At 33.2% G+C, this 142,644-nt stretch overlaps 7 protein-coding genes and 1 pseudogene across 12 annotated transcripts; 2 read left to right on the top strand and 6 right to left on the bottom strand.

Moving 5' to 3' along the window:
- Positions 1 to 29,452: 29,452 nt before the first annotated feature.
- Positions 29,453 to 36,783, bottom strand: LOC114727658 (TMV resistance protein N-like). The gene is made up of 12 exons (XM_028914348.1): positions 36,703 to 36,783; positions 35,752 to 36,253; positions 34,473 to 35,577; positions 32,921 to 33,196; positions 32,015 to 32,818; positions 31,411 to 31,915; positions 30,479 to 30,776; positions 30,222 to 30,389; positions 30,022 to 30,126; positions 29,886 to 29,943; positions 29,693 to 29,788; positions 29,453 to 29,551 (listed from the first exon to the last, which is right to left on the bottom strand). Exons 2-12 carry the CDS (start codon positions 36,237 to 36,239, stop codon positions 29,453 to 29,455), a joined length of 4,002 nt encoding a protein of 1,333 aa, XP_028770181.1. The 5' UTR covers positions 36,240 to 36,253; positions 36,703 to 36,783.
- A 718-nt stretch (positions 36,784 to 37,501) lies between these two features.
- On the bottom strand, positions 37,502 to 47,628 carry LOC114727687 (uncharacterized). Its single transcript, XM_028914384.1, has 21 exons — positions 46,524 to 47,628; positions 45,559 to 45,674; positions 45,189 to 45,397; positions 44,897 to 45,016; positions 43,991 to 44,119; positions 43,775 to 43,900; positions 43,319 to 43,374; positions 43,143 to 43,242; positions 42,906 to 43,023; positions 42,593 to 42,802; positions 42,150 to 42,480; positions 41,210 to 41,303; positions 40,600 to 40,708; positions 40,120 to 40,394; positions 39,870 to 39,997; positions 39,327 to 39,750; positions 38,951 to 39,228; positions 38,694 to 38,874; positions 38,363 to 38,605; positions 38,175 to 38,260; positions 37,502 to 38,043 (listed from the first exon to the last, which is right to left on the bottom strand). The coding sequence occupies exons 1-21, from the start codon at positions 47,351 to 47,353 to the stop codon at positions 37,896 to 37,898; spliced, it is 4,311 nt and encodes a 1,436-aa protein (XP_028770217.1). The 5' UTR covers positions 47,354 to 47,628; the 3' UTR covers positions 37,502 to 37,895.
- A 4,721-nt stretch (positions 47,629 to 52,349) lies between these two features.
- Positions 52,350 to 55,969, bottom strand: LOC114727659 (inositol oxygenase 4-like; annotated as a pseudogene).
- Positions 55,970 to 62,773: 6,804 nt separating this feature from the next.
- On the bottom strand, positions 62,774 to 72,130 carry LOC114727714 (inositol oxygenase 4-like). The gene is made up of 11 exons (XM_028914426.1): positions 72,085 to 72,130; positions 64,674 to 64,699; positions 64,479 to 64,560; positions 64,156 to 64,360; positions 63,911 to 63,970; positions 63,757 to 63,809; positions 63,513 to 63,635; positions 63,333 to 63,402; positions 63,165 to 63,243; positions 62,995 to 63,076; positions 62,774 to 62,867 (listed from the first exon to the last, which is right to left on the bottom strand). The coding sequence occupies exons 1-11, from the start codon at positions 72,103 to 72,105 to the stop codon at positions 62,841 to 62,843; spliced, it is 828 nt and encodes a 275-aa protein (XP_028770259.1). The 5' UTR covers positions 72,106 to 72,130; the 3' UTR covers positions 62,774 to 62,840.
- Positions 71,725 to 74,036, top strand: LOC114727713 (inositol oxygenase 2). Its single transcript, XM_028914425.1, has 11 exons — positions 71,725 to 71,899; positions 72,016 to 72,160; positions 72,252 to 72,333; positions 72,487 to 72,691; positions 72,896 to 72,955; positions 73,060 to 73,112; positions 73,205 to 73,327; positions 73,443 to 73,512; positions 73,602 to 73,680; positions 73,773 to 73,854; positions 73,955 to 74,036. Exons 1-11 carry the CDS (start codon positions 71,869 to 71,871, stop codon positions 73,979 to 73,981), a joined length of 957 nt encoding a protein of 318 aa, XP_028770258.1. The 5' UTR covers positions 71,725 to 71,868; the 3' UTR covers positions 73,982 to 74,036.
- Positions 74,037 to 96,599: 22,563 nt separating this feature from the next.
- LOC114727632 (zinc finger CCCH domain-containing protein 20-like) lies at positions 96,600 to 98,533 on the top strand. Of its 4 annotated transcripts, none has more exons than XM_028914319.1 (2): positions 96,600 to 97,835; positions 98,339 to 98,533. In XM_028914319.1, the coding sequence occupies exon 1, from the start codon at positions 96,656 to 96,658 to the stop codon at positions 97,826 to 97,828; it is 1,173 nt and encodes a 390-aa protein (XP_028770152.1). In that variant the 5' UTR covers positions 96,600 to 96,655; the 3' UTR covers positions 97,829 to 97,835; positions 98,339 to 98,533. The 4 variants fall into 4 exon arrangements, 2 of the variants coding, with proteins under 2 accessions (XP_028770152.1, XP_028770153.1); XM_028914320.1 differs by having other exon boundaries at positions 98,345 to 98,533; XR_003738601.1 differs by having other exon boundaries at positions 96,601 to 97,968.
- A 28,864-nt stretch (positions 98,534 to 127,397) lies between these two features.
- Positions 127,398 to 131,620, bottom strand: LOC114727692 (probable LRR receptor-like serine/threonine-protein kinase At4g29180). Of its 2 annotated transcripts, none has more exons than XM_028914394.1 (12): positions 131,442 to 131,620; positions 130,028 to 131,062; positions 129,795 to 129,933; positions 129,625 to 129,696; positions 129,427 to 129,498; positions 129,257 to 129,337; positions 129,021 to 129,166; positions 128,715 to 128,938; positions 128,489 to 128,615; positions 128,327 to 128,389; positions 128,059 to 128,251; positions 127,398 to 127,929 (listed from the first exon to the last, which is right to left on the bottom strand). In XM_028914394.1, exons 1-12 carry the CDS (start codon positions 131,521 to 131,523, stop codon positions 127,497 to 127,499), a joined length of 2,667 nt encoding a protein of 888 aa, XP_028770227.1. In that variant the 5' UTR covers positions 131,524 to 131,620; the 3' UTR covers positions 127,398 to 127,496. The 2 variants fall into 2 exon arrangements, with proteins under 2 accessions (XP_028770227.1, XP_028770226.1); XM_028914393.1 differs by having other exon boundaries at positions 128,327 to 128,398.
- Positions 131,621 to 136,080: 4,460 nt separating this feature from the next.
- On the bottom strand, positions 136,081 to 139,037 carry LOC114727693 (vacuolar protein sorting-associated protein 32 homolog 2). 2 transcript variants are annotated; one of them, XM_028914395.1, is made up of 7 exons: positions 138,945 to 139,037; positions 138,699 to 138,807; positions 138,182 to 138,281; positions 137,529 to 137,614; positions 137,338 to 137,429; positions 136,710 to 136,824; positions 136,081 to 136,587 (listed from the first exon to the last, which is right to left on the bottom strand). In XM_028914395.1, exons 2-7 carry the CDS (start codon positions 138,768 to 138,770, stop codon positions 136,393 to 136,395), a joined length of 660 nt encoding a protein of 219 aa, XP_028770228.1. In that variant the 5' UTR covers positions 138,771 to 138,807; positions 138,945 to 139,037; the 3' UTR covers positions 136,081 to 136,392. The 2 variants fall into 2 exon arrangements, with proteins under 2 accessions (XP_028770228.1, XP_028770229.1); XM_028914396.1 differs by having other exon boundaries at positions 138,699 to 138,812; positions 138,945 to 139,029.
- Between the last annotated feature and the right edge of the window lie 3,607 nt (positions 139,038 to 142,644).

Raw genomic sequence — 142,644 nt, forward strand, 5'->3', positions numbered from 1 at the left:
CTTCTCGTGCATGGCATGATCGATTGGGACTCACTTTACTTGGTTGGGGCTTTCAGAATGCTCGTAGTGATGTTTCTCTTTTCTATCTTTTACAACAGGGGCTCATGGTATTCATCATCATTTATGTTGATGATATATTAGTCACTGGGAATGATCCTATTTACTTAAAACAATTTGCTGGAAGGCTGAATTCCTTATTCTCACTAAAAGATCCTGGGCCACCCTACTATTTTCTTGGTATTGAGATTTTTCGAGATTCCTCTAGTCTATATTTAAATCAAGGCAAATACACTTTAGATATTTTGAAGAGATTCAACATGTTAGATTGTGCCCTAGTGCCGACACCCATGGTAACTGGTCAAATTTTTTCCATAAATGAGGGTCAATTAATAAAAGATCATTCTCTTTATAGAAAGGCTATCGGCTCCCTTCAATATCTCACTACTACCAGACCAGATAATGCTTACTCGGTCAATAAACTTAGCTAGTTTCTGTCAAATCCAACTAATGTGCATTTTCTGGGGGTGAAAAGAATTTTCAGATATCTCAAAGGAACATATCACTTGCTTTTCTTTGTCTCAATCAGGAAAGGAAAAGATCGGCGACCAGCACAAAACAAATGCACTTGAAATTTATTTTATTCATTCGTATAATATTGCATGTATTGTTTAAACAAAAAGTCTTTGTCTAATTAAAAATAAAAAGTTATATATTTCGTTTCATCAGCTTTTGAAACCCAGAATTTTTTTTAAGAAAATCAAAATACAGCAACAAAAAAGGGATATTAAGACATTGGCTTTTGCCTTTTTGTTTATGCGCTTAATTAACTAGCTTCGTCAGATGTCTTAAGATATTGAAGACAAACATGCAACTTATTTTAACAACTTGGGTGTAAGATCAACCAATTTTATCAAACTAGCTTCTTACTATCCAAATCTCTCGCCCATCAATTTTCGAACGCTAAGTTTATTTACAAAGCTTCCTAACTCAGTTATTTATCCGGAATCAATTTAAACCAAAGGAAATCAACGACAAAATCCGTATAATAATTTCCTTTATAACATTTCACAAAGTAAAACAAAAATACCTGTTCAGATTATCTTCCTCCTTTGATCACTTAGGCAAGTAGATTTACCAAGTTTCCTTCCCTATATTTCAAGTGTTCAGCTGCACTTCCCAAACCTCACGACATCAGCTGGTAGAGAAAAGAAAGGACCGTGAAACTTCTTCCCCCCTTCACTTCGTCCAAGTAGCCAGACGGAAATTAAATGATGAAACCTATCGTATGCTTTTTCTTTTTAATTTTCGTTTTCCTTTTTGGCATCTTCTTTTCCTCACAAGATGGGCCATCCACAAAGAAAGACGAAGATGCCTTCGAGTCATCAGGCAAAGATCGATAATGAGGACGAAGCAATTAGATTACTTGTATTACGCCTTTCGGCAAAAGCTTCATCTCTGCAAGTTGTAAGCTGTTCTCCAACTTATGCATTTTAAATTTATTTGACCCCCACTTATAATATTGTAGGTAGTATTTAAATGAGAAGAGGTCTTTGCCTAACCCAAAAAGTTACTCTCTCCTGTGTATTAATTAGTTAAATTAGTCGGAGGTAAGAAAAGGGAAGGAAATTAAAGACGAAAGTTAAAAAAAAAAAAAAAAAAGGCTGAACAATTTCAAAAGTAACCCTAGATAAGTTGTGCCAAACACCAATAGAGCATGATGGGGAGGAAATTTGTTCGCTGATGAAGCAGAAGATCTTGAAAAATGATAATTAAGACGACACCATCTTTTTGTTCATTGCCCAGCTAGCTTCGTTAGATCCCCTTCAGATCCCGAGACAAACATGTAATTTATTTCCTAGTAAAACTAGAATGATATAAAGAAGATGACTTATTGATAAACAATAATAATGGAAAAGTTAAACATAAACATGTAGACGATTAATTTAAACTGTCCATTTGTAACTTCAAAGCTTGCTTTGCGGTATTGCAGACTGAAGCTGCTATTATGGGTTGTTTAACTTTCTATCATCCATTCAAATCTAACCTGCTATCATGGTCCCGCACTCCATCTATTGTAATAACAACTTTTATCCCACTAAAAAGAGTTAGTGAATATAGGAGGCTATGGTACTTTATCAATAACCAAATTTTATTACCCATTATTTACCAAAAATTTCATTAAATATTTTCTTTGATTTTCTTTATGGACTTAAAAAATAATTAGAATTGATTCATGTCATTAATTAGTTGATTGTATAACTGTAAACATGTGTTTTCAAATTCATTATCAATGAAAATAATAGAGAGGATATATATATATATATATATATATATATGGCCCAAAATTCATATCTACTTGATCTTACATTCCTAGCTTTAGAGCCTTGGTCGGTATGTGCAATCTTTTAGGTCTAAATTTAGATGCAAAACCAGCATCAAGAGATCTTTGGGGAAGAAATTTATTCCATATCAATGTTGCACTAAACTGAAAACTACTTTAACTCTCAATTTGTATGGGAAGAAAAATTAGAGGAAAAAGAAAATTATGAGTGAAAATTCTAAAGATTATTTTTGGAAGTTTACCATCGTAGTATTCTCTTCCTCTATTTATCTTCCATCAATTAGAGAAATGCCCTGCTTGTCTAAAGAAAGGGAGAGCGAATATTTCTTGCAGAAGAAGATATCTATGCTTCTACTTTTATGAAACGCTTCCAACAAAATCTATTTTTGCCATGCAAATAAAAGTATTTATGGAAGTTTTTCTTAACAAAGTAATATCATGCTGCAAAAATCCTTTTCAAAAGCCTGTTTAGCGGTATTGATTTGGCAGAATGAAATTGCTATTATGGGTTGTTTTGTTTAACTTCTCGTTTTCCATTTAGATTTAAAATTGCAATTTGCACTAACTATCATGTTATATTTGCCAGATCTTAAATATAAAATTAGTAAAGAACACTCTTAAATATATGATTCTAGTCCATTTATCTCTAGAATTTATTTCTTCTTCTCGAAATTATCTCTATTATTATAATTGAGAGGGTCTTCACTTCTCTCTCCTTTTTTTTTTCCGCCAATGGAGATGGTCTCTCTACAAGAGAATAGTTTTCAATACAAATTGTTAAAAGAGTCCTTTACAAAACCAACAGACATTTCTGATAATTAGTAATTGACTTTACTAATTTTCTTAATCTCCATAAATTAAGTTATGTTTAGCGTTTATATTTAAACTTGGAAGAATATTTAAAAGAGGATAAAATAAATGAAGCTACAAAAGTGAACACAAGTTTAATTTCCTATTTAGTCAACATTTTGTATATTTAAAAAATTTCAGCTACTCACTTTCCAGACCCCACAATATAGCTCGGCGAGAAAGAAAGACCCTCAACCCTGAAATTTCCTCCCCGTTTCGTTTCGTTGAAAAGTAGACGGAAATGATTTCTTTTTATTTCTCCTTCTCTTTTTTTTGCATCTTCTTTTTCTTAAAGAATGGAAAGTGCTTGTTTTTCTCTGCGTCATACCGAAAAGATGGACAACGGGAATGAAGAAATTAGTTGGCTTAATTATGGCTTTGGGCATTGTTTTACGTATGCAAGTTGTAATGCTGTCCTCCACCATGTGCATTTCAAATTGTGCTAATATTGCAGGTAGTATTTAAATAAGAAGAAGTCTCTGGCTATCACGGGGGAAAAAAATTACTCTCTCATGTACTGCATTGATAATGCGACTACTAGTGTTAACATTAAGGGAGGGAAAATGTACTTTATAAATTTAAAGCGCTAAATTAAAATTTGATATAAATTTAGAAGACCAGAGGTTTATATTAACCATAAAATGATTAGTATTATAGTAGTATAATAAAATTTAATAAAGTTTTTTCCCAAAACTAATGGAATTAATTTATTTGCATGAACATGGGTGATTTTGCCCCTCTAAAGGGTTTACTGTGCTGGGGCATCTATATAACTTGAACATGTATGCTCTGTATTACTGTTCTTATGAACAGGAGCAGCTGAGCCATTTGGAAATGCTACATGGCACCTCTCATAGAGTTACTATTCATGGCATTGTGTGGCTTGATAGTTGATACTTTAGGCTCTGTGCAGTGGGTTTGAATTTCAAATTTTGATATTCCCTCCATTTTTTCCCTTCATCCATTCTTTGTTTTATTTATTGTCTACCTTTGTTTTCCTCTCCCAGACTCCTCTCTCTCTCTCTCTCTCTCTGTGTTTATCTTTGTCTCTCTCTGCCAAACTCAAGGTTGCTAATTTGAACTTTATTGCCGATCTATTTGACCTAGAAGTTCAAAGGTGGGATTTCTCCTCACCTTCCTCCTATTCTATTTCACTTTTTTTTTTCATCTTATATTCCTTTTTTGTCGGATTTTACACTGTCCGAGTTTTAGAAGAATGCAAGGAAGAGAATGTCGACCTTTGTTTGGCAAAGACCGCTGCTTGCATCCCTCATATACAATTCTGATTTTGATTTTGACAAGTATTTTCATTCCTTCTCCTTTCCTTGCCTTTCTAGAAGCCAATCTTGTTGACTCTTTTGGTTCATCTGATGTTGTGTGGTTGGACGCCTTATGGACTTTAGGGGGTTGATTTGTTTGTCTTGCAGGGAAGTGTTGTGTGTAACTCTGTTTATCAGAGGATTGTGCGAACCATGATGGGTTGATCAGGATATATGGTTTGATACGTTGCAAGTTGTGCTTTTGTAGCAATGGAAAGAAAATCCTAACTATTAATCCAACTGGGGGTTGATAATGGAGACCTTCGATTGGGTGCAGAGCATCACTTTTCTTTGTTCATTGATAGGTTTAGGGAGCCACACATTTTCTTCGAAAGAGGAAGATAGTGTGCAGTCTAGGCATTCTCTTCCCTCCAACATCATATTCTCTTTTCTGATCCTCTTTGTGTTCCTCTCTCATGGTCGTTATCCTAACTTTCCTTTTTCATTTTTTACACGAGATTTATTTTTTGAGTTTGATTCTTGGATCACAGTTTAGAGTTTTTCTTCTGTTTTTGTATATGGACAGCTCTTCTCTATTTTCACTGTTCCTAGCTATTTACTTCTTCTTCTTTGTAGTCTAAGAGTGTGTTTGGTTGGAGGGGAGGGGAGGGCAGGGAAAATGAGCGCCTCCCCTCATTTGATTGAAAATTTTGGAGGGGAAGGGAGCCAAAATCTTCTCTGCCCTCCCCTCCCTGCCCCTTATTTTGGTTCCCTCCAAATTGGGATTTTTAGGAGGGAGGCCAAATATCCTGACTAATTTGCCCTCATTAGTTTTATAATATTCTATCAAATGCCCCTCTGTAGAAAGTAAAGTTATTCTTTCAAATGCTTCCATCTTTTTCTTTCACTGCTCTCTCTTCTTCTCCTGCCTTCACTATCGACTTTGTGTGTGGTCCACAAAACATTACCGCTGCCTGTCGTTCTCCCTGTCCGTTGCTGGATCTATGCCTTCATCTATTATTTTCTTCTTGTTTAGCACTTTTTTCCAGGTATATTTCTTCAACTACATGTAGATTTGTTTGTTGTTGTTGTTTTTAAATTTTGGTATGAAACACGATCTATGAACCAAGCATATAAGTTAGCTATGATTGTTGTGGCAATGCGTGAAGTTAATCATATTTAGGGCATGAATCACCAAAATTTCCTTTTCCCAAATTGTAATTGCTTCTTGGATATTTTTGTTATGATTGTTCTTTAAAATCCCGTCTAGTTCATTTTCATTCTTCAAATGGGTCGAGACAATTCCAAATTTTAAGCACTTGTTCATACTCATAGATATGAAATGGGGGTGTGTGCGATTTTTCTGTGTGTCATTTACCGTTCAGTTTTTTGACACTATTTAAGATAGCTACTGACCCTAGTACCACAAAAAGTTCCTGAACCGCAACCATATATCAAATTCAATCCAACCAGATCAATACTGCGGGTCATAAATTTTGCAGAGGATGATAATCTTTGCCTCTGTGTTTTTCTTTTCTTCCCCCCTTCCTTTCTATTACTATATATTATCATAATTATTATTACCTTATATGTATATAAGGAGAATAGGTGAAAGCGAAATATCAATCATAGATAACTGTGTAATATACTGCTCTATTAATTATTGCAGTTGTAGGTAATAATGATAATTACTGAGTCAATATAATAGCATTAGAAATAAAGTCATTATATTTACTTCACTGCTGTTTTTTGTTTCATCTATCAGAGATATTGGTGGCCTTTGTGATGCCACAAGGTAAGAGAATATGAGTGATTGGCTGGGGAACTTGTGATCACCTTGCATAGAGTAATATATACAGGCTAGTAGGCCTTGTTTGATTCTGTGCCAGTTTTACGTTTTCAAAAATTGTTTCATAAAAAAGGGATTGTTAAAAGCTTTTGTTCTACTAACAATTTTGGTTTCATCAGAATTAATACTTTGAATCTAGTAGCTAGACTAGTGAGCGATAGTCACATTATACATATACATATATACACACACACACACACATATATATATATTTATATTACACTGACGCAAATCCATACTTAGTACACTTCCATTTGCAGAATCTTGAGAGCTTCTTAGTTCTTAATGACTGAAAACCTAGGCATGCCATTATGGCACGTCCTTTCTTTATTTCTTTTTATTGGAAAAGGATTTCATTGCTTGAAAGAAAGATGACAAAGTAATTAGCCTACTAGATGCATGCGCTTATAATTAGAATATTCTAATAAAATCTCATAGAAATTTACTTTACTTTCTAGAAATTGCAAAAAAGGGGAAAAAATAAAATAAAAACTCTTTGCTATATTGACCGCTTGAATTCAAGTGACTACTTGATAGTGTAACTTGAGTGAACTAGTTAAGAGAAAATCTATACACCAATTAAAGGGAAAAGGGGGAAAATTACCTTGTAGAATCCACGATGGAATGAAATTTTGACTGTATTGCTGAAATCTTTCAAGACATATCTCATCCAGTCTCTTTTTCCTAAAGGAGGCATGTCATCAGTTAAGTCTTATTTGGGTTTAACTTCAAGCATTCCATCTTCATGAAAATTTTTGCTGACAATATTTTTGCTTGTGGTTGGTAATTATAAATCATCATTAATCAAAATCATTGCATGAATAGCTAGCTCATGACTTTATCTTTTTTTTTTTTTACCATCACTAGCTCATGACTTTATTATTTGTATCTTTACTCAATTATTAATATGCAAATTTTACTTATTTTGTTAGATGGATTTGGAAACTCAATACTACTTATTGGTGTGGCAATGGCTTGAATTGTGTCAAAAAATAATAGCTCTACTTGTATGTATTACTGTACAAGTATATGCTAATGAAGTTTGTCCTCCACAAATAAGTTATAGTTTGAGTGGCAAAAGAGAAAGGGTACGTGATGAAATAATGAATAGAATAAGTAATTGTCCATCTAGTCAAAACATCATTAGAATGTCTCCTAGAACATTCTTAGAATTGTGTAGTATGTTAGAAAGAGATGGTGGTTTGCAACCCACTAGGGATCTAGTGTGGAAGAACAAGTTGCAAAAACTCTTTATATATTAACACATAATGTTAAAAATTGCGAAGTCAATTTTTGGTTTAGGCATTTTGGTGAGACAATTAGTCGTCATCTTTATACAGTTTTGATGGCTATCATTGAGTTAGAAGAAAAATTTGTTGTACAACCTAATGGGTCAACAATCCCTCTTGAAATTCAAAATGAGAGCAAGTTCTTCCCATAGTTTAAGGATTGTCTTGGTGCTATAAATGGAACACATATACAGGTCAAGGTGCCTTCTGTAGATGCTCCTCGATATCGTGGTAGGAAGGAATTCCCAACACAAAATGTGTTAGCAGTATGCACATTTGACCTAAAGTTCACTACTTCACTTATGTGCTTCTTGGATGGGAAGGCACTGCATCTGACTCATGGATTATTAAAAATGCATTAATAAGGGAAGATAGCCTTAAAATTCCTAAAGGTAAATGTTTTACCAATTTTGCTTAAGTTTACATTCATTAGGGATTATAAAACCAATACAGTAATTATCTTTTATTATAATAGGTAAATATTATCTTGTGGATGCTGGATTCATGTTAACAAGAGGGCTTATAACACCTTATTGGGGAGTTTGCTATCATTTGAAAGAGTATTGAAAAAGAAATCCACCCCTAAATCATAAGGAGTTATTTAACCTTCGACATGCAAAGTTACGGAATGCAATGGAAAGAGCTTTTGGTGTTTTGAAGAAAAGATTTGCAATTTTGTCCAATGCAATCAAACCTACATATGGCATCAAAGTTCAAAAAATCATAATATATGCCTGTATAATTCTTCATAACTTCCTTATGAGTGCTGACCCTGCTGAAGATCTTATAAGAGAAGTTGATAGGGAACTTCTTCAACAAAATGCAGCAAATGACAATAACCGTGCTTCAAGTAGTGACAATAATGAGGCTGCTCGAGGTGAACTTATCAGAGAACATATAGCCACTCTGATGTGGGCAAATTACCAGAGTAATCCTGAGCATGGTTTTGGTAATAATCTTGGGGATGACCTTGAGGATTAGAGTTTGGTTTTGTTGTTTAATGCGCATTACTATGTTCAAATTCAGTTTATTGTATTATTTGTTTAGTTTAGACTTTAAATTCCAACTTAAGACATTCAATTTGTTGTATTACCTGTTTAGTTTAGATTTTTAATTCAAACTTAAGACATTCAGTTTGTTGTATTACTTGTTTATTTTAGACTTTTGATTCCAATTTAAGACATTCAGTTTGTTTTATTATGTGCTTATGTTTTTATGTTATAGGATGGCACCAAACAATAGTAAGGAGGCACTAAACTAGATAAGACATATGGATGATGCTTTTATGACTGAATATAATGAGGGTCACAAAGTTAATGGCACTTTTACATCTACTGCTTATGATAATATTGTTAGATATTTAAATGCTTTGTTCGGTAAGCAAATTGACAAGGACAAGGTCAAAAACTGATGGAAGACTTTAAAGAGAAATTTTTCAGATGTTTATGATATTTTTAAAAGTTTGAGTGGGTTTGCTTGGAACCCAACAACTCATTTGTGGGATGCTGAGCCAAAAGTTTGAGATACACTGATTGAGGTATAAGTGTTATATATATGTTATCTTTTTTTATTTAATTTGTAACTTTGCAGGCTATTGGTACTATTATTATTGAATATAATGAGGGCCTGAGCTTATAGGATACGCTGACAGGATCTCCAAAATAGTTTGATATTCAGTCATGTTAATGATATGGAATCCGGATACACATTTTTCCTTCTCTCATGGACACGTACATATGTAGCGCCTTGGTTTTTTTAATTCAAAACTATTCCAAGCCATTGCATGTTCTCCATCCCCAGTTTCTGCATTCTCCTTCTCTAATCTATCAGTTTCTAGAGCCTGAGCTTCACCCTCTGTTTCTAACCCAAGAGCATAGCTGTACTATTATTATTGCTGCTGTTATACGTTCATATATACATGTTGCTTATTGGGACAAGACTCTTCTAGTTTCAGATTTATATAATATTAATATGCACAATTCATCTCCATGCTAATATCTTTTATTTCCTGTATTTTTTTAGGCTAAACCTAAGGCAACACAGTGGAGAAACAATCCTATTCCAAATTATGACAAGATGCTAATACTATATGGGGTGGATAGAGCTAGTGGAGATGAGGGGGAGACAATGCGTGAATGGAGGAAGAGACGTCGTTCTCAGGAAGAGGTCACTAGAACTGTTAATGATATTGATAACCTTGTTTCACAAGGTAGATGTTCATTACAAAATGATGATGATTTTGTTGAGTTAGATGGACAAATAACTCACATGGACAAAGATTATCACCTGAAGAAGATAATTCCCCTGTTGCTAATAATGCTTGTAGTAAGAGGACAAAACGAGTATCCAAAGAGCATGAAAATAATTTAAAGGAACTAACTGGGGCAATATGTCGAGTGGTTGATGCACTAAATGGAGGAACCGAGGCAATATTGCAAGGAAATATAGCTATAACAAAAGTCGCCACAACAAAGATGCAAGTGCCACATCTGTCCGGTGAAGAACTTTGCAAAATGCTTGAAGAATGTGGGATTGAGACAGAAAAAATACCTGACATATATTGGTTCCTTATGACTGATGTTGATAAGCTTAGAACAGCTGTTCAATGTCGACTGGCAATAAGGAAGCGAGTGATAATGAAGATGTTTTATGGTTCTTATTAAATAGTTGTTATGATGTCTAGGTACTGATGCTTTTTGTATTATGATGGCTTTTGGTATAAGCCCAACGTAATGTCTAGATACTGATTTTTTTTGTATATTTTGATAGGTGCTAACAATTTTAGCTTTTTAGTAGTAGGGATGACTTGATTTGCACTATCATAGGTATGCTCTGTTGAAAGTTTTTGTATTGTTAGCAAAATGTTATAAACTGTGATGAAGATACTTCTTTACGAATAGAAAGGTGAAGGCTATAAAAGCTCAAAGAAGAGTTTTATTATCAAGAGTTTTATTTATTTGCATGATAGGTTCAAAGTTGTAAGTATTTGTAGTTCTAATTTTATAATCTTTGGATTATGTTTTTGCAATATTTTTTTATCAATTAAAGTATTTTGTTGTAAACAAAATTACACAGGAATCTATTCAATATCATGAGAAATTTGTTAATTACATATTAACAGCAATCATGTAAATAAATTAAATTAAATTATGCGGCTAGCTTTTTAAATTAAACAAATAAATTAAATCATGAGGCTAACTTTTTTAAATTATCAATTTTAAATAAAAAATTTAACAATTTTACTGATATTACCCAATACCCACAAGATAAGAATCCAAATAATAAGTAACGTCCTAAATATAAAATTTTTAATTTGATTTTTTAGCATATATTATTTCATTAGTGTGAATTTTATAAATTATACAATTTGAGTTAATATTTAAATTAATTTATATAAAAACGATATAAATCAAAATATAAGGGTGAAATGGTAAATTGATTATTAATATCCTTCCCCTCCCCCTCTTGAACCAAACAAGGGATCATTAAATATTTCTCCCTCCCCTCCTTTTTAATCAAACCAAACAAGGTGAGGTTAAAACCTCCCCTCCCCTCCCCTACCCTACCCTCCCCTCCCCTCCCCTCCCTTTCCTACCCTCCCCTCAAACCAAACACACCCTAACTATTTGCTTCTCCTTTTTTCAAAAAAAAAAAAAAAAACACGCTCTTTATTTGGGTATGTACATAGTTTATGGGGATGAAAATTACCAAATACCATTTAAATTGTGAAGTTATTAAATATTGGTTTGTCTTGTAGTTTATTGTATAGGCGGGATTTCTGCATAGACATTCCCCAATAATAGTGAAGAGAGCATAATGGCTGAAAAAAGAGGGTAATGCGAGCTTGCTTAGTTATGTCTGCTTGCCCTGTAGTTACTTAAACGTTGAATTGCCTCAAAAATATGAGCGAGAAAATAAAGAAGTAACTTGATGTCTTTTCTTGTTCAGGATTTTTCCTATTACGCCAATACAGTAGTCTTGGTCGACCTGCTGTTTTCTTCAAAGAATGAAAAGCTTTTCATGACTTGCTTTGCTTTTGCGGAGGTAGGCTTCTGATAGTTTGACATCTCGACAGAAGAATGTTTTAAGTGTCAATTTTGTAGCTCATTGAAGTGTGGTTGGAGGGGCCATTGGCATGGGCTTTGATTGTGTGGCGCTGCAGCCTGGTTTTCAGTTCTTTAGACAAAATTTTTAGTGTTCTTATCCATCTTCTGCTTGGTAATTTTGACCTCTTATGTTTTAGAATTTCTAATCTTAGTAGACAGGACAATTGAATCTTGGAACATCAACGGCTTCTATTATGATAATTGTTTGTTTTTTTATTTTTTATTTTGATAGTTATAAATGTGTAATACTTAGTGCATATTACGTATGTGTTAATGCAATAAATTTTAGGAGATGGTAGTAATTGTGATGGAAGTATTATGGTTGATGATGCTCTGCTAGCTTTGTGTTCGTTTTATCATCCAAATGATGATTTTCCTATTAGAATCTTAAAAGACCTTGGAACGTTATTAGATTTGATCAAATTATTATTATTTTTTTTTTTTGCCTCAATTTTGATCTTTACCTAATGATATGGAATTGAGAGATAATGTTACTGTTCAAACACTTCGTACTAGATATAGAGCTGTCAAATGTTAGTAAAGTTTATCAGTTATAATAGCGATGATTTTTCTGAGCTAGCCATTTGAAGCCAGACAATTTTTTTTTTGGGCAACATTTACTCTAATATCCTACAATTTGGGATAAATATTTACATGTTAATTGCCTGTGGACTCTGAACCTTCGATACGTGCTTAATATATCTACGTTGGTTGCATTTCGTTGTCTAACCCAATAATTACTTTCAGGATTGGTTTACTTTACCATTAGTTGGTGGAATCCTGCAACCTTTGAAGCCATGCATCCAGAGAGAAGTGCCTGAAGGCCTACATGGCCTTATGTGGAAGATAAGGCCTACCTCTGGACATGGCTGTTTTTTGTTCCTTTAGCTGCCAACTCCATGTGGTGTCAATAAAATATCTTATGTGGTATGTATGTGTAAATTTACCTCATTATTAAAAATGCTATCAGGTCTGCTACCTTAATAAGTGAAGAATTGAGGTCACCATTGTGAATTGCTTAAGTTCCAACTTAATGGTTAAAGTATTGATGTATAGAGGGCTTGATATATTGAAGGAGGCAGACGATGGTGTTGGGCATTGTCTTCAATGGAGTATGACTTTCATTTTTCTGTCCATATTCGTAGTCGGTGGCAAGCTCTACTTTTATTCGCTTCATGGAATCAAAAAATAGGCACCGTACCTTTTTATTTATGGTAGAAGCAACCACTCTCACCAGCTTTACTGTTAAATTGGGTTAAGAAGTAGATTTAGTTCAAGACACATACAATACACACACATACACACATAGTAGTAGAGCTCAGTTTTAAGTAGTAGATCCTGATTTTTTGGATTTTTCTTCTGAATAATAGGTCATCTTATAAAGATTTCATACACCTTGAGTGGTTGTGCAATGTGCATTAACTGGTTAAACGACTAGATTGTAATAAAGTAGACTAAGTCAACCGCTGGGGTGTTTATTTTTTCCCGTATATACATGAGGAGCAAGGGAAAGGTTCATTATGTACTTGTATGTGCTTTTACTGTTTCTGTCCTAAATTCTGTTTTTCAATTTCAACCAGTAGGTATTATTCTTACACAGTGAAAATTTGTCCAAAAGTGAAGTAGGCTGCTTATAAAAAATTTGCGAATCACACATGCATGGAGAAGATCGCTTTAAGCAATGGAAGCTGCCTCCTTGGTTGGCTCACTAGGAAGTGTTGGCTTGCTATTTCTGTTTCCTTCCTATGAAGTGTTGGCTAGCTATTTTTCATCTTTTTCAAGATGAATCAATGATTGAAATCTGCATTGTGATATGATTCTGCAGATTTTCTTAAAATCTTTTTTTTGGTAGTGACCTTTTTTTTAAAAAAAAAAAAATCTGTATCCATGCTTTCATAATCAAGTTGTTGGATTTCCAGATCTCCGTCTCCATAGATTTCAATATCTATTATTAGCCAGCTCCTTATGTTTAGGACTTGCAAGGGGGAAAAGGTCATTGTAGATGTGCGACAGAAAATCCCTCAATTTTGGGTTCCAATTCGGCTTTGCAGTAAGTATTTGGTGACTATTTCTCCTCTTCAGGATCTAAAAATATTTCAAATCCATAACATGATGTGGTTTTGCAGCTTTATGTTACCTCTGTCATTTTCCGTGGTAAAACTATTTGATTTAACACAAATCACTTATCATGTACAGATGGGGAGATCCCATTGAAGATTTCCAACACAATCCTTAATTTTGGGTGATGTAATTTATTTCCATATTTGACTATTATTTTTTAGTTGACTTTTCCGAGGCAATGATGTCTCTTTGTAAATGATACTACATCCGATCCTAATTATAAGAGCCAGTTGACTAATTTAAGGAGATTAAGGAAGTAAGCTGAGTTAGTTATTTATTCTAAATAGGTATTGTTTTTTCTAAAATATCCTTGCTAATCAAGTGTATTGACTAGAACTTTTATTATTAGAAGAGCTACTTTGGAAAAAAAAAAGTATAAATAGGAGAGACAAAGTAGATTTGGGTCTTATATTTAGGACCAAAATAAAAGTCAAACAGGGTCTTATATTAAGGACCGGAGGTAATACTTTAGATTAGTTGATAAAATTTTATTTCTTATTCAAGTTTTGGATCATAAGTATGTATTTTTCTTAGTCAGGAAGTTCTGTCCAATTAATGGATGCATTTAGTGTTCATTTAAACTTGTGGGTGCAATTAGTTTTGGATCAAACTTGCAAACTCAGTTAACAAACTCAAATCTGATAAGAATGGAAATGAATCAGAGATCTAGTCACCTGGATTTACAAGATCGATTTAAAAAAGTTGCAAAGCACGCGTATGTAATCTTATGATTTAAATGTGTGGAGGCTTCTACAGCGGCGGAAACACAAGTAATATGTCATTTACGTGGGGTCAAATTCAGCACAGTACTGTTTCTTAGCAACCGCATATTTTGTAAATATGTCTTGTGATATGGATTGCACGTGACTTTGCACGTGACTTAGAAAGGCTTATCTCTCCAAATATATGTTGGCTGGCAATTCGAGACTTTTCCTTCAAGTACATAATACCACGCAGATGACAAATTGGGAAACAAAAAACAAAAAGGTAGATATTACATGTTTGATGGATCTATTTTAGATTAATTTGCTTTTGTCTCGGCTGGCAAATGGCTAAGAAAGCTAAAAATATGGTAGCCATTATATATGTTTGTAGACTCAAAGTACAGGACCTGCGAAGACGACCAACGAGTCTACTAAAATATTTGCTATTCCTATACAAAAACAATATCAGCATAGGATATTTGGAGGGAAAGTCTGATATCTCACATCTGTCAGAGATATCTTAGAAGCCACCAAGCATGTTAAAATTGCAAGTTAAATTTACATGTTTTAAATTTTAAGAAAAAACGAAAAGCTGCACTAAATAGTACACAGGACTTCAAAGAAAAGGTTAACTCCATATAAAATTTGAAATTAAAGCATGTGTTTATCATTCTAATATTAAAAAATTTTAGGGGGAGAAGATATTTTTTGGGTATGAGATTAGTCTAATTTAATGCGTAAGCTTATTGGAAGCATACTTCAGGTTTAAACTTTTGATGAGTTGACAGTATCACACAAAACAAAGAATGTATTAGGCCTCGAAAAATTACCTTTTCCATTGTACAAAACTCAAATGAATCATATAGTCTAGACCCATCTAATCGTTTGTTCAAGTCCAATATCACTAGAAGAATGATCTTTCTTGTCGACATGTATTTCTTAGCATCAACAGGTTTTCTTTATTTTACAATATAAAAGGGGTTTAACTTTTAAATTTTAATTCCAACATAGTTTCCTTCATTCTTAAATTAACAACTTATGTCATAAATTAAATAAAAAATATACTCATGCAAATTATTTTGACTTCTACACGATTATCATGCATGAATTATGAGTCTATGCTTAATAGTAGATGATGTGTTTTGTTGAATGTCTGAGCAACATATGAACTCAATAATTAACGTTAGCCGAGCCATTATGTCCATCCAATTTTTTTTTTTTAATTCAGTTTTTGGGACTGTATTTTTAAGTTGTGCAACATATATATGAATGCTAATGTGACTTATAGTGGTCAATGTCGATAAATACTTGTGCGATTTTGATTGTTTGAAAATATATTTTGATACTTATAATTGGTTGATAATTCCAGATAGAAGTTAATGTTTCATCATATGCTGAATATTATTGATTGTACATGAGTTGTAATCATAATCGTAGCATATGTACTATGCCATTTTGTTTTGCTAAATTGTTTTGAAAGTGTTTTAGACGGTTGATTTTAGTGATGTTAATGCAACCCGTGCATCGTGCGGGGGTAAATGCTAGTTTTTGGTAAAAGCTCATCATGAGTATTTTTATACATTTACCCTTAAAAGAATCATATCAAAAAATTTCCCTATGTAAAATCAAGATTCTTAATTGGAATTATCAGAATGGACCCTTTGGGGAACAAACAATAAACGATGGTAGAGTGGTTGGAAAGACATGAAGTATGGATGAGAGAAAAGTGTAAAAGATAGTTTATAGTTGAATATATATTGGAATCCATGAGTTCATCATTAGAAAAGGAGAACAAAAATGAAAAGTAGTGGGAGATTAGTTGATGAGGTATGGTGGCCTGGGACCTTCAGAATTGAAAATCTGACCGGAAAATTGAAGTGAAGGAAAAATATGGGGTCTTTGCAAGAAAATTCTGCCTTGTGAATCCGACACCATCTTTTTGTTCATTGCCCAGCTAGCTTCGTTAGATCCCCCTCAGATACCCAGACAAACATGCAATTTATTTCCTAGTAAAACTGGAATAATATAAAGGAGATGCCTTGTTGACAAACGATAATGGAAAAGTTAAACATATAAACGATTAATATTTAAACTGTTCATTTATAACTTCAAGGCTTGCTTTGCGGTGTTGCAGAATCAAGCTGCTATTATGGGTTGTTTAACTTTCTATCATCCATTCAAACCTAAGCTGCTATCATGGTCCCACACTCGATCTACTGTAATAACAATTTTTTATCCCCCTAAAAAGAGTTAGTGAGTACAGGACACCATGGTACTTTATCAATAACCAAATTTTATTACACATATATTATTTACCAAAAATTTTACTAAATATTTTCTTTGATATTTTTCTATGGACTCAGAAAATAAATACAAAAAATAATTAGAATTGACTCATGCCATTAACTAAGTTGATTGTATAACTATAAACATCTGTTTTCAAATTCATTATCAATGAAAATAATAGAGAGGGTATATATGGTCCAAAATTCATAACTATTGATCTTACATTCGTGGCTTTAGCCAACAGCCTTGGTCGGTATCCACAATCTCTTAGGTCTAAATTTAGATGTAAAACTCCAGCATCAAGGGGTCTTATTGGGGGGGGGGGGGAATTTATTCCGTACCCATGTTCCACTAAACTGAAAACTACTTTAACTCTCAATTTGTATGGAAAGAAAAATTGGAGGAAAAAGAATACCAGGAGTGAAAACTCTAAACATTATTTTTGGAAGCTTACCTTCGTAGTATTCTCTCCCCCTATTTCTCTTCAATCAATCAGAGAAATGCTCTGCTTGTTTAAAGACAGGGAGAGCAAATATTTCTTGTAACAGAAGATATTTAAGCTTCTACTTTTATGAAACACTTCCAACAAAATCAATTTTTGCCATGCAAATAAAATTATTTATGGAAGTTTTTCTCAACAAAATGATATTATGCAGCAAGAATCTTTTCAAAAGCCTGCTTTGCGGTATTGATGTTGCAGAATGAAATTGCTATTGTGGATTGTTTTGTTTAACTTCTCGTTTTCTATTTAGATTTAAACTTGCAATTTACGCTCGCTATCATGTTATATTTCCTAGATCTTAAATATAAAGGTTAGTAAAGAACACTCTTAAATATACAATTCTAGTCCATTTATCTCTAAAATTTATTATTTATTCTCTAAATTATCTCTATTATTATAATTGAGAGGGTCTATACTTCTCTCACTTTTTTTTTCCGGCCAATGGAGGGGGTCTCTCTACAATAGGATAGTTTTACAAATTATTAGAAGTCTTTTACAAAATTAACACGCATTTCTTACAACTAATTGACCTTGTTAATTTTCTTAATCTCTATAGACTAAGTTACATTTAACTTTTATATTTGAACCTGGAAGAATATTTAAAAGAAGATAAATAAATGAAGCTGCAAAAGCGAGCCCAGGTTTAATTTCCTATTTAATCAACTTTTTGTATATTTAAAAAATTTCAGCTCCTCACTTCCCAAACCCCATGATGGCTTGGTGAGAAAGGACACTAAAATTTCGTCCCACTGAAAAGTAGATGGAAACGATGAAAGGTTTTCTTTTTAATTATCCTTTTTCTTTTTTGCATTTGCTTTGGGATGTTTAGGTGAAAACCAAACCATAATTTTATGATATACCAAATAAGTATATGAAAGAAATTTTGTCTCGATTTGTATAAAAGTATTTTTTTAAAATGTTTTTTGAGCAAACCAACCACAATAAGCCTTCACAAAAAAAGGCGGAGAGTGCTTGCTTTTCTCCGTGTCATACCGAAAAGAAGAACGACAAGGAGGAAGCAATTAATTAGTTGACTTCATTATGGCTTTGGGCATTATATATTTTTCATGTATACAAGTTGTCATCCTGCCCTCCACCGTGTGCATTTCAAATTTTGCTTATATTATTGCAGGTAGCATTTAAATAAGAAAAATTCTCTGTCTATCACCCCAAAAAAAAAAAGTTACTCTCTATAAGATCTACAGGGTCCCTGACTAAACAAAGCATTGATTAGGTTAATGAGATTAATAGTGTTAACATTAAGGAACTAAAAATGCAATTTATAAACTTAAAGAACTAAATTAAAATTTAATATAAATTTAGAAGACTAGATGTTTATCCTAACCATGAAATTATTACTATTATAATAGTATAATAAAATGTAATAAATTTTTTTCCGAAAACTAACGTAATTAGGGCCTATTTGGAATCATTTTCATAAGCATCTATAAGAACGCTTTACGCACTATAAAAAATATCAAATTAGTGACGGAATTTAGTGATGAAATTTTCGTCACTAATCAAAATTAGCGACGGATTAATAACATAATTTAATTACCGACGCAATTTTTCTGTCACTAATCCATCGCTAATTGTAAGGATCACAATGATGGATATGAGAGATGTCCACGTCATTGCCACGTGTCATTTGAGTAAATTTCAAAATTCTCATTTGATTATTTATGTAAACCGAAATTTTCTTTATTCGGATGACTTTTTGACGTTTTCATAATTCAAGTCTTATTTTTGTGTCATTTTATTTTTCCAAACTTCAAGTTGAATCATCAACAACAAAAGGAAGTAAAAAAAAAAAAACGAAAACACAAAAAAAACCATCATGTCGGGAAAAGCCTATCAATTTAAACTTTAAAGGTATGTTATTTCCTTCACATCAAGAACCTCCAACACCTTCCTCTTAACTCCAAACACATATGGATCTGCATTAAACTTTGATTTTCTGAGTTTGTTACAACCAAAAACAATCCTAGCTCCCAGGAGAGGCACTTGAACACATTCTTAAACGCAGTTTTCCATAGTTCTTTCAATTTGATTTGCACACCCTGAAAAAAAAAAAATTGCGTTATTATTGCATTTTTCCGATGGTGGGGTCAAACAAGAGAAAAGTAGCTCCACTTACTTTCCTCGTCATAGTATAAGAGTAAAATACACTAATGACTCTCCTATCTTTTATATCAAAATTATAGAAATTTCCTCTTTTTTGAGAATAAATATTAACCCTAATTAAAATTAAAATGTATATACACAGATATCTGTATTTGAGATTTCATTTTCATCTACTTAATTTTATGACAAAGCAAGCTTCATGTTTGGTTGGAAACAGAGAAAACCAACTGTTTATATATTCAATGATTAAACAAAAGCATTTGCAATTATTTTGGGTTTCAATAACTGCATTATAATTTGAATTTGAATTGGGCTTACCCATTTGACGGTTTGTTCAAGATTCTCTTGACTGGACTGGGCCTTATTGGGCTCGTGTGCTACTAACTATTCTCTTAATAAGGCATTATATGGTGTAACTAGAAGTTTATTGTTATGTCAATAGTACCCTTGTATGGTGTAATTATTTTCTTATATTTGGTACCTGATAGTGCCTTGAACGGAATTGTTTCCAATAAAATTATACACGTACCTAGCAAAAAAAAAAACTAGCTTTTTAACAACAAATAATACTTAAATAACAACTATGCATATGAAAATGTACAACTATCAATTTTGACTATGATATAAGATGTGAACATGGAAAATTTACAAGTGATCATAGGTAAAATAATGATTTATGAGGTAATCATAGTTTGAACAATGAGGTAGTTAGCTTGTTGTGTGTTAAAAATGTGATCGAATTTTTTCCCAGTAAAGATTTGTAAAACTGATTGCAGCTAAATACCATTTTTTTAAATATTTCATCCTAATTATCCATACATTATATGCATCTCTATGCATTGCATCGCCTAGTGATTTAAACCAAAAGTTCAAACATAGAACAGAGTCTGTTCTTAAGCGAGCCTCATAAAAGGTAACATTGTTTTCCTCTTTCCAACTATCCATTGTTCAGTTTCGAACTTTTAAATTGTCACTTGTCAGGTTCTTGTTTTAACTTTGAAGTCTCTAAACGGTAGAGGAAAATTGTTTATAATGACTAGACCAAACCACTATTTCTTTCATATTCCGGTAAGTTCCATTTTTTGTGTCTGACTCTTCGTTTCAACTTTCAAGTTTGTGACTTGTGGAATTTGGAAGTTGCGTGCTAGCCTTTCATATTACCCCTGCAAACAGGCAGATGCTACTAAAGTAATCCAAAACGAAAATGTTAAAAAGAGAGAAAGAAAAATTCAATTTTGATATGGAATCATTCCCAATTCCACCCACAAGCAAGTATGATCTTCAAACCATGTGAGATGGAGTGAACTTCAAATATGATTTGCTATTTGATTCATCGGCGCGTTTGTTATGATTATATGGATCTGGCCCTTTCAACAAAATCCTAGCCAAATCAGATCCCCTCTCATTAGAAGTTTCTTAGAGCTTGAAAGAAGAAGCTTCAAGCTATAGTCATTGATAATTACCTAGGGTGTATTTGGATTGGTGGTGATAAAACTGACTTTTACTCCAACTGACTTTTGCAAATGTGAGTTAGAGTAAAAATCAGTTAGTAAAATGTGATTTATGTTTGGATTGGTATTTAGAAGAAGTCAATTTAAAAAGTTAAAACTTGTTTAGATGATTAATAAAAAATTAAGTTTAGTTGTAAAATGACTGAAAAGGATATGAACTTTATTGAATAGTAATGTTTAATATTATATGTTTTTAATATGATCATAGTTAAAAAAAGCCTAAATTTATGATAATACAAAAAAATAGTTTTTTTTTGGTGAAATTATAAAATAAAAATATGTTAGTGAAAAAATTTTGAAAATACATCGTAGATAATTAAATATATATAATGGATAAATAAGAATATAAATTAAGATTCATTAATACGTTTATTTTTGAAGAGAAGGGGGAGAAGAGTCACCGAAGTGTGAGGGAAAAAAGAGTGAGGGAAAAAATAGTAATGGGCAAATCTGGACAGATGGTGTTTTGAATGAGCATTAAATGCTCTCCTAACAGTAAATTAGCTTATAGATGGAAGGCCCAAAAGTCACTCTTCCTTGCTTTAAAACGTAAATGCCATTATGAGACAAAAGTTGGTTGGGCTTTTAGCCTATCCAAACATCTATTACAACTCAAATAAATTATAAACCTCAGTTTCATACATTCGCATGAGCTTTTACAGGTGAAAACGGAAATCCAAACAGCCTCGTAAATGGCTTGAATTGTCAATATCCTAAATTTAATTTATTTTAGAGAAATTCTTAGGTACTCCAAGAATATCACATCCTTTAAACTCTGGCAAATCAAAATTCTACATTTAAGATATGCTTAATCCTATTCTTTACTGAAGGAAACTAGGTAGCCTTCATCAACATATTCTACAGCCTGTCCATGGATGACCTATAGCGCGGCACCATGTTCGTCTGGAAGTTCTGACTTCGCACCTTCAAGGGCCCTCCTACATCCATGTTCAACCTCGAGACCTACCTTTAAGTTGATAAGAAGCAAAATGGGCTTGATTGTAAAATCCAAATTGGTTTTCTTCTCCGTACTTCAATTTGGTTTCTAATTTTTCTTCTTTGAATTGTTTTGAGGGAGATCCCAGTTTTTTAATTTTGAAAAAGATACGAGTATGCCCTAAAGTTTCTTACAATCAGAACAAGCTTTCACTTACCACCCCAATAATAATATTCTTTCACTGTTATCTTGACAGAGTCAATGATAGAAGCCAAAAGAGATGATACTTAGAAGAGGCAGGCATCTGTGGTCAAAATTATTTTGCTAAATCTTAAGTGCACAATTTAACTACTGAAAATAACATATTCACTGATGTACACTATTTTTTTAGATATTAACTTGTCCTCTCATCAATTTTTTATGGCTAAAATACAATAAATCTAATTGATCGAAGTGCTGAAATCATAACTGAAGATTGAACATTTGAACAAGTTCATCTTTGTTCTTTTGAGTGTGCAGCTATGTATGGTGTACGGGATGAAGTGAAACAAGCAGTCAGAGAAGAGTTCTAAGAGTCAATAATGTATAGCATGGTGGAAGCATTTCACATATGGGAAAGCCAATCAATGGTGGTGGTTCAAGTGAGGTCAAATCGCAGGAGAAGTTCAAGCACGTTTTCTAGTAAGCCGTCATCTTTGTTTATGGCAACTCTCAAGCATCTCCTCCCTGGATTGCTTCTATTTTCAGATATTTTGTACGTAGATGGGAAGTAAAGATTGCTTCTATTTTAAGATATTTGTGCATAGATAGGAAGTATTGTGAGGCTTTAGGTTGTTTGTTTTAATTAGCAAGGGATAGATCGGAGATGCAGGTAATTGCAAATTTGTTTTCCTTTACACTTGTTCATCAAAATGACTGCTTTATATTTTCCTGTTTTGATTAAATGATATTACTCAGGTTGGCTGATTATTTTTGGTTGATTATTTAAAGATTCTTAATTAAAGAGTACTCAAAGATTATCTTCAATTTCAGACTGTTGATTACTACCAATCTAAATTCAATTTTGTCCCTAGTGGAATATCTATAGTATACCTCTTGTTGCTTATTGCTTCTGGACACATTGATATTAACCAACAAGAAAGGCTTTATATGTCATTGATTGTGACAGAAACTGACATAAATGCATCTATATAGACAGTGATTGTAAAATATATTTCTAGTGATAACCATCTAATCACTTTTGCAGAATGGCATCACCATGAATTAGCATCCATTCACTTCCTCCTAGAATGCATAAAAAGGAAAATCAATCAATTTATATTATATGATGCTTCATTCTCTTCCTTTAGATCCTTCATTCCATTGCACTCTCTTCATTCTCATGCTACATTTCTCTAACTCATTTTCTTCCTACAGATCACAATTCACAAAACATAGAACCAATTCATTTGTAATTGTGAGTCATGCAACTTTCTTTGGTTTTGGAGCTGAAACAAAACTTGAAACAAATGAGAACAGTAGAATTGAAACGAAAGGAAGAAAGAAAAAGGCAAATCCAAAATCAATAAATTGAAACATTATCCAACAAAGTAACATATAGTATTGAGAGGAGCAAAATACAGGGGCAATAACACTATCAGCAATTTATTCAAACAGTGAAGCTATATTCACATATTTATACTCACCCACCATTAGTTGCAGTAGCAGGTTGGCCAGTGGCATCATTTTCCTCTATATCAGCTAACACAGCATGAATGTTGTCATCCTCATAAGCAAAATAAATAGGGTATTGTAACAAGTAGCAACTCCACAAAGGTACTATTCAGTCAAAAACACAAAAAGAAAGTAAAAGAGGCAAAAGGACAATATGATAGCAACGGAGGAAACACAGTCGTAATATAACAATGTTCTCAGTCTCAAATGAAAAGGAAGCTCCACATAGAAGTACTTTGATAAAACAAAAGAACATAAGAAGCAATGCATAAGATAAGCCCACTTTACCACTTCAGAAGTGAACAAGAGAAAATTGTCCATGAACAAGGGCCACTATTTTGACAACAAGCATAAAAGATTGTAGATACAGGCATTGAACTTCAATCCCAAAAGGAGAAGAGTTGCTGTAGAAATTATTATGAAGCATTTCATATGCCAGCAAACAGGAGGGCTCATCTTGTGGACAAGCATTTAGATATTCACTAGGAACAACTCCCTCGCATTGAGAAGGATCAACCCAATTCATGAGTTTCTCTTCTTACATAATCAAAAATGTTTCTTTAAACTCACCTTTCAGTGGCAATTTATAAGAAAAACCAGGGCACACCCATATTATTTCAACGTTTAAAAATTGGGATCTCGCTCAGAACAATCCAAAGAAGGAATGTTAGAAACCAAATTCAAGTAGGCAGAGCAAAACCAATTTAGATGTTACCGTTGAGCCGATTTTGCTTCTTCAATTTCAACTTTCGCAACTCGTATGAAACAGATAGATGTTGAAATTTGCTATCAGGATTTTACCTTTCAATAACAAGAGTGAGCAACTGATCAGAGCAATGTCTAAGGCGAATTTATTTAAGAGAGCCAGGGCTCTTGCTGGTGACTTATCGAGGCATGAAATCGATCTTCCTGTCATACTCAGGTCCACCAGTGGCCGAGCCGCCAAGGGAAATCGAGGTGGGTCTCAAGGTTGAAGACGCGTGCAAGAAGGGCTCCTAAAGGTGCAAAGTTAGAACTTGTAGACGAACATGGTGCCATGCCATCGGTCGTGGATGGACTGGTGAGAGAATATGTTGATGAGGACCAGTTTCTGTCGGCAAAGAGTAGGCTTTTGCGAATCGCTTTTGCCTTGCATAGTTGCATTTTCCATCCACCAAATGTGCTGTGAGTTGGAAAGAGAATGTATGCCATTTAGGATGAAGCAGATCTGAAAGGGAGAAATTTGATTTCCTAGGGTTTACATGACGTGGTACTCTGGACTACCTAAGAATTTCCTTTCATTTTAACACGCATCACAAATAATTTTATAATGTGAGGGCTATCAATAGTAATAGATTATACCTAGTTATACAATGCGTTGATTTTAATTAATATAGAAGTTGGATAACTAATTTAGATAGGTAATTATTAAAAAAATTAATTAAATTAGTTATTTGTCATAAATTAGTTTTACCTTTTTTAAAATACCCAATAAATTTATAATATGAGAGCTATCAATAGTAATAAATTATACCTAGCTATATAATGCGCTGATCCTAATTAATATAAGAGTTAAAGAACTAATTTATTATTATTAAAAAATTAGTTAAATTAGTTATTTTTCATAAATTAATGTTGTCTATATTAAAATACATTTATTGATGATATGTATTAGAATTAGAATGAAAACCTTTAACATGTGTAATCACTATGAGAACTACTTTTAAAAAAAAATATGAGAGATAAAATGAACTATGGTCTTATATTTAAAATTAAATTAAAGCTTCAATGAGCTCTTATATGTTACATTGGTACTATAATTTTTCAAAAATTTTAAAATTACAAGTGAAACCATATACCTATTAATTTAACAAAAATGTGTTGACATCTCTTTATATATGTTATTATGTGTTGATAATTTGAAAAAGACTAGGATTAAAATTCAAATTTTTTTTAAAAAAGCCAGTAAATCAATATTAACAACTCATGGAACTTTATAGTAATTGACTTACTTATGTAAAACTGGAAAATAATTCTCCCACGCAAAAACAAGACAAACATATTATTTAATATACCTCTGGTCTAAAATATAAAATTTACTTTGTAATATAAATTAGGATTAATATAAATTTTGGTCTCTTAAATTTGGATGTAATTTGGTATTGGTCCCTAAAATTTAAAACGTATAGTATTGGTTCCTCAAATTATGTCCATTTCAAACCGTTGGTCCCTAACATCTTGGCACCGTTGAATTCTACTGACATGACATTAACACCGTTACCTTATGAGTTGAACATATAAGTGGCATATTACCTGGACATGAACTGATAAGGTAGCATATGACGTGGATATGGACCGCGAAAAAAAAAAAACAATCAGATGCAAAACGCAGGGGACGACAGAGAGGTCGGGGGGGAGAGCTATGCTTGCCAAACATAACCCAGTATGAACAAAGCTGAAGCACTCACGATTATGACAAAATAACTTCTATTCATAAAGACCGAATGCAATTATGGCCTTCTAGTGTCTCCTGATACCACCGTAAAAACGTGAAGCTGGGAATTTACCGGGCTTTGCCATTTACATCTCTTTTCCAAGTTTGTTGGTTGCTCTGTTCGTGAGGAACAAAACAGAGCACAGTGGTGGGCTGGATTCAATTTTCATACGGATCTATTCATTTATCCCGACCATCAAGAGAAGATTAATTTACCATGTAAATATGAAAAAGGAGTAAAATTTATATATACATGATCCTGTGCATTTTCTTCCCTTATTCACTTTTAATTTGTTATGCAATATAAATGCGCTGATTGAAATCCAAGTAATATGCCTGGTTGTCGTCTAAGGAACTCGCAACGCAAATTTTATTGACAACACTAATGATCAGGCCTTCAAAACTCAGTGAAGTTACTCTATTGGATTTTAAAACACGAAACAACATATTAGCTTTCATCCTACTTATAAGAGCTAGCTGACTAATTTAAGGAGATTAAGAAAATAAGTGAAGTTAGTTTTTTTGTAATAAACAAGTGTTGTCTTTCTTAAAATATCCTTGCTAATCAAATTTATTAGCTAGAACTACTATTATTAAAGGAACTATTCTAGGAAGAATGTATAAATATGAGAGATAAAGTGGATTAAAGTTTTATAATTAGAACCAAAATAAAAGTCAAACAAAGTCTTATACTACCTCCGGTCCTTAATATAGGATCTCGTTTGACTTTTATTTTGATTCTAAATATAAAACCTAAATTCACTTTGTTTCTAATATTTATGTATTTTTTCCAAGATAGTCCTAGTTCTAGCCAATACACATGATTAACAAAGATATTTTAAAAAAGACAACACCTATTTATGACAAATAACTAACTTAACTTCTTTTCTCAATCTTCTCAAATTAATCAACTAACTCTTATAATTAGAACCGAAAATAGTATTAACGACCCGAGGTAGTATTTAATTATTCTCACTGTAACATCACTACTGCGAAAATAAAATGTGCAACCTTTTTCAACACTCAACACAAGAACATATGACGTCGAGGAGGACTTGCATGTCGCTTAAGCAATGCCAAGGGATTTTTATGTAGCATAAGCATAAAGAAGTTTCTATTTTTAAGTTTGCAGTTTCAAGCATGAGGTCCTGGAAGATGCTCAAATATTCTCAATCACTGCAAAAACAAAACTCAAATAGGTAGCATAATAAAAGAAATGTGGGTTGCAATCACGATAGGTGAGAACTATCTTGAATCAACTAAAATTTTCAGTTCAAGGTTGTCAACAAAATGCAAGAGAATCGCTTGTCTTGTTTGTCAAAGCAAAGCATTGAGAAAGCTGGTCCCAGAGGCTTAAGATCATTTCCGGATTAGGCTCTCAATCATTTACGAATCTACTTTAACCAGTCACTCATTTCCAAATATGAATCTATATGGAAATTTTGCTGCTGCTTTTCCAAATGCTGCATTTTGATAGCTCTGGTTTGGTTGCCGCGCCACCTCCTTTTTTCCTCCTCCGTAAAGACACTCTTCACTTTCCAGCATGTGTGCTGTTAAAGGAGACTTATTTTTGGCACCTCGACCTCCCCAATGATGTCAGAGCACCATATGTAAAACATAAAATAAAATTTCGAGCAATGCGATCAGCTCGAATAATGACAGAAAACTTGAGCAATTCGGAGATCGTTTCCGGCAACAAGTGGGGCCTTTTGACCCAACCCTTTCCTCTTAACCCCCCCCGCGTCCATGTGTCTGTCGTCATGTCTGTTGTCCCTTGCGTTTTGCATCTGATTGTATTATTATTTTTTTTTTAATCATATGCCACCTATATGCCAACTCATTAATTCATGTCCACGTCATATGCCACTTATATATGTCTAACTCATTGGTTAACGGTGTTAATGTCATGTTAGAAGAATTAATAGTGTTAAGATATCAAGGACTAATGGTTTGAAACGAACATAATTTGAAAGACCAATACCATCCATTTTAAATTTCAAGAACCAATGTCAAATTGAGTCTAAATTTAAGGGATCAAAATTTATATTAACCCTATAAATTAAAATAGATTACACGATAAAGTAAATTTTTTATTTAGAATATGAGGTAATACTCCTCCGGCCCTTAATATAGGATCCAATTCTTGAGTTGATTTTGGTCTTAAATATAAGACTCATTTATCATATTTATCAATTTTCTCTAAATTACCCCTATGAATACTCTCTCAATCATAATCAAGTAGAAGAGGAAGATGGGTATTAAGAAAGATGATTATGGTGTTTTAGGAAAAATGTGTTACTTTTCTTATAATTACCTAACTTACCTAACTTCTTCAATCTAATTAAATTGGTTAAATATGTCTTATATTAAAAACCGGAGAAGTATTAAATATCATTAGACTTTTGTTAAAGTAGAAAATATCAGTATTAATTAACAGAAATATTTAAATTATGGTTTGAACACATTAAAATAATTAAAACAGTAAGAATATTTTAATTATAAGAAAATGAAAAAAGAAATTGTATTTTCCTTTGTAGAAAATACTATTAACAACATAAGATGACAATAAAAGAAAATATAAATATAATGCAAAGTTTGAATAAAAATAAGTTACAAATAAGACAAATATATCTACAAAAGAAGGCAAAATGTTCAGACACAAAAGACAGTAAACCTGATGATATGACTAACCAAAACAATAAAAGAAAAAAAACTTCCATATTAAAACATTAACGATACTAATAATAAGAGATTGTTTTAGGATAAGTGATATATGCAAAATTCTCATGTCTTACATTTAATTGACAATGGCACGTTAAGTATATAAAGCGAAGTACATAAATTTTCTCCAGAGTAGAAACATAGAACTCAAAATGAGAAGAGTAACGAAATAGACAGCATCCCTTCCTGACCATATACAAATATAGAGATATTAGGGATTGGAAAATATAATAGGAGGCTATGTCCTTGTGCAAACTAAATGATTTCCCCAAAACATAAGACCATATCTTATACAATTACAACAAAGACTATTAACTTTAAAACAAAAATTTCCACGGAAAATTTTTTCTCCATATGAAATGCATTTGAGCTCAAGCCATATCTCACACTATTACAACATCAATGATATATAAACTATCATTTATTTATTTATTTATTTTGGCCAGAGATATACTACCTCTGATTCTAATTACAAAACTTTGTTTATAGTCCACAAATAAAACCTTATAATTAGGACCAGAGGTAGCACAAACTATCATTTAAAACCAACTCTCACACATGGTCATGTTTTAAAATGCAAATGTCACTCACTCTAGTATGCATTATTTACTAATTAATGTCTTCTAATCAAGTATGTCGAAGTAATAGCCTCTTCAAAACTCCCGTCTTATTTAACATCTGTCACCGCCACTACTGCCACCACGGCCACCGCCACCGCTGCGGCCACCGCCGCGGCCACGGAGACGCCAAAAAATAGGCTGACCACCTGTTACGAATAAAGCTGATGTCTTCTTGGGAGTAACATTGTGGATTATTGAAATGCTACAAGTTTGAAAACACATAATAACATTAATGGCTCATAAACAGTTACCACAAGAGGACTAGGTTTTGGGGAATATATAATTACCATGTCTAATGAGTCAACTTCGTTAAGATCGATGATGTCATACATATATCTCATGATGTAATATCCACCTTCTTTATCTTCAAGTTGACGACGATACTACAAATCAAAAAATAAGAGTAGCTGGAATTTAAAAAACATGGGAATGACATAACCATTTAAACTACTTGCATTAAGGTTCAAACTAGCTACTTACCTTTGGGTATAGCCATTTTATGTTCTCTCCTCCAGTGATTTGGTACGTCACAAGGGCTCTATTATTAAATATTACATAAATTAGATCATTGATTTATAATGTTGCAAACCAAAGTTTTACAAAAACAGATACTTACTCGGTGAATACTTTCTCAATATCATCGCTTTGTTTGCCTCCGAGTGAATCAAACCAATGAATGATATTCGAGCCTGGGCAAACAGCACATAATGTCCAATGGTTCCTATAATATATTAGTTAATGATTAGAATATCATATTGTTTACGTGAAAGTTTGTTGTAATCGATTATTTACATATTAATGGTGAAAACTTCTTACCCTTCACGAATTGGTGCAAGCCAACATTGATTATTGCCTTCCTTGATAGTACTTCCTATGTAAGATATCTTGTCTTCTCGTGTATGCCCTACACCTTGAATAGCATTTGGACACAAAAATCCAAATCTATCCACAATTCCTCTAAAGAAGCAAAGTTCGCAGCAAAACCTATCAACTTGCATGCCAATATGTGAGTTGTCTGAGAGAGCTAAATACATACGTACGTTTGGTCTAGAAAGGAGAACAAAGTTACATACCTCACAAAGAGTTGGATAATGGTTATGGACAGCTCTTGCATGCTTAGGAATTTCATGACATCTTGCTCAGTAATATATAAATAATCTTGCTTAGTAATATAGAAATCATATCCTAATTGAGAACCCATCATCCCACTATACTTATGAATTGTGATGGGAAATATAATTCTCCTACACTGTACAGATAGTATTCTTAACGAGTCAATGTCCCTAACAGTATGTGAGTGTGTATGTTGCTGCTCACTTTGGGAAGGGAAGAAGGAGTTATTTGCAGCAATGTCACCTTCTGTAGCACATCCTGCAGTATAATATTAAAGTAGCCATTAGTTAATGCAAAGTACCTTAGTAAGTAGTAGAGCACTTTGTAAGCATCATATTGTTAATTTTATTTCATATCCCTCATGCCTAAGTTATAATAATAATAACAATCCCTAAAATCTTATACACTATTGATGCTACTCACACATATACGCATGCATGGATGATACAGTCATGAAGATGATTAGCATTGGGAGAATGTGTTTGAGTTTACATTGTTTTCATGCTCCTTTATCAGACAGTTTCCTTGCCTTTTTTTTTTTTGGCATCTAAATCGCAATTGAAATCTGAACATAAAAACACGGTAGTAACAAACTGAAACATAGTTCACTAGCTACAAGTGAAATGCTATGTGGCTTAGCTTGATGATGTTAAACAAATCCAAAAATCATGAACTTGCTATGTCATCTACAAGTGAAAAGAGAAAAGATATTTACTGTTACTATTATTATTAAAAAAGAGAAATGTTAAAGGAATTAACAGGCGCACAAAGAATATTCGTTCATTCATATATATTCATACATGTGTGCGTAATGATTCTATTGAAATTTTCAGAATTTGCATCCATCTGATTAAATTGCATCAATGAAAAAAGAATGGTGATCACACTTTACCTCGGCCACTCCTTGAAAAATCCAGACTTTGGAAAGGATCGGAGAATCGAACATTTTTCATATTGGTCCATTCATCTCTAAGAACATAAATTCCGCTCTCTTTTACGGCATCTCCAAGCCCTGAAAGCGGACAAATCTTTACATGATTCCATTGATTTTCTTTAATTTCTTTATCCACATCGACATTCCATATATAATGCATAATTATATGATCCACATCATATCCCGCAGTCGGTAGCGGCAGGTGATATCCATACGCCATTTCATCATTTATGAACACTTTTGTTAGGATCGATTCATGATACTCCATTTGTTGAGCAATAGCACAAACACAGAGAGATGGGAGTTGGTGGTCACGAAACCAAAAAGAAATGGACCGTCCTTTGTTACAGTGATCGAACCATTCCGGGATGCTTCCCCCTGGCACACAAAAATAGTCTGCAGAAGGGTAGCCATACAAACCTTCAACTTTAATGTTGATGGGCACTACAGATGCAAGTAACTCCTGCAAGTCAAAAGAAATGAAGTCATATAAATATATATAAATATATATATGTAGAACTTTTTGGGTGTGAATATCAGAAAAGTGGAGACAGAAATTGACCTTACTCAATAATAACTTTTTGGACTCTGAACTCATTGATACACAATCTTCTGCCATCAAATATGTTATGCTAGGCGGAACCTTTTCCACTTCTATTAGATGCTTGCATTGACGGAGCTTAATTATTCCCAAATTTTGACAATGTTCTATGCATGCGGGCAAAATTGTGAAATCATTGCCGCTCAAGTCCAAAAACCAAAGATTGGGGAATGAAGTAAGATAAATTTGAAGGCTCTCATTGGATATATTACATCTTTGTAGTTCAAGATGTCCTATGTTTGGACATATCATTGACTCCACTTCCATAAGCAACTCTTCGCATCCTTCAACATCTATCTTCTCAAGTTCTGGCAACAAAAAAGTGCTACTTGGTAGCTTCATTGACCTAATTCCCTTGCCCGTAGTGTCATCTCTAACATGTGTTATCTCTACAAGTTGAGTAAGATTTTCAACTGATGGAGGCAATTGATTTATACCAGTTCCAACCAAATTCAACACTTCTATTTTCATTTCACGAGTTGCTATTTCTGGAAAGCAATTCAAACTTGAGCACATCTTCATATTCAGATAATAAAGAGAGGGTGTATTCAATGCACTTGGAAAAGTCGTAAGCTGCGCACAGTTACGTACATCCAAAGTTCCAAGTTTTGCTAATTGCCCAACCGAATTATCAATTTCAATCAGATTTTTGCAATTACGAAGCCGTAACTCCTTTAAACTTGAGAGGCCTGATAAATCAGGTATGTGAATGATATACTCGCACCCTTCAAAGTTCAAAACACTCATTTTCATATTCTGCGTTATCTGCGATAACCCAAACCATATATAAAGTCTAATTAAACAAATGATGAAATACAAGCTAGCCAACCAAATAAATACACATAATATTAGGGGTGCTTCACTTGCCTTACTGATTTCCGTTGAATTGAAACAACTATCTCTCACATTGAATTCAACAAGATCCTTTGCACGAAAACCACGTGGCAAACTTGATGAAGGGTATCCTGGCCATCTCAATACTGCTAAACTATTGGGAAGATATTTGGGACCTTGTGAAAATTTTGTATCGTCAAGAATAAGAATTTTGAGATTGTTCATACTCTTGAAGGCTCTTCCATTCCATTTTACTTCTATGCATTCGGACCTTTCAAGTTGAATTATGATAATAACTTCATCTGTGCCCTTTTAAACCAAAAATAAATGAAAATAACAAAACATTACCAGTTCATATATCTATAATAGTACATAGAAAAAAAATTAAATATTCGAAGCTCCAGAAGTGTTAAGGGTTTCCATGCTATAGTTACATGATGGGGGGAAAAAAATTCGAAATCAAAATCAAAACGACGAACCAGATAGCAAACAATGCAAATTGATGATTGAGCCATGCAATAATTCTGAATTCTTTTTTATATATAAAAAATAATATTCTTTTTGCATATATATATAAAAATCATTGAGATGAATTATATGCATGCAGTACTTTAAAATTGATGGAAGGGGCAACCACCCTATTGCGCCACTAACAAGCAGGTATGAACAAATGCTAAGACCGAGAAGATAGAGGATATCCAAATCATTTCACACCTTAAAATTGTTAAAAGATATTTGGGGGCTTTCTCAAAAATTTAAATTACCAAAGTTAAGCTTCTCTGTCACAATTTATTTTAGGAAAAAACTTAGGTAGTTCACCTTATTTAGTTTATCCAATTAAATTAAGGCAAGTAGTTTTGAAAATTTTAATTGCGTTGATAGTTTGGATTACAAAATTAATAAAATAATTGTTTTCAATTTGACTGGACAAAAATATCATAAATATATAATTTTTACTCTATAGATTCTAATAGACTGTCCTATATTATGATCCTCACTTCGATTCAGTTTCACCCTTATAAGCTATAAATAAAAGCGAAAATTTTCTATCATCATAGAAAAGTAGTCATAATGAAAAATGATGCAATATTACAGAACCAGAAAACGAATTCTATAACAAAAACTCATGCATAATTATTAGCTGCATGTCATTTTAATTTTTATTTATTTTTCTGGTTTCTCTTATTTAGACCAATTGTCATATTTTAAAAGAATATTTTTGGAATAATTTTTCATGGTAATTTCAGTAAGGTTAGGTTTCATCGCATAGTTGATAGCATGTAAATATATAACACAAATCCGTATAATTTCTTATCCCTATAACACGAATATTGAGAATATTAAATACCATATAAACATCGATAAATCCTTATTCAAAATTAAAACCACGACATAATAAGCACAACAAAATAACTTTAGAAATTGATCAGGTCAAGCTTTGGGTTAATCTTATTAAAATTTCATGCATATGGCCTGGTCTTGTTTTGAATTCTAAGTATTGTCTTTCTACATTAAAAACAAATAAATATAAATCTCATTAATTGTAATAAGAAAAGTAGATAATTTCAATTAGTGCCAGACTTACCTCATTTCTCTCCAAAACACGCAAGATATCTTTATTTGACCATAGCCTACTGCGTTTTCCTGGATCTTTTGGTGATTGTAGACGAACGATGTCTCTCCCCATATCTTGTACTAGATCGTGCATTCCAATACAGGCCCCATAAATCTTTATAAGGCATTTGTCTTCCAACACTCCAATATGATAATCTGGGTCAAAATCATGAGCAATTGCCACCATCTTTTTGACATATTCCAATTCACGACCTTTGTAGAAGCAAGCAATATCAAGAAAAGCTTCTTTTTCAAGTTGTTGTAAGCTTTTATAGCTTACTTCTAATATTTGTTGAATCTTACCATGAGGGATGCTTTTACATCCATCCAACATAGATTTCCACTCACTTACATTCTTACCATACAAATCAGAGCCCAATATTTCAAGGGCCAAGGGAAGACCACTGGCATAACTTATCACCTCATTCACAACTTCTGTGTACCTTGGATCATCAACTTGCATCTTCCCAAAGGCATTCCAACTTAACAATTCAAGAGACTCTTCATGATTTAATCCCTCCATTTCATATCTTCTTTCAATCCCATGACTCTTAAGTAAATGTAAATCTCTTGTTGTTATAATGATCCTGCTCCCCCGACCAAACCATTCACATGCCCCAGCTAACTTTCGTAACTGTATTCGTTCATCTACATTATCAAGAATCAACAGAATTTTCTTATCTCTGAGTGCTCGTTTTATGAGTTCAACTCCTTCATCAATGTCTTCAATTTCTATCTTCCGCCCTAAAATTTTTGAAAGCATTCTGGCTTGCTGTTGTTCTAGGCCATGTTTTCCAGATCCCCCTTTGATATCTCCAAGAAAGCACAAGTGATCAAAATTATCAGCAATTGCATTATACACAGCACGTGTGATTGTTGTTTTACCCGTTCCCCCATTTCCATAAACTCCTATCATGATGACCTCATCATTTAACCCAATTTGCAGTAGATCATTTATTTTTTGCATACGAGAATTTAAACCAACTAGATATTCGGCAACATCAAGAGGGTCCCTTCTGATTATCTCAAAGATGTGGTTCACAATCTCTTCAATGAGTTTATGCTCATAATCTTTCCTGAAAAAGCAAACAGATAAATTTCACTTAATTCTGATTAAATCCATCCGATTCATTTTTCATATGCATGCGTAATAACTATAATAATTTTCTTCTATTCTAACCTTAGAAACTAGCTAGGTAAAACATTTAATCAGAGGGGGGGAAAAATAAAAGTTTTGAAATGTGAATCACCTTGGATCATATGATGAGCCTTTAAGATTAGCTACTTCACGTAGTGCACGCTTCCAACTTTCAACCTCTTCTTCATCAGCCTTTGAGTTTTGTTGATGTGTAACTAGTGCTTCTCCATATTTTCCTCTTTGATGTCTTACTACAGAAGGCTCCACATCATAAAAAACTGGCCAAACTAGTCGACCATTTTCCTTAATACATTGATGGATTTGGACTAATTCCTTTAGACAAAATGTTGAGGAAGCATACTCCTCAGAAAAAACAGTAATAGCCATCCTAGATTCTTGGATTGCTCTGAGAAGCGTCGGTGTAATTTCTTCCCCTATTCCTATTTCCTGATCATCAAAGAAGGTGCGAACTCCCTTTTGATTGAGCTCTTTATTCAAAGTTCCTATAAAACCATGACGAGTATTTTCACCTCTAAAGTTGAGGAAGACATCATAAGTCCACTGATAGTGTATCGAAGATATTTTTGGTCGGCGTGTCATAATTATTGCTTGCACTGGAAAATAGAAATCAACATGTTAGAGTAAATTTAGAATGAAAAGTGATCAAGTGTGATGATAATACAAGTTGCCAATAACCAAGCAGCTGTATTGTATCCTGAATCAAATGGTACTAGCAAGAAGAAAGGTGAAAGTTGCTTGCTTTTCTCCATCTCAATCAGGAAACGAAAAGATCGACGACGAGCACAGCAATTGGGTGAAAGTGACTTTTTGTTTATGCGCCTAACTAGCTTCGTTTGATATTGAAGACAACTTTGTGTGTAAGATCAACCAATCTTATCAAACTAGCTTCTTACAATCCAAATCTCCCGCCCATCAATTTTCGAACGTTGATATATTTACGAAGCTTCCTAAGTTATTTATCGGGGGTTAATCAATCTAAACCAAAGGAAATCAACATCGTATTATTCCTCTGATAACATTCGACAAAGTAAAACAAAATTACCTGTTCAGATAATCTTCCTACTTTGATCAGTTGGGCGAGTAGAGCCACCAAGTTTCCTCCCCTATATGTCAAGTGTTCAGCTGCAATTCCCAAACCTCACGACATCCCCGAAACTTCTTCCGCTTCATTTCGTACACCTAGAGGGAAACGATTAAACGTATTCTATGCAAGTTGTAATGACGTCCACCAACTTGTGCATTTTAAATTTATTTTATTCGCTCTTAGAATATTATAAGGTAGTAGCATTTGACTAGAGAAAAGTCTGTCTAACAAAAAGACAAAGAGAAGACGAAAGTTAAAAAGGCCGAACAATTTCAGAAGTAAACCTCGACAAGTGGAGCCACAGGAAAATATGTCTTGCAAAATAACATTCCCAGGAACAACAATAGAGCACGATGGCGGGAAAATTTGTGTACTTACAAAGCTGAAGCATTTGAAATGCAGCCAAAAAAAAATTCAAAATACAGTAACGAGGAAATAGGAAAATCAAGACATTGCGTTTTTGTTCATGAGCCCAGCCAGCTTGGTTATAACATAAAGGAAATCACTTCTTGACAAACAATAATGGAAAAGCTAAACAATAACACGTAAACGATTAATATTTAAACTGTCCATTTGTAACTTGAAAGCTTGCTTTGCCGTATTGCAGAATGAAGTTGCTACTATGGTTGTTTAACTTTTTATCATCTATTAAAATCTAAACTTGCAGTGGGCGCTAGTTATCACGAATGGCTGCGTTGAAGAGACAAGCGGATCAAATATTCTGGCACCGATTCATATTATGGGCAAAACGAGGAGATAAAAGCTGCAAAACCCAACCCGCGTTTCCCATTTAATCAACTGTTTGCCTATTAAAAAACTATAATTATAAATCAGAAGAAAAAAATATGATACACCTCTCCACAACTCCAAAAAAAGAATTCCGCTCCTGTATAGCCCAACCTGTAAACATCTCAACTGAATGCTTCACTTGGTTATGACCTAACACACTAAACTCATTAATTTCACCCCTCTCTAACCTGTACACTATACTTGATATCACAATACTAGCTCATACAACAAGCCCTCATCACACATGTACAAATAAATAAATACTCACAGCACACCATCTGGCTCCTCTCATTTCCTTGCTACTCTTTCAATGAGCAAAAGAAGAGGGAAAAATTGAACTAAAGAACGAAAAAAAATTACATTTATGACTGCCAGAAGACATTAGGATCATCGCTGTACAAAGACAAATCTTGAATTTCCTGGTTAGCAACATGGCGATTGACAAGACGGGACTGGATGATTTTGCACAGGGCAAGACTAGAAGGAAGAATCCACCATTCACTTTCATCCCTGCATTTCCCCAGTAAAGGGCAAGTGCATTTAGATATTTGCCAAATATTAGCAACTTCAGAAAATATTCAACCTCATGTCAATTCAATTTTACCGGTAACATGCCATATCAGATGTTGAAAGACACTTACATGCTAAAACTCCAAGATTTAAAGTTGGAATGCATTTTATTTGAGTTTGCTGTATAATGAATCAATCCACAAAAGAAGGCAACTACCTGCAATTAGAAGTAAAGGTTAAAACAAATATCTGGAGATGGGTAGTAACCACTGCTTTCCCAAACAGAAGGATGAAAGATAAGAGGTTGAGGAAAACTCACAACATTGACTAAGGATGTCAGATTCCACAGGGCATAAAGACGAGCAAGACCTGCAGATCTTCTAGGTCCTTGACTAAACAAAGCATTGATTCCAGATGGAAATGGAAATAGCACGCCAAGCGGAAGGACAAACAAAACTAAGAGGAAGTTCATCAGGGATAGAGAGTACATCTGAAGCAAAGTGAGCAATACTAATATAAAATCTCCGAGTAGCAGTATAGAGATAACCAGACCAACTAGATCCTGAAAGGAGGAGAGAATCAGGTAAGTGCCATCAACATGAATTTCGGAGATACAGAAAATAAAGTGGATGGTAGAAAGCATTTACTACCTGATGGCCAATAGGCTTTGTATTATAGAATATAAAACTGAACGGATAATATATAGTTATTTTCTCTTTGAGCGCCTTCAAGCTCTTGGTATTTAGAATACCACCAAGACTCCTTCTAGGTACTATCAGCTGGTCGTTACTGGTCAAGTTATGCACTGGGTTTCGGCGAACTCTAAGGAAACTGCACATAACAAAGCAAAATAAGTCAATATTACTGTAAATCTGCCATCAAGAAGAAACATAGGAATTATGATTACCTTGACTGATTGTCAGTTGAATCATCATGATTATGCAATAATGTGCTTTCATTCTCAGTGGCATATGCCACAAGTCCAAACTGGCAATATCCAGAAGCCGTTGGCTGGAACCATGCAAGATCAACACGCACACCATATGTTCTCAAAGTAGGATTAGCATAGAGATCTAGCCAGCTAATAACATGCCTGAAAGTTACTTTTAGATGTCCACGGCAAACAATGCGCAATTGAGCATTAAGACCAGCCACTAGGCGGTACCATATAGTTGGCGGAACAGACTAAGGGTAGGCAAAAATATAAAAATTAGCCAATAAATCAAACACAAAAAATCAAATATCAACAAGTCAGATAAAAGCTAAATTTTGAGTGAGCAAACCTGACTCATGATGCTAGTAAGAATATTATCGCTATTGAGAGAGAAAGGTGCCATGTAACTTCCATCACCCCCAAAAATTATAGACATAGGAAACCTTTGATGAAGACGGGGAGGGAGAACAGATCTTTTCTCATCCCCGCCAAGGAAGAAGTCCAAATAAGCCAGCAGCAGATCAGGGGTTGCAGCTACCTTGAGCCCTTCATAAAGTGCTCTGGAGCGGCAAGAACGCAAACAAGCATGATCATACTCTGACCGAACAAATTCTCGAAGTTGTTGTAGTTTCTTTCTACGACGTCTTTGAAGCCAAGACCACGCAAGAGGATATGCAAGGATGCAAAGGATGCTGTAAATAGACCCTTCCCACCAGTCATAAGTAGCTAAACTATTAATCTCATCCACAAATCTATTGAAGGCATCTTCAAATCTGCATGATGAGCGACATAATAATAAATTATAGAACCAATTTAAATTAAATGCATAATGTAAACTAGAAACATCCGGCACTGCCAAGAAATTAGAATTTTTCACATGAAAGTTACATACACAATATCTTTTACTTGCTCCGGGGGACAGTGAGGTAGATGCCATGGTTCACCAAAAGTATTAGGGCCTTGGAAATACAACCTGTGCACGTGACTCTGAGACTCCTCACTTCTATTTGTTTCAATGATCTGAAAGATAAACGGAATATTATGGTAAGAGTGAACCGTAACATTGCACTAGTTCCAAAATGGGTTTCTCATCCATCAGAACAGTAAGATTTGTGAATTTCACAAGGAAGATGGTAATAAACCTCATTCAGTGATTCCAGAAATGGGAAAGAATGGTGGTTTATTCGAGTCTCATCTCGAGCAGGGGCATGGACTGGTATATCATCACCACCAATGTATTTCATTCGCGCAACACTGAGAACTAGAGCTAACAGGATGAGGAGACCTACAAGAAGAAGACTAAAAACCCAAGGCCCACCAAAAGTGTATACCAACTCTTCAAATGCTGTGTTACAATTTGGCATGTGATATCTGTCAGACGTGCACTTGTACGGGCAAGGAGTCTCTCTCACACCACCTTCCAAAAAAGTAACAACAGAATCAAACAAAAAGTGGTGCAGGGACTGCAATCATTTATCATCCAAGAAAATGGAAAAGTAATACACACAAGCCCCACTAACCAAAGGCAGAACAACAACTCCAGATATGTAGAACCACTCTGATAAATAATTTACCCTTTCTTTTTCTTTCCAGGAGTGAGAAAGCAAAGTAATAATTAATACCTCGAACAGGAACAAATATGGCACGATGTGGAAGCTCATGAGGGGGGCAATCACGACAAAGTGATTCATCAGATCCACTGACATTTTTGAAAGTACCAACAGGGCATTCCTGCAATAATATGCATAGTTAAGACTCTAGCAACTGAAAGATGGAATGGACCCTTAATATCTCTTCTCAACAACCTATATACAGGAACTGCAGATTAAAGTGGCTAAACAACACATACGAAAATGCAGCATACCATTTCAAACTAAATTTCAAGGCATTGAACCACCTTATTTTTCTTTGTTTTTTCCCTCTGTACAGATGAGAATAAAACGCAGAAACTAACCGATGCAGTGAGGGGAATTATATCCGAGCTGGCATCTAATGACTAGGACCCTAACATAACCAGGGACCACATCCAAAAACTAAAACGGGCTTCTTTCTGAATGCTCCTCTTTGCCAGAGCATCAGCCACTTTGCCATATCCTCTAGGTATGTAATCCATAGTGACGGTCCAATGAATAATTATTCATTTGTTCTCAATAACAACCACTCTAATTTTCTAAATCTCTTTACTTCATGCAAAATATTCTAAGTACGAAATATCATAAATAGCAAACCCACCTCACAAAAGATACCATATAGCCCTTTGGGACAGGCCCTTCCGCTGACAGTTCCATTTTTACCTGAAAGACCCTTCCCCCCACCGAAGCCTCCTCTGAAATCAGAAATAAGAACTCAGAACCAAACCACTCTCAGTAGGAGAAAGTTCATAAGTTTGCGCAAATATCTGCTTAAAGCAGTTAACCACAACCAAAAAGGGGGAAATCTTGAAAAAGGAGGCAATGTAATATGCTACAAGGGAGCAATTGCAAGTACGAAAAGATGCAACAAAATTTAAACAATCAAGAGTCATTCAGCAAATTAAAAGAAGTGAAAAAATGGAATGAGAGAGGAAAAAATATTTGAAGATCGGCTGGACAGCCATAATGGACATGATGTCACATAGAGATGCGGAAGCACATCCAACCCTGAAATCATATTTAAGTAACAAGTGCAGACAATACTGATCTAACCAACCGCAATCCCTCGAAGAAAACAATAAAGAAATAAGTAAACCAATTAAACAGCTGTTATTTCCAAAAATGATGGAAAAATAATCAAGACATCATCCCGTGAGCACCATACTGCATTTTAAAATACCTTTCAATCTACAAAGAGGAGAAATAAAACCGTTAGATTATCTTCTGAAAAAGTGTAACACCAACCATCTAATTGACCATAGGCCAAATAACATCGTCAAAAACATAGCTAGAAAATTAACATATAAATATCATGAAACTGCCTCCAGATCAAACGATAAAAATTGCCACAGCATATCAATGAAAAGAAACAGATTAAAATCATCCACCTTGAGAATATAATTTCATGCTATGCGCGTTTTACATGGATGGGCAATACAGAACTCCTAGCAACGATATGGTAACCTCATAACTCATCAGACGCATGATGCACAAAACACGCAGCAGATATTGATAAGAAACATATTTTGCTATATATAAACCTGGTAATAATACTTCCTTTAACATTTGCTAAAGGAATATATTCATCTCCAACAGGCAAATCAGGCCAATGAAAGTGAATCCTTCCACCTCCACCACCTCCACCACCACCAGGACTACCGTGCCCTCCATTGGTTGATATCATAGAAAACTGACCAAGCACTAGCATCTGAACAAACAAAAGAATGGTTCCACCAGATCCACCACCAGGACCAATGCCCAAAACGAGCCTACCTTCCTGCTCTCTGATATCTTTTCCAAAGCTTTCTCCATCAGCCCTCAGTGTACCGTTCAAAGTCAAGCTAGACAATGAGTGCTCCAAAGAACCCATCACTGTCAGAAGTCAGGAATACACCTGTAAGCAAGCAGCTCAAACCTAAAAGAAAATTAAATAAAATTACCAAGCCTGAGTTCAAATATGACCAACTTTTAATTCATAACTTACCAATAATGCCACCACCTGCAGTTGCACCAGCTAGACTATTATTCCCACTGCCACTGCCAAGTTGACATGGCATATCCGCATCACCATATGTGGTACCACCCTCAATGAAATTGCCATTATAGTATCCCTCCCCACCATTCCCCCCGTGTCCTCCTCCACCACCAAGACCATTCTCAAAACACCTTCCTCTTCCCAGCCCACCAGTACAACCTGCAAACAATCCAAATAAGGATTTTATAAAATGATTTAACTCTGCATTAAGTGATCTATGAAATTCTGTAGGGGGCATAGCCTCTAAAACCAAATATGTTACCAAGCCCAGATACGCTGATAACTCCAGAATGATGCACATCTACATTTCTAACCCAATGAAGATGCACAACAGAGCCAGTTATGGTTCCTTTAACAATGACTTCCTCAACCCGACAGATCTGGGGCAGTAATCAAGGCCAAAAATTGTAAGGAATAACAAGGCCAAACCCTTGATACATGAATGATCTAGATAAATGGAAAAATTTAATTCTCAAAAACGGCTAAGGCTAATGAAAACCTGAAGAGTGAAGGCCAATGTCGAGTTAACATTACAGTCCTCAGGGGGATGAAACAATTCATCTGGACAATTTTCAAGTTCACAGTACAGTTGCGGTCTCCTGGCATTTTCAAAAATAAATATTAAAAGATAGTTTATGCTTAAGTATTATGCATGAAATAAACTCATAATCTTACATATCATCATCACCAGAAGCCTCTAAAGGACCTCTTAGAACAGATCCAGGCCCAACCTTCACATTTCAAAATGAGTTTCATTGTATCAGTACACAAATAATACCACAAAAAGAGAGTTTGAAGCTCAGATATCAATTTAAGAGATAAAATGTTGCAAGTCATAACTACCCAGCAAACAGAGGGAACAAAATACCAGTTATCTTGCTAAGTCCATTACATGAACAGCATGTGCGTTATTTAGTTCATATAGTTATCAAACTCAGCGTTTGCTTTTGACATAGGAAATTATTAAATTATTATTTTCTTTTGGCGGTCAAAAAGGAAAAGTTTCTGAGTGGTGTTATTAAGCATTAACACAGCAAAGAGAAAGATGAAGAATTATTTCCCAGTTGTCTAAATGGATGTTAAGAAACAGTAAAGCAAGAATAAGAGCTGCCTGATGAGCCTTAAACTTACATTGATACCATAAAACAATGACAATATCAGATGTTGTGCTTCAATAAGATTTCCGGGTCCAGTCAAGTTTAAAAATCCTTGTCCATGGACACCTAAATTTGCATTAGAATGAATAATAGATGATTCCTGATCACACAACAAAATGGGGCAGCTTGTCAGACAATAACAAATATGGATTATAATTCTGCAAAAGGGACAAATGCACATGATAATTACCTTGAGAACTGCTAAATTGCTGGCTTCAAGCAAGGACGTTGCAACAATAGAATCACCATTACCATCTATGAGAATCTTGGAATTCAACATCAAGTGAATCTTGACAGTCATGCGCAGAGCACCATAAATCTAATTGGAAGAGAGATGACAGAAGAAAATGAAAGAGAAGGCATTGTCATTGTCAATGTTTTAAAACGCTAATCTGATATGGATACTGAAGCATTGTGATTTCGTCACATCAACATCATTCCTAGTTCTATGTTAATGCAAAACAGATGCGAAAAGAACCGGAAGAAAACTGAAATATATATCAAATATCAAAGACAAAATATGCTATTTAAAACAATACTTGTAATCATATAATTTACATGGAGACTTCCCATTCAACTCTCTCTAGTAGGCTATAGTAATATTTTGAGATAAAATTAGTTTGGGCGATCATAAAAAGCTTTAATAATGGCACAATAAATAATTCGGCAAAGAGCTTGGGTCCCTGACAAAAAGGCATGCAGCTCACTTAGGAATAGATGATAAAGAGCATAAGACATGTAAACATTTTGAACCCTTTCTGGTGAGTATGCTGGATTGAAAGAGAGTAGAAAAGGCTTCTGAGTAGATGTCATATTTAGAAAATCTATTTCAAATGTAAAAAAAATATGTCCAACGACTCTTACCCACCCCCCCCCCCAAACAGAGGGGGGGGGGGAAAAAGAGAGAGGAAGTTAAGAAGCCCAAAAAAAAAAAAAAGGAACTTAGAACTGACGATTCTTAGCCGCTTCTCAAATAAAGAATGAACATATGAGTGCAGCACAGTTCAAACGTGAATATATTATCATAGGAGAGGAAAAGGCAAGTGTGTTTGTATGCGTGTGTTTTTCCAACGAGAGGAAAGTATGTTACGCTTGCCTTGATCACAGAGTCGCTCATTAGAAGCTCTTCTGCCATTAGCTCAAACTCTGATGAACCGATATGAGCAAGCCCAAAGCTCAGGACAGCACCATTGGTCATACGTATGAGTCCACCAACCTGCAGATTAGAAAGAAAGTATAAGAAAACTAGGAGACTGAAGGGCCTTAATATTTGTACTACTGTCATGCTTCATACTTTTGTATCTCCTTTTTCTTCTCTTTTCTGAAACCTCATTTCTATCAAAATCAAAACATTTGAAGAGGAGCGATAGACTCAATGCTTCAATCACCTGAACTCGGCTCCAATATAGAGGAAACAATGCCTTGGCCTGATTCTGGACATAAACATTTGTCCAAAGAGGCAACTTAGGAAATTCCAGCAGAAGTGTGTCAGTCTGTGTAGTTAAGTTATGGTTGCATATATAAAGACTCCGAGGAACAGCATCATAATATGTCCCTGCAGCACCAGCGTTGCTAGAACATCCAAAGCTCATTCCTCCTGAGAAGCATAGAGCAGACTTCTTTATCATCAATGCACATTATTCTTACCATAAATAATTTGTCCCCTGAGCTTAGACAGACATCCATTAAAACATAGAGAACAATAGAGAGGTATAACGAGAAAAAACATTTCCCCGGGGGGAAAAAGCTGTATCGCACCATGCACTAAGAATATTGTATCATCATGTCTACTGAAAACTTTGACTGAAACTCTTCCACCTCCACCCCCAGCAAATCCCTTCCCTCCAGTGGCACTGATCCTGCCAGTTCCAGTCCTGAACTTCACAGAGGAGATGATTAATTGCAAACTCTTACATTAGGACAAAGCAGCACAAAATTATCTAGGGTACAAGTGAATAATAATGGCTCACAAAAAGGGTAACAAAATGCCACAGAAGAGCTTTGACCTTGGTGACTTTCAGGTTACGACAAAACCACCTAACCCTTCAAGGGCCAGGTGAAGGGTGAAATAATCAGCAACAGAGCCAACAATAGAATAGCTGACCAGCATAAAACGACCTCTGCAATAAACATATCCTAACAATTTTTCCTTTGCATTAAATCTTTTCTTCGATTTGCCTAATTTTTTCCTCCCAAAATATTGAAGGCACAAAGTTTTGTGCATCTAAATTAAATTCCCTCATTTCTTTTATCAGCCCAAACAAACTCGTAGGAAATCTTGCTTCGTAATTATATTCTCCTTACCATCCATCTAGAGAGCTTACGATATGCAAATGCACCCAGATTTTTTTTTTTTGGGGAGGGGGGAGGGGGAGGGGAAGCTGACAGTCTTATTTATACGCTTTATAGCAAAAGCAAGTGACAGTCAGAAGATCACAATGCTACGTACAGACAAGTGGTTGCCAATGGCAAAATATATAGTCACTGCAAGTTTTCTCTATATGTAGCCCATGACGAAGGATATAACATCCAGAGCCAAAAACCTTGACTAAAGCCATGAGTTCATCCTAAACTGCCAATTACAGTTGTATTGTATTCTAAACTAAAAGATGCTAAGCATTTTTCTCTTCCCACACCGCACTACAAAATCTGAGAATCATCTACAAATGATCATAAGTGAATATGCAAATGCACCATTTAAGCAATAAGGACGATGAAATTACATTCTATGAGCCCTGATAAATATGCTGCCACCGGAACCTCCTCCACCCTTCATCCCCCCATCACCTCCATCAGCCAAAAGGTCCCCCGAGACTTCTATGGAATCCCTGATTACAAACTTAATTCTCCCCCCTCCTTCACCTCCATATTTCACTTCTTTGCTTGTGGTCCCACCCTTACTTCCGTAACTCCACGGCTTATCCAGCGAAGACCAGGAGTAAGCATCTCCTCCCCAAACATCGCCAGGAAGTTTGGTATTGTCCGTGACACAAGTAGCACCCCTCCCCCCATGCCCTCCACCCGCACCTTGAGTTCCCGACGGCGTCCCACTCGTTTGTGCCGGCGGTTTACCTGCCAACCCGGTCACATTTATTACCGACCCACCAAGCAAGCTAGCGTTCTGAGACTCCACTAAAACCGTCCCCGCAATAATCAACGAACCACTGTGTAAACTGAATTCCCTGCTAATGTTGATCAATACTAAGCAACCTAATACTGGGCAACTCAAACTTACATTAGAAAGTATATGTAAACTTCCCTTTCCTTCAATATAGATATCCCTATCGAAAATCAAACTGGAATTAAGCTGGCAGGAAGTATCCAGAGAACCAGTTCCCTTAAGATCCTCTTCGCAAGAAAGAGACGGAAGGTCAGGCAGCGGCGGAGGTGGAGGAGGCGACGGGGGAGTATAATCGCTGTACAAGGAGTCAAAATCCGAACCGATAATGGAGAAGGTACCATCGCCGGAAGCAGCAGTGAACCCACAGTATGCTATGAAAACTGAGAACAAAATTAAAAGGAACGAACCCAAACAATAAAGGGCGCGAGCCATTCAAAAGGATCAAACTCATCAGAAGGAAGATGGGACGGTGGCTGTGTAAATCAGAATAAATTAAAGTATGAACTGTAGTAGAATTTATGTCAGAATTGAAACCGGAAAGGAAAACGACGGTTTTGTTGGTGCCATTAATTACGCTAGAGTGGATACAGAGAAGCTTGGATTTTGGAATTAGGCGAAAAAAATAGAGAGCCGAGAAAACTTAAGGCAGAAGAGAAGCTTTGGGAAAGTACATATGGCGTCAAGCGAAGCGGGAGAGGGGAAAAAATAATGCGATGACGAAGAAGGAAGGCGAGAACTGAGAAGGCGATCATGCGCATGGCACGTGTGCCTCTTTTTCGCTTTCAAAAGCCGCGTCTTTTCTCACCGTCAGATGTGGACTGATTTGGACCCTCGCACTCTGGTGAAGCCCATTTACTTGAGCCTAGGCCCATAAAAACATCCTTCTGGATAAAATATTAATATTTGATTCCCAAAAATCTGGGTTTCCAGCTAAAGGATTTTCCCCATATTTAATATGAATAAAATAATACGTAGATATCAATTGTTTTGACTGTTTTGGGTATCATGGATGTGGCCGTGTAATTTGGGATGAGGAGGGAAGATGGATTTGTGGCTTCAAGTGCAAGCTCACGATTGGAGCAAAAGATCTCAATGTGTACCAGTCTAGAGGATATCAAAAAATAGTTGAACTTGTTTAGATCCGCGATGTATAAATATTTTCATGTAAGTTAAGATAAAACTTTCTTTACATACTTATCACGTATTCTGTTAATAATTAATAAAAAGTTACTTAGAAACTATTCCAAACAAACTCGTCGTACACATTGAGATTGGCAAGAACTGATAACACGTGTTTCTAGATAGGATTTGGTCCTTGCTAATCCTATGGCCAAATCTTCTCATAATATGGATGTCGATTTTTGTTTTTTTGATCAACTCTATCTAGTGAACAGGAGGTGGATTTTGATAAAGTACTGTAATCCTTAGATGATGCTGTACTGTCAGTTTGAAAATTAATGAATTTCAATTTTGACTAAAAATATCAATTTTTTAGTGATCAAGTCATGGTTAAAATACGACGTGTTCTTAGCATAAATATAGGAAATAAATGATTAATTTATATCAATTAAAAAAATAGTTAAGTAAAAGCTAATTACTTATAAAAGTGTCTGTTTATTTTTTTTATGATATCATCCTCAATCATTTACATTGCAACTACTTATAAATGAAAATAGCTTAGCATATATAATCAATTATGACCGTTTGAAAAATATTAGTCCTTCCATGTTACAAGAAGTTTTTTTTTGTAAGGCGTTTTAATAGTTTCACTTCGCATTAGATATTTTCCCATACATGCCTATCTTTAATAAGGGTTTGTGAGAGAATAGAAATCATTATGATATTGAAATTTAGTATAGTTAATACGAGTAATATTAAAAATTATTTGAATGTTATGCAAAATTTGATGCTTTTAATTATTTTTATTGGTACTTATGATTTAGCTTAGAAATGTCTTATATTAAGAATCATATGGAGTATAAATTTAGAAAGTAAAGTGAATTAAAATCTTATATTTAATATCAAAATAAATTACATAACTAAATCTTATATTTCGGGTAAGAGAGGTAATATTTGATCTCCGAAGTATGTGTTTGTCATGATAAATTATTTTCATCACATTTTGTATGAATAAAATGATATGTAGATGGCAATTTTTTTTTTGTTGAACAGCCTACTAGCATTAAGATATTGTCTATTCAAAAAGAACGGTGATTATGATAGAAAATAAAATATTTTTTTATAAATGAAAATTAATTTTTGACGTGTTCATCTAAAGAATAATAATAAAGTTGAATTAATTAATTTTATATATTTTATTATTCACTATAAAATGAAAATAGACATTAATTAAACGACCCCTTAGCTAGTTAGCTTTGACCATGATGTACAAATATGAATTCCCTTTGTCCATTCCATATCATCAAATGCCACATTTAATGTTTTTTTCCCCTGGCCAAGAAAGGAAAGTGTTTCTCTCTATAGGACTATTATATAATTCTGAATAATCTCTTATTTGGCACTTGTCTCCATCTGAAATCTGGCACCAATTAATTTAAACAAGCAAAAGCTGAAACAAGTGGTGACCACAAGGACATTGAGTGGTTGTGAAACAAAGCCAGCCCACCTGGGTCTCAGTTTTGTATTTATTAAGTGTATGATTGGCATTTTGAAAGAAACAAAAATAATAGAGTATGATAAATAATAAGTTTAATAATTCGTTCTGGACCGGATATATACTTCGCTACTACCTCCAGTTTTAAAAGAGCTACTTGAGAGATTTTTTTTTTTTTCCGACATTAGGATTAATATAATTTTTGGTCGATAAAATTTATATCTATTTTGGTTTTAGTTCTTTAAATTTCAAACAAATGATTTGAGTCCCTAAAATTTAATTTGCCATAGAACGTTAATCTCCTAGAGATATAACAGTGTTAAAATCTACTAAAATATCGTAAACAGCATTAAAATAGTGATGTGAACTCACAAATAACATCTACTTGAATCTTGTATGAATAACAGAGGATTTAAAAAAAGGAAAAAAAAAAGAAAAAGAATAGGTTCTCAAAACATAGTTATTTAGCCCCATTTTTCCACGCTATTCTTTTAAACAGTTTTGCTCTACGTAGCGTTTTAAAAACCTATCTCCACTGTACAATCATTTTTTGCGTTGTGTTTTGAGGACTTTTTGGTTATGTGCTGTATGGTGATTCCATATTATTACTTTAATACTGTTACGACGTTTGAGCAAATTTTAACATTGTTACACTTTCATATATCAATATATCAAGACAGACTAAATCTCAAGGCCTAAAATCATGAGATGGACTAAATTTCAAGAACTAAAATATAAGTTTGAAATCTGAGGACCAAAACCAAAAAAATTGTATTAACCTTACTCAATATAAGATTCTAATTACCAATAGCGATTGGGTCTAGTAAATTGGATTAGTCTTTTACAACGTGATAAACTAAAATTTAAATTTCTACTAGGAGATGTGCTTATATTTGATACCCCATAATATCTTAAAAAGATTTACCTCCAATACAAAAAGTTTGCTTAAAATTTTATATATAAAATATTTTAATCTATTTTGTCTCACAAATTTATATTTTTTCCAAACCCTCTGTACACATATCAACACACAGTTTTTTATAAATAATTAATTTAATTTTTTTAAATCAGTTAATTAGTTTTTATATTAAATATAAGACTCAAGAAGTATTATTTTATTGTCAGGGTATAAATAGTAGTATTATTTGTGCAGCCACACTCTCACACTTTGCGTAGAATATGCGAGAAAATTGGAAAAGACAACAATAGAGGAGATGGGAAAGTGAAGCCATAATTTCTTGTCTTTTTAGTGTTTGGATAAGCAGAAAAAAAAATAAAAAAGATTAATTTATAATGGCAATATCACTCAAATGGTTAAAAAAAAATGCGAGGTGTGATTTTAAAGAAATTTATTAAGAAAGACTTATCTAATTCACAATAATTCAAGGCAAAATTTTAAAAATAAATCAAATATTATTATAATTTCAAATTCAATCAATCAAAGGTTGTGTTTGTTTTTTTAAAACATATTTTTATAAAAAAATAAATAAAATAGGTATAATTTCTTTTTTATTTATTTATCTTCAAACCCAATTCCTCAGTTGACCTTTATTTTAATAATTTTTCATCTACTTTTTCGTTACATAAAAACGGTATAATTAATCAATCAATATGATGAAGTTGAAATTATTCTTCTTATGGATGGATAAAAAATTAAGCAATGACTTGCAAGTGACATCATTCCGTTGCTTAAAAATAGAAACAAAAATGCATTTCAAAGTGCAAGCCTATCATCTTCACACACCGCCAATGATAATTTCTCTCCATCCAGCTTTCACACGCAACTAAAAATAGAAACAAAAAATGTTACCAGTTACACGTTAATTTAAATCATCTTTTAAAATATTCAACTGGTAGAGATCATTATGAGAGGCAGAATGGATCTCTTAAGAGCTACTCCTCTGATCATATTTATAAGATAAAAAGAAAAAATATTTTTTAGTCTTATTTATAGGGTACTGAGAGAAATTTTTTATGTACATGTACAATTTTACTCTTCATTTATTATTGTATTGAATTTGTTTACATAAGATATAATATATATTAAATAGGGATAAAATTAGAAAGTTGTCGAATTTTAAATGAGAATTAATGAAATTTAAGTCTGCATGAAACATATTAGAAATGACTTATAAATAGGACCAGAGGAGCATTATAAAATATATTATAGCATTTTTTTTCAATATTTCTCATATGGTATAATTTAGATTTAAATAAATTATTATTCTAATTATCTTTTTTGGGGGGAAATTCTCATTTTTTTTATTATAAAACATGGAAGTAATATCTATAAATAATAATTCACCTGAAAATATAATTTTGGAATTTGGTCATTAAGAATCAGTCTTCCAATAAGTCTTCGCTTAATCTGAATCATTGATTGCATTTCCAAAGGATATGAAAGCTACACGGAATGGTGGACCGTCCATTAAGATACATAACATATCTGCTTAGGCTTTTATTGGTGCCACCACATACTAATTTATTTTTTTCATACATCAAAATGAAAAGGACACAAAAGGCCCAGAAAGAACGAAAAGAAGAGGATAAAAGAAAAGAGGGATATTAGCTCTAATGAAAAGAGATAGTTTTTCATAACATGTTAAATCAAAATTCAAATTCTCACTAAGAGAAATATCTATATTTAGTACTAATAATATCTCGAATAAGATTACTTTTAATAGAAAGATGCCCTTGCCTAACAAAAAAAAACACTCAAATGATCTCTCTTGTATCATTAATTGACCGTACAATCACAACCCATTGCTGATTGCCCTCCACCGTACCGTTTCATCTCCAACATCTCTTCAAGTTTCACCATCTAAGCTTCGCTGGAAAATACTGAAAAATGATCCAGCCACAAAAAATTAATATATACCCACAAAGAAAATCGCAGTAAAAGACCAGAAATGATTAAAAAGAAATATTAATAAATCTAACCTTTTCAATGAGGGATTGGTAGTATGGTTTGACTTTTTCTACATCCACACGAACCTTGCTCTTACTGTACAGATCATACTCACTGTATAATAAACAAAGGAAGTTTAAGTTCGTCTGATCTAAATGATCAACACTAAAAAGCTGTATAACTGTGTATCTATGAAAACTATATAAGAAGCATACGCTCCTTCCTTATGTAAAGCTGCAAAATTTAACGCTTATGTCATCATATTTTCTTGCAGGACAGGAAATATTTACAATGTACTATGAACACTGAAAAATCTTATGATAGAAAGAGTGACATCTGATAACGAACAAAGCTGCTGGAGGCAACGTGGAGCCATTTTCCTTAGCAACCTGCAAATTCCAATGAACCTTTGATTAGATCTTCATCCATAAATATATAGTGTGGTTTAGGACATGAACTTGAAGAGAACTCACCAAGTACATATAATCATCATGTCCCCATGACATGACTACCTTATCAAGTCCGCAGCCTCCAGTGTAGACGCCATTTTTGGTGTTGTAAGAAGGATTGTTGTAATCTGGGTTCTCCTTGAAGTACTGCAACAAGTAACAAAACTTGGGTTAGATGATTGTTCAAATATCACAACATATAATCTTGAGTTCTTTGAGTTTTTGTCAGAAGTTAAAAGCCTTGTGGTGAACATTTGCTTCATCAAAAGCACAACCAAGAGGAAATGTAACTCCGGTAAAAAATTTCAAGAAGCGTCCATTTGAGATTGTAAATTCCTCTTGACATAGGGGGGAAAAAACTATGGGTTAATACACAAACAGAGCATTGATTACCTACCAACCACAGCCCATTGAGGAAGTCTGCCAAATTGAGGAAGGAGAAGGATCTTACCAAGATCTGAGAGAAAAAACCAATAGAATATTCTTATACCAGTCACTTTTTTCTTCAAAGTTTTTAACTTTATTTTGATATATGGATGATTATGCCTAAAAATTTAAAGATTGACACAACAAACCTAGAGTATACAATGAAGGGTATCAACATAATATCGAATATACCATGAATAAGAGCAGTCAAATGCAACCAATCTTCATTAGGATAATCTTTTCTCATTGCTTCAGCAGATTGCAATAAATGCTCAATTTGAGGTTCATCCAAATCAGGATCGCTTTCATCCACAACTTCATTCAGCAACTCACAACATTCCCATATCCCCATCTCTCCTTTGTCCAATTTCCCACACTCCTCCCTCATTCTCTTCACCTGCAACATCATTCAAAATTTCACAACCATGCTTAAGTGAAACTGAAACTAGGTGGGCCCTCTATAGATGACAAAGAATCTAAGAAATGAACCTCGAAGTGCAATTTCTTAACACCAGCTCTCGCTCTTAATATAAGAGCTAGCTAACTAACTTGAATAGATCAAAAAAATTAGTTAAGTCAGTTATTTGTAATTAAAAGATGTTGTCTTCTCTAAAATACTCTTACTAATCATGTTTATCAGTTAGAATCACTATTTGATGAAATTTTTAAAACATGCAACTACTGTAAGGATTCTTTTTTAAAAAATGGATAATTTAAAAGACAAAGTAGATTAGGGTCATATATTTAAGATCAAGTTAAATGTCAAACTAGCTTTTATATTATGAAATATGGCTTTTTGTGGAAAGGTGCGTGCGAACCTAGGTGGATTCTCCATGTACAACGCACAGTTTGAAAAATAAATAGTGAAGTGTTAACTAATGTTCTGTACTGATATTGATTCTGCAGACACAGGCTACGGATTTTGTAGGCTTACAAAGTCATGTCTGGTGGATGCGCTGAAGCCCGTAAAATTCCTCAACACCTTTTTGCCTCTCACTTTCTGCATCATAATCTTGGCATAGACAGGAATTCCCATTTGTTATAGCTTCATACTTAACAGATTTTCTGTCCCTTTTTCAGATCTCAGCTTGCATGGCACTTAAGAACAATAATAAGAACAACAAAATCAGACCTAAAAGAGTGACCAAATGAATGAGTGGATATGATAGTAAACATTGTTTGTCGTCAACTATTTGAATGCTTGTGCGTTGATTTCTGGGGCTATAAATCCATTCTCTGACACAGATCTTGGCAGTGGAAATCCACCATCCAATCCAAGCTCGGTGTTATTCTCATAATGCAAATTCTTCTCCCCATTGTGTTACTCTGAATTGAAAACACAGCGCAAAACTTTAGTACAAAAGTCAAAACAAAGGAAGAAGATATAATAACAACAACAACAAAAAAGCCTTATCTCACTAGGTGGGATCGGCTATATGGATCGCATAATGTCATTGAAACTTATCCAAAGACAAATCTTTAGATATATTGTTAATTGAAAGATCTCGCTCAATGATTTCATTAAAAGTTGTCTTCGGCTTTCCTCTACTCCTTTATAGAGGATTCCAAACTATTTGGTCAACTCTTCTCACTGGCACGTCCAAAGGCTTTCTTTGCACGTGATCAAACCATCTCAATTGGTTTTCTACCGTTTTCTCATCAATAGCAGCTACTCCAACTTTTTCTCATATATATTCATTACAGATTTTGTTTTTTTTTTGGGTCTGACCACACATCCATCTCAGCATTCTCATCTCAACAACTGTCATTTTATGTTTATGTTGTCCTTTTAAAGGCCATCGGTCACCGTCATATAGCATTATTGGTCTTATAGCAATGCGGTAAAACTTTCTTTTGACCTTATTAGGTACTTTCCTCTCACAAATAACTCCGTGTCGCTTTTCTCCATGATAAAGCCCAATTTTTATATATTTTATCCCATATTAATTTAGGATTTAAATGATAATTTTGAGCTTAAATGGATTTTTATGCATTATTGAATTAATTGGTTGATTTTTGGATTTTTCATAAAAATTGAGATTTTGGATTAAAAATATAAATATTTTGTGATTTCCTATTTTTGACTTGGAATTAATTTTTTCTGTTTCTTTGGAAACAAGTCTCATATTTTTAGAAAGATTATTTTTAGAAAGTTTCATAATTTCTTGCCTAATTTTTGTGCATATCTAATATTTAATTTTTGATTATATTTGGATATAATCTACATTAATGGTTACACTTAAATTCTTGTAGGTCAAGAAAAAGCATATAGGAAATCCAATGGTGCAAGATTATTTCTTGGGACTTAAGCACAATCCAATGACTAATATCAAGTGGATCAATTAATTACTAATAGACTTAAGTTTTGGATTCACAAAAATTTTCTTTTCTCCCATTAAAATATTTTTCTCATTTGAGAGCAAGGCTTCACGCTAGATATACTTTTTCCTTCTCTATTCACACCGAGGGACAACGTAAAATCTCTTCCATTCCTCTAGTCTCATGTCCTCTCTCATTTTTCATTCTATATTCACCCAACAATTATTATCACCTCTCGTCATCATCAATTCACGTCTTTTCCTTGACTAAATTCCCATCTATACCTCATCATTCATGGCTGTGGCATCTAACAACTTTGGAGGAGGAGACATGTTGATGGAAGCTTAAACTTTTTTTTTTTTGACCGAAAGGAAAATATATTAAAGGAACACCAACAAACAGTCCCACAGAGAAACCACAACAAAAGAGGGACAGAGGCCCAAACAACAAAAAACCCTAAGCCCAAGAAAACACCACCAACACAAACCCTAACTCTAAGCCACACTTAGAGAGCCACTGAGCCGCCGCCTCTGTTGCTGCCGCCAGAAAACGCGAAGGAACACTGTAAACTTCGCTGGAAATAAGGGATGGGGGTTCAAAGAACCACCCCATCGGTCCCATCCCTATTGATCTCCTTTCTGCTAATGAAAGAGCAGAAACACAGGCCCCACGCAACCACCGCCGCATGGAGAGAAACAACAACAACAGCATTAGCATCGCAGTAGCCCCCAAAGATTCCGACCAACACCACCAACACCAACCCGAAACAAAGCAACTGTAACTGAGAGGATCTACCAGAAACCAAAGCCAGTGATACCAAATCGAAGAAGATTCAAAAAGCCATACCTGATCAATGGCAACTAAGAGAGAAGAAATAGCAAGAGGAATGTCTTCAATTTTGCGGTCATCTAACCACCGTATTAGTGTCGTTAAATAACCTACCATCCACATCGTTTCCTCCTTTCTCTCCTTCACCAGCCGGACTAACCTTTCCTTAATGCCCACCCCCCAAATCACAGAAGACAAAAACAAACTAGAAGAAACAGAAATCCTAAACCCCCAAAACAAAACCCCCAAGCCGGACAGCCTCCTTCCGGCAAACGCCGGAGAGAGAGGTGCCGGAACACTAAGCACACAGGCACAAGCTCACTCACTTACGGAGAGACGGAAACCTCTCACCCAGGAGATGGAAGCTTAAACTTGCTTGGGAGACACCTTAGGAGGAGCATGGAAGAGGCTTGAGTCTTGGGCTAACACTTGAAGACTATAAGGGAGTGATATTCCATTTATCTTTTTAATTCAAGGATTTGAGATTATTTAGTTTTACATAATTTTGAGTTGTATTTTTGTAATACAATTTAGTCCTAGATTGTCATTTTTATTCTTGGATTAGATTGATATTTGGATCTTATTTGTGCCGAGATGCTTGCTGGAATTTATGTTTAGAACATTTGCATTGTTAATTGAATTTATAATTGAGTTTTCATTATGAATTTAATTATCAGTGTGGTTTGAATTGCAAAATTTGGGTTCTTTTGCCTCTTAATTGTTGAATTAAGTTGGTTAATTGTTTGATTGTTTAATTGGATAATTTCAAACATAATTTCCAAAATTAATTTGAATTATTTTTTTATTGATTTTAATAAGCTGAATTAACCAACCTTATACTATTATGAGTTCTCTAATAGTTTAAGGGTTTTTGAAATTGAGGGTTCCCTTTATTTCAAATAGGTGATTAAATTTATTAATTCCACTCTTTTATCACTTTCCTTTGATCTAATTAACTACTTAAGGTTATGAAGGTTAAATCCATGCGAATCCCAAGTTGTCCCCTCTATCTCACCGAAGAGAAACTTCTCAATTTTTACTTGTTAATTTTCTTTGCTCTTTAGTCAATTTTTCTTATTTATTATTTTAATTTTTAAAAAAAAATCCTCCCAAAAATTGCATTGCATTCATTTAGTTTAATTTAATTTTCATATAGATTTTAGGACATTTGCATCTTACATTTAGAATTAGAATTTTGCATTTTAGTTTAGGTTCAATTTATTGCATTTTCTTTATCACCTAAATTTTTACCTAAAGAAACCTATAACTTGCTCCTTGAAAGTAATGACCTAGGTCGATCCTAAACTATAAATTAATTGGGACCTAGTTTAATTGAATGCTTTGACGATAGAGGCATCATCACTCCATTTAAACCAACCAGCTTGAATTCTATGACTAATATCTCCATCAATTTCACCATCTTTTTGTATAATTGATCTCAAATATTTAAAATTTTCCACTTGCGAAATGATTTGATCTCCCAATTTGACCTCCAAATCTATTCTGACTTGTCTCTTATCAAAAACGTAATGTATATATTCTGTCTTGCTTCTACTCAAACAGAAACCCTTCTATTCCAAGGTTCTTCTGTATGTCTCAAGTTTAGTGATAATCTCTTCTTTTGACTTAGCCAATAGAACAATACCATTAGCAAAAAGCATGCATTTAGGGATTTCTTCTTTAATATGCTCAGTTAGAACATCGAGAACTAAGTTAAACAGATAAGGGCTCAAAAATGATCCCTGATTTAGGCCAATCCTTATAGAAAAGTCCTTTGTCTCACCACTCAGCATTCTAACCCTAGTTCCCTCATACATGCCTTGTATGATTTTGATATAAGCGACACACACACATTTCTTCTCCAAGGCTCTCCAAAACACTCATCTAGGCACACGGTCGTAAGTTTTTTTCAAATCAATAAAAATCATATGCAAGTCTCTTCTGTGGCTTAAGTACTTTTCCATTAACCCCCTTAATAAATAAATCGCTTCTGTTGTCGCTCTTCCTGGCGTGAACCCAAATTGGTTTTCAAAAATATAAGTCTCCAATCTCAACCTACTCTCACAATTTCATGGCATGGCTCATAAGCTTAATCCCTCTGTAGCTAGCACAGTTCTGGATATCCCCTTTATTTTTATGAATAGGTACTAAAGTACTTTTTCTCCAATCATCAAACATTTTCTTAGAATGCAATATCACATTGAATAACTTAGTAAGGCACAGCACACTACCTTGACCCAAATATTTTCAAACTTTAATAGGAATACCATCAGGTCCAATTGCTTTATTGTTTTCTATTTTCTTAAGAGCTTCCATAACTTCACCAACTTGAATTTTTTGATAAAAAGCTAAATTATGTTCTTGTTCTCCAATTGTCAAATCTTCAAGCTCACAAGTCAATCCTTCACCCACATTGTTAAATAGCTTAAAAAGTAGGCTTCTCATCGATCCTTAATATCACCATTAATAACCAAAACTCTACCTTCTTCGTTCTTTATACATTTCACTTGGTCCAAATCTCTTGTTTTTCTTTCTTTATTCTTTGTGATTTTATAAATCTTGTGTTCCCTAGCCTTAGTCCCTAAATCCTTATAGAACTCCTTAAAAGCTTTAGAATGAGCTTCACCCATTACTCTCCTAATCTCTTTTTTAGCTATACGATACCTTTCCTAATTTTCAGCATTATTACACAAATGTATTGCTTTAAAACAATCCCACTTATGCTTGATTTTTTTCTTGCACATTCTCATTCCACCACCATATCTTCTTATCTCGCCAACCACGACCTTTTGATTCACCCAAAAAAATTTTAGCTACCTTCTGAACCTTCTTAGTTATTTTCGTCCACATAAGATTAGCATTTCCTTGTAGCTCCCACACTCCTTCCTTTAAAAGAGTCATTTTGAAAGTCTCTCCCTTCTCTCCTTTTAACTGCCACCATTTGACCCTTGGAATTGACACTTGTTGGCGCTTTTGTTTTATACACTTAATACGCACATCAAGAACTAGTATCCTATGTTGTGCTGTTACGCCATCTCTAGGAATCACTTTACAATTTGTGCAGAGTTTTCTATCAGAATTCCTTACCAGAAAGAAATCAATCTACGACCTAGAGGTTCCACTCTTGTAGGTGATTAAATACTCCTCCCTTTTCTTAAAGCAAGTGTTAACAATCTTGAGATTGTACGTGAGGGAGAAATCAATAATAGTTTTTCCTTTATTATTACGCACTCCAAATCCCATACCATCGTGAACCCCTATATATTGTCCCTCTTCTTTATCAACATGTCCATCAAGATCACCCCCAATAAAAATCTTTTCCATGAGTGGTATGCTTTGAATCAAACCCTCCATATCCATCCAAAATTTCTCCTTAAAATGGTCTTCTACCCCTACTTGATGTGCTTATGCACTAACCACATTGATAGTATCCATCCCCATGATTATTCTTAAAGAAATAATTCTGTCTTCTATCCTTTTGACTTCCACCTCGTTCTTTTTCCATTCATTATCGACGATAATGCCAGCTCCATTCCTTGTACCTACCATTCCCATGTACCAAAGTTTGAAACCACTAGTAAATTCGAAAGCCTTCTCTCCAATATATTTAGTTTCTTGGAGGCATAAAATATTAATCTTTCGTTTGTCCATTACATCCACCACCTCTCTTGATTTACTATACAGGGTCCCAATGTTCCAAATGTCAAACATGATCTTGCTTTCATGGACTAACTTCTTTAATCGCCTCCATCCATAAGAGTGCAGTAGCCCTTGCTCATTTAACACTACATTCGGGGGACAACACAGCAGCTCTTGCTCACTTCTCACTGTACTCTTCTGGGCAACAACCTAGCAGTAGCACAATTTCTTTGTTGATCCATGTTATAAAAGATTCGACAAAGTTTTATGTTGGCTATCGAAGGCCTAACACAACCCTCCTCCTTTGCTCGGGCTTAGGACTGGCTATAAAATATAAGCCGAGTTAAAGGAAGATATAACAAGAGAATGAATTTAGTTAGGACCTAATTGGTTGAAGAGTTGATATTGGTCCTATATATAAGACCTATTTCATATATTTACCAAAATTTTTTTCAAATTAATCCTATTAATATTCTGCAATGATAATCAAGCAAGAGGGAGAATGAGAGAATTAAGGAAGATGTTCAAAGTGTTTTAAAAAACATATGACATTAACTAATTTAACAAACATTCTTAATCTACTCAAATTAGTTAATTAGACCTTATATTAAGAACCGGAGGAGTATTAGAAGACATTAAATTTAATTAATAATTATATTATAAATGGGAAAGTTGAATTTAGATTTGTTTTCACATAGGAAACAAAGCTTTGTAAGGTTAATAGTTGGATATAACGTTGTCAAGTTTAACAATTTCAGAAAAAATTTCTCTATTGATCTAGCTATTAACATTGAGATTGTTCGATGATCGATGTGATGAAGATTATGAAAGAAAATAAAATAACTACTTTTATGAATAAAAAATAATTTTGATGTGTTCAAATAAATGATAACAGTAAGGTTGGATAACGGTTACTGGTATTATATAATTCACGCATTATAACATGAAAATAAAACACATTTTTACCATTTTGACAAGACGAGGCTTAGATCATTATGTATAATACTATCTCCAATTTTTAATATAAGAATTAGTTGAAGTTTGAATTTAATTATATTTTTTTCTCAAAATATCTCTATTAATTGTAAAGGTTTATCACTAAGAGATAATTCCAATCACCTAATGCATATGATTAAAGAGTATAGTTTAAGAAAGCTAACACAAGTTTGTGATAAATAACCAACTTAACTAATTTTCTTAATATCTCCAAAATAGTTATTTAGCTCTTATACTACTTCCAGTTCTTAATCTAAGAACTAGTTGATTAACTTGATTATTTATAATAAATAGGTATTGTCTTTCCCAAAATATTCTTACTAATCATGTGTATTGGCTAGAACTATCATTTGATAAAACCTTTAACATGTGTAACTACTACGTCCAAGGATTATCTTAGGAAAAATGAATAAATATGTGAGATAAAGAATATTAGAATATTATATTTAAGATTAAATTAAAAGTCAAACTAGTTTTTATATAAAAGATTGAAGGTAGAAAGAATTATGTCCCCTTTCATTTTTTTTAGCCAACGAGAATTATGTCCCTTCCATATCACCAAGCGTGTGACGTTTAATTTTTGTCTTTCTTCCCTGTCAAAAAAAAAAAAAATCTCTCCTTAAGACAGTAATTCTTAAGGGAAAAATATTTAAGCCAAGTTACTTATATTTATTATGTTAAGTAACAATTTTTTTTGCGCATGCAAACTATAAAAATTTACTAGATGGAAACAAAGAGGGAGGGAGAGGTCTGCAAAATTCTCAGACTTGGAATTTACGAATTTGGGTTTTCTGCACGTTAAATTCTTTCAATTTTAATATAATTACTATTACTAATTGTACAAAAGATTTGTCATTAGCCAATAAATAATTAAAATATCTTAAAAACAATATCATGTTTGAAAATATTCATCAGTCACCAAGGCCCTTTAGCTCGTCGCATGACACTATGCTCACCAATTAGCGGACAGCTTTAACCAACAAGCGCTTTTTTTAGCCAGTCAAAAAAATTATATACAAGTCGAGGCATAAATATAATTAGAATGTTTCAATGGACTTCTTGTTAAATTGCTCTCCAATAATTAGGGTGACAAATTTTTAATTTAAACGACTACCTATATATATATATATATATATATATATATATTGTTTGGCAGATTGGAAGAATATGGAAAACATATATTTCATGAAGATGTAAACTCTACAAGGACCAACAAGGTAATATACTATTTCCAGTCCTTGATATAACAACTCATTTAACTTTTATTTTGATTCTAAATATAAGATTCTAATTTATTTTGTTTCTCGTATTTATCCTTTTTTTTAAGATAGTCATTGTAATAATAATAGTTCTAACTAATACATTTAATTAGTAAGGATATTTTAGAAAAAATAACACTTATTTATTACAAATAAGTAACTTAACTAATTTTTTTCATCTACTCAAATTAATCAATTAGCTCTTATATTAAGAATCGGAGGCAGTGTAGTGTAATATATACTCATGCCTTTATGTAGATAGATATGATATGACCAAATAATAATTTATTCATTACATCAAATTGAAAAAGGCATATACGCCCCCAAAAAAAAGGAAAGAACAGAAAAGGGATAACAACTCTGAGATCTCGTATCATTTAAATATTTGATTATATGATCCCCTGCCTACGCCCTTCACAGTTCATCTCCAACATCTTGACAAGTTCCTCCATCTAAGCTTCATCTTCGACATCGTCAAGTTTCACCATCTAAGCTTTGCTGGGAAATACTGCAGATCCATTATACGCACATAAAATAAATACATACCCACAAAGATAAAATAGCAGTGAAGGATCCAAATGGTTAGAGAAAAAAAAAAAAAGGAAAAAGGTAGTAATAGTTTATAGAGTTCTTACTTTTTCAATGAGGGATTGATAGTATGGCTTCACTTTTTCCACATCTACACGAATTTTGCTCTTACTGTATAGATCATATTTGCTGTATAATGAGCAGAGTCAGTTTAATTTGTAAGATAACTAACTAATTACAACTAAGAATCTGCACTGAGATCATGAGAGAAGCATACTTGAATATTTTGACCCACTTCAGATTCTCAACATCTTCTTCGTTCATCAAGTGTGTATATGCACCTTCCTTATGCAAAGCTGCAAAATTTAACGTGTTAATGTCATTATATATGCCTGCAGAACACAGAATGTTGACAATGTCCTTTGAACTCCATCAAAATTCTTACGATAGAAAGAGTGATATCTGATAACGAACAAAGCTGCAGGAGGCAAAGTGGTGCCATTTTCCCTAGCAACCTGCAGATTCCAAAGATTAGATTTTCGTCATTAATATGACATAAAATAGAGAAGCCAGATTTCACGAATACGATGTGGCTCAGGACATGATGTGTTTTAAGAGAACTCACCAAGTACATATAATCATCATGTCCCCATGACATGACTACGTTATCGAGTCCACATCCTTTAGTGTAGATGCCATTGTTTGTGTTGTAGGAAGGATTGTTGTAATCTGGGTTGTCCTTGAAATACTACAAGAAGGCAAAACAAAACCCAAAAAAAAAAAAAAAGAAACTGTTAGATGAATCTCAAAATTCACAAAAAGTAACATTTGCCTCTGAGTTTGTCTGAAGGAATTGCAGTATTACACACCTTATGGTGCACATTTGCTTCATCAAAAGCACACCCCAGAGGAAACGTATCTCCTGGAAAAATTTTCAAGAAGCATTCATTTCAGATTTGAATTCTCAGCCACATACTAAAAGAATACTTAAGTGGGTATACAAACAAATGGACCAGTTCTTACCAACAACAGCCCATTGAGGAAGTCCACCAAATTGAGGAAGGAGAAGGATCTTTCCAAGATCTGAAAGAAAGAGCCAAGATTATTCTCCAATCTGTCCTTTTTCTCTCTCAAATTTTCAAACTTTTGATATTTATATAGGATGGGGCCCAATTGGTGACGTGTAAAATGTGGATGTATGGATAATAATGCCCAAAAGTTTGAAGTTTGACCCATCATAAATGAATACATTACATAGAATAATATACCATGAATGAGAGCAGTCAAATGCAACCAATCTTCATTAGGATAATCTTTTCTTATTGCTTCAGCAGATTGCAATAAATGCTCAATTTGAGGTTCATCCAAATCAGGATCACTTTCATCCACAACCTCATTCAACAACTCACAACATTCCCATATCCCCATCTCTCCTTTGTCCAATTTCCCATATGCCTGTCTCATTTTCTTCACCTGTAACAACATTCAAAATTTCAACACCATGTTTTTATGTATAAATGCAAGTAAAACTAAGTAGGCCATATGTGCAAAGCATAAAGTCTGAGAATATAGTAGTTTATTATGGGCTTACAAAGTCATATGTTTGGTTGATGTGCTGAAGCCTGTAAAATTCCTCAACACCCTTTTGCCTCTCACTTTCTGCATCATAATCTCTGCATAAACAGCAAGTGCCATAATAAGATTCAAACTTAATAGATTTTACTTCTCTTTACGGATCAGCTTGCATGAGAGTAAGACTCTAAGACTAATAAGAACAAAAAGAAACCTGAAAGAGTGACCAAACGCGTTGATTTCTGGGGCTATAAATCCATTCTGTGACCCAGATTTTGGCAGAGGGAACCCAGCATCCAATGCAAGCTCGTTGTTGTTCTTAGAATGCAAATTCTTCTCTCCAAAGTTTGACTCTGAATTGGGAAACTCAGAGCAAATAAAAACTTAACTCATAGAAAAAGTAACAACGAAGAAGAAAGCAAGAGAATGAAGAAAGAAAATGATGATACCAAAATCAGGTTGTCCAATGAGAATAGTCATTGTGAAAGAAGAGGCGAAGAAAACGAAGAAAAAGAATTAAAGAATGAAGCCTATTGAAAATTGTCGTGTGTGGATTCTGAGATGTTCACAATGTAGGTATTTATAATCAAATGGGAGTAAAGTGCTTGCCTTAGAATTAGGAAGCTTGGTGTGTCCTCATCTGAAAAAACAGACAACTATGATCCAACCCTTTTTGGTAAATTATTTAATCTTAGCTAAAATGAACAATCTGATTAATTCTTACATAGGCACAACTTAATAAACCATTCAAAAATATCTCATAACAGTTGTATCTCTGACGTGGAATACGAAATTAAGGTTTGTATCACTTATCTCCAGTCATCTCTAGTATAGAAATACATTAAATTTAATTAGTTGTTAAATTATAATTAGGAAAGTTCAAATTAGATTTGTTATTATATAGGACAGAAGACTGTTGGGATGTTTGGATAGAAACCAAACCATGGTTTCAGAAGTGCTTTTACGGATTACGAAGTAAATATGTGGAGGAGATTACCTCGTTTTGCGGAAAAGTGCTTCTGAAACCATGGTTTTGGGTTTCCCAAACACCCCCATTAGGCTAATTAGTTGGTACAAGGTTGTCAGATTTCGCAAATTTGGATAAAGTCGTAAGAGATAGGTGTTCGTGATATAAAATGGTATGAATTTACTTTTATTCATAAATAATCATTGCAATAATTAGTAAAGTTCAAATAGGATTTGCTATTAAGAAGAATTACAAACAGGACACAAATAAAAAAAATTAATTATTTTCTTCTTTATTTACACGGCAAAGTTTTAAACTTTGATATTTACGAGTAGTTAAAATTTGTGGTTAATTAATTTTCTCATTTGGGACCTAAATATAAACATCTTATGTAAAAAGATTGATAGGCTTAAAAAAATCATGGTAAAAAAGATATACTACCTCCAGTCCTTAATATAAAAATTAGTTTGACATTCAATTTGGTCCTAAATATAAAATCTCAATTCACTTTTCCTCTCATATTTATTTTTTTCCCTAAGATAGTCTTTATAGTAGTTGCACATATTAAATACTTCATCAAATAGTAATTATAACTAATACATATGAATACTAAAGGTACTTTAGAAAAAACAACATCAATATATTATAAATAATTAATTTAACTAATTTTTAAATATATTTAAATTAGTCAGTTAGCTGTTATCAGAGGCACTAGAAAAGATAATTTATCAGTAAATAATATCCGTTATGCCAGTGATTTTTTTAAGCTAAGCAGATCAGAGTTTCCGCCTTAAACATGTATACCCCCCAGTTCAAAGTCTGTAAAACAGAGAGTTTGCCAGACTCTCTGTGTGTCCTTTCGTGACATGGTAGATAAGAAATATTTTGAGTCTGTAAAACTTTTTTGGGATAAATGTGATCAAAATGACATTCCAATCCTTCATTAGAAAAATGTCTTGTCCAATGATTTTAGGCCTCGGATCCTCATTTTATGGTTGAAAATCATTTTAGAGGTTGAGCCACGTTGAAGCGGTAAGAATCAAGCTGAGAAGAAATTGGAACCGGCTTTCCTCTCTTACTCTGTACCATCCACTTTCCTCCCTTACCCGACATTACATCGTTTTGAGTATAAAAATAGAGGCTGGCCATTTTTTAAAAAATTAATATCTATCATTTTAAACTATTTTTTAATACATTAAGTATCTTAAAATAATTTTTATTGTATTTAATACCTTAAAATATTTTTCCGGTGACACCCACTGGTATCTAGCAAGTTGGACTTGTAGTATTTTTTCAGTAGCACATAGTAATTTAAACTAATTTTAAGATATTGGGTGTTATTACTACTGGATACACTAAAATTAAGTTTAGAATATAGGATGCCGTTGAAAAAATAGTTTACAGCATAGCTTGCTAAATACTACCTCCGGTCCTAATTATAAGACCCAGTTGACTAATTTGAGGAGATTAAGGAAGTAAGTTAAGTTAGTTATTTGTAACAAATAAGTGTTGTCATTACTAAAATATCCTTGCTAATTAAGTGTGTTGGTTAGAACTATCATTATTAGAAGGACTATCTTGGAAAAAAATGCATAAATATAAGAGACAAAATGAATTGGAGTCTTATAATTAGGACCAAACTAAAAGTCAAACGGGATCTTATATTAAGAACCGGAGGTAGTATTAGGGTACTGCTGAAAAATATTTTTGAGCGCTAAGCGCACTAAAAATTATTGTAGGATATTTGCAAAACAAAAAAATACCTCATAATAAAGGATGTTGATTTTGGAAAAAAAAGGGGGCCGGCTTTCATTTTTACACCGAGTACGGTACGCTATAGATTTAGGGAGCAGAAGGTGATGACAAGAGCGGTTCCGGGAAAATTGGACGGGTCACCCGGGTCCATGCCCTACTTCAATGATTTTTCTAACAGGCACAACAGAAATAACGAACAAAAAGACAAACAGCGTCAGACCACGAATCAAGGGTGACATTCCCTGCGGAGCAATTTTTTTTTAAATAGATAAAAAAATTTTCAAAGCATATTTTTGCTTATCATATAATATTAGTAATGTAAGTTTAAGAGATTATATAAATTATTTAAATTTATAATTTAAAATTAGGTTAATATAATTTTTGGTTCCTCAAATTTACCCTTATTTTAGTTTTAGCCCCTCAATTTTCAAACTACAAATTTTGATCCTTCATAGGACAAAATGATCAAGGCTTTTATTGATATAAAAAAAACTTGATGGACCAAAATTTATTGTTTGAAATTTGAGGAACCAAAACTAAAATGAAAGCAAACTTATGAGACTAAAAATTGTATTAATGCTTTAAAATTTTAGACTCATTGTTTGCTACAAATTGCATTTTTAAACACATTTAATCATATTTTCAATCAAATTTTTTATGCCCCCGTCGTGTACTTAATTACTTAAGCTCCTTTTACAATATTATGAAAACATTAAACAAATACTTCTTCTACTCCTTATTACTATTTCCGGTCCTTAATATAAGACTCTATTGGATTTTTATTTTAATTCTAAATATAAGGCTACAATCCACTTTGTTTCTGATATTTATATATTTTTTCTCAAAGTAGCCCTTCTAACAATGAGAGTTCTAGTCAATACATTTAATTAGTAAGGATATTTTAGGAAAAACAACAACTATTTAAGACAAATAACTAACTCAACTTATTTCTTTAATTTCCTTAAATTAGTCAACTGGCTTTTATAATTAGGACCGGAGGTAGTATAAGAAACTTCTAACTAATTCACACCATAATAAAAATAATTAAAAATATTAAATTTGTTATAAAATTCAAATGATTTCTATTATTATCCTTATTAACTATAATGCTTTTTAATATTATATTAATTTCTACTTTTTCTCACTGCTCTTAATAAATATAAGTATATATATAAAATATTTAATACTTATCGAAATCAAATGGTCTTGTAAAAAGGACAAAAAATATCTTCTGGAAGGTCTCTTATAATAACAACAGGAGGAAGTAACTATTTGCATGAAGAAAAAGTAAAATTCAGAAGGAAAAAAAAAAACAAACTCTCAAATTCTTCCAAACAATTTTAGCCAAATTTTGAAATTCTTGTGTTGAAAGGTAAATTAATAATTGAAATTTATTCTAATATATGTCTTAATTAAAAGAATCTCTTTTCAAAATATTTTTAATAGAGATAAAGATTTGAACTCTAGTATATATTTTCTTTTTTTCTTCCTGAACTTTAGTATATATTTTCAAAAAACACGAAAAATCCACATGATTTTTTTTTTTGGGATCCTCACAATGTGACATTTATTCATATTATTCTTCATAAAATTAGAATATGTGGGGATCATAATTTCGTAACCTTTACTTTATTATAATCCATTGTTGCCTCATCACTCATCGGAATATAGTCCCATAATATTCAAATTCCAATTTTAGAACTCTAAATATGGAATAAATTAACTATGAGTATATTTAACCATCTAATTAACACATTCTTGGACAGATCTATCAGGTAAATTAATCTCAGTTGTGAATATATATTGAACAATCCAATTAAGAATCCATCATAATTAGCGTTATGACATTCCCATGTCAATTATATTAGGCTTAAACTGATGTATCCTCCATGATATATCTAATTAGTTTCTTTTTTCACGGCCATATGAAGAAAAAATAATCCTACTGATTTAAAGAAATTAAGCAAATTAGTCAAAATAGTTATTTATATTATTTATAATATATGTCGTAATTTTCTTAAAATATTTATTATTTTAATAATGATTTTGACAAGCTAAAATCTGTCAAAATCACCTCTTTGTCATTTTCATATTCAACAAATATTTTTCTGTCATTTTCTCTTATTTTAATCATTTGCATTGGAAAATGTCCCTTAATTGGAAAAAAAAAAACAAACAAATCCTCTTCATACGTATAATCAATAGATTAGAGTTCAAAAAAATGAGTATAAGTTCAGATGATTTTTTTCTTTAAAATCAGAATTCAGAAGATGATTGAAGTGTTAAAAGGAAGACAATATTACTATAATAGCGTTTCCTAAATTTCCATCCAACCAAGAGAATCTAAATCCCAACCTTCAAAAAATTTATTTAAAATTATTGTATATGAACAAGTGGTAGAGTGGTCTCTTTCTCTACATTTTTGCACGGGTGTGCCAATTGTGTCCCCGCCGGCTGCAACTGTGTTTAACTTTATCTAAAACAACAAATACATTTCTTCCGCTTGATCCTACCTAAAGATTAATGTCTAATTTTTTCTCAAGCGTTATCGAGTTTTTTTCTCTTGTGAAAAGATGCTGGGCCCATCTTTAAAGATATAATTTAGGGGAAATTGCAAAAAAAGACCTTCGAATTGTAAAAACGCAGATAGGGACCCTTGACAACTTCACTTTGGGTTTTGACAAGAATGATATGCCCTGAAGTTGTCAAAACCCAAAGTGAAGTTGTCAAGGGTCCCTATCTGCGTTTTACAATTCCAAGGTCTTTTTTGTAATTTTCCCTATAATTTAGTGTCCATTTTTTTCCACGTGAAAAAAATTTTTAGATAAGTTGGATCCAGAATTTATTATGATGAAAGCAAACCTCAAAATTCAGAAAGTACTTATAAATCACCTATTAACAAGGTTCTCATAATAGCAACAGGATTTGAATTCACTATCTCATGAGTTATAAGTAAACTTCTTACTAACTGGACCAACACTTGTTAGTATTTAGTGTTCATTTCAAAATATGAACCATGCATCAACAACGAAATTAAACGGTAAATACTTTGTTATATTTTATTCTTAAATTTGTTTATTTTAACAAATGTAAATGAAGGGTGAATTAAAAACAACTTTTAACATCTATTTTCTTAAATTAAATTTTTCAAATGAATTTCAAAAATATAAACCATTCAAATTAAATCTAAACGGTTTATATCTCATCTCAAGGAATTTTTTTACTTTTTTGCTAAATCATCTACAGGAATGAGCAGCTTATTTTTTGTTATTATTTACCCAAGTTTATTCTTGTTACGAATATATCATGTTTGGTTGAAAAGTCCTATTCTATATTAATTAAAACAGCAAAATAAAAAATTGATTTGAACATAACCACTCATTAATTTTATTATTAATAACTCTCTTGATTTTTTTGGATCAAACCTTGAAAACAGATTAAATAAAGAAAAATGAACATTGATAAATAACCAAGCCTACTTAATTTCCTAATATTTTGGACAGATGGATACATCCATGTACCATTGATTCAGCATATCATTGTCAGAAGTAATAAAAAAAATGTCAAAAAAATTTTTTTTTTATGGTTAGGAAAAGAAAAGGTCATAAATATCATACGGTCATGACTAGATGCTTACTCATTCCACAGCTTGCGCCACCAAACACATCTCCAGGTTTGATCCACGCAAGACTGACTCATCCTCATCTTTTTTTCCTACACGTTTTGCATGAGCACCCCTCACGAACTTTTTATTTAGTTTTTAACCCCACATTCTCCAAGCCCATTCTGGCTATCCTATTCACCCGTGCGTTTCACGTCCAATGGATTATTACAATACACGAAAGTACAACTGTACAGGTTTTTTAAGGATCTCTCTGGTTGTAAAAATTAAAAATATATATAATACAAAAATTAAAATTAAAAAATGTAATATTTATTATTTTTATCATTATCAATGGATACTAATTGTCTCATTGGTACAGTATAACGACAATTTTTTCCCGTGTACAAGACTTGTATTTTAGCTTTTCTAAAGATCAAACTTAACCCAGTTGCTGTTAGTATTTCCTTTTTTTTAATTATTTTTACTCCGGGACAAAAATGTTATTTGTCTATATAATTACTTCATTTTTTATACGATTTAATGAATTTATACTTCATTTCCTCTTTCCATTTTATCCCCCCAAACGAGGCTTTTTAATTTTTTTTCCAAGTACCAAACAACGAAGCAGTAATGAAATTAAAAGTCTAATTTAAACTTTTCTAATTATAAAATACCAACAACTAATTCAATTTGATAAATTTCACTTAAGGAGATGATTGGAGATAAGTGATGCAAATTAACCTTGTCTTGTCCACGTCAGCGATATCCAACCGTTGGGGGATATTTTTAAAGGATTCAATGAGAGTTAGCTGGAATTGTAAGATTTAATGGGATATGGTACGGTTTTTCGCATTAGGATTTAAAGAATTGCAAAAAGAGTAAGATCATGATTATCTGTATTTTTCAGATGAGGACTCCAAGCTTCCTAATTCTCAGGCAAGGACTTTTCTTCAATTTCGGTATAAATACCACCATTGTCAACATCTGAATCCACACACACCCTTTTTCAAAAGTCTTTCCTCCCTTCATTCTTCATTTCTTTCATTCTTTTTCCTCATTTTCTGGGCTTCTTCTTTCACAACAATGACTATTCTCATTGAGCAGCCTGATCTTGGTATGATCCTTTTCATCCTTCATTCTTTGCTTTCTTCTTCTTCTTCTTCGTCATTGTTGTTGTTATGTTTGTTCTCTCGGAACTAAGCTTTTATTTGTTCTGTGTTTCCAATTCAGATTCAAACTTTGGAGAGAAGAGTTTATTTCATGCTGAGAACAACAATGAGCTCGTTTTGGATGGTGGATTTCCACTTCCAAAATCTGCATCACAGAATGGATTTATAGCCCCAGAAGAAATCAACTCATTTGGCCACTCTTTCAGGTCTCATTTTGTTTTCATTAGTTTCTGATCAGCAAAGAGAAAGAAAATCTGTTTAGTTTGAATCTCACAATGCCATTTTCTGTTTATGCAGAGATTATGATGCAGAAAGTGAGAGGCAAAAAGGCGTTGAGGAGTTTTACAGGCTTCAGCACATCCACCAAACATATAGCTTTGTAAGCCCATAAAATAATAAAAAAAACTATGTTTAATGCAAAAAGATCATGGTCCTCATCAATACGATAAGTATTGAGACGGGTCCCCTTAGAGGGCCCACATAGTTTTAACTGCAGTTAAGCATGGTGGTGAAATTTTGAATGTTGTTGCAGGTGAAGAAAATGAGAGAAGAGTATGGAAAATTGAACAAAGGAGAGATGGGGATATGGGAATGTTGTGAGTTGTTGAATGAAGTTGTGGATGAAAGTGATCCTGATTTGGATGAACCTCAAATTGAGCATTTATTGCAATCTGCTGAGGCAATAAGAAAAGATTATCCTGATGAAGATTGGTTGCACTTGACCGCTCTTATTCATGGTATATTATTTTGTCTAATACTTATATCTTTCATTTTATTATCTAGATTTTATGGGTCAAACTCAAAACTTTTGGGCAAAATCGTCCATATATCTACTTTTTACATGCCACCAATTGGGCCCATCTTTTAAATATCAAAAAAGTTGGAAACTTTGAAGGAAAAATGAACTGGTTGAAGAATATTCTTTTGGTTCTTTCTTACAGATCTTGGAAAGATCCTTCTCCTTCCTCAATTTGGTGGACTTCCTCAATGGGCTGTTGTTGGTAAGAACTGGTCCATTTATTTGCATACTCACCTACGTATTCTTTTTGTATGTCACTGAGAGAATTCAACATCTGAAATGAATGCTGCTTGAAAATTTTTGTAGGAGATACGTTCCCTCTTGGCTGTGCTTTTGATGAAGCAAATGTGCACCATAAGGTGTGTAATTCCTTCTGACAAACTCAGAGGTAAATGCCACTTTTTTGTGAATTTTGAGATTCATCTAACACAAGTTGTTTTGCTTGTTGCAGTATTTCAAGGACAACCCAGATTACAACAATCCTTCTTACAACACCAAAAATGGCGTCTATTCCAAAGGTTGTGGACTTGATAACGTGGTCATGTCATGGGGACATGATGATTATATGTACTTGGTGAGTTATCTTCAACATCATATCCTGAACCAGACTAGTTTCATGGAGCCAGTCTTCTTCATTTTATGTCATGTTAATGACGAAGATCTAATCAATGGTTCACTGGAATCTGCAGGTTGCTAAGGAAAACGGCACCACTTTGCCTCCAGCAGCTTTGTTCGTTATCAGATATCACTCTTTCTATCGTAAGCATCTCCATCGAGTTCAAAGCACATTGTTAATATTCTCTATTCTGCAAGCAAATATGATGACATTAACACAATAAATTTTGCAGCTTTGCATAAGGAAGGTGCATATAGCCACTTGATGAACGAAGAAGATGTTGAGAATCTGAAGTGGGTCAAAATATTCAAGTATGCTTCTCTCATAATCTCAATACAGATTCTTAATTAGTTGTAATTGGTTAGTAATCTTACAAATTAACCCGACTCTGTTCATTATACAGCAAATATGATCTGTACAGTAAGAGCAAAGTTCGTGTAGATGTGGAAAAAGTGAAGCCATACTATCAATCCCTCATTAAAAAAGTGAGAACTTATTAACTTTACTTCTTCAACCATTTGGAATTTTGTCTGCTATTTTCCCTTTGTGAGTATGTATTTATTTTCTATGTGCATGGATCTGCAGTATTTCCCAGAGAAACTCAGATGGTGAAACTTGAAGATGTTGAAGAAGAAGCTTAGATGGAGGGGAACTTGTGAAGATGTTGGAGATGAAGCAGTTAAGGGCGCGGTCGGGGGGTATCAGATAGTCAATTACTTAATGATATGAGATCTCAGAGTTGCTGTCCCTTTTTGTTCTTTCCTTTCTTTTTGGGCGTATGTGCCTTTTTATAATTAGATAGAATAAATAAATTATTTCTGGTCATGTCTATCTAAATAAAGGCATATATATTATATATTAGCTTGTCGGTCCTTGTAGAGTGTATAGTTATAAAATAGTAGTGAATATGCATGTCGGGTGCAAAAATATCGGTCAAAATTCTACAAGGAAGCAAAAAAGTCACACAGCTTATTTAAGAAAACATTTGTTACTTTCTGATGGTGGGCCTCACATCTGTTTACATTTTGATAATTAACGAGAATTTGCTAAAATAACCGATGTCACGCTTTTGCTTCTTTTTTATTTTATTTTTGTGAGTATCTTTGAATCCAAGTAAAAATTTAAGTAAATAATCGCAAATATAAGACTACAGTCTACTTTATCTTTCATATTTATCTATTTTTTAAAAAATAATACTTCTAATAATAGTAGTTCTAATTAATAAACTTGATTAGAAATAATATTTTAAGAAAGACAACGTTTATTCAATACAAATAACTAACTCGATTTATCTTTTTAATCTATTCAAATTAATCAATTAACTCTTATATTTATGATATGAGGTATTACGAAATTTGTGTTTTTAGAAATGGGATCTCACATGTTAATTGCACTTCAAAATTTGAAATTTTTTTTCACGTTTATTATTAGCAATATACGGCCAAAGAGTGAGAGGGATAGCACCGACTGAATATGTAATTTTTCATTATTAGGGCTATTTTCTCAGTAAATCGGGCGCCGACAGAATGAATAATTGATCAAGTGTTTCTCTACGAATGGATCCCCTCCGGTGGCCAAATGGCCTATTGAAGGGCCTGGGAAGGGCGTTCATCAACATCGGACGGTTATGATGAACACACTTCCGAAGCACTTTGCCTTGCACGCCGGAGGCGAACCTGATCTCAGTGATCTGTTTGTGCGCATTAAATATTTGGCTAAAGTATATATTTAATACTTTAATTTTATACAAAATTTTAATTTGATCTCTTAATTTTAAGAAGTATATTTTTAGTCTTTTGATCCTAAAATTTTTTTAAAAAATGATAACATTAAGATCTTAAATGTTGATAAAACATTCTCAAATACTAACATATTAAGTTTAATTCTTAAAAAATACATGATTGTTACAAAAAATCATCATTGAAACTTAATAGTTTTAGGATTAAAGGACTAAATGCATGCTTTTTAAAGTTAAAGGACCAAATTAAAATCATATACAAAGTCAAAAGACCAAATGTATACTTTAGCATAAATATTTTCAAGAGAATTGTAATGAGATCTAGAAATGGATATAATTGTTTAAAAAAAAAATTTCCAATCACAAGGAAGCAGTTAAAACTTATTATTATTTTTCATACTAGGAGTTGTCTATAAAAACTGCTCAGCTGTTAAGAAATTTTTTAATTGTTAATTTTCTTATTTGGATCCTTATAGTAATTTTTCCTTATTTTTATAAAAATGCATGAGGATTAGATTTGATAAAATGAAATAAAAGGATTTGATATGATATAAGAATAAATGTTTATAAGAAAAAAATAGTTATGTAATTCTAATAATTTTGCCCCTCAGATTTAACTCTTCGTGAGTTAAGTTCTCAACTTTTGTTGGTTTAGTAACTCTGTCCCCATTGTTATTGAATCAAATTTGATTGTGGTTATGTGTCACAAATGGTGTTATCTCTGTTAATATTGCATGCACGGTGTTAACATATTTTTCAGTCAACAAGTATTTCTAATATAATATTTTAAGACACATACAAAAACATGTTTTATTAAAAAAAAAAAACAAAAAAGTCCAAATTGAACCTATAAGTTAAATATTATGGTTTGGTCTGGTCGGTTAAAATACCAGCTTCGGCTCGGTTCGGATTTTAAATAATGTTTGGTTATTTCAGTTTCTCCATGAAGTGCTTAAATTAATGCGTTGTTTGTTTCTGCTTTTGGTTTTTATGTTTTCACAATAGTTTTCTAAAATTATTTTTTGAAATAATTTGTACAAAAGAGAAAAACAAAAATATATTTGAATAATTTTTCTAAAATTATTATATTTGAAAACAAAAGAAGATAAAAATTTGTTTGGAACATTTGTTGTCAAAATCAATCTAGAGTATTGTTAGAAGGTGAAAGGCAGAGCGCAGAGGGCAACGATACCATAGTTTGGATGGAATATTAGATAGAGTCGTCAAACTTTGCCACTCAATGTTTTCTAAAGATTCATTAAGCACCATCTTATAGAGCTCCTGACAATTAGTTTTAAGGCAAATCTTAAAGTAGTTGAAATGATTATCGAATAAAATTGTTTCCTTAAGGGTGTGTTTGGTATAAGGGATTTGAAATGGGGAGGAGAGAGGGGAAAGGATTTTAATCATTTCTCCTTGTTTTGCAACATACAAATTTTAGGAGGGGAGGAAAAATTTTCTCCTCAACCTCTCCTCCAAAATTAGGAGGATTTGGAGGAAAAGGGCGATATTTTGTCATGTGGTAACTATTATGTCCATATTTTGTCATATTGTGACTATTATACTCATATCTTAAATAAAATAAGGGAAAAATTGTCCATGTTAAAATATTTTTCCCTCTCCTCCCCTCATAAACTAAACAAAGTAATATTAAAATCCTTCTACTCTCTTTCTCTCCCCTCCATTAAAACCCTTCCCTTCTCCTTCCTCTGATTGAGTCAAACAGATCCTAAACGCAATACATTCAGCTTCAAAAGGAGTATAAGCATTGACCCTCTTGCATTATACTCTTGCATATAACACCAATTCTAGCATAACCAGAATGCTTCAAAAGGAGTATTCGCATTATTTTTGAGTTTTCTATTTTTAAAAGCATATTTCCTTATTTCTCATACTCCTCCGATCCTTAATATAGGACCTAATTTTTGAGTTGATTTTAGTCCTAAATGCAAGACCCATTTCTTATATTTATTAATTTTCTCTAAATTACCCCTATGAATACTCCCTCAACCATAATCAAGTAGGAGAGGGAGAGGGGGTATTAAGAAAGATGATTATGGTTTTTTAAGAAAAAGGTGTCACTTTTCTTATAATTAACTAACTTACCTAACTTTCTTAATCTAATCAAATTAGTTAAATGGGTTTTATATTAAGGACAGGAGGAGTAAAACACTTAATTAAAAAAACAATTAAACAAGTTTTTGTTTTTAATCAAAAATTTGTTCCCAGAACAAGGAAACACACATATTCTAAACTGCTACGTTTTTCAGTTTGAGAAGCTGTTACAATCCTTAATATAAGAATTAAATAAATAATTTGTGAATATTAAAAAAAATAATTGAGTTCATTATTTATAATAAATAGATGTTATCATTCTTAAAACACCATTGTTAATCATGTGCTAAACTAACCCTTAATAAAAACTCCTTAACATATATAGTCACCATAAGAATTATTAAGAGGTAAAATGAATAAATATTAAAAAAAAAGTGAATTAAAATTTTATATTTAAAATTAAATTTAATCACTCGCCTAGAAAAGGAACCAAGTATGCAGTAATGCAGATGCCTTAGGCTGGTTTGGGCCTAGAATCGGAGGGTGGGCTGCATGTATGGGATAGGTTCTTAGGAGGTTGGACATGGTCTTTCTTGCTGAATCTTTGGGAATAGCGTCTGGTTTAGTTTATTTTTGGGCCAGTTACCAAAATGCCACTTCTTATTAAAGATCATAATATCAAGAATTAAAATAACCCTACTTGGAGTTTAAGAATAATTATCTGGTTTTCAATAACGGATATTGTGTCGTTTGCTTTTTTTCAAAAAAGGAATATTTTAAAAAAATATTCGCTTTCTTAATTCCTAAAAACCTTTTCATTATACCAAACGGGACTTTAGTGCACATTCCACCAGCTTACTTTGCGTTTTAAATTATTTATGATTAAAAATGATTGAAATCTAATGTGTCCATGCAAAATAAGCAAGCACACACACATGAGCTACTAAAATATAAAATATAAAATATAAGAGCTAGTAAACAAATTTGCTTTAATTTGGTAGCCATTTGTGTTGCTACTAAAGCTTCATTGTTGGGGTCTTAACCTTCTTATGGGTGCAGTGACCTTCGTTGCATCTGCAGAGATTTCATGCTCTCAGGCTCAAGTTTATCCCCTTGCCTTGTTTTTTGTAGTTACTTTCTAGGGTTTTTTTTTTTTTAATGGAAACTTTCTATGTTATTTTGTTTTGTTTCTGTCTGTTCCTTTTAGATCGTTGTTTTTAGGCTAAAGAATATGTATTTGGAGTTCTATGATTAGTGCATTTCTTGTCGGCCAAGAACATAAAAGTAAAGGAATTTGCTTTAACCTTAGCTCAGGTTTGGTATAAAGTACTACCTCCAGTCCTAATTATAAGAGCCAGTTGACTAATTTGAGGAGATTAAAGAAGTAAGTTGAATTAATTATTTGTCCTAAATAGGTATTGTTTTTCCTAAAATATCATTGCTAATCAAGTGTATTGACTATAACTATAATTGTTAGAAGGGTTACTTTGGAAAAAAAATGTATAAATATGAGAAACAAAGTGGATTGGGGTCTTATATTTAAAACCAAAATAAAAATCAAACAAGGTCTTATATTAAGGATCGGAGGTAGTATTAAAATTGAGAGATAGAGATTGGGATTATAATTGACAAAAATCATTACAACATTATGTAAGATGAGTAATTGCTTGTTATATGAAATTAGACAAACCCATAGAGGTGGGATTGGGGAACACCACCTCTCCTCATGATATTCTTCAATCCCACATACATGGATTTAGCTAATCCTATGTAACAAGCAATCTCTTGTATTAAACGCTCTTGTAATAGATTTTCTCAATTTCAATCCCAATCCATATCTTTAATTTTCAATACTTCCTACCAAACATAGCTTTAAGATAAGACTCTTTGTCTCTTAGATACCTCTAGTATTTAATATAAGAGTGACTTGAGAGTTTTATTTTATTTTAAATATAAGACCTCAACATATTTTATCTCTTAAATTTATCATTTTTTTCAAATTAATTTACTTAGCTTATAACTTTATATATAGTCTATTGTTATAAAATAATATTTTAGAGAGATCAAATAATACTTTTTATAATTAAATAACTTGTTTAACTTTTTTAATTTACCCAAATTAATTAAATAACTCTTATTTTAAAGATCAGATAAAGTAACTTTTTTCCTAAATTCTTTATTGATTATAAATATTAAATGGATTTTTATCAAGGAGCAGTTTCCCAATACAAATAATTAGAATAATATTTTGAAAAAATCAACACATATCTATTCTAAATAACCGATTTAATTACTTTTTTTTAAAAAAAAATTACTCTACAACTCTTGGGGAGTGTTTGGTTGACTTAAAAAGTACTTTTCAAAAATATGTTCATGAAATTCGAGAAAAAAATTTCTCACATACTTATTTTATATACTGTGAATTTTTTTAAAATTATAATTTAATTTTTATTCAGATTTTTTTTTTAACTCCTAACTCCCAGTGAGAACTGGGAAGGTGGTGGAGGTTGAATTATTTCGATGTTCACTATCAAAGAGAAGAGACATAAGGATGAGTGAATCTCCCAAATCCCTCCAACGTTGACAGCCCCCAAGTGACAAGTTATTTTCATGAGGCAGTTCTTTTCAGAAAAGCCATCAACCAAACTTCATTGGATAAAGAAGTCAAACTTACATAGCCATAATTAAATTAAACTAAAATAATGTCAATATTCTTGTCCTCATCCTTGTTCACCACCCTAACCCTATGATGTCTACTATGAAAGATCTTTTCTATGGTTCAATTCAATGGCTTCCCAACTAAACCTTATCCACCCCTTTTTTTTTGGGGATCCCGAGGTTTTTTTTGCCTTTATTGGTTTTAAGAATACTTTCATAGTTTTAGTACTTTTTTACCTTCTTTATGAAAAAAAAAAATTAATATAGTTTCTTTCTTTTGGAAAAAACTTTGGGCCATTTGGTCCCCCCGAAAATTAATGGAGCCATGGAATGAAATTGTAATAATTTTTTATCGAGTGAAATGGAATCGCAATCATTGCGTAGATATGTTTGGTAAGATTTTTTTTTTTTTTGATGAGAATGTTTAGTAAGATATTGAAGATATTAAAAATAAATCAATTTTTTATATTTAATTATTATATTAAAGAGTAAAACTATCGAGATGGCTTAAGCTGATTTTCCCCCGGCCCAGAGAGGGAGGGGAAGGGATGAGAGAAGAAAATAATAGGTGAGAACTGAGGATAATTTTCAATTTTGGGATTTTTGATTGGTATATTATAGGTTTAAAATCGCGAGAAACTCGTTTAAATTAAGAATGATTTTGCCTCTCTCTCGTCACATCATTTTTATTGATCCTTAATATAAAAATTAATTGACTAATTTAAGTAGATTAAAAAATTAGTTACGTTGGTTATTTGTAATACATAGATTTTTTTTTAAAATATTCTTGCCAATCAAATATATTGACTAGGAGTATCATTATTATAAGAACTACTTTGAAAGAAATAAATAAATATGTGATGTGTTCAAATAATTATATATTAATTCATGCATTTTTGAGTTCTTTTAGTGTGCTTAATGGTTATAAATTACATTATTGATGAATAATATTTATTAAGATTAATACATGAGTTAATAGAAAAAATAGGTAAAAATGTTATTATTTTGATGATTATTTAGATATATGGTATTACAGATCACTTGCTGCATTCTAAATTTAATTTAATTTGATCTCAAAACAACATTAAGGATCAACATAAGAAATAAAGTGAATTAAAATCTTATATTTAATATCAAAATAAAAATTAAATAAATTGTTATATTAAAAATAAAAGGTAGTATTCAACATTTGTTTTTTTAAAATAAAAAAGTGAAATCACTCTCTCCGTCTTTTTCTCCCCACCACATATTACTAAGACAGCTAAGACACAAATCAACCTCCAGTCCTTCCTTTGCTTCTTCGCTTGCCAAATCTATTCCTTCTCTTCCTTTCTAAGCCTCTTTTTGTTGTTTTTATTGTTTTTTAATTTTATTTTTTACTAATTTTTTGTTCAGATCTTTTTCCAAGAGTAATGATCAACTAGTTTAAAATAGAAGATATTTTTTTTATCAATTGAAACATCTGTCACTTTAAAAAAAAAAAATTTAGCAATGACCTTTAACGGCAACTTTAGTTTAGAAAAAAAAAAACACTACCTTCTATTAAAGTGGACAATGGGTACTCCTCAAAAAATGAAAAAAAAATCAGTAAATAATAAAATAGAATTGAAGAAACAGTAAAAACAATAACAAAGGGTTTGAAAAAGCGTGGGAATTGATTTGGCAATTGAAGGAGGAAAAGAGAGTTGGGATTAATCGGTGTCTTGGCTATCTCCGCACCACTTAGGAGCATGTTGTGAGGAGAGAAAAAGTGAAATGGTTCATATGGTGTACGATTTCACTTTTTATTATTTAATAAATAATAAATGTCATTATAATAAGGTAATGTGACAAGGGAGGGAAAAAAATAGTTACATTATGTAAAATTTGTTGCCTAGACTTTGTAAAATTCTAAGGAAATTTTGTATCTAACACTATCTATTGGATTAAAATGTTTCGCAAAAAGCATAATGTGAAGTTTTGGTACTTTTTTTTATTAAAAAATTCTTTGTTTTTTTTCAAAGTAAATCTACAATTCATTTATACTACCTTAGTCCTTAATTATACGAGTTAGTTGACTAATTTGAGAAAATTAAGAAAGAAGTTAAGTTAGTTATTTATAATGAATAGATTATCTTTCCTAAAATATCCTTGATAATCAAATGTATTGGCTAGAACTACTATTGTTAGAAAGACTACCTTAGAGAAAAATGCATAAATATGAAAGGTGAAGTGGATTGAGGTCTTATATTTAATATCAAAATAAAAGTCAAACAAGATCTTATATTAAGGACTGTATGTATTAGTTAGCTTAAAAGCTATGGGTCCTCCTATCATATTGAATATGGATAGATGTGATTCATGCATCATTCTAATTGTAAATACATACACGCCCACACATCAACTTGCACCCACTGGGGTCGCTTCATAGGTTTTAGATATCATATTCCATATATTGATAATGGTTGGTTTTTTTTTTTTTAAAGTTAGAGATAATGTTTGGTTTAGTTGCAATAAGTTTAGCTGTACACAGCTTAAGCATGGTTTCAGAAAAACTTTTTTGATTAGGTAATATATAAATGAGAGAATAATATATGGATCATAAATTAAAAATTTTGATTCTTCACAAGTTGCACTTGCAAATACTGAAATTGACATGCAAATATTAAAAGGTAAGGTGATACTATTATCACCCTATTGTTATTTTCCAATAGCACTCAACACTTTGATGAGGTGCATACAAGGTCCTGATGTTATTTTTTTGTGTGCATCCAACACTCTTAATATTATTGTCTAGTTAAATTCAATATATCTTAATTGTATTTATGATTTAAAGTGCTAGATATACTATAAATAAGACTAGGGTATTGAAAATATAAAAACAATAATATTAAGGTATTCGATGCACCATAAATAATATTTGAGTGTTGATTGTAAGTGGAAAATAATATCAAGGTGCTGAATACTACTTTACCCAATTTTAAAATTTAACTTGCAAATGAGATTAAAAAATATTTCAGTTTTTTTTTTTTACTTCGGATTCGAATGTTATCTTTTCTACACAAATGTCTCCATAATTGACTTTTGAAGTGTGGTTCGATCCTAGCGGGCTTCCCCTAACCCATCTATGTTGAACTTTTCTCCAAACAGACGTTACAGATATCGATATCCTTGTTAGGTGCTACGTAGGGACAAATTTGATGCAAAAATAAGGAAAGTTGAATTGGGTGGAAAATGCGAGGCAACATATATATACACACACACTTTATATTTATCTTTAATTAAAATTTATTATTTTTAATAAATTTTATATATATAATGCAGAGTGCATCTGTCTTGCTATTTTTTTTAATGAATTTTTTCAGAGCTGCCTTTTTTTTTTTAAAAAAAAAAAGGAGTGGATTCGCGTGAAAAGAGGGATTGAGAAAGAGTACAAGTAAATATAATGTAATGCATTGGTAGGTAAGGATATATCCATTTGGTTCTGAAACCACGTGAAAGGATTCTGCTTCCTGTTTCCTGCTTTATTCCTTCCAATCCGGGCAACTTAACAGTGGCCATAGCCCCTAGCTTAGTTTACTTTTTTTCTTTTCAAATTATTATACAATAGCATTAGTATATCATATTATTGGGTTTAACACAGGCAATTCCAATTTTAGCCCTACTTTTTAGAGAAAATAATCCAAAAAATAAAAATTATTAAATTTCAAATCAGATTTGATAACATTATTTTATTTAGTGTTGGCAATACTAAATTTATAAATAATAATAAATTTTTGTTGACATTTTTTATTTGATATTTAGTAATTTTTAGCTTCTTTTTTATTTTTTTCCTCTTTTTCATCAGCAACGTTCATTAAACTATCAATAATATATTTCCTCATATTCTAAGCATATAAACTGGATAATTTATTTATGAATGTTAAAAAAATTAAGTAAGTTAATTATCTATAAAATATGTATGTTAGTTTTTATAAAATACTACTCTAATCCTAAATATAAGACTTATTTTATAAAATAAATTATACTATAAAATAGGTGTTATATTTAAAAACGGAGGAGTATCTTTGTTTCTTATTTGTATTGGAACTACCTTAGATGGAAATCTTTTTAATATATGCCATCAAATTTGAGAGAGAAAAATATGAATTTAAAAAATAAATTAAATTAAAATGTTAGATTTGAAATTAAGGTAAGTCCTGCTATAACTCCTATATTTAGAATCAAAGAGAATAATATAGAGTAAATTGTGTTTTTATCATTTATGCATTTGATCCATAGCGGAAGCATATGCACTATTAGAATAAGACAAATACAATTTTTTTCTAATCTAGTTATGAATTTTGTATTTATTATTTAAATTTTAAATGATTGTAACAATACAAAGATAAATGTTTTAAAAAAATTTGTGATCTTTCGTTTAAAATGTAAGTAGGATAATGTAAAATTATATTAAGTGCCTATTTATTATTATATAAACAAAGGATTAGAGGTTAGAAAGATATCAACATTAATATGAATACAAAGAAATTCCCATACAATACAAGTGAAAGGTTACGGGTTCAATCTCACCTAATTGCCTCGCTCTAACCTCAAAGATAGCATGATTATGACCAAAATTTCATGTCTTAAGCAACTTTGTTTTCCAAATTTGTAAAAAAAATTTCAAAATATTTTAACAAAATAAATTTATTTATTACAAATAATTAATTTTTTAATGTTTTTTAAGATATTGTAGAAATATTGAATATTGAATGCTATTTTTTCAAAAATAAAAGCATCGACATATCAAATTAATATCGTATCTTTTTCTTTTTTGACCTGGCATTAATATCATGTCTGATTCATGTGTTGACGCGTTGTATCCGTGTGCATTATAAATAATTATCTTCACTAGATTTTGATTTTTTTTTTTGCCTTACACACAAAATTTAATAAAAATAAATAATAGTCATGTTAATAACCAGAAAAGGAATAATAAAGCAACAATAATCATCTACTTTTTTCTTCATAACAACTGCTCGTTTTATGTTTATATTTAACATATTAATACTTTAATTTAATAAATTTTTAAAAAGTCATTTTTCTTTATTCTTTACTCCAACCTCAAAGCTTGACATCATTTCGATCGTTTAGCGGAAGCTTGCTTTTATAAACAAACAGCAAATCCATGGTAAAGTCTGTTGACTGTTTGGTGAATCTGTTGATTAATTAAAACTAAATACAAAGATGCAATTTTAAAAAAACTTTTTTTAAAAAAAACTTCCGGTAAAAAAAAAAAATTTTAAAAAAACTTACACATTGGATATTTTATTTTTTAATAAAAAATGGACATTTTATTTCAAAAAATAAAATATGATTGGGGAAAATGGGGATAAATCTCTCATTAATTAAAAATTTAATGGCAAATAGGACATAAAAATTTTGTACAACTTAACTTTATTGTGTGCAATTTAACTTTTTTTATGTGTAATTTATCTCCCTTTATGTGCAATAATATTTTTTTGTGCAGTGTGCCACTCAATTTTTCTTCATGCAAATGAAATTCTCCTATGTACAGGTCATTGTCTCTATATACAAATTAATTCCTTATATCTAAATAATGTGATGCGCAAATTATCTTCTTTTGTGTACACGTTTGTATGCAACTAACCTTACTTGTGTAACTAACCATTCTAAGTTCTATTGCCAATTAAATTTTTAATAAGGGATTATCTCCAATTTTCCTATATGATTGTATGTGACTTAAAATATAGATATTAATATCTTAGAAGGTCAAGTAGAATTTGGCTTTTCTGCCTAAAATAAAAATAAAAATAAAAAATGTTATTGCACGATATAGACATATAGATGAACGCGTCAATTAGATTTTGGCTTCTTTGCCAGCTACTCTATGGTAGTTTAGATGCCCCCATGGTAGTTTTAGATGCCCCCATGAAACTTTCGTTATAGGCAAAGAACACCTCTAACATTTGATATTTTAAAAACAATTTTTTAAATTAATACAAATTCTTTTATATATTTATTTCGTATATCATAAAATCATTTCTAAAATTATGATTTAATTTTTATTCAAATACCTTTTAAATATGAGACATATTCTGTATCTAATACAGTTGATATTTACTTAGATTTTTTAATTATTTAGTTAATGGTTCAATTTCTGGCAATACATATAAAGGGGGTCTTATGACCAGTACTAAGAGGGTGTTTAGATAAACCAAATCATAGTTTGGATAATAGCTTCTGAGAATAGATTTTGAGAAAATAAATTTTTGTGAAAAATAGATTTTGTGAAAAAGTGATTCTGAGAAGTGAAAGTATTTGGATAGTTGTTATTAGAAGCACTTTTTTATATATACAAATTACTAAAAAAACATAAGTTAATATGATAATTACATAAAAGATAGATTTTATGATATATTTTAATTTGAAAATAAAATTTTAATAATATATTTTTTACCAACATAATTAATAATACATAAGATAATATAATTAATGAATAATTAATATGTGTATATATATTTATAAGATATAAGATTAATATGTTTATAAAAAATTAATTGAAGGAATGTTAAATTCATATTCTTGTTGAGATCTACTCTGACAGGACACAATCATACTCTCCAATTTGAGCTAGAAACAGAATGAATTCACCTCTTCTGAAACCATAATTTTGAATGGTTTCAAATTATGGCATCAAAATTGATGCTGTTTTGGTGACATTCCACCCAAACCATGGTTTTGCCTCTCAAACATGGTTTTGGGAGTCATCCAAACAGACCCTAAAACTCTTTTGCAAAATCTTTGTTCGAGGTAATCAGTCATTATTATTGGCTGTAGGTATTTTAAACTGAAAAAACTAAATAACAATAACTTTGTATAAAAGAATTAATAAAATTCACGCAAATCAGGAGAGGGGGCAATGGTACTACACGTGTGTGGTCAAATTGTCTGTCAGTCTGCGCTCTGTATATAAGAAAACGCGTGTCACCGTACACTGACTGTACCCTATCGTCCCACCCTCTCTCCCTTATCCGTTTCCCTCGCTCTTCCTTTGGACACATGCCCACTTGATTTGTCTTCTCAATTTTATTACAAGGTGTATTCCCTTCTTTTTGCCGACAACACTACTATACGTAGGAATCTCTAAATTTGTATATTATATTATTTTAATTATGATCACTAATTCTTAAATTATTGTTTCTAGTACTATAATTATTCCTTCATTACGATATTGACTATATGTAATATTGCTCTAAAAAATTTTAAATAATTAAATATTGAATTTCATGGGTTTTATACATTTAAAATAACCTAGATTTTTTTAAGAAAAAGTAAAACTTGATGATTTTTCCTTTTAATGGATGGGCCAAATAAAGCAAAGTTTGAGGTCAAGAAGGCTTTATTCACAAGTCACCTTTTGGCAGTTCCTTCGTTTGATGCTTCTCCCTTGGACTTGGGAGCAGCATTATTGCCTCTTTCCTCTCCTTCTGCTCGTAATTAATACACAACCACACCACAAGTTGACATACCAACTACAAGCATACGCCCCTCCTGTCCATCAATTTAATTACATGATATATGAATATTTGTCTTTTGGCATTTGGGCATCTCATAAAATGTCAAAAAAAAGAAGAAGAAACTCTTAAATTATACTCTCACCATTTCTTTTCATAAGAAATGGTCATATTAATAATAAAAAAAATTAAAATTAGTTAAGAACAATAAATATATAAAAATATAATTTTTCTCTCATTTATATTTATGGGAAAAGAGAATAAGGAAGTGAAAAAATAAATTACTCAAACAAAAATGATTATAGAAGAGGGAAGAGGTGTGGTGGTGAGATGGATTTAAGGTCATGTGATAATAAATATATTTATATAAAAAAGTAATTAAATAGGGCAAAACAAAAATAAAGTTAACATAAAAGAATTGAGACATTTTCAAATGTCTCAAGAACAAGCAATAGGGGCAGTTGTTTTTAGAGGGAAAAAATTAGTAGAAAGATTTACTATGATTCCAAATATAAAAATATGAATTTCATGTGCATTTAAACTAATCCTATTGTTTCGGTGATTTTTTAAATAAATTTTTGTATTCTATTATACATGATTAAAAGGAATGTTTTTCTTAATGTCTTATAAAAAGGAATGCTTTTTAACAGGTAAGAAATTGAATTAATTTTCGAAATCTATGTAGATTAATTAACTCACTCCTAAAATTTAGGGCAAGAGAGAGCATATAATTAAACACAGACGTTTAGGAGCCCAGATTTGATTATAAGAAAGTTAGTTAAAAATTATATTATCTTTGGTCCTTAAGCTAAGTGCAAGATAACTAATTTACAAATATTTTAAGTTAGTTATTTATAATAAATATGTGTTAATATTTTTTAAATATTATTTTTAATCAGAAGCATTCTAACTATCCCTAGATAAAAACCTTCCTACTATCTGCAATTATTAATAAGAATATAATGAGAAAAATTAACTAGGAGATAAAGTTACATGAGATCGTATATTTAAACTAAAATAAGTTGGTTCGCATCTAGAGATTATATATGGTATTTCTCCTGTCCTAAATATAAGACCTATTTTGTGATATAGTCTATTTTGTGATATAATTACTATACCATAAAATAGATTTTATATTTAGGATCAGAGTAGTATAAAGTTTTGCATAAATTTTAAGTAGAGCATAAAGTTTTTGCGGAGATCATGGCCCCAGGTAATCCCCTCCTCTCTCACCACTAGATACAGAATCCACGTTTCTGGTGTAAAAAAGAAAAAGAAAAAGAAAAAAAGAATCTCAAATGGAGTTTCAAGTTACCGGATGCTGCCAAAGGGAGTTACGATGCTACAGGCCAAAAGGAAGAGGCTTCTAGAACGGCAGAGGCAAATGACCTCCATAAAGAGCAGGGACGCTTGTACAGCGAGAGGTGGGAATAGTGATTTAGTGAAACGTGGGTGTGGGTCAAAATTGTCACTATTCATTGTTGCTTCTTTGTATCCCAACTCTCAGGCATCGCATGATCCCATGGATATATGTACGCGGAATGACGTAAGAAAATTAATTAAGTTAATAGCCGTACGTTGGTTTTTTCAAAAAATATATTCTTATTAATCATATTAATCATATGTATTAATTAAAATTATTATTTGATAAAACATTTAACATATACAATTACTGTAAAAACTATCTTAAAAAATAGATAAATATGAGAAATAAAATGAATTGGAGTTTTATATTTAAACTAATTTAAATGTCAAACTAATTCTTATATTAAAAACAACATATAGTATAACAAAAATTATATATCTGTCCATTTCAATACCAGGATATTTATCTTTATAAAACTAATTAGTAACCGAATATAATTTGCAAATATTGTCTTACAAAACCATATACTACTTCCACTCCTTAATATAAAACCTAGTTAATTAATTTGGGAATTAAAAAAAGTTACCACTTCCAGTCCTTAATATAAAAGTTTGTTTGACTTTTATTTTGATCTTAAATATAAGATTCCAATTCACTTTGTTTTTCATATTTATCTGTTTTTTTTCCCAAGCTAGTTAGTCCTTGTGATAATGGTAATTTTAGTCAATACACTTGATTAGTATGAATACTTTATGAAATACAACACCTGTTTATAACAACTAACTAACTTAACTAATTTTCTTAATCTATTCAAATTAGTCAACGAGTTCTTATATTAAAAACCTGAGATAGTAGTTAAATTAGTTATTTACAATAAATAGATATCGTCTTTTCTAAAACGTCCTTACTAATCATATGTATTAGCTAAAATTACCACTTGATGGAATTTTTTTTTTGAATGAAGAACTGGATTCAAACATAAAAATAGTACAAGATTAGATGAAATCTTTAATATGTACAAATATTACAAGAATTACTTTAAAAAATAGATAAATAAAAAAAATAAAACAAATTAGACTCTTATATTTAAAACTAAATTAAAAATTAAATTAGTTTTTATATTAAACACAAGAGGTAGTAGTATTAATAAAGTGGAGCCATATGTATGCGTTTATATGCAGTGTAATACACAACCTAAATTCAATTATTATGTTTTTAATTTATTCAAAAATATAAAATAAAAATAATCACTTAAGGGTCACCTTTTCTATGGGAAATATCATTTAAAAAACTGATGGATTGAGTACTCTGATTTTTAGCCATGAACCAATATAAATTAAATTTTAGTTGTCCTTATCTCATTACAATAATTAGGATATGCCCTGATCGTACACCTGATGTCCATCTCATACCAAACTATCTGAATGACCATTAATCTTCACAAAGAAAAAACTTAAAAACCATACCTGCATTGAATAGCAGATGGATTATTCAACCAATTTAGGCCTTTGTTTAAGATTGAATTTAGTTTAAATATTTATATATAAATTATATCTAATCTAATAAAATAGAGTTACTAAAATATAAATCCGACCAACTATTATTTTTTTCGCTTAAAATTATGTTGTTTGACATGAAAAAAAAAAATCCAATCCAATTCATATGTTCAAAACTCGTTATTTCTTTCTTTGTTTTTTTTTTACACCAATACATGCTATATATAATAGGGTTAAGGTGCATCCAGCACCCCCAAGTATTTTGCCAGGTGCACCCAGTGGCCTGAAGTAATTTATGGTGCAATTTTGCCTTCAAAGTAATTAAAATGGTGCACCGGTATCCCATACTAACAGATCTGTTAGTTTGACCATTAAATTGATGAGTCAGCACAAGTTTGACCAAAATAATCTGACGTGCATGTCTAATAAGCAGGTGATGTGGAATTTTTTCGGGGTTAAGGTGCATCCAGCACCTCCAAGTATTTTTCCAGGTACACCCAATAGTCTAAAGTAATTAAAATGGTGCACCGGTATTATATGCTAACAGATCTGTTACTTTGACTGTGAAATTGATGAGTCAGCACAAGTTTGACCAAAATATTCTGACGTGACATGTTTAATAAGCAGGTGAAGTGGAATTTTTTTCGTCTGCCACTGCTTTGTTTTTTCTGTTTAGTAAATGCTCTCTTCGGCTCTTGGAATTTTTTTCAGAGTAAGAAATTTTTTCAGAGATACTCTTCTGGTCCTATTTATAGGGTAGGGAGAGAAGATATTTTTTGGTCCTATTTATAAGGCACTGAGAGAAATTTTTTGTATGAATGTACAAATTTACCCCTCATTTATTATTGTATTGACTTTGTTTATATGGGATATAATGTATATTAAATAGGGATAAAGTTGAAAAGTTATTAAAATTTAAATGAGAGTTAATGAAATTTAAGGTTTTCCTTGGTCTGTGTGAAACATGCTGGAAGTACCTTATAAATAGGATCAAAGGAGTAATATTCAGACAAAACAATGGAATTAACAAGAAAAGTCATGTCACCTGCTTATTAGACATGTCAGGTCAGATTATTTTGGTCAAACTTGTGCTGACTCATCAATTTCACAGTCAAAGTAACAGATTTGTTAGTATAGGATACCGGTGCACCATTTTAATTACTTTGAGGGCAAAATTACACTATAAATTACTTTAGGTCACTGGGTGCACCTGGAAAAATACTTGGGGGTGCTGAATGCACCTTAACCCCGAAAAAATTCCACGTCACCTGCTTATTAGACATGCCACGTCAGATTATTTTGGTCAAACTTGTGCTGACTCATCAATTTAACGGTCAAACTAACAGATCTGTTAGCATGGGATACCGGTGCACCATTTTAATTACTTTGAGGGCAAAATTGCACCATAAATTACTTCAGGCCACTGAGTGCACCTGACAAAATACTTGAGGGTGCTAGTTGCACCTTAACCCTATATAATATATATGTGTGTGGCTCCTTTTAAATCACAATTGCCCGAATCATCATTAAATTGCACTTACTTATCTCGCACAGATATTTCACAAAAGTGGGGCCCATGCAAATTGCAGTGCTAAATAACGGTAGCAAGAAATGAGTTAACTATATTGAGCCTTATTTTTGTATATAGAATTAAAAAATATTAAAAAAACTGTATTTAGCATGGGATTTTTATAAGCTCCTCTAAATTCTTCGGAATCAGGGGGCTTGCTTGGCCACAAAAAAAAAAAAAAAAGAATCAGGGGGCTGGCTAAACATTAATAAAAAAATGAGTTAATTATTTTGAGTCTCACTAGTTTCATTTCATTGAAATTAGATGTAGCTCAAATTTAAATTAGTTGACGATAAGTAGTCCTCCGGTCCTTAATATAAAACCCATTTAACTAATTTGATTAGATTAAGGAAGTTAGGTAAGTTAGTTAATTATAAGAAAAGTGACACATTTTTCCTAAAACACCATAATCATATTTCTTAATACCCCTCTCCTTCTTCTACTTGATTATGGTTGAGGGAGTATCCATAGGGGTAATTTAGAGAAAATTGATAAATATGAGAAATGGTTCTTATATTTGGGACTAAAACCAACTCAAGAATTTGGTCCCGGAAGAGTATTATTTTACGAAATGAAATGATGTGATTTGATTTAAAGAAGAAAGAGTTGGGCACAAGAATGGAGGCTATATATTGACGGTGGGAAGCAGAAACGATAAGGGAGCGTGGGGTAAGGGGGAAGAGTAGTGACATGAAAGTTAAGTAATGGATGGGAGAGAGGCATCAATTTGGAGGGATATTGATGTGAAATGAAATGATAAACACTCTAAAAAAAATAAAATTATGAGTATGTTCGTTCATTTAAAAAAATTATTTTAAAAAAAAATCCTTCGTTAAAATACATATTGTCCAAAAGCATCAAAAAAAGTTATTTAAAAACTCAAAAGTAATTTATTTTCGATAAGTACAATTCTTCTTCAGCCGTGCTTATGAACAATCTGTTTTTAACCAAGTAAAAGATGAAAAGACATTTATATATAATTAAAGATAAATTGTACAGAATTAAAAAAGAGCTATGCTTGCTGAATTTCCTCTATTTTCTTTGCACATTAAACCCCACCAAACATATTTTAAAGATTCACATGGAATTCACCTTTAGCGGGCACAATTATTTTATTGCTGCATGCAATTTATTTTTAATTATATAAAAAGTATTATATATTACACATATTTGAAGAAACTGCTCAATTTAAGTTCTTTCTAAGCAAAAAAAAAAATTTCAAGGGAGGCTACAGTAAAATTTCCTTTCATTGCATCAGCCCTTGTTTCTTTCCTCTTTTTTTCTCATATATTATACCCCACCACACATTTTTTTGTTCAACCAATGCCACTCACGAAATTATAATACTTCCAAACTAAAAAAAAAGAGTCAATATATCCTCAAATCATATCAATCACAAATCAAGTTGTAATTAATAATTAATATTTCTAAGTTCCCTCCTGGGCCAGTTACTTTAAAAATACACCACAAGCATCTCCTAGTCCTAGCCGGCAAGTTACATCGTTTTGTGATATCCTACTCAAATTTTATGAAAATAAACAGAAATAAAATAAGTACTCTTTCAGATAAGGCCTTTATTTATATTAATATAAGGGTTTTATATTTAGGATCAGAGGAGTATAATATTATTCGAATTTGGCATTCAATTGTTGTAGTCTTAATAAACACTACATGAAAATTTTGGCAAAAAAGCACTACAAGAAAATATTAGTTTCCTCTTTCCTGTCTAGAAAGTATCCTAGAAAAAAAGGAGTTTTTTTCGCTCAAAAGATTCCAAAAGAAATAATTTTCTCACCGTTTTCCTGTAATCTTTCATGGATTTGGTCTGTAAAAAAACACCATTTGTTAGGGTGAAATAAATAAAATGGTCTACTCCTGTTCTAAATGTAAAAATTTATTGAGTGGTTTATATTTTAGCTAATTTTACTTTTGTAAAAAATGTCTTCATATTTTAAAAGAGGGCTTTTATTAATGGGATAATTTCTAATACAAATTATAAGTATGGTATTTTAAAGAAGCAAACACATATTTCTTACAAATAACTAATTTAATTAATTTTTAAAATTTTTAAATTAATTATTTAACTCATATTTATAATAAAAAATACCGTTTTTGTTTAAAAGTTAGTGGGTAGGAATGGATGAGAGAATCTGATCAGTTTGGTGTGTAATAAATTTGTTTGGCACTAAAAGAAGAAGAAGAAGCTGCTGGAAAACGAGGGACGAGCGAATGAAATAGTTAAGAGAGAAAATCACTCTAACATTTCAAAGAAGAAGTATCATAGCTTGCAGTAGTATTCTAATTAGACCTTTGGTCGTATTCGACTTGGGAGGCAAACAAGGCTGGTCCTTGCTATAGAATTTTTTGGTAATTACAATTTTTTCGGGAGACTTCATTGTGATTTTCTCTAACTTCAATTTTCTCATGATATTTCGTTATTTCGTGAAGTCTTACATTTGTGTCTAAAACAAAATTTTCTACTCCTTCCGGTCTTAATATAAAAGCCAGATAATTAATTTATAGATATTAAGAAACGTAATTTAAATTAATTATTTATAGTAAATACATGTTAGTTTCTTTCTTACAATACTTTTTTTAATCATGAGTATTGCAATTATCTCTTGACAGAACTTCCTTACTATGTATAATCAATAACAAATATCTGAGAAAAATTTATAAAATCAGGGGATGAAGTGGATTGTCTTATATTTAAGAAATAAATTTCTTGTCCAGCTTCTATATTTAGGACAGAATATACTACTCCCTTCGGTCCTTATCATATGAGTCCATCTAAATTTTTTTTTTTGATAATTTCTGAGACTTTTTGATAATTTTAATGAGCATTAAATATTTTTTTCACATACGCTCTTATTTAATTAGAGTAATGAGAAAATAAAAGTTAATATAATATGCTAAAATTTAGTGTAGCTAACAGGGACGATATTTAAAATCACTTAAATAATATAACAAATTTAATTTTTTTAACGGTTTTTATTATTACATATGAATTAGCCAGTGAGGTGTTATAATTAAGGATAAATTTGGCATGAGATGGAGTAGTTTAAAAGTTAGCAGGTGGGGGATGAGGGAAGATGATGGGTTTGGGGCGTAATAAATCTGGGGGGCATGTTTGGCACTATCAGAAAAGAAGAAACAAGGCGTTATATTTCCAGGCACGTGCTTCATCCACTTGCATTAAAGTTCCAATTTCTGTTGTTCTTATACCCTCCAAAACAAATCCTTCGCCCATCGGTTTTATTCCCACTTTCTTCCTTCCCTATGGGCTTCCCCCATTTTAATTTAATTTCGCATCCTCCCACTAAAAAAACTAGGGGTTACATTGAGTGCTATTATTTCAGATCTTGTTTGATTTTTATTTTGATTCTAATTATAAAATCCTAATATACTTTGCTCTTATATTTATATTTTTTTTCAAGGTAACCTTTCTAATAATGATAGTTCTAGCTAATAAACTTGATTGGTAAAGGTATTTTAGGAAAGACAACACTTATTTATTACAAATAACTAACTTAATTTATTTCTTTAAACTCATCAAATTAGTCAACTAGTTCTTATAATTAGGATTGAATGTAGTACTATTATAGTCCTAAATACAAGACCCTTATACACACTAGTATAAGGGTCTTATATTTAGGACGAGAAGAGTACTAAATTGTACTACTGCTCATTATTAACTCAATATTAATTCTCCATCTACAACTTTCATTAATCATTGTTATTAGGCTAAATTATATGATTTTTTTTCTAAACTTAGAACTATATACGAATAACGAATATCATTAGCCTTTAAACACAATAATAAATCCTTTTTAAACTTTTAAGAGACTAACGTTTTAAATTAAAAAAACTTGATAAACCAAAATCAAGATGAAAAAAGAACAACCTTGAGGACCAAATATTGTATTAATACTTTATTTTATTATGTTGATTTATCAAATTTTTACATTCAGTTTAATTATATAATACTACTTTTGATCCTAATTATAAGAGCTAATTAACTAATTTGAGGAGATTAAGAAAATAAGTTAAATTAGTTATTTGTCATGAATATATGTTGTCTTTCCTAAAATATTATCACGAATCAAGTATATTAGCTAGAATTATTATTATTAGAAGGACTTCCTTGGAAAAAATGGATAAATTTGAGAGAAAAAATAGATTAGGGTCTTATAGTTAGGATCAAAATAAAAGTTAAATAAGGTTTTATATTAAGGACCGAAAGTAATATTGAGTAATCAGTAATATCTAATTAGAATTATGTATTGTTTAAATTAATTAAATATATATTTTAAATATAATTTTCCCATGCATAATATTAATCAGAGGCTTATCTTATAAAAGAAATATTCTTACGTACTAATCTATATTTAGGGGGGAAAAATCTGATGAGACCGAATTTTTTTTAAAAAATAAAAAATAAAAAATAAAAAATTATCCTGTATCCACTGAACTAATTTTCGTTGATGGCCAATGGGTTGATAAGGACTAAACTTTTATTTGTCGTGGCATTTCACGCGCTCCGATGCCGCATCCCTCTTCCTAAACACCAGGGGCGTCAAGGCGGTCACAGGTCACAGCGTGGTGGTGAGCCATCCAGTGGGAGGGGGCCGCGTGGACATATGGGTCCCACAGCAAGATGATCTTTATCTTTTAAGCCACGTGGCTAACGAAGACGCCACCTGTGACTTATGGTTACCGTGACCATGGAAATTCCCTTACTTTAACCGCAGTGATAAATGTAGTTCATTGGTTTTTAATTTAACCCCGGTTATCGGCTAACCTAACCACGGTTATAACCTCCTCCTCCTTGCAGTTTATAAGTGACCCAAACCATGCCGGAGTTTCTGTAAGCATCCAAAAATTCACCAAAGTAATCGAAAGCTATGATGCTCGGTGAGTCCCATCACGCTAATCCAACGGTTAACGTTCCTCCTTGGCCCCTCCACCTCGATGATTTGACCTCTGATATCTGTTCTCCTTACCCGGTCAGTGGTGTCTCCGTCGACTCAGATGGTAATGCCAGCACCGGCGATTACTCGCCGTTTTACCTACAGGATGCCCTGTCGGCGCTGCAGCGTTATCTCCCATCCAACGATGCCGACATCGACTCCGACTCTGATGTTGCGGGTCGGGATTCCGATGCTCCTGTCGATGCCTATTCCTGCGATCATTTCCGTATGTACGAGTTCAAGGTGAGAAGGTGCGCACGTGGCAGGTCACATGACTGGACGGAATGCCCTTATGCTCATCCGGGAGAGAAGGCTCGCCGGAGAGACCCGAGGAAGTATCACTATTCCGGCACTGCATGCCCTGATTTTCGCAAAGGGAGCTGTAAGAAGGGCGATGCTTGTGAGTTCGCGCATGGAGTATTTGAGTGCTGGCTTCACCCGTTTCGTTATCGTACGCAGCCGTGTAAGGACGGTACGAGCTGCAGGAGAAGGGTGTGCTTTTTTGCTCACACGCCGGAGCAACTGAGGATTCTGCCTCAGCAGAGTCCAAGGAGTGGTAACTCTGTAGATTCATACGACGGCTCTCCGTTCAGGCAGGTGATTGAATCTTCCTGCGCTAAAACTCTGCCTTTCATATCGTCTCCGTCTTCGATTTCACCTTCTGCTAGCTCCCCGACGGAGTCTCCTCCTGTGTCTCCGATGGCACAGTCTAGCCGGTCTGTTTGTACGAGCTCCATCAATGAGATGGCGGCTTCTCTGCGTAATTTGCAGCTTGGCAAGGCCAAGTCTTTGTCCTTATCCTCTTCTTGGAATGTTCCTCTGGGGTCTCCCTGCTTCGGGTCTCCGAGAGGATCTATGCTCCGTCCCGGATTCTGCAGCCTCCCCACCACCCCTACACAGGCGCCAACTCGCGCCGGCGGCAGCTATTTTGATCTCTGGGATCAGAGCTGTGCGGAGGAGCCGGTGATGGAACGGGTCGAGTCCGGAAAGAACATAAGGGCAAAGATGTTCGAGAGATTGAGCAAAGAGAACTCGCTGGACAGGTCGGATCCGGGTTCATCGGGCGGAGGTCCGGATGTGGGGTGGGTTTCGGAGCTGGTGAAGTGAACCGGAAGTAAGCCACGTGGCTCATTTGCATAGCGTTTCTGATTTCTTTCATCCATGTCGTGTTATTTGGGTGGGTACTATTCTGATTTTCTCAGCGCTGCGTGTGGATAGAAAGTGAGGCGGAAGCAGAGAGAGGAATGGTAAGAAGAAATTTGTTTTTTTTGGCTAATTTTATTTTGGAAGCTGTGGATGTAATTATTTTTATTGTGATGGGTATGGGTTAAGAGCTTAAGATGATCCTAATTTCTTTTTTATTTTAATTCTGGGAAAAAAATTATTTGAAGATGTAGGAGACCCAAGTCAAGCATTGTTATGGGAGACTCCTGGAAAGTATCCAAGAAGCTTTTGTATAGTTGTAGACTTGTAGTTGATGATGGATGGGGTTATGTTTATTTAACTAACTAGTATATGTTTTTTTTTATTATGACTACTTATATTTTAATTTACTAGTATGTAAACTTTGTAATATCGGAGTTATAGTTGATTTGTGTTCTCTGGTATTAATGTGAGGGTAAGTGAAAGAAAAACGACAAAAACGGCGGCGTGTTTGGCATTTTGTGGGGAAGGATTTGGGCTTGGGGGGATTGTTCCAAAGGGTTGGCTGTAGGGTGAGCGGAGAGCAGAGTGCGCGGCCACAGTACATGTGTTGTCATCGTGTGGATTTTTTTTTCCATCCGTGTTTATCCGGAGAACAACACGTAGGGGTGCTTGGAATCCTTTAAAGTGTGTTTCTGAAAATAATTTTTGTAATGGACGGGGATAAATTTTTTACATATTTATTTTACGTACTATAAAATTATTCTTAATATTATGGTTTGATTTTTATTTAAATATTTTGTTAATTTAATCTGTGAGAAGTTGGTTTATAATTTTAAGATTTGAATTCTGCTGCCGAGATTTAATTTGAATGGTTTGATTTTTATTTAAATACTCTCTTAATCTAATTACTAGGAGGCTGGTTTATAGTTGTAAGATTTGAATTTTGATGCCGAGATTTTACTCGTGAGAAATTTGCAAAAAGGCTGTAGGTGCCATTTGAATAATGGTATATATTTGATTTTGAGATGTTTGGACGGAATTAAAGCTATAATTTTAAAAATAAATTTATAATATATGATTTTATGATCTATACGAAAAAATTTATCTTGATTTTAAAAAAATATTTTAAAAAATAAGTTTGTTAGGAGGCAGACATCTTTTTAGTAAAATGTTGAGACCTAACTCGACTTTTAAGGTAATCACTGGAGCTGTATTTTTTTTCTGTGTTTTTTTAACTCAATTTGAAATTTGGAATTACATCATTTATGAGTACTATTTTTTAAATTATGTATGAATATTTTTACATACTACATCTTATGCCTAATTCTAAGAAGAGTACTTATGATTGTCATGCTTAAATAACTTTAAAGTCAAGTTTTGGAGATGGAAAAATCTTTCCGTAGAACGTTATGACTTTTTCGAAAGAGAATATATATGTTAGGTTATTTATATTTATTATGTCAAGTTTTATATTTATGTAGTTTATTTTTAAAATATTAATACATTATAATATTTAATTATAAATCTAAAAAGCACAGGTAGGCTCTATTAAAAATAAAAGGAAAAGATTTTTTTAGTTGTAATATATTTAGCCTTTAGTTTTGTTTTTTGGTTGATATTTTTGAACAATTTACAAATATATAAATACTATTTGAAAATAATCGTAAAAAAAAGGACATTAACTTGTAAGTAGTGGAACATTCATCTAGATACCTCATGTTATCCAACCGAAAAAGGTGGGTAAACACATTCAGTATCCTGTTATTTTCCTTGTTTTTTTTAACTCAAAATGACATGATTTTCAGACTGAGCAAAAAGAGAGTATAAAATTTAATCCTATCATCTCGTTCAAAACTCTTCACTGGATTAATCAGGAGACTAATTGGCAGATAAATAACACTGATTTGGATTGGATTTTAATACCATAGATTGAGATCTAATTTCTGGTTCTTAATATAAGGTTTAATTATTGAGTTAGTTTGGATTTTAAATATAAGATCTATTTTTTATATTTATTAATTTTTTTCAAATTATCCTTATGGATACTCCCTCAACTATAATTAAACAGAAGAAGAAGATGAGGTATTAAGAAAGATAATTATGGTATTTGAGGAAAAATATGTCACATTTTTTTATAATTAACTAACTTACCTAACTTCTTTAATCTAATCAAATTAATTAAATAGGTCTTATATTAGGGATCAGAAGAGTACTAATAAATCTGGGGTTAACACTTAACAACAGTAGCAATAATCTGACAAAAAATAGGAAAAAATAAAGTAGTGATAAAACTTCAAAAGGATGTATAGACTTTGAATGAGTCGTAGGATTATTATAAAGGATAATAGTGAAAGTTTTCAAGTGACCCGGATTTTTCCTTCTTGGACCAATTCAATTAAGTGACATGGATTTAATGATGCGATGAAAGACCAATTTTTTAATTCTATTTTCTTAATAAAGAAATGGAATGATGAAAGTAATTGAGAAAATGAAAGCAACGGCGGTAATAAAACAGGATAAAGTTTGGAGACAAGTCAATCCACAAATGAGATGGTTGAAATAGAAAGCTTGGTTAGGGTTCAAAAATCAATCAAAGTGAAGTTCATGATAATTATTAACAACAACAACAATAATAATTATAATAAATAATAATAATTATAATAGTAACTTTAACATATGTGCTTGCCTTGGACTAGACGGAACTAAACAAGGCCCAATCACTGTTTTTGTTCTTATCTTCCACGGTATCCGTCCAAAGATTCAGCCATATTATTAAATTAAATTAAATTATTTAATTACATTTTTTTAATTAGGTTATATTACACAATTTTTAACTTTGAACCATTTATAAATAACTTCCTCAATATTTAAAACCTAGCAAGCGACCCACCTTAAATTTTAATTCTGTCTGAAATAAACTCCATCATTAATTATATACTACATCCTATTTTTAATATAAGAGCTAGTTTAACATTTAATTTGATCTTAATATGAAACACTAATCTATTTTGTCTCTCATATTTATTTTTTTCTCAAGACATTTCTTATAGTAGTTGAATATGTTTAATGTTTCATCAAATAGTAGTTCTGCCTAATAACCTAATAAACATGATTGGCAATGTATTTTTAGAAAGACAAAATTTACTTAAATTAATCATCTAATTTTTATATTAAGAATCAAAGATAGTATTTTCTTAAACTACATTTTTGTGGTGAGGTAATTCATCAAGTTTTGGGTCACATACAAATGGGATCTATCCACAATTTCTCACATATAAAATATCTTTATATACTATTGACGTGGTTAGATTTAATGAAAGAGATTAGTTTTTCACAGAGCGGTAAATTAAGATTTAAATTTTCACTCAAAGAGAGACTCATATTTAATACTCAATGGCACCTAAAATAGACTTGTCTTTAGTAGAATGATACCTATATTTAAAAGAAGAAGAAGAAGAAGAATATCCTTTATACCACTAAACCAGAAAGCGATTTGGCACGATGACCCTTTTTTGAGTGGAGAAGATTTAGTGATTTAATTTTCCGTAAAAGTAGCTATTTTATTTTGAAAATTGTTATGAAACTTTAGGAATTTAATTAATAAAAAATTAATTTTAGAGATCAAAATGATAATTGAGACAAACTTAAAGAGAAAAAGATTTTATTATTTAAAAAATTTAATTCGTTTTAGAATTTCCCCTGCTTTATTGATTTCTAGATCTGCCAATCATCTTACTTTCCCAAAAAAAAAAAAACAGGTATTTGAAAGAAGAACAAGGCAACAATCAAATATCTAAGAGGGAAAAAAAAAGATAATCTATGATGATTGGGTATAACAAAAGAAGCTTGTACTTTATAATATAAAGAATTAAAGTTCGAATTTTCATAAAAGAAGTGTTTATATTTAGTACTCTGCAGTATTTTGAATAAAATTGTATCTAATAAGATAAATCTTTGCTTAAAAAAATAAAGGGGAATAATAGAAAAAGGAAATTACAAAGAGAGAGAGAGAGAGATGAATGAATCAAAGTGCTGTTAACTCTTTACAGTGTCCGGTGCGGTAAGGTCGCTATCAAGGAGGAGAGAGGGAAACCTTGTTCCAAGCAAAGGGGGTATGTAAGAGGTCCCAAGAAAAGGGAGGGCTGTTGGCTACGTGCCAACAGGTTTTGGCATTTTATATATATTTATTTATATGAATTATTAATTATTTTTTAATTAATTAGAATTTTAAAAAACGACAAGAATAACCACAGACAAGATCATGTAGGTTGTTGCTCTTTTGAGATAAGATAGTGATATGCGTAGATTTGACTCCCCATCCTATTTGGGGGCGCCATCTTTCCTTCATCCATTGTACCAAAATTATTGTTTCAAGCATTATCCTAAGTTTTAAAGAGAGAAAATCGCAAAACAAGACCCTTAAGAATATAAAATAACAAAATACTTGGTACTTGAATAAACAAATTTACTGTTAAAGACCGGGTCATAAATATAAATTATGAAATCTTAATTAAAAAGACTAAAATGACCTTGCCCTCTTTCTTCCATCACCTTACCTCCTTCTCTTTCCCACTACGATCCGATCCAGGAGTTTTCTCTTCCCCCTCTCCTTGCCAGCACCACATTCCATTGATCAAATTGAAGTCACTATAGATCAACCATTATCTTCAATGCATCATTTTTATTTGTAATAAGTGTATTGATATAGCTTATCATTAGTACATTTTCGCAGAGGAGGCTCTACTAGGTTTTTAACCCCTTCCCTCATCATCACAAGGTCTCTCCATGGAAGAGTGTTCGTTCGTCGACATCTATTTTCCGGCTTAGGTCTGGTGAGCTCGAGGCTCTATGTGGGGTGTGTGAGTTAGTGGGGATTTGGCTTGGGGCATATGGTGGAGCGATTTTATCAACTAAGGAGAGCGATTTTTGAACGGGGAAGATTGATGGAAGGGCAGCGCTCAATGGTAGCCAGAGTTATGAGGGTTTATCAAGGAGGAAGGAGTTTCTATCACAAAAGGTCGAATGGGGTTCTGATCGCAAGATTGGGTTTGACCTTCGATGGATGCCACTAGAGGTTGGGAGGAATGATATGAGGTCGGGGCATCCTAGATTTGCGACCATGAAGACGATGATGAGCAATGGTTTTTCCAACGGCCATGGGGAAAGAATCGAAGAGAAGGAGCTTAGTGACCACTGTGAAGATAAAGGAGAGAAGATAAAAAAGGTATATCATTGAAAGAAACTGTATTGAATAAATTGAATAGGACTACACAGTGTGGTATTTAACGACAGTAAAATATGAGTGTCACGTGCTATACAAGTGGATGGTAAGTGAGCAGATTACAATAAGGCCTTAGTGAAGCAAGTCTGGGCCTCTTAATATTGGGTCACGTTTTGAGTGTAGTTGGGCTGATGTCTTTGTTCTAACAGCCTCCCGCAAGCTGAACAGTAGTCTGCAAACAGTGAGGCTTGACCGAAGATACTCAAAGCGAGGTCCATCTAAAGGTTTAGTAAAGACATCAGCAACTTGATCTTTAGAAGAAAGAAACGTGACAGACAAGGTCTTGGCAGCTACACGTTCTCGAACAAAGTGATAATCTAGTTCAATGTGTTTAGTCCTAGCATGCATGATGGGATTAGCAACTAAATAAGTTGCACCAATGTTATCACAACACAACGTGGGAGCTCTATACAGAGGAATTCCTAATTCCTTCAACAATGTCTGGATCCAGATGAGGTCGCACGTGGCAAGAGCAAGTGATCTGTACTCAGCTTCAGTGGACGATCTGGCAATAGTTTGTTGTTTCTTAGAGCTCCAGGAGACTAAGTTTGGACCAAAGAAGATGCAGAAACCGCCAGTAGAGCGTCTGTCATCTGGGCATCCAGCCCAATCAGCATCAGCAAAGGCAAGAAGAGAAGAGGAAGAAGACCTTGTTAAGTGAAGACCTGAATCAATAGTGTGACGCAGATATCTTAATATACGCTTGACAACCTTCCAGTGTGTGTCCTTTGGAGAGTGAAGATATTGACAGACTTTGTTAACAGCAAAGGACAAGTCAGGTCGCGTAAAAGACAAATATTGTAGGCTACCAACAGTGCTTCTGTATAGAGTAACATCAGAAAAGGGGGATCCATCAGAGGAATTGAGTTGGTAGAGGCAGCCATGGGGGTCCTCATAGGTTTACAATTCAACATCTTGGTTTGGTTAATAAATCAATAATATACTTCCGTTGAGATAAAAAACAGACCATGCTGAGTTTGCTGTGTCTCTATGCCAAGAAAATAATGTAGAGGACCAAGATCTTTAACAGGAAAGTAGTGACCCAGAATGGTGATCAGAGTGGTGACTTCAACAGGATTGGATCCAATGATCAATATGTCATCAACATAAACCAGGATATATAGAATCGAAGAAGTAGAAATATGAGTGAACAAAGAGGTATCAGATTTACATGGTGTGAAACCAAGACGAGTTAAGACTGAACTTAGCTTGGAAAACCATGCCCTCGGCGCTTGCTTGAGTCCATAGATTGCCTTGTTCAATTTGCACACATGATGTGGGAATTGCGGGTGTGTGAAGCAGGGTGGTTGAGCCATATAAACCTCTTCATCGAGCACACCATGAAGGAAAGCATTATGCACATCAATCTGCCGCATGGTCCATCCCTTGGAAATAGCAAGAGAGAGAAGCAGCCGAATGGTAACCGGTTTGATTACTGGTGAAAAGGTGTCACCGAAGTCGATCCCCGGAGCTTGATGAAAGCCCTTGGCAACAAGACGAGCCTTTAACCGATCAAAGGAGCCGTTAGAGTGAAATTTCTGTTTAAAGACCCATTTACAACCGATGATGTTGCGATGAGGGGGACGGGGAACTAGGGACCAGGTGTTGGAGAAAAGGAGGGCATGGAGCTCGACGTCCATGGCAGACTTCCATTGAGGGGAAGAGAGAGCGGAAGAGATAGAAGAGGGGACCTCGGGAACAGAAAGACAGGCATTGGGAGTCGGGAGATGGGAGGTATGATGAGACTTTGGGGGCGGCCAAGGTACCGTGCCGTCGGTGTGGACCTTTGGCCGAAGTGACTGTGTTTGTGAACGGGTGGTCATACGGTGAGGTGGAGAGGGAGGAGGCGGAGTGTCAGGGAGAGAAGACGACGGGAGAGGAGACAGGGGAGAAGGAAAAGCTGAGGGTGATGGGGACGGTGGAATAGAGGATAAGGCAGAAGGAGAGTGAGTGTCAGGTAGAGCAGGAGTGGTGGAGTTAGGCCGAGACTGGACCGGCTGAGCAGTGTGGTTAAGTGGGGGTGAGCTGGGCCTGCTAGAGGAGGAAGACGGAGGCCCAAAAGTTGAGAAAAGTGGATTAGGTCCAGAAGGAAAGGCGTTGGGCGGGAGAGTAAATGGTGGAGATGAAAGGGCCGTAGCGGACGTGGATTGGACTGCAGGAAAATATGTTTCATCAAAAATAACATCCCTTGAGATGTATGTGCGATGCATTTTCGGATCAAAACAGAGATATCCATGGTGATCAGTGGCATACCCGAGAAAGATGCATAAAGTTGATCTTGGTTCAAGTTTGTTTCTAGTATAGGGACGAAGATTAGGCCAGCAAGCACATCCAAAAACTCTCAGAAATTTATAATCAGGATGATGGTTAAAAAGGAGTTGATAGGGAGATTTGTGTCGGAGGGAAACAGACGGTAACCGGTTGATGAGGTAGACAGCGGTGGCAAAAGCATGGACCCAAAAACGTGGAGGAAGAGAGGCGTGATGAAGAAGAGCCAATCCAGATTCAACAATATGGCGATGTTTTCTTTCAACTGACCCATTTTGAGCGTGGGAATAGGGGCAAGTTAATCGATGATGAATGCCCTGAGATTGAAGAATGTGATGTAAAGCTTTATATTCACCACCATTATCTGACTGAAGAAATTTTATTTTAGTATTAAATAAATTTTCAACATGCTTCTGAAATGAGAGAAATGCTTGAGAGACATCAGCTTTGGTATGTAAGGGATAGAACCAGGTAAATCTAGTAAAATCATCAACAAAGGATACATAGTAACGGTAGCCAGAGCAAGACAAAATCGGGGCAGGACCCCATACATCACTAAAAACAAGAAAAAGGGGGTGAGGGGAACGGTGAGAGGATGATGGGTGGGGCAGTACATGACTCTTGGAGGTTCTACATGCCACACAAGATGAAGAAAAGGAAGAGGACTCGATGGGTAGAGAGAATTTGGATAACACGTGCTGGACTACTCTTTGTGCAGGATGACCAAGACGTGCATGCCACTGATCAACATAAGTCTTGATCCCAAAATGCGCCTGAGGACGAGGTGAAGCTGCTGGATAAAGAAGAAGCTTAGTTGGTCCTTGAAACAGGGTTTGCTTGGTGAACAGGTCCTTCAAAACAAAATGAGAAGAGTAAAATTCAAAGTAGACATAGTTATCTGAACAGAATTTAGAAACAGAGATTAAATTTTTTGAGAGGGTAGGAATATGAAGAAGATCAGAGAGCAGGAAGATGCCATGAGCAGTGGAAGGAAGAGGAAGCAAGCCAGCGCCTGTGTGTGCAATTGGTGCGGACGACCCATCACTCATAGTGACTTGATCAGAACCTTGATATGGTGTTGCAGCCAGGTTGAGGTGAGAAACATCTGACGTCATATGGTGAGTGGTGCCAATGTCAAAATACCAATTGTTGTCAGGGATAGTGGAGAGGTAGGAGTGATGGGCTTCGGTGAGAGAGGGTGGTGGAGGAGCTTGATAAGCGTGGTTAAAACGATTCTGGCATGTGAGAAAAGTGTGACCGTAACGGGAGCAAAGATGACAGTAGTTGTCAGAGGCTGCTGGAGAGAGAAATTGGAAAAAGTAGGTCTGCCTCTACCATGTCCAGCGCGACCACGTCCTCTGCCATAGAAGTGACCAGTATTAGGACCACGCTCGGCCACGGAAAGGACTACGAAAAGTAGGTGGAGATGAAGCAGAGTGGCGATAGACGGCATTGGCAGAGATATCAACTGGTGAGGGCAAATGAAGAGTGGTAAGACGGGCTTCATGAATGAGGAGATAGCTAAGAACTTCCTCGGGTGACAGCTCATGGGTTTTGGTAGTGAGGGAAGCGACAATGGACTCAAAGTCTGAGCCTAAACCGTTAAGCAGATACAGAATGAAGTCTAAGTCATCAACTGGACGACCAGCTATACTAAGGGACTCGGCAATCATAGTAGCACGCTTATAGTAATCAGGAATGGATTCAGACCCTTTTTTGAGGTTGGTAAGTTGACTGTGGAGATGGAGCAGACGAGCTTGAGTTTTCTGGGCAAAAAGCTTTTCTAAGGCTGACCACATGGATCTGGCAGTTTTGTTTTTGATAACTTGTCCTATTAGAGGCTCGGTCAGGGAGGAGATGAGAACAGAGAGAACATATTGATCTTTTTGAAACCAAGCAAGGTACTCAGGACTAGTAGCTCCATTATCAAGAAGCATCGGAGGAGTAGGAGATGAGCCATCAATGTGAGAGTAAAGCTGTTGACCATAGAGATAGGGTACCATTTGAGCTTTCCAGATCGTATAGTTTTCATTGGTAAGTTTGATAGAGATAAAGTGAGATGGTGAGGCAGCAGAAAGCAAGGAAGAAGAAGAAGAAAGGAGAGTGGAGGAAGTAGTCTGAGAAGTAGACATTGAAGAAGAGTCTGAAGAGGAGGAAGAGGCTGCCATGGAGGTAGAAGGTAGGAAACTGCGAAATTCAGAAACCGAAGAAGATTTTTAGTAGAGCAGCGTGTGTGCTCTGATACCATAAAGGAGAGAAGATAAAAAAGGTATATCACTGAAAGAAACTGTATTGAATAAATTGAATAGGACTACACAGTGTGGTATTTAACGACAGTAAAATATGAGTGTCACGTGCTATACAAGTGGATGGTAAGTGAGCAGATTACAATAAGGCCTTAGTGAAGCAAGTCTGGGCCTCTTAATATTGGGTCACGTTTTGAGTGTAGTTGGGCTGATGTCTTTGTTCTAACAGAAGATGGTGTTTCTCTGTCTTCTTTTTGTCTTTTTTGCTGAACTGTCTGGTTTTGGTTTACCTAGTTACTATGGTTTTATTTCTTTTTGTATTGAATTTGGATTTTATTGAATGAATGCCTTATGCTTTAGGGGAAAAAAACCATTGTCAGGTAACATTCTTCTTTAAAATTTCATTCGATCTATTCCAAGTTGTTCTTTTTGCTTCTTTCTCCCCCTCACATTACAGAATCTTCTTTTTCCTTATTTTCTCATTTTGGTTCTTGTCAATTTAGATTGGTAGATACTGACGGAATAAGAAAGGAGATTAGTTTTGATACTATTAGATTATAATAATGGAAAGAATTGTTACAAGTGTAGCCATGAAATAACAGCAATCTCCAAATTGGTCGATAGATTGATCGATCCCAATATCTGATATATTGCAGCACCAGCAGCAGCACTTGAACTCATTATAGCTTCGTGCTCACCATGTGGATGCTTCGAATTGAACCTCAATCTTCACGACACACACACACACATATTTTGACACTGTCATTATATATGTAAGAAGTATGTGGCTTGGAAGCCTTTCAATTTTAATTTGTCATCTTCTTTCTTTGGTTGCATGGTTAACTCTGGCAAAAGAAAACCAACATGACCTTCCCAAAGGAGTCATCATGTTGGTCGATGTTATCAGGAGGTAATTGTGAAACTCGGCCATACAAAATGGTATATCACATACAATCTGTGATCAGAAAGTTCTCGAGAACTTCAGGGGCATCTTTTATTACATTTACTTGTTTTTGTTTAATTTGTTCTTCAAGCTCAACAGCTTCGATTACGGTGGAACACCATGATTCTTCTTTGGTGGATTCTAATTCCTTCTAATGGCAGGGTAATTTGAATGAGAGAAAGGTTATTTGATAAAATAAGGGAAAATGAGGAAGTTTGGAGGATGTTATGCAATATATTCAAAACTATGCTTCGAACCTTCTAATGGAACAATAAGATGTTTTATATAATATATGCCATTTTGATTTTCCCAAAAAAAAAAAAGGAATGAGGAAATTATTTAATTATGTTTAAATAATATATGTCATTAGATTATTTAAATTACAAGTGTAGTTAGTAAAATAATAAGCGTGAATATAAAAATTATGACTCTAGCAAGTGAGATAACACATATGTAGAAATTATAAGTTTACTAAGTGAAATTATAAGTTTAATTAATTGAATAACAAGTCTGGATATGAAAATTATAAGTGTAGTATATAAAATAACAACTTTGCATATGAAAATTACAAATTTAGTAAGTGAAATAACAAGTTTAAATATAAAAATTACAAGTATAATATATCAAATAACAAATATGCATATGAAAATTACAAGTCTAGTAAGTGAAATAACAAGTCTGAATATGAAAATTATAGGTATAGTAAGTAAAATAACATGTATGGATATGAAAATTACAAGTTTACTTAGTACAATAATAAGTCTAGATATGAAAATTACAAGTTTAATTAATGAAATAACAAGCTTGAATATCACAATTATAAGTTTGTTTATTGTCGAAGACTATTTTGTTCCAAGGATTTGACGTCGATATCCCACCACATACCCATATGTGGAGTCCAGCTCATGACATCCTATCAAATATGATCTTCAAGTTCAATGACAAACTCTTTTCATTCTATGAGATGGCAAACTTCAAGCTTTCTCTTTTGCATTCTATTCACGAACACATACAAATCTCCACAAAACTTTGTCGGTTTTGAATGACAAGGTAGAGCAACGAAGAAACAGTAATGACATAACAGAGAGAGTTGCAATTATCAAATCAGATTCGATTAAAGAAAAGAATGCCACAACCAACGATTTCCTAGAAAGTAAATGGGTTAAGATGCGCTCAACACCTTGAACTATTTATTCAAGTGCGTCCAGTGGTCTAAAGTAATTTTGGGTGCATTTAATGTCCTAAACTAATTAAAATGGTGCGTTCATATCCCAAGCTAACAGAAATGTTATGTTTAACTGTTACTTTCCTGACTCAGCTTAAAATTGACCCCAAATATTCTAAATGGTAGACATATGGACATTTGATATGTATTATTCTTACTCAAAATTGAATTTATTTCCTTTCTCTTCTTCTAAAAAAAATTATCTTTTGAGTAAGTATAATACACATCGGGTGCCCATATGTCTATCATATAGAATATCTGGGGTCAACTTTACGTTGAGTCAGGAAAGTAACAGTTAAACATAACATTTCTGTTAGCCTGGAATATGGACGCACCATTTTAATTAGTTTAGGATACTGGATGCACCCAAAATTACTTTAGGCTACTAGACGCAGCTGGGTAAATAGTTCGGGGTGCTGGGCGCACCTTAACCCAAAGTAAATTACCAAATTCGAAAAAATGGAGATTGGAAGCAAATCTAAGAACCCTTCCTACAATTTTAGTTAAAAAAAAAAAGAGCTAGAACGAGTTATAGTACCTATGGAGGTGAACATGAAGCAAGAGAAGAGAAATTGAGTAAGAAACCGGAGGCAATAGATCCAATGATAGATGTTGGTATGTGCTCAATTTTTGCGTGCTGAACCGCTGAGAGAAGCAAGAGAGAGGGAGAGGAAGAGAATGAGGGGAAAAAAAAAAGACAGGATGAGACAATTTTTTTTTAAACAAATGGGGTATTTTAGACTTTTTGCCAATAGTTCATAATTCATACTTAAAACCCAGTCTCTGAAAGCAATTTTATGAATTAAAGAATCTAAATTACAATTTTATATATTCTAAAGCCTTTATTTACGATTTTTCCCTTAAAAAAAGAAAGTAGAATCTCACAAATAAGACAAATAATAGGGAGAATTAGTATGAAGTTCTAAGCAAGGAACATAATTAGTAAAAAATCTCAGTGACAACAGGACAGTCCGTAATGATAAGTTTCAGAATAATAAATGACAAATACTTACTTATTATTATGACTTGATGATTTTTTTAAGACCTCATTTTAGTTCTCTTTAGGTTGAAAACTCACTTTCTACAGCCACGGTACACCCACACTGCCCTAACTCAAGCGGTAACAATGAGGTAACATTTAAATAATGATTCTAGATTTCAACATTGTCTGTGGGAAAGGCCAAAAGATATCACTAGGGAATCTTTGAAGGGGAAAATTTTAAGTCAAAGGTAACGATTTTGAAATTGCACCACAAGACTTTAAGATTAAATTGGAATTAACTTTGATTGGTCAATTATGCAAACGCCCTGATACAGAAAAAATTATCTCTCAACCAAGGTTCAAAAAATTGGTCAAGCAAAATAGTAAATCAGGAGTTAATGGATTATATCATAGTTAATTCGAAGTCAAACCGATCATAATTTATAAAAATATATTTTAAATAAAAGTTTCAAAAATATTCACATTTAGTTATAAAATAATTTAATATAAGTAACATTTAAACTATTTTATATTAAAAAATAAAAATAATACACGTTTGCATGATATTACCTCTAATCTTATTTATAAAATCTTGTTTATATATGATAAATAAAATCTTATAATTAGAAATAGTTAGTTGATTGCAGTTATATAATAACAGAACCAGTACATTTTTCTGCCCTCCAGCCTTGGCTTCCTCAAGCTAAAAGCGTGCTGATTACATGGAAGAATGTGAAGCGGAACACAAATATTATTTTAATATTTGAGCTTTGGAAAATGAAGAGGAAGAGGAGCTCTCAAGCTAACCTGCCACCTATTACCCGCTTTGTCAGCCGTTATTAAATATTAATCCTTAAGGCGGCTTTTCTTCATTTGTTTTTTCAATTTGAACTTCTAACTTCTCCGCTTCCCAGAGCCTATTTGCCTACAACTTCTTTTTATCAAGTCTTAAAAAAAAATAATTACTAAAAATTTTAATAACAATCCGAGTAGCTTATATAATAAATAGTCTTAAAGAGAATAACAATTTTTAAAATTTATTTTGTAATTTTTTTCTTTTTTAAAGTCTCGTTCTAATTCTCCCTTCTATTTTCTGGTGTCTCTTAACTTGAAGAACGAAGAAGTAAAGAACAAACGTAAAGTCCTCCCCTCCCCCCTTGATATTACTAATTTTTTGTTAAGGTATCATTTTCCTCTTTCTTTCAAAAAAAAAAAAGTTCCTTCACTAATTTTTTGTTAAGATTTTACTGGAGTTCTTTTTTTTTTTTGGGGTCAAATACTGGAGTTCTTCTTTACTATAAGTTTTTCTTACATTTTTTTCCTGTCATTCTCCTTATCTTCTTCCTCTTTATTCTTTTTTAATCTTCTTTCTCTATATAAATCTTTTTTTTTTTTTATGGAATTTCTCGCGTGATTCTTTCCCGTTAAAATGGTGAATCGGGTAACCCATTAATCTAGGAGGTTACATTGGTTGATGCCAAGTTGCGTCAATTCATATCGGTTTGACTTTATGCCAGTTTAGAAGTTGAATTATATCAGACAAGTGGCTGGTTCACAGGTTTTCGTCTGGTTTTTTGAATCATGCTCTCAACTAATGGTTTAAAAGTTGGAACCAATATTGAATAACAAAGTTCAATGATTCATAGTTCTCTTTGTCTAACTGATTAGAGTAGTTGTTGAACTAATGACATAATAATTAAATAAAAATTTAATAAAAATAATTATATGCATATATAATAATATATAAGGAATAAATTCATAATACATCTAATTTTCAATATGTGAAGTTTTCAATAAATAATAATACACGGTTACAAATGGTCTCAAAATATATTGAAACTTTTGAGAGGGTCAATTTTTTTTTTTTTTAAAATTCTTCTAGGTTTTGAAATTTTTTTTCAGTTTTTTTCCGTTACGCTCAAAACCAACCGATTTTCTAAAAATCGCCCTAGTGCCAAGTTTAATTTCACGTTCTAGCTTACTTTGATCTAATCTAGCTCAACCATGAAAATGGTTCCTCGATCCAAATTGGGCCGCTAATAAATATCGTCAACAATTGGACTGGTTGGATCATTTGCTCTGGTCTGACTTCATAGTCATTACCCTCAACCCTGTCATCAGGAAACTAGAAAGCTAAGAGGGATTTTATAGATGTTAACATGTAAAACTTAGTTAAACAACAAATTAGCTTTAAAAATTTTTTTTGGACCCTGAGATATTCATTGTTGGTAGTAGTGACTAATCTAATCACTTGTATTCGCATCGTCAATTTTCTGAATGGGCTTTAATACTGGCCACGAGACCTTTTCCATATATATCATCAAGAATTAAACCCTTGACTAGATGTTTAAGGAATTAAATTAGGATTTTAATTAATACATTTCATGTTTTAACAATTCTCCTCATGATTTTTCAAACATGTCATTGTGCAAATGACCCTTGAAATATGGCAAGCAAAATTTACTTAAATTACAAGTTTAGTTATAGTTTTAACAAGTCCATTTTAGCTTCTAATGAGATCTCGTGTCTTATTATCACTTTCCGCAGATTATCAGGGTCACTTCTCGCATATATCGGTTTTTAATATAAAAGTGAGTTTAATTTTTAATTTGATTCTAAATATAAGACCCCAATTCATTTTGTTTTTCATATTTATCTATTTTTTTAAAGTAATCATTGTAGTAGTTGTACATATTAAAAGTTTCATCAAATGATAGTTTTAGCAAATACGCATAATTAGTAAGAGTAATCTAGGGAAGACAGTACTTATTTATTACAAATAATTAACATAATTAATGTTTTTTAATCTTTTTAAATTAGTGAACTAGGTTGTATATTAAGAAATGGAGGTAGTAATTGGTTTCACTATTCATAAATCATTAGCATTGATTTTTTTTCAATTTAAAAGGACAAACTCTAATGATTTAAGATTGTAGGTGTGCAAGTGTGATTAAATCATTAAACCAGCAATCTCTTGTGTAAAAGTTTTCACGCCATCAGTAGGCTACCAAGTGATTCATATAAATCATTAGCATCACTATTCATGGACCACCCGCACCGCTGCCCTCTGGTTATCATTATCACTGTTTCCAAATCATTTGTGTTACGTATTAGAATTAAGTATTGTCCAATTTAAATGAACATAACTTGTCTAACGTTTTTCCCCCCCTTGTCGTTTGCAGGGTTTGAATTCTGAGAAATTCCTAGGTACTCTCAGAGGATCACTTAATTTGTACGCTGACCAATAAAATCACCACATGTCAAGCAATTTCATCCCATCTGTCAGCTGACATGTCCCACCGCTCTCTCTGTAATATTTTAATATTTCGTGTAGATATTCGTGTCTTTTTCTATTCTCTTATATTCTCTCTGATATTTACTCATACATATACACCTCTCTTGTTCTCTCCCTTCTTTTTAACAGCTATTCCCCCCTTTCTCATACTTCTCGTTTTTTCACACTCGCATTGCGAAAATTTCAGAATGATTTCTTTTTCATTTCCACAAATTTTATTTTTCTGTGTATTTAATTGAAAAGCTTATAGTTATAAATTTATATATATCATAACTGTAATTTTAATTATTTTAAATGTCGATCAGGAGGTTTATTTCAATTTTAAAATTCAAATTTTTTAATATGAATATGCAAAAATTTGGGGTAAAGACTGGCGATTTACCTACTTAGTTCGAATTGCATGGTAGTTTTCTAAGATATGGATTTTGCGGGAGACGTGTGTGTTGTGTATCGTATTCATGTATGTAAAGTCATATAGTTTCTTATGTACATTGATGATATTTTCTCTTATCTTACGTATAAGACACTACTAGAAAAAAGATCTTTAACGTCGCAAACTAACGGCGGTTCAGCAGAAAAACGAAGTGGAAAAAAACGCGGTGACATTTTTTGTAAATAAGTTGAAAGGGTTATGACTTTCCACGGCGGTTCTTTAAAGAACCGCCGTGGAAAGTATTTTTAACAGCGGTTCTTTAAAGAACCGCCGTTAAAAACCCTTTCCACGGCGGTTTTCAATAAAACCGCCGTGGAAAGTGTGTTCTTCTTACCCCCTTCGGCCGCTCGACTCCTCACTTTCTTTCTCATTTCTTCAGTGCGCCGTGGTCCCCCTCTGCCCCACCACCGTAAAACTGCCATTACCGGCCATTCCCGCCTCTAGCCCACCGTTTAAACTCCTCCATTGAGCCCTTGGAGCCTTGTCGCCGTGCGCCGCACTCCGCCGTGGTCGACCGCACCTCCCATTTCCGTCGGTTCTTGCTCAACCGTGGTCCACCACCGAAAACCGGTCCTACCCTCCACTATCTAACCGAAGACCGGTGCGTTGCCGCCGTCCGCCGCTCCCCACTTCGCGTTTGAAGCTTCTCTGCTCTGTGAGTATCCTCTTCTTTCATTCTTTTCAATTTTTCTTGGTTTGTTGAATGTTTTAGCCATGAAAATCTGTTATATATGAAATGGGTTGTTAGTTTTACATTGTGGTTAGCTTCTATTGTTCATTTTGCATTTTTATGTGGTTGAACCGTTGATTGGTGTTAATTGGTAGGCATTAGATGTGAGAAAACCTTAATTCCTTTTTACATACTGTATTAGAAATATGTTAAAATGTTTGGAGTTGATTAGTTGTGAAGTTTTTAAATTTTTTTATAATTTTTTGATATTTATTTCGAATTTTTGATAATTTTTTGTAATAAATATAAGAATTTAGTGATAAATAATCTGTTAGTTATTTTGTGTTTTTTCCTTCGTTATGAATTTTGATTGATAGTAAAGTATTGTTTAAATAATCTGTAGAACAATGGATCGTAGTTGGATGAAAGCTAGGAGAATTAGCAAGGAATATGAGGATGGGGTTGAAAAGTTTCTTGAGTTTGCTCAGAGAAATGCCCCTAGTAAAGGAGATGGATTGTACTATTGTCCTTGTGTCAAATGTTTAAACAATAGTCGACGGAGTATTTCTGAGATAAAAGAGCATCTTATCTGTGATGGGATAAATTTGAGGTATACAAATTGGATATGGCATGGAGAAATTAGAAAGACTACACTGTCTGCAAATGAGAAGGTTGTGAATGAAGACTTTGGTGATAGAATTTCGGATATGTTTCGTGATATAAGGTCTGAATCCTCTACACAGTTTTCTTCCACCTTTGAAACTTTGTGTAGTGATGCAGAGACACCTTTATACCCGGGGTGCAAAGATGATTACACAAGATTGACAACCGTATTGAAACTGATGAATTTGAAGGCAAGAAATGGTTGGACCGATGCTAGTTTTACGGAATTGCTTGAATTGCTGAGTGATATTCTTCCCAAAGGGAATTCACTTCCGAAACGAATGTATGAGGCAAAAAAGATTTTGTGTCCGATGGGTTTGGAATATGAGAAGATACATGCGTGTCCTAATGACTGCATATTATTCAGAAATGATTATGAAGAGTTGAATAAGTGCCCTAAATGTGGGACTTCAAGATACAAAATGAAGAAAGATGATGGTGATTATAATGAGATGACCAAAGGTTCTCCTTTAAAGGTTCTGTGGTATCTTCCAATAATACCACGATTTAAGCGTCTATTTGCTAATGCCACAGATGCAAAGAACTTGAGATGGCATTTTGATGAGAAAATATGTGATGGAAAGCTTCGTCACCCAGCAGATTCTCCTCAATGGAAAACAATAGATCAAAAATTTCCTCAATTTGGTGGCGAGCCAAGAAACCTTCGGCTAGGGCTTTGTACGGATGGAATTAACCCATATGGTAATCTTAGTAGCACACACAGTGCTTGGCCAGTGCTCCTCGTAATTTACAACTTGCCTCCTTGGTTATGTATGAAAAGAAAGTATATCATGCTATCTTTGATGATCTCGGGGCCAAAACAACCGGAAAACGATATTGATGTGTATTTGGCACCTTTGATTGAGGATCTGAAGAAATTATGGGAGGAAGGTGTTGATGTGTTTGATGCATATAAACAAGAGACCTTCAATTTACGTGCCATGATCTTCACCACGATAAATGACTTTCCAGCATATGGAAATTTGTCTGGATACAGTGTTAAGGGGCATAAAGCATGCCCGATATGTGAAGAAGGCACCCACTATATGCAACTTAAACATGGCAGGAAGACAGTATATCTTGGTCACAGAAGGTTTCTTAGTCGGTATCACCCTTACCGTAGATTGAAAAAGGCATTTAATGGCTCACAAGAATATGAAATGGCTCCAAGACCATTAACTGGAGAAGAAGTTTATCAGCGGGTGGAGGGAATTAATGTGGTCTTCGGTAAGAAGAAGAAGAAGAAGACTGCCAGTGAGAGAAATATATGGAAAAAAAGATCTGTCTTTTTTGATCTTCCATATTGGCGAAGTCTTGATGTGAGGCATAGTCTAGACGTGATGCATGTGGAGAAGAATGTATGTGAGAGTCTTGTTGGTACACTTTTGCATATAAGTGGAAAGACTAAAGATGGAATCAATACAAGACGAGACTTAGTCGAAATTGGAATAAGAAATGTCCTTCACCCACAAGAAAGAGATGGTAAGAGGGCTTATTTACATCCAGCTGCGCACACATTATCAAAAGAAGAGAAAAGAAGTTTCTGTGGTTTTGTCAATACTATTAAGGTGCCACAAGGTTATTCTTCTAATTTAAGCAAACTTGTTTCAATGCAAGATTTGAAGATAACGGGAATGAAGTCTCATGATTGTCATGTGTTGATGCAACAATTACTTCCACTTGCTATTCGAGGCATTATGAAAACCGATGTGAGAAATACTATTACAAGACTTTGTATGTTTTTAGTGCCATTTGCAGCAAAGTCATTGATCCTGCTGAGTTGGATGAATTAGAAAATGAAGGTTATGTGATCCTCTCTCAATTGGAAATGCATTTTCCTCCATCATTTTTTGATATTATGGTCCACTTGATAGCTCATCTTGTGCGAGAGATAAGACTTTGTGGCCCTGTGTGTTTAAGATGGATGTACCCTTTTGAGAGATACATGAAAATCCTAAAAGGGTACTCTAAGAATCCTTATCGGCCTGAGGCATCAATTGTTGAGAGATATGTAGCTGAGGAGGCAGTTGAGTTTTGTAACGCATATCTTGACAGGGTAAAGGCAGTTGGTCTTCCTCAATCTCGACATGATCAAGGGAGAAGAAGCAAGGGAACACGGGGTGTCATAGTGAGGTCTATGTCAAGAGAAGTTGTAATGCAGGCACATCTATACATTTTAAACAACACGGATGAAGTTTTGCCGTACTTAAATGCTCACAAGAATATGCTGAGGAACTTGAATCCAAGAAAGAGTGACATGCAACTAGCTAATGAACATAATAAGTCATTTGCAGAGTGGTTCAAGCGAGAAGTGTTAAAAGATGGCAATCCTTCTGAGACAATACAGAGGCTAGCTGCAGGGCCTTCTTTTGAGGTTTTGTGTTGGGGTGGATATGATATAAATGGTTATTCTTTTTACACAAAAACCCAAGACGATAAGAGTACTATGCAGAATAGTGGGGTGATGGTAGTAGCGGAAGCCATGCATTTTGCTAGTTCTAAAGACAGAAACCCAATGTTGGCGGCAATGTCCTATTATGGAATAATAGAAGAGATATGGGAGGTTAGTTATACCAAGTTTAAAGTTCCCGTCTTCAAATGTAAGTGGGTTAATAGTAATGCTGTGCAAGTGGATGAAGAATTTGGATTTGTTTCGGTCGATCTTGAGAGGTTTGGATACGGAGACGAGCCATTTATTTTGGCAAGTCAAGCAAAACAAGTGTTCTTCGTTCCCGATCTAGCAAAAAAGAAATTGTCTATCGTGCTTCAAGGTAAAAGGCAAGGAGTTGGTGGAGATGATGGTGACTTAGAGCTTAATCTTGATGAAACCCCGCCTTTCACAGCTACTCGACCTAAAGCAGTTGAATTAGATTTGGTAGATGATGACTATGCTGTTAGAGATGATCATTGTGAAGGAATTTGGGAGGATAATCGTTGTAAGCCTCAAATGAATTTTTTGATATTTTTTTTTGCTAAATATACTTAATAATATAGTGTTTTATATTAACTTGATATTTTTTATTCTTACATTTATTAATTCCTTGTTCTTTAAACAGGAAATGGACGGATCCGGTCAACAGGGTTCTGGTGATGACAACTCTTTTACTAGCCGGAGAAAGGGTAGAGGGCCAACCCATATGAGGCATTTAGCTTTACGTGATGAGAGCACACAGCCTATGAGGATTACAGTGGAGTTTGATGATGATCTGAAGCCTATAGGAAAGGATGGGGCTCAATTTACTAGTTATGTGGGTTATCTCGCACGCAGTAAAATTAGCATTGACATTCCTAACTGGAAGAAGGTGGACAAAGATTTGAAGAAAAACCTTTGGGAGGATATATTGGTATATTGTGCATTGTTTTCTCTACTTGTTTCAATTATAGTTGTTTATTTACTTTATAACTCTATGCTATTATTGTATTGCATGCAGCTGACATTTGATATTCCTGCCACTAAACAAATGAGAGACCGTTTGTTGAAGCAAATTGCTGAACAGTGGAGGGATTTTAAGTCCATGCTTACAACACATTATATTAATGGAAAAAGAAAGGGTGTGCATCCTAAGGAACGATACCAGTTTATTAGCGATGAGGCATGGGAGAATTTTGTGAAGCAACGTGAAGACCCCGCATTTCAGGTTTGGTTTCTTCAAACTTAATTTTTAATCAGGTCATATTTTATTTAACTAAACTAATTTTGTCGATTTGGTTTCATTGTCATAGGCATTGAGTCAGAAGAACAAACAAATATCTGAGCAGAATGTATACCCACATACCATGTCTCGTGCAGGGTATGGTGGGTTGGAAAGAAGTATGATGGAGGAACGACTGAAGAATGCACAGATGGCTGCTGCTTCAGATCCTACTGGCTACATGCCATCTATTGAGCGTCCTTCTCGCCAAGAAAAATGGAAGGCGGCGAGGATTAAAAAGGGTCAATACATTACTCCACAGTCTGCTGCTGTTGCTGAGAGGATTGTAAGTAATATTTAAGAATTATGCTTCATTAATTGTTTTTTTCAATTATCTTAAATTGAATTTGTTGTTTTAATGATATAGGATACACTTGAGGAGCAACTATCTCAAGGTACATTCATCCCTCAAGGACGGATGGATATCTTGGCCACTGCTATTGGAAAGGCTGACCATCCCGGAAGAGTCCGAGGGGCCCCTAAAGGGATTGGTATTAAAGAATTTTTTGGCTCTGCTTCACGAAGAAGCACCAGATCATCCTCCGCTAACATGGTATCTAAAGAGGAGCTCGACCAACGACTACAAGAAGAAACAGAGAGAGTTCGAGCTGAACTAAGTCAACAACACATGGCAGAGATGCAAAAGATACGTGATGAATTCGATGCCAAGTTTCAACAGACTTTGATGATGATGGGTACGAGCGGATTCCAGATGCCCCGAGTATCTGAACCTTCCCAGGTAATAATCACACATCTTTTTAAATCTTCTAAAGATTCATTTGATCCATTTAAACTTATTTAATGTTTCTTAACTAATTTCATATTATGTTTCAGGGTTCACCTGTGATAAAAAGCGGAAAGGGCAGTAATAATCAGACACAGCCACTGACAGTGTCTGACCCTGACCCTAGCCCTGACCCTGTCGAAGACAATGGGATGCCGTGTTCTCTCTATGTGGATTATGAAAATTCACCTGTTCATGTTGCTAATGGTCGAGCATTCATGGGCACAACGATTCACGGCAACAAAATTCCGAGCAATCAAGCAAGGGTGACAGTGGAGAGGATTGTTCGTGGTCAGGGGGTACACCAGTGCCTAATCCTACTGATGAGGTTCGACTCTTGGCCCAAGCTAAAGGACATTTCATTTTGTGGCCAAAGAGACTTATTACAAAGCCAATAGTGAAGAAGGCGGCAGCAAAGAAGGCCACAACGAGCGCATCATCTGATCCTGTACTCTTGCCTCTTCCTAGTGATGTTGCGCTTATGTATTCCAGTTTGGAGGTTCTTCATTCCATGGTGCCAAACATGGATAAGCCTGTGACTTTCAAGATGCCGTTGGGGGTTGTGGGTTCAGATATAACATACGACTTCACCATTGACAAGAAGGACCTCGTTCAGTTCCTCAACTTTGAGGAGCTTGATATAGCCTTCATGCAGCTTGCTATTTTGTAAGTTACAATATCATTTTCTTATTACATATTATACTTCATGCATGTCCTAATGTTTTTTACTTGAACAACAGGCATTTTAATCAAATCTGTCGAAACGGAGGACTTGAAAGAACATATGGCTTTATGTGTCCTCAAAGGGTGCAGAAAGAATTTAATACTGTGGAAGCAAGGTCAATCTACATTATGACCGCAATGAGTCAGACCAAAAAGCTAATATATTTTGCACCTTACGTGGAAGGGTAAGTGTATTATTGTATTTGAGATATACAAGTTGTATGTGTCGGGTTATAATTAACATGGTTTGCCTTTTGCAGTTATCATTGGACTCTAATTGTTTGTGCCCCTTTTGACAACAAAGTTTACTGGTTCGATTCACTCTGTGGAAGTCCATCCGAAGAAACCAAAGATGTCATCGACACGTTAGTTTTTATTTATATATTTATTACTTGTGAAGTTTATACAAGCATGCTCTAATATCATTTTCTCTTATAATGTTGATAGGGCTTTTCATAGTTTTAATGTCGTGGCGATTAAACAAAATAGACAAGCACCAACATGGATTCTTCCACAGGTATATGTTGTTTTGAACTAACTTTTAAACATTTTTTGATGAATTAAAGTTAATGTTTATAATCAATAATGTCTAATATTCAATTTTATATCTTATTTTTTTAGTACCGTTGTCAACAAGGACATGTTGAGTGTGGATATTATGTTATCCGCTACATGAATGACATAATTGAGACAGGAACGACTGAGAAATTAGACGAGGTAAAGATGAGTTACGTTGCATGACGTTCTTCAATTTATTTCACATTTTTGACTAAGTTTACTATGTTATTTTTGATTAACAGATATTTCAAAATACTGCGCCATATCTCATGGATGACATCAACTTGATGAAGGACACTTTGTCAACAACATTGGTAGAAAAAATTGAAATTTAGCTTTCAAATAGATAGGTTATTTGTCAAAAAATTCATTGTTAGATGCTTTCTCTCGGTTCCCTCTTATATTGTTTATGATTTCCATTGTACAAAGAAGTAGTTACTTCTATTTCAGAATTGTTGGACCTAGCCAATACGTGTTCCTTGGTAACCACTTAGTTCTATTATATTGGCCGGTTTCCCTATTTTCGAATTGTGTAAAAAAAAATTTCATTGCTGTATATTAACTAGTTAATTGATCTTGTTCTGCGTGATCTGCACTGCCTACATTTGTTTGGAGCTGTAAACTGCAGGGTGGTAAACACGGAAATTTCGCAGAATTTAAAAAAAAAAAAATTTTAACGGCGGTTATACATATAACCGCCGTTAAAACCCTTTTCCATGGCGGTTAAAAACTGCCGCGTTTTCCTTACCTTTCAACGTCGCCTTTAACAACTACGCCTTCAAAACCGCCGTTAAAAGCCACTTTTAACCGCCGTTAAAAGCCTTTTTTCTGGTAGTGAGAGTTAGTTAAAAAAATTTCATTATATACAAATATAAAAATTCAATTCATCTTATGTTTCTCCGGTAAGCAAAAAAAACTCATTTTATGTTTCTATTTATAATTAATTTTTTTATATGTTTATTGAAAATTAAGATAATGTAACTTTTTTAAGGCATTTGACTAACAAGTAAGGAAGAGAACACAAGTTCAAATCTCGCTAAGAGTACTTGTTGAAGGACTTTAACTCTAATATTCCTGGTTCAACATAGGTTACTTTCAAGCTTAAAGTTGCATGAGGATATTTTGAGTTATTAAAAAAAAGGACTTTTAGGAAATAAATTTATAATTATAATGATTTTAACTGTTGATTAGGAGGTTTATTTTTAATTTTCAAATTTAATTTTTTTAAAAATTATATAATTAAAATTAAAATTCTGATATATAAAAATTTACAATTATAATCCTTTTAAATTAAATATACAGGAAAATAAAATTTGTGGAAATGACAAAAAATGATCCTGAAATTTTCACAATGCAAGGGTGAACGAAGGAGGGAAGTATGAGAGAAGGGAGGCGGAACTGTGGGGGCAGCATAGGTGCCTAATTGAAGAGAGCGGGATAGCTGATAAAAATAGGAGAAAGAACAAGAGGGATGCAAATGACTAAATATCAGAGAGAATATAAGAGACTAGAAAAAGATATATACGAAATTAAAATATCAAAAAGAAGGAGGTGGGACATGTCAAGTGTCAACTGACAAATGGGATGAAATTGCTTGACATGTAATAGTTTTATTGGTCGACGTACAGATTAAGTGGGCATTCTGGGAGCATCTATGAATTTCTCTTGAATCCTTGGCATTACTTAACAAGTATGGAGTATTTTTTTGAATTTTCTTATGCATTATATTCACCACAACAGAAGAACGAAAAGAATTTCTTTAATTAAAAATTCAAATTCTTTTAATTTTTTAATCTAATTTTTTTTTCTACTTTTCATCACAGAAAATTCAACTAACCTATCTATTTGATCTCCATCAACCTAAATAATAAATAAAAATCAAGTTACTGTTCATAAAAGCCGATTTCATAGGTTGGCTCTTCTCTGTTTTTACTGTTCTCTCCGATGGATTTCTTAGTGCCTTGTCCTCTTCCCTACTGCGTCCTTTTCATTTTCTTGATTTGCTTTGCTTTCCTCTTTTTTCTCATCCTTTTTCCTGTTTTCACTTTTAATTTTTTTTATACAAGATTTTTTGTTGGGTCTGATTCTTTACTCATACTCTTGATTTTGGCTTTTGTTTTGGTATATCTCAATGTTTTGTGTTGGTTGACTTGGTGATGGTGATGGCACGCCGATGAAGAAGAGGCCATGGAAGGGAATATTGTGTCGTAGAATTTTTGCAGACAAAATGGGGTAATAGTGATCATTATTTGTTTACTATAGTTGTGGAAAAAAATTCAATTTGGATGCTGAAGTAAAGAGGTTTAGTTATATTATTTGATATTTGATAAAATAAGTAATATTGTTGTGTTGTTGGTGTTTCAAGTAATAGTTGTCTGGAATTTTGAAATTATGTAAGTGGTGGACTATTGTATGAACTTCATATTATATTGAAATATTAAGTTAAATATTTTGTTTTCCCTAAACTGACTAAGTTCATTTGTTTTGTTTCTTGCAATATTATGGGGGAACAAATTTTGGTCGAACTTCTTGGGGTCCATTCATTGCCACAAGCTGTGCTTATATGTACTTCTTTCAGAGCCCTTGCATGATTCATAAGCACCTTCTTTTCTTTTGTTTTTTTTTATGGTGATGTCTCCAATGTTACCTATTTACGCCATATGAATAATGTCACTGATGTGGCTTTAAATTTTGCAGGATATCATACATTTGTAGAATTTTTTGCAGACCTGACTATAATAAATGCACAATTGATTGTAATCTTCTTTTTCCTTCTGTTCAGAGCTTAAATTTGGTCAGGTTGGTTTTTATTCATATTTTGATTCTGATAAACTTTTGAATGTAATTTGATGTCAAATGCTATTTCTTTCTTGACTATATGCATGTTGTTTTTCCCCCCTCAATCTCCTATCATATTACTGAGTTACATGGATAATTAAATTCGTCTCAGTGTTTTTAATCATCATTTTTTATTTGCTGATTCCTTTCAGAGATAAATGAAAAGTTGACGACTTTGTATTTTTCCCAATTGTATTTTTATATAACTGGAAAAAAATGCAATGTATTTACTATTATGGTGCGGTTATGGTGAAATCTGACTTGGAAGAATTGTCTGCTAACTATTTATCCTTTTTTCAATGATAAAGTTTTGATATAAATCTTCATTGTATCATGGTGCTGCAGCTTTATGTCATTTCTTCTCCATATTTTATGATGAAACTACAGGCATTCTTATTGCTTGGATATCTAATTATGTTATTATCCAGTTCCTTACTCTAGTATTTATAATTGGAGGGGTCACCACAGATATGTGTCACAACATCCCCAAATTTCGGCTGTATCAAGGATTTGGTGGTTAGCTAGTTAGCATGCATCAATCTTTTTTTTTCCCCCAAGCCTCTACAGTAAATACCTACAAAGAATTTTGTCCAAGAAAAAGGGGTGCCTTAAACTTGACTTCATACATATGTCCTGTTCTTTAATTTCTCTAGCTTGTACTCATATTTGTAAAACCCGTAATATGTTTGAGAGTTAAATCCTTACAAATGAAAAGGTAACTTGTGATAATGAAAAGAAGATAATCTCTGGTCTATAATGTTTCCTATCTCTGTCTCTATATTGGTATGCATATAGCCCAATGAGGAATAGGAATTTAGTAACTACATTCAAACTAAGCCAATTTTAGCTATTGGGCTGGGTTGTTTATTGAGATTCTTGATAGAACTCACATGTATGATGTCAATCTAAGGTTTTCTAATAACCAGTTAGATGTATTTTATGGTTTCAAGCCTTAAAAAAAGATCTGTTTTGTGGTTTTTACTTTATTTGTATAAGAGGCTTAATGTTGTCATTTATTTTTTTTTTACCAAAATGTTGTCATTTATTAAATCATGTTTTAATGCTGTCTTTCAAAGGAGACATCAATTTATATGCCAAAAATTCTTTCTCGTGTGTGTTGGTGGAAGTATGACCCTGTGACTTCAAAAAGATTTCTGTGGCACTGCACTAGGAGTCCCTTAACCTTCATATTCTAACATTTGATGGTAAAGTGGCTCCTTGGTGATCCAAGAAGGGCTATAGTAGCATTGGATCTTGAGTCTTGAGGTAACTCAATGGTCCATTGAGAATGACATGCCAAAAGTTGGGGCAGATAGGTTTTCAAGAATATCCCTGTTTCATGGATTTTAACAGTCATGGACAGCTTGAATTGTCTTGTCCTTATCCATTGTTTTTTCAGAACTTCTGTTGTAAATGTTCTGTGACCATGAAACAATACATTTTTTTTATTATCTTTGGCTCTTTGTCCAAAGATATAAATTTGTATATGGGCAATTATAGCTTATGATTTAACTTATCAATTAATGAAATGGAGGGAATATATTTTGTTCGGTATGGTTCTCTTAGTTGCTGTTAAAACTTGCAGTTTGTTTTTTTTTAAATGTGTAGTGATGTGACTTAGCCTAGATATGTCAACATTATCAGATAGAGAAAAAGAATACTAATGATGTGTGTATAAAGTTATCAGAAGGACATATCCAAACAGGAGTATGTGCATTCATGATTTCACAACCAGGTTAATCTTCTTTAATAGTTGTGAATTCTATATTCCCTAGTGTGATTTTTAAATACATGCAAGGCGCACTATAAAATGCACATTGTTGAGAGTTTGAGTCCCTCAGGTGAACCATTTTCAACATTGAAATTGCAAGCACTGGGGGCAGGATTTAGCAAGAATTAAAAAATAGAGTTTAAAATTGATTTGCTGCCGATCGTGAGAGCAGTCACGTAGTGATTACAATGTCAGATCATGGTGTGGGGGTATTACCTAGTATGTAATATGCACACGACAATCATGGTATTAGGAAGTTGGTAAACATTTGCTACTATAACTCATACCATCTAATTGTGTAGCTTTACCGCTACATGAAGAAAAGGAAATTAGAGAAACATTGTGTTTCTTACTCAGTAGTATAAAATGCTTCAGAAGTAGTAGTTGATAGTTGAATTCTGAAAAAACCCGGAATGAAGAGATTTATTTTGAGTAAACACATTGTTGCTTTGTTTGTAATTCTAATCATTTCTTAGTTTTTAAAAGTTCTCATGGAGTTCAATCGTTCATTAATTTATCACAAATACTATTACTTTTTCTCATCATTATGAAACTAACAGGTCAATCTAACGCAATCATAAGATCATGTCTAATTATTTTGTTGTCATTGTTGAAACAAATTTTTTAGGTGAAATGGAAAATATTTTTTATTGACAACAATAATAAATTTTTTTCACAAAATCTTGTATTTAAGTAATGTTAATCCTTAATGTCTTTGTATTAGTACTGCACGAGAGATGTAAAACCATTGAATACATATCTTATAATAAATCCATTAAATCAATTTTGATGGTTAAGTTGTTTTACTTAAGTGTGAGATTTTAGATTTTTTTTAGTAGAAAAAAAATCTCACACTTATATTTAAGTGTAAGATTTAACTTCATGACAATATATTTTGTTTGAATATGCTGTAGTGATAACAATATAGTGAATGTTATATATCTAGATTTTTATGATATAGCATGCGAATAACATTTTGATTTTATCAAGTTTTAAAGAAGACACCAGCTCCTTTTTGATAATAGTATCATCTGTTGCAAGAAGTTTAAGGTAAACTACACTGTTCATTGCTTATTAAAGTGTGATTTGTTATATATTGTATTAATAAATAGATTAATTTTCTGTTTGACTTAACTCTTCTCTACGAGATTCTTGAAATTATTAGAAGAAAGATAACCATATACCCGGGTAAATGGCTAATATATTATGCATGCATTTTTAGAATTATACTATAAAGAAAAATCTTCAACTGTACAATTATCTAGCAAAAGGAGAAGTGATAGAATCAGTATCATAGGAATAAGGCTCAGACGAACTATATATCTCGCAAGAAATCTGTCTTGGTACCACCTCGAATCTGTCACTTTGAGAAGGCAACTCCATTTCCAAACACTTTTTCAGCTCTTGTACCACAAAATTCAAGGTGGGTCTGTGAATGGAGGGTGATGAACTACATGCCATTGCTATTTCAAAAGCCTTTTGCACAGAGCCTGCATTGAATTGGCCTTCAAGTCTTGGATCCACAATTCTGCTAAAATCCCCTCTTTTAAGTTCGTATGTTACCCATGCAGTTATGTGAACCAGTTCTTCACCTTTTATCACTGCTGGTTGACCTGTTACTAGCTCTAGAATAACTATTCCAAAACTATAAATATCACTTTTCTCATTCAAGTTTCGTAACTTGTAGTACCTGAACAAATGATTACATATTCCTAAACGCGTTAATATCGACAAAAAACTATAATAAGTTGCCCTACTCATAATTTGTGAATAATACGGCTCATTAGTTAGACTTTGCGTCAAGATAGTGAGTACTTACTCTGGATCAAGGTAGCCTGTGGTGCCCATGACTTCAGACTCTGCATTAGCGTTAGTGTTATCATTCTTAAACACCTTGGAGAGGCCAAAATCAGCTATCTTAGCTTCCAAGTTTTCATTTAATAGAATGTTGGCTGTCTTCACATCTCTGTGTATTATAGGTGGCTTGCATCCATGGTGTAGATATTCCAATCCTGCAGATCAGCGGTACTTCAAGTATGTCTACAAAATGACATTTAAAGGCACAAAACCAATACAATACTACTCACCTTGTGCCGCATCAATTGCTATCTCAAGTCTTTTTTGCCAAGTCAAAGTATTTGAGTTTTTATCTGCGTCAACTATTAGATTACCAATGAAGACGCTTTCTTTGCTTAAAAGATTAGATTTTGGACTAAGGAACTCTGTGAAAGAGCAGGGTAAGGATGTACCTGAGAGATAATTTTTCAGGTTGCCATTAGCCATGTACTCATAAATGAGTGCCATCTTGTTATCATCATCACAGTAACCAATGAAGGATACCAAATTTCTATGATGAACTGTCATCAACAGCTCAGCCTGCAAACCATTATTTAATTTTACTGCCATTTTTTTGTTGTTGTTGATTGTTTTGATGTTGAATAGAATGTAATTTAAATGACAGAAATGTAACATTACCTCAGTTTGAAATTCCTTTGGCCCCTGAGATGATGATGGAGAAAGCATTTTCACTGCAACTTGGTTCCTATCTTTCAACTCACCACGGTACACTATTCCAAATCCCCCTTTTCCAATTGCCATTTCAAAGTTGTTGGTGATTTCCAAAACCTCCTCATAGCTATATTGCCACTTTTTTGATGCTACAGTTCTTCCACCTTTGTTGGCCTTTTCTATCTCCTTATCTGAGTGGAGTGTGGTTCATGTACTAATAAGGTATGAGAATAAAGAAACACAGACCTTTCACTGCATAATATTTAAAATTACCTGATGGCTTTTTCCTTCTTAATTTCCAGATAAGAGCAAATGCAATCAACAGAACGAGAACTGATGATATAGAAACGGCTATGGGAACAGCAATATTCTTCTTCTTTTTGCACGTACTTGAACCACAAATATTTTGGTCATCCAAACTGAAGATGCTAATTTCTGTTAGTTTCATGAGAAATAAAACCAAGCAAACATGAAATAAGATTACCTAAATCTGTTCAAGCAAGGGATACCTCAGTGTAAGTAACCCAGCTCTTGATCTTTCCAGAAGATGACCGGGGACCGAACCTGACAGATGATTGCCTTTCAAGTTCCTACACAGAAAATGCAATTGTTCTTTTAACATTTATCACCATGCAATATCAGGATTACACTGCCCCATTTCAATTTGTATTAGACTTACAGAACTTTAAGAGATTTGAAGTCTTCCAGAAACTGAGGTATTGATCCAGTCAAGCTATTGTTTGATAAATCCCTGACACAAAATAATGTGCCTCCATTGATTTTTATAATCAATAAAACGAGTTCTGGGGATTGAAAAAATTCTCATAATCTAGACGTGACTATAATATAATCAGATTTTATCTGGGTATGTACTCACAGTGATTCCAGTGACAAGAGATTGGAAATTGCAGAAGCTATTACCCCACTCAAACTGCTTGAGCTCAAATTCCTATAAAACAAAGTGATCTCTTATAAAACTTCATATACAATCACAACTCTCATGCTGGGGAATTAAAGCATGAAGAAGAGTAAATAGAAGGAACTCACAGTGATATGATTCGGGGAGGAAGCGAGTTACTGTAGTTACATTCCAAGCCATCCCAACTGTAGTCCTTTGGCTCACAAGGATCACCTACCCAATTTCTTTGAATAACATATGTTGCTTTGACATTCATGATAGCATCAACTGCGTTTATAATGAATTCAATTAAAATAGGACCATTATTTGGTAATTATGCACCAAAACATACTCTTTCTAAACGTAAACAAACAAAGCATACCTTCTTGCTCAAAAGTTGGTATTGCATCTAGCTGTCTTACCACATAAATCTCAACTGCATTGAGGATGGGTGGTAAGGCTGAGTCTCCTGTTCTAGAAATTGAAATTTGATGTTTATTTCCCACTAAGGATTTCGAATTTGACACAGTGGTTGCCTGTAAGTAACTAGGGACAAAGGGTCCAAATAATGGAGTTCCATTCCAGGATATATTGAATTTCCTCAGTTGCTTTTTCTGAAGCTTCTCAACTTCAGCAAAGTACAAGTAAACATAAAATTTAGAGTTTGGATCATTCGGTTTCCAGGAGAATTCCAAAGGAGCACTCTCATTCTTAGGTCTAGCAGCAGTCCTAATGACTTCAAATGGCGCATTATAGCCACTGTTATTACCATTGATGGCTGAAGAAGTTTCCAAAGTCTCCCAGGAAGATGAACCGTAAGGAGACCAAATCCTATCATAATTATCGTCTTCATATCTTCCACTTTCATTGAGAGATGCAATGTCCCATCTTTTGAAGAGTAAAAGTGAAGCAGATGAACCAAACTCAGTAGTATAAATAGAGCCCTGAATAATTGGTCTTAGTTCCAAAGCTGAGATGAAAGGAATTCCCAATCCTTTGTTCACAAGACAAACATTGATATCCTCTGATACTTTCAAGCTGATGATTTCCATTACGAGTTGCTCTGAAGCATTTCTGAATGTTACTGAGGACCAGAAATTCACATCCACATAGAGATCAAATTCTGGAAGTTTGTTCTCTCCATCATAGTTTCCATACAAGAAAGAAGCCCTTATCAAATGCAAACTGTTTCTTATTGGAGATTTTATTTTGTAACAATTCCTCTCACCCTCAGGAAAACTTCTGAGATCTGAAAGCGGTTGTGGCAGATTTGGAACTTTTGGGTAGTTATATTCAGAGGAAACATTTCTGTTGACCCCTTTGTTAATATAAGCTCCATCTGTGCCATACTTTATCTTAGTGGTATCATCCGTATATTCAAAATTCTCTGGACCGCCACAATCAATGCTTACAAAACCTGACCAGAAAGACCCATCAGACTCGTGAAAAAGCCAAGATATTAACAGTTTACACTTTACACTTACGGCCACAGATTATGCTAAAATTTGTAAAATCCATTAGCTTTCAATTGATTCTGAGACTTGAGAAAAAACCCATGAAACCATGGGATTGGCAATTTTCAGGGGAAGCTCAAACACGCGAAGCTTCGACAGTAAAAAATGGAATTGCAAGGAAGAACAGAGACTGATTACAGTTTTAAGGGAAATCAAAGCATAGCTTAAATTGAATATTTCAGATGATAAGTTTATAATTTTAAGTTGAAAACAAGGGGAAAAACAATCTGAATTGCAGTATTCCATTTTTACACTGCTTATTGCTTACAAGCAAATGCTAACCTCTTTGTTGCTGTCCGTGAGCTAAAATTGTAAGAGCAAGATAGAGCATGAGGAAGACGAAGAGTCTCTTTGAAATTAACATCTTCAATCAAACGAATTGAAGGATTACGCTGGTGAATCAAGAAAGTTATAGCTACATTGTCAAATCCAGCCAGCGTTAGCGAAAAGTCAAAAACTCAAAAAGTAGAGAATCCTGGCCCGGCGTGACAGAATTATTAGCGCTTAGCATGAAAACTGTTACTTAATTACTTAATTTAGAGTTGGAAATTTGAAATTACATCCAACATCAACCAAAATGCAATTCTCATTCATTGTACTTTCCTTATAGGGTCAACATCATTTTAAATCCAAGTTTGACATGATTTTTTCGGTTTTGATTCAGAAAATTTGAAACTAATTATTTTGGTACCTGAAACTTGACTAATTGACCGTATTTTGGCATGTCTAGAGATTTTTGGTTTCTATAATAATACAGTTTCAAGAACCAAAATTATTGATTTCAAATTTCATGGATTAAAATCAAATTTCAAGTACTGAAAATGAATCAAATATTTAGATAAATTATCAAGTTCTACCACTTTTTTTTTAGAGGATTCTGCCGTGCTTGATATATCCTCTTCATTGACACCTCTAACTATTTGTTTTGTTTTTGTATAGACACCATGTCAATTATTTTTTATAGATGGTGACTACTCGCCTACCTCAACATTTTCATCCCTGTTACTTCAATCTGATATTCTTCTCCACTTAAAACTCAATACTTGCTCTCACATAGCATTGTTGGTTTTATAATTTTTAAATAGCGTACTTTATTATTAATTTTACATATATTGATGTTATTGATTAGATGAAGGCATGGGAGTGAATATTGGGATTATTAATTTATTAGAAGCAAGTCGGTATGGTGGAATATTGGTGGGATCTATCCAGCCTCACTGACCATTGTAAGGAATTGCTGCTCCAGGCAAGGCATCTGGGCACAGGGTTTTCCATTATTTAAAACGTGAATTTTATAATAATCATTTTAATCAAACTTACTGTTCTTATTGTTTCTATTTTGACCTTTAATCTTTTATTTTATATCCTTGTTGGCCCTCCTTCATATTGTATGGTAGGTGGACCTCATCATCAATATATGTATATTAAATTTTACAAGAAAATGTTTCTTATAATTTATAAATCGTATGATTTCTTTTTGTTTCATCGTTCATACTAATTAAGAAATCATATGATTTATGAAATTTCTTTGTATATCATAATTAGCATGAACTATGTCAACGGCCAGTTGTCTCAGTGACAATGTTATTCGTCATGCTTGGATTAAATCTTGAATTCGAATATGGTGTTAACATCTTTGGGTAGATATTATATAAAAAAGTAATTAGTGTGAACTATATGCAAGTTGTACCAAGTTTTTATATCTCTCTTTTCAATCATTATTATTATTTATATTTCGTCTCTCTAATTGTTAGTACTATTTAAAATTAAAATTTGAAATTTTTACCTTCAACTTAATATAATTTTCAGTCATAAATATTTCATTAAGCCATTATTTGTCCCCTGCACAGAATAAATATCTATTTTTGTTCATATATGGATGTGTTATGTCTCGTGTATGTATATTAAATTAATATTAAATCCATAATCTAAAAGAAGCCACAGTATTAACAAACTCTGAAATTCTATATACGATACACATTGTATAGCCACTTAATTTGAAAAAAAAAAACCACGCACTTCGAAAATTAACTAAACTAGTTCATCTTTACAAATTGCTCATATTAAATTATTTGAATCCTTCAAAAGTATCGGCTTAAGCATATATTAAGAATTGAAAAGTATTTGTTGCATGTTTCTGTTTTTTTTTTTTTGGGTCAAAAAAGGAGAAGTGAACGTTGGAATGATGTATATGGGGGCCGCCATTGGAACAATTAATCAGTGGTTCATTGGATGCAGTCCTGAGTGGGGACAATCACATCCCTACACGTGTCATGCATCCCTCAGCTCAATACAAATCGTTGATTTTTTGTTTGTTTATTCTTCAATGTATCATCAAGTCATTTTGGATTTGACCCTAAGGTCCCGTTTAATATGAAACATTGAAAATGAGGGATTGGGATTGGAATTACAATTGAAAAAAATCATTAAAATAGTACTTAGCATGAGTAATTGTTTGTTATATGGGATTAGGCAAACTCATAAAGGTGGAATTGGGGAATACCACTTCCTCTCATGGTATTCTCCAATCCCACAGACATGGTTTTGGCTAATCCCATAATCAAACAATCTCTTATACTAAATACTTTCTTAATAGATTTTCTCAATTGTAATTCCAATCTCAATCCTTTATTTCCAATGCTTCCTACCAAACGCAACCTAAGTTCTAACAAGTTGAGAGTGTTAATATTAAAACTCTCTTAACAAGTGCTCTTCTCATGATTTGAACTTGTGTTCTCCTCCTTAAAAGTTTTTAATGCTCCTGGTTTGACAAAAATTAATCTCAAATTTAAAATGACTTGAAAAGGCTTTGAATTTAAAAAAAGAAAGTTGGAACTAAAGCCATTTCCACACTAGATGATGTGAACAAATAGGGTGGAATATTGACAAAATTTAAGACTCAACCTCTCCTTATGCGTGTTAAAAAAAAAAGTCTTAAATAATTGGGTCTATTATTTAAATGCCATATGATAGACTAGATTCATGTATATTACTATTCATCCAAAACTAACTTAAATTTATCTTTTTTTGCCGGCCTAGCTTAAATTTATCTAGCTATAGATTCTGTGCATGTCATAAATTTTAATGTAAACATGCTGTTTATAAGCTATAAAAAATTGATTTTCTATAAATTATATGTATATATGCACACGAGAGAGGGAGAGAGACAGAGAGAGAACATATCTTCTATAAATAGCCATTGTCATTATCATCAACTATTTTAAGACCAAGATTACGAGGAAGAGGATTATTGTACCTAGGTGGAATGAATTTAAATGCTCATGAGGAGCTCATCCCCACTTTGGACTGCTTAGACTAATTTGAATGGTTAAAATTAATTTTCTAATTTTAATTTTTTTAAAAATATTTTAGAGTGTATAGAATTTAAAAGACAATCACTTATTCGTAAGTTTGTTAAAAAAAATAATTTTTACCTGAGAATTATTAGTTAAAAATTTTAAATTTAGATCATTAAAACTGTATTTAAATAGTATAAGCCTCAACACAGTCATAAACACTATGAGTCCTATTGCCATGATAACTAAAAGCAGTTAGTGATATTTGGAGCAAGCGTTGTTGCATTGTTTCAAACATAACAAAGTTGAAAGGAATGCTTGGTTTTTAGTGGTAGTTACAGTGTTATATCATATATATTAAGAGAAAAACTTCAAAATTTTTTAAAGGAAAATACTTAGGTCAAGTTTTTTATGTTTATTATATTAAGTTTTCTAATCACAAATGGTCGTGTGTGTTTTCTTAATCACATATAGTCATGTAGGCTATTTTATTCAAGTTGATTTATAATTAAATAATAATATTTAAAAAATAGCACACACAGTCGTGTATGATAAAAGAACTTGACATATAATAGATACGAAAAATTTGATCTACGTATTGTGTTCTTTTTTTTTAAAAAAAAAATGCAATCATCTCAACTACAAATCTAGTTCAAGGTAAATGCTAAATTAATGTGAAAGTGCAAGCTTGTTTTCTAAACAAATCAAGGGCAGTACAAGTAAATTATTTAAGAGTTCGTATTTTATCTATAAAAAAAAGTTATTTAAGAGTTTGTAATATATTATAGGATTTTAATCTTTATTTATTTTGTATATACCTTAAATTTTTTGTCCTTAGAATAAATTCCCTAATATTGTATCCTTGCATTATCAAATTTTTTTTTTTTGTTTGGAATGAAATTGAAAGTTCCAACCAAAAGAGTTGGGAGGAGAGCAACTTCTGTTATAGATATCTTCTTCATATTTACCACTTTCCCTTGACAGGTGGAATGCCCCATCTTTTTGAAAAGTAAAACAGATGACCCAAACTTAGTAGTCCAAATGAAGTTATTAATAACTGGTCAAAATTCCAATGCTCAAAGGAGTTTTCCCTCCTTTGTTTACAAGATAAATTTAATTTTCTCTTACGTTAATCTGCAGCTCTTGTTTGTTTTAATAATACAAAATTACAAATAATAAAATAACTATGGCCTCAATGGATCTATTGGCCATTTTTTAATATTATTTTCCAAAATTTTTCTTTCCATGCTTTTGCATTTCACTTGTATTGTAAATTGTTGGAAGTTTTTTTAAAATTTTTTTTTTTCTTGAGTCAAATCTTCTTGGATGTAACGTTCACCATGATACTGCTTTTCAAGACGCCACACCACAATCGTCCAATTTAAAATTGGATACCGGGTAAATTGTTTAAAAAAAAAAAAAGAGTACTAAAAGATGACCCTAAATCCCCCAGGGTTTAGTTACATACATTTATATAGGACAGCTCATTGAACAAACATACAACATTTTCATTTCAAAGAAAGCAACATTCAATAGGTTGAAAACCTGTTGGCAAATAACAAGTTGACAACCCGGTTCAGGCGAAAAGTAGATTGCAAGCTTCAAAACAAGATTTCCCTGTTCAATTTTTTGCCAAGTTAGAAAACATCCTCTATTTCTTTTTAAGTAAGTTCACAATAAGTACTCCCCAATCGCCTGCACATAATAATGCACAATAATGGATGCAAAATTCTAGCACCATCAATAAGATCGACTGCGTGCAATAAGATCCCAACATTTTTCAGAATAAGCAATCTTATTCATACTATGATGTACAAGCGATTTCCCCAAGTGATATAAAACATGAAAGTAAGATGGCTTGGACGCAGGTCTTCCAAATTTCCATATTAGTTGCAACGCTAATCTAACCCCGGTAAAATAAACCAGAGGGGACCCGCTTAAAGTGCCATCTCAGCCTGCAAAGCAGCCAGTTCATCTTCCTCAGCAGTTTGCTTCTGTGGAGGTGCGGGCCGAGCAGGCTGCCGCCCAGCTGGGACCTGCACTGGGGCTGCTGGAGCTGTAGTTGCCGGCTGCAGAAGCTGTTCTTCCAACTCAGCACCCTCAAGCTCTTCAAGTTCTGCTTCCAATTCGTCCTGAAACGACAAGAATTCAAAATGTCCCACAAATTATATGCTGGTTTTGATGAGACAGTAACACTACAATATAATCAGAAGAAGAATATTTTGTTTGCAAGTTGCAGCTGACCGAACACAACCTCATCAAAATCAGCAGATGCGCCAATTGGAGTTGCCAAAGCTTCTTGAATTTGTTTCATGTTCTCAGTCTGTTCATTGATTTCATCCATGGTCTTATCAACATCATCAATATTCCTGCACAACAATATTGAATAGACAACGGCATCAGTTCATAACCTGCCTGCTAGTACTCCCTCAGTTTCAAATTAAAAGACATAGTCTGGAAGGTTTTTGTGTTTCAAAACATTTTATGACAAACAATGAAGCCTTTATGATTGTTTTCCAAAAAGGCCTTCATAACTTCGTTTTAGCAAACAGAGATAGAGGTTAGTATGAATCAAGGGTATTATTGTAATGTTACTCCTCTTTCCCGCCTCCCCCCCCCCAAAAAAAAAAAAAAAGTTATCAAGCTACCTTTAACTACCCTTATTGGTCTTTGTAAATTGGTTAAAACCATCTTATAATTTGAAAATGGAGGGAGTAAAGGAGCCAAAGCATGAAACAACAGCAATGATAAAAGCTTTCTGCAATAGTGAAATTTTCAGGTTTTGAAACAGGCCAACCTGAGCCAAATAGAATATCAGAAAACACTTTAAAACTGAAAATGAAATCACTATATATGCCATGGCAAAAATTAGCACTGCATACGTTGCCTTCTGCATAGCCTTCATTGCAGATGCTCCAGTTCTCAAAGCATCTACTGTTTCTGTGGTGGCCTTAGCACCCTCCAACATTATCATCTGTAACATAATTTACCAGCATAATGTGAAACAGAAGCTCAACAAAAACAAACTCAATTATGGCCAGAACTCATGCTAACTATGAAGTCACATTCAGACCTGATCATGAATACGCAGCTGGAAATTTCCAAGCTGCTCTATTTGCTGTTCATATAGCCTCTTCTTCTTCAAACATTGTATTGCAGCTGCATTAAGCAGACACTCAGAACCCATGGACTACAAAAATCCGATTAGTGGGTATTTAAATGTTTGTGTGTAGTGCATGTGTTAAGCTTATCCATAGAAATGATGAAACTATGGTGCAGAGGCCAGATTGTACACTAACACATTAAATCAAAAACCATTTTCACATGTCTAAGTCAAGAAAGCAATTGCTGCAGATTAGCGTGCAAGCTTACACTCCACACACCATAGCCCTCCAGCACCAAATATCACACAATAAGATTAAAGCATTTGAGCGTAAGACCATGGAGACAAACAGCCGTCTCACTATGTGCAGAGTTTGGACTATATGCAATTGTGTTAACGCATACAAATAATAACGCATACAACATTTCCTTTATTCCCGGTGGAACTATTACAAATGAACTAAAACTGTGTTGTTGTTAGGCCGACTCAAAGTGAAATGTTGACCATTGTATATGCGCCCAACTCTCAACAGGGTAACAGAAATGTATGCAAAGATGGCGATTAAAAGGCAGTGAACATGGAAAAGTTGTCTCGAGTAAGCATCCATGCATTCAGCAACATACCCCTTTTGTTCTTCCGTCTAGTATACTCTTTGGCCTTCTCGACCTCTGCTGCAACCTTTTTAGCAAGGAGATTCTCCTTTTTTTCTAGCATTTCAAGTGTCTACATCATTCAAAGACTAGAAAATCATTGCTAGGCATGAATGGATAACAAAAGACCTTGTACTAATTAAAAAGAAATGCAAGAAAAATTCTAATAATAATGTTACTAATTTGAAAATTAATTAGACGATCACCATAAGTTGATTAAGCAAAATTTCATTACAATGGACTAAATTAGCATGAAACCTTCATAAATCTGGGAAGAGTAAAACAAAAGCTAGCCTAATATCAAACAGTAAAAAAAGTAATTGCAGTAATCTTGCATAACCAATTTACCAGCAAAAGTGAATTGCATGTTCACTGCCGATGTAGAGTACAAACCATCAAAAGATAAAAATTTACAACCGAATCGTTTCACCAACAACATAGCAAGGGAAAGACAGAAAATAATATGTTTCAACAATCGTAACCAACCCACCTCATTTAACTTGTCCAAAGTCGTCAGAGTATTCGTTTCCTTTTTAGGTTTACCCACGAGTCGGTTCCACATGTTTGCCCTTACAGGATATTGAAATTCCGATAGCCTTCTGCACTACAAAGAAGTACAAAAGAGATTAGATGAGATAATACCCTAATTCGACTTGAACTGTACAGAAAGCAAAAAAATAGATTAAAAATCGAACATTGAACATGGAAAGAAGGAACACAAGCAAGAAGTGCGAACCTGACTAAAACAAATTAGGGTTTTAAGTCTGATGGACAAAACCCAGAAAGAAGATCAAGGCTTGAGAAGAAAAGTAGAAGAACGAAAGATCAGACTCGAGAGAACTGACTTCGCCTCTAGTCATCGTCGACGCACCGTGGGGAAGTACTTTCCACGTGGCGGCTAGGAATTAGATTGTAAGCTCTTGAATAGCAAAATGAAATTAGTTTTCTTGGTAATAGAAATGAAATTAGTTTTTATGTCCTACTGTGTAAATATATATTTTTTTGTAAAACTTCTACGTACTTTTTTTAACCGGCCCAAAATACATACATTTTTTAAAAAGAAGATTATAATCAAGTTTCAAGAAAAAAATAATTACTAAAAATTTTTAATAACAATTTAAACAACATGTAATAACAAGTTTCAGGATAGAAAATATTAATTTCTAAGACTTATTTTATAAATTTTTCTTTTCTTAAAATTTTATTATAATTTTCTCTTTTTTTAATACATACTAATTTACTGTTAAATTCTAAATAAGATTTAAATATTGAATTCTTAAAATTTCGTGATAATAATAAAAAGTTGGTTATCTGATTTTTTCCCCCCAAATCATTGATTAGTTCTTACAAAAGCCATCTTACTCCTGAAGTCCTATTTATAAATAACTTTCAACATGTTTTACACAGACTAAGAAAAACTTTAAATTTTATTAACTTTCATTTATAATTTAACAATTTTCTAATTTTATCCTTATTTAATATATATTATATTTCATGTAAACAAAATCAATACAATAATAAATAAAGAATAAAATTGTACATTCATATAAAAAAATTTCTTTCAATGATTATAAATAGGACAAAAAAAAATCTTATTCTCTATCTTATAAATAGGACCAGAGGAGTATATCTTACACGGCATTGATGTAATAAGGGGTGACAAATGTGGCATGCAAAAACTAAGATTCTTAATTCTTACAGACTATATGTGATTATTAATTAGGTTGATAAATTCAATAAATTTCTAATTGGATTACAGATCCAATTTGAGATTTTTAAATATTGCGCATGGCCTCCTCATTTTTTTTCCCCCAAAACCACTCCATTTTTTTTTTTAAAAAAAAAAATCAACTTGCTGAGGGGCGGCCACCCTTGCCAGCCGTGGGTGGGGGCTGGCGAAAATGGTATAAGCCTTGGTGACAGATAGTGAACAGAGCTACAGCTCTATTGCAAAAGTTTTCTCACAGGAAACTTGTGAAGTACTAAATTAAACTTGTTAACTTCTAAGATTGTCTCATGATGGAATATAAAAAAATTAATTGAAAAGTTCAATCTTATAGAAAAAGCATGATCGCGCTAATAGTGACTTGTGAATTCCTAAATGGAACTTGTTTATGTACAAGTCTATCTTGTGATTAAATGAACCACTCTAATTTAGCAATTCAGAAAACTCCATTAACTATTCTTAACAAAACTTTTATAATAAAATTGCTCTCTTCGTATTCAGACCTCATCGCAACTATTGTATCCAGCTTTAGCCACGACTCAGTCCTCTTACAATGGACTGATACTATAAACCTTTGTTGTTGTTTAACTACGAGAAAGGGTTATAATTAACAAGTTCATTTTAATAATTCACAAGTCCTTATTAGTTAATTCACAACAAATTTTTTGCAATAACATTACACTCTCCAAAAGAATATCTGTTGCTATTTTAATCATAAGATAGGTTTAAAAATTAACAAGTGTAATTTAGTAACTCATTAGCTTCCATTAGTTATTTATAGCAAAACTTTTATAATATGTCATCAGAACTTAGCTATCGTTCGTCATCAGTTTCCAACTGCTAGTTAATCACTATCACAGGTGATTTAAGAAAAAAGAGAGATAAAAATATTCATTAATTGCATTATCTTGTAAAATTTATTGGATATATTATTTTTAGATATCTAAGTTGTCAAATAGGAATATCAAGAATATTATTTAGGAAAAATTAATATTTTGGTATTTGTAAATTTGATTTAGTTGTAACTTAGTTTTCAAGTTTTTATTATGTATTTTGTAAGTTCCCTGAAGATTCATATCATGTTTCTTTCAAATGGATAATACTCTTAATTAATCAATTGTCTTTGTTTTATTAAACCCGACTATCTACTGCTAATAACAATGACTAATTTTCTTACGTCGTGGATTTGTTGAAAGAGTTCTAGTGCTTCTTATGAACGCAAATACTCCTCCGGTCCTTATTATAAGACCCAATTTGACTTTTTATTTGGTCCTAATTATAAGACCCAATCCATTTTCTCTCTTATATTTATGCATTTTTTTCCAAGATAATCCTTCTAATAATGATAGTTTTAGCCAATATACTTAATTAGCAAGGATATTTTAGGAATAACAACACTTATTTATTATAAATAACCAACTTAACTTATTTCCTTAATCTCCTCAAATAAGTCAATTGGGTCTTATAATTAGGACCGGAGGAGTAGCAAGTTAGTGGGGATCTTAACCGAATTTCCTGCTCTTTAGTCACATTAAGGGCCAGATGATGTCCAATTCATGCCATCACAATGGTAAAAGCAGAATTGAACTCTAACTTCCTCCTGCTTAAACGTTAAATTACAAGAATATCCCTTTCCACCAAACTCATAAATAATCACCAATATCGTATTCCCAATAACCCGAAGTAAAATTAATTCTCTCTTTATTGGGTCCTTTAATTTTCTCTGTTACATATGTTAGTCCTTACCGTTATAAAAATACTAATGCCGCTAAAAACTTCGGTTAAGGAAGCACTGCGAGATCATAGCAAAAAGCCTTCTGACTCAAACCAAGCTTGAGTGATCCAAATGTAGTTGAGGTCAGCCTCAGCCCCACGACATGATGGCCATCGTCTTTTGTTTGAGGTGGGTGACGGACGTGCACTGAATAGCTTCTCAGAACAGGGCAACAAGACACCTTGCAAATTGCAATGGCTACATCGCTTTTCCTTGGAACTAGCACAACCCATGACCACAAAAAATCTGAACTTTGGCTGCCAAAATGACTGGGAGGATTGTCAAATGCAGCGATGACAGGTGGTGAAATGATGAAAACCACAAAAAGGATATTCATTAGCACGGCGCAATCCAGAAACTGTCACACCCAATCAACTTCCATAGTTGAAGCATGTGAAGCATATATGAAACTGATGATATGATACATCCCATTCTAGAGAGTATGGTACAATTAGTGAGAAGAAAGCTGTTGGACAAAGGCTCTTCCCGGCTTTGGCAATCAGGCCTTAAGTAGAACCAAAGACCATCAATACATGGGAATTAATGGACGGCCTTGAAGACACAGGCCCCCAGCAACCCCCTCCTGATCAGTGATCAACCGATCACTTTGGAAGTTGGATGGTGAAGAAAGGTGCTGAGGAATGAGCGAAGGTCGTCCCGGGAGTCGTGGGTGAAGAAGAAAAGGAATATTCTAGGCATGAGTTAGTGGTTCCTTAACCGAAGTTTTTAATGGCGTTAGCATTTTTTTAACAGTAAGAACTAACACACATATCTAATAGATCAAAGTTAAACGACTCAATAAAAAGAGAAAAAGTATAAAGACCTAATCCAAAATTGAGGAAAATTATAAGAACCTCCAAATTAATTTTTTCTTAAAATATTTGTAATGTACTCATACTAGTACCTGAGTAAATTGCATCCATGATAAATTCAAGG

The sequence above is a fragment of the Neltuma alba genome, unplaced genomic scaffold (assembly GCF_004799145.2).
Source record: "Neltuma alba isolate B1F8T4 unplaced genomic scaffold, ASM479914v2 tig00012505_pilon, whole genome shotgun sequence".
NCBI lineage: Eukaryota > Viridiplantae > Streptophyta > Magnoliopsida > Fabales > Fabaceae > Neltuma > Neltuma alba.

Bases quoted from the DNA above. Each gene is read 5' to 3' on its own strand.
- LOC114727658 (XM_028914348.1), bottom strand. From the start codon at position 36,239: ATGACACGCCGACCAAAAATATCTTCGATACACTATCAGTGGACTTAT. The intron at 33,197-34,472 runs GTAAGTCTGGCA...TTGGTTTAAAAG, and splicing joins GTGTTTTGGAGAGAAATGAG to GGCACAGATGAAGTTATTAT. The intron at 30,777-31,410 runs GTAAAGTGTGAT...ATTATACTGCAG, and splicing joins TTTTTCAAGGAGTGGCCGAG to GATGTGCTACAGAAGGTGAC.
- LOC114727687 (XM_028914384.1), bottom strand. From the start codon at position 47,353: ATGGCTCGCGCCCTTTATTGTTTGGGTTCGTTCCTTTTAATTTTGTTC. The intron at 43,901-43,990 runs GTAATTATCATG...TTGTGTGATCAG, and splicing joins GCAATTTAGCAGTTCTCAAG to GAATCATCTATTATTCATTC. The intron at 39,229-39,326 runs GTTTGCTCACTC...GCCTACCCTTAG, and splicing joins TTACTAGCATCATGAGTCAG to TCTGTTCCGCCAACTATATG.
- LOC114727713 (XM_028914425.1), top strand. From the start codon at position 71,869: ATGACTATTCTCATTGAGCAGCCTGATCTTG. The intron at 72,956-73,059 runs GTAAGAACTGGT...AAATTTTTGTAG, and splicing joins TCCTCAATGGGCTGTTGTTG to GAGATACGTTCCCTCTTGGC. The intron at 73,513-73,601 runs GTAAGCATCTCC...TAAATTTTGCAG, and splicing joins CAGATATCACTCTTTCTATC to CTTTGCATAAGGAAGGTGCA.
- LOC114727714 (XM_028914426.1), bottom strand. From the start codon at position 72,105: ATGCAGATTTTGGAAGTGGAA. The intron at 64,561-64,673 runs GTTTCTTTTTGT...CTGTTTATGCAG, and splicing joins GCGTTTGGTCACTCTTTCAG to AGATTATGATGCAGAAAGTG. The intron at 63,810-63,910 runs GTAAGAACTGGT...AAATTTTTCCAG, and splicing joins TCCTCAATGGGCTGTTGTTG to GAGATACGTTTCCTCTGGGG.
- LOC114727632 (XM_028914319.1), top strand. From the start codon at position 96,656: ATGATGCTCGGTGAGTCCCATCACGCTAATCCAACGGTTAACGTTCCT.
- LOC114727692 (XM_028914393.1), bottom strand. From the start codon at position 131,523: ATGTTAATTTCAAAGAGACTCTTCGTCTTCCTCATGCTCTATCTTGCT. The intron at 129,934-130,027 runs GTATGCTTTGTT...TTATAAACGCAG, and splicing joins ACCAACTTTTGAGCAAGAAG to TTGATGCTATCATGAATGTC. The intron at 127,930-128,058 runs GTAAGTACTCAC...TCATTTGTTCAG, and splicing joins ACAGGCTACCTTGATCCAGA to GTACTACAAGTTACGAAACT.
- LOC114727693 (XM_028914395.1), bottom strand. From the start codon at position 138,770: ATGTGGAACCGACTCGTGGGTAAACCTAAAAAGGAAACGAATACTCTG. The intron at 137,430-137,528 runs GTCTGAATGTGA...ATTATGTTACAG, and splicing joins AGCTGCGTATTCATGATCAG to ATGATAATGTTGGAGGGTGC. The intron at 136,825-137,337 runs GTATGCAGTGCT...ATTGTTGTGCAG, and splicing joins AAGGCTATGCAGAAGGCAAC to GAATATTGATGATGTTGATA.